Source organism: Macrotis lagotis, chromosome X, assembly GCF_037893015.1.
Source record: "Macrotis lagotis isolate mMagLag1 chromosome X, bilby.v1.9.chrom.fasta, whole genome shotgun sequence".
NCBI lineage: Eukaryota > Metazoa > Chordata > Mammalia > Peramelemorphia > Peramelidae > Macrotis > Macrotis lagotis.
Window position 1 is genome coordinate 374,479,199 of NC_133666.1, and position 144,179 is coordinate 374,623,377.

Sequence of the window (144,179 nt, forward strand, 5' to 3'; positions counted from 1 at the left end):
AATGAAGAAATATTGCAAACTCATCAACATTTATTCAGACTATATTATATGAATGGCATCTTGTTACCTTTTGCTTATAATTTTTTAGTATTTATCATAAAGTCTAGCCTCATCTCTATCTTTCAAAAGGTACAACCCTCAATTTTTTGAAAATTGTATGGTAAATCTTCTAATCAAATCTTACTTCTGGAATTTTGATAGTAAATGGACAATTATTTTGCTAAACTAGATTATTAATGGAAACCTCTTGCTGAAGTTTCAAGCCTCTAAAGCAATGGTTGGTGCTTATGATCTAGTCACTCAGCATACTTCTCAGTACCTTCTGGGAAGCCAAAGCATACAACTCTCTAGTTTTACCAAAAGAAAGAAGAGACAGATCTGTTGGAGAGGATTTTCATGGAAAGAAAAAAATGGAAGCTATCTTTCCATTGTTTATATATTGTCACTTTCTGCTTCATTTTAGTTCATCTCTAAAATGGATGACATTCTAGAAGGGAAAATATTTTGAAGAAAGTTGAACTTTATAATTTTCTCAAAAAGTAAAATCATTCTGAAAGCATTTAGGAAAGAAGAAAATGGAACAATTGAATAAATGAAATCTACATGAATCAATGAAACATCATGACATTTCTTTATTATTTATAGAAATTTACCAAATTTTTAATACTTTAAAATTATTTCTTAAATTTTCAAATTATTTAAAGCATGTAATTAAATATGTATTATATATATGAAAAATAAATGTATTTCTGATTAGTTGAATTTATGCATAGCTTTTATCAAGTATTTTAATTGACTGAGATAATGACTCACTCCTCCCCATTAAAAGAAAAGATAATCATATGACTTCTACATCTGTTATTGGAATCTTATTAACAATTCCCAAATGTTTAATTTCACCTCTTCATTTTGTAATGTGCTGAATATGTGTCATAGGTATCTTTTTTTTTAACTAAACTACCACCTGTTTATGACATTTTTACAGGTTTAAGAAAGAAAAATATAAATCTGAATAATCAATTGTATTATCAAAACCACACATTCAGAAATATTCTGTCTTCCTGCCTATCTATAATTAATGAATTTTTCTAATATGTGTGGATTAAGCCACTTAAAAGGATGGATATCAATAAATACTCTCTGATGCACATTTTAACTATTTAACTATTAATGAGTTTTGAAATGTTAATGAATGAAGGGAGTTTGCTAAATACCTTAGTGAGTTTCTCAAACAGTAGTGAACATTGTTAGATATATTAATGTTAGTTGTTCATTTAAGTAACTTAATTGCTGAAAATAATTATTTTTTCTAATAACCTGAAAACAAATCATATTTATTTATTTCCTTTCCTTCAAAATGATAAATGTCATTAATGATAAATGATGGCCTGAACAAATTACTACTGACTTTTAAATTTATATAATTAAAACAAGAGAGATATGATTTTTAAAAGTTATTATTAAACACAATCTATCAAGTAAAATTACACCCAGATAATATATACAAATTACTAACAAACCAATGAGTTAATATAAGATAATAAAATAAATTTGATATACTTATCAGCTTGATATTATAAAATTAGGAATACATTTTATTTAATAGCATTTTAATTCTGTCAAATTATAATTAATATTTTGGATATATATGTGTATATATATGTATATATATATACATATATATATATATATATGTGTATATATATGTATATATATATTACAATGACCTGGTTCTTCCAAAACATAAGTAAAATGCATGTTAGAATTTTCTGGTATTAAATCACTATGCATAATTCCCTTCTGAAAAGTGAATTAAGATAAATTTGTCATTTAAAATATTAAAAATAAGGACTTGAATTTGTACAATGCTTTAATTTTACAAGGGGTTTTCAAAGACTCTGAGAAATAAATTTATTTTCCATATGATGCTGATGATCAGATCAGATTTACCTTGGATTACCCCATGTATTTTTTCAAAATTTACTCAGATAACAACAACAATTCCTCAGATAATACCCTTTCATATCTTGACTTTCTACATCTCTGTTTCAATTTATGATTGGTTGGCAAAAGAAATTAAATGGGAATTTGGAGAAGCTTTGTTGCAGTCAAAATGACATGTGATGATCAATAAAAGATACAGAAAAAGTTTAGAAACTTAAAATATGATTTGTATAATATTAATAAATATTAACTTTTTCATTTTTAAAAAATAAATTTTCTTGATTGATATTTTATTTTTCAAATGACAATGTTATGAAACTTTTTCAGCATTCATCTACTTGCATATTTATATTACAGTTTCCTTCCAACCTCCCTTCCCTGTCGCCTCCTCTCAGTTGGGAACAATTTGTTGAAACTTGCACATGTACATGTGTATTTAACATATTTACATTTCAGTCATTATGTGTATGAGGAAGTAGGACTAATGGAAAGCAAAGAAAACCATGGAACAGGAAGAAAAACAAAATGAATATTTTTTTTTAATTGGATATAGTATTCATTCAGATTCTATGGTTTGATTTTTTGCGGGGGGTTTTTTTTTGTTTGTTTGTTTTTATCTTGATGTGAATGGCATTGTGACTCCCAGGTTTGTCCTCAATATTTGAACTATGAAGAGAAGCTGCATCCATCATAGTTACTCAATCCATAATGTTGAGGATAGTTAAGTTATACAGTGTTCTTTTGGTTTTGCTCCCTTCTGTCAGCATCAGTTCCAGTATTTCTTTCTATTCAACTCTAGAATCTGACCATTTATGGATTCTCCTAGAACAATAGTATTCCATAACATCATATACCATAACTTGCTCAGCCATTACCTAGATGATGAACATCCCCTCAATTTCCAAATCTTTGCAACTACTAAAAGTGTTACTATTGATATTCTGGAACATGTGGAGCTTTTTCCATTTTTATTGATTTCTTTCAGATATTGGTCTAGTATTGGAATTGCTGCATCAAAGGGTCTGATCATTTTTATTGTTCTTTGGACATAGTTCCATGTTGCTCTCCAGAATGACTTAATTAATGTCCCAATCCTCTGACACACTTTCCAAAATGAATGTTTTCCCTTTTTGTCATCTTAGTCAATCTGATAGGTGTGAGTTGAAATCATAGTTGTTTTAATTTCCATTTCTATAGTCAATAATGATTTAGAGTATTATTTCATTTGATTATATATAGCTTTAATTTCTTTGTTTGAAAACTGTTCATATCCTGTGGGGAATGCCGTATAATATTTCAGATTTGAATCAAATCTATAAATATTTTAGAAATGAGTCATTTATCAGAATTCCTAGCTATGAAGATTGTTTTACAGATTCCTGTTTGCTTTCTAATCTTGGCAGCAATAGGACAAAACTTTTAAATTTAATATAGTCAAAATCATACAGTTTACATTTTGTAATGTGCTCTATTTCTTCTTTGGTCATAAATTTCTCCCCTTTCCATTGAGTTGAAAGATATAGTATTTCTTGATCTGTTAATCTGTCTATGGTATCTCCCTTTGTGACTGGATCCTGTACCCAATTTGACGTTATTTAGGTACAGGGTGTGAGATGTGGGACCTATGCCGAGTTTATGCCATACTATTCTCCAGTTTTCCCAATAATTATTTTTGTATTCATGCAGTTTCAGCATTTGTCTTGAAAATAGATGCCCAAGTATTTCATGTTGTTTGCAAATACTTTAAATGGAATTTTTCTTTTTATCATTTGTCATTGGGTTTTGTTGCTCATATATAGAAATGTTAATGATTTCTCTAAATTTATTTTATATCATGCTACTTTGATATAGTTATTAATTTTTAAGTAGAGTTGTAGATGATTATCTAAGGCTCTCTAAGTAAACCAATATATCTGCAGAGTGAAAGTTTTACTTGCTCACTCCAGTTGTAAATTCTTCAATTATTTTTCTTCTCTTATTGCTAAAACTAACATTTCTAATACTATGTTGAATAATGATCATGATAATGATCTTCCTTGTTTCACCCTTGATCCTACTGGAGATGCTTGAAGTTTATCCCCATTACTTATATTTTTTGGTGGTTTTAGCTGGATTCTGCTTATTATATTAAGGATAACTCCATTTATTGCTAAAATTTCAAGTATTTTTAATAGGAATGGATGTTTTATTTTATCAAAGATGTTTAAGCATCTATTGAGATAATCATATGATTTCTGTTGGGGTTTTTATTGATATGTTCAGTTATATTGAGTTTTTTTCCTAATATTGAACCATTCCTGCCTAATCTTGTATAAATCCGACTTGATCATGGTGTATTATCCTAGTAATAACCTGTAATCTAAAATTTTGTTAAAATTTCATTTAAGAGTTTTTATCAATGTTCATAAAGGAGATTGCTTTATTATTTACTTTGTCTATTTTGATCCTTCCTGATTTAACACCATATTAGTATCATAAAAGAAATTTCAGAGAACCCATTGTTCTCCTATTTTTTTAAATTAGTTTATGAAGATTTGAAATTTTCCTTAAATATTTGGTAGAATTCATTGTAAATCCATCTGAAGTTGGAGACTTTTTCTTAAGTTGTTTATTGATTGTTTCTCCAATTTCTTTTTTCTGAAATGGTGTTATTGGGGTATTTTTCTTTCCTCTACTGTTAATCTGGGTAGTTTGTATTTTTGTAAATATTCATCCATTTCACTCAGGTTGTCAAATTTGTTAACATTCAGAGGAATCAGCAATAGTTCTGAATTATCTCTTTAATCTTCTCCTCCATATTGGTGAGTTCATTATTTTTCTTTTTGATGCTGATAATTTGGTATTAATCTTTTTATTTTAATCAGATTAATCAAAGTTTTATCTATTTAATTTTTTAATAAAACCAACTCTTCTTTAGATCAATGATTTCAGTTGTATTAATCTGACCTTTGTTTTTCAGAATTTGTAATTTGTTATTTAATTGGGGATCTTTAATACATTTAGAGGCATATTCAATTCATTGATCTCCTCATTTTCTATTTTATTTACATAAGAATTTGAAGATATAAAATTTTCTTTAAAAACTGCCTTGATTGTATCACATAAATTTTGTCATGATTCCTCATAATTATGAAGTGGTTGATTATTTTTGTGATTTAATGTTTTTGACATACTCATTCTTTAAAATTAAAATATTTAGTTTCCCCTTAATTTTTGGTTTAATCTTTCAATGGCTGTTTAATACATAAGATTTTATTGCATCATGACCTTAAAATTGTGTATTTATTAGTTCTACTTTTCTGAATTTGTAATTTTCTGCTTGTAAGATTTTTATGGCCTAGTAAAAGATCAGTTTTGGAATAGATGCCATGCACTACAATGGAAGAGTCATATTCTTTTCTATCCCCATTCTGATTTCTCCAGAGGTCTATTGTATCTAAGTTTTCTAAGGAATTGTTAACCTTTTTAACTTTCTTAGTATTTACTTTGTGGTTAGATATATCTAAATCTAAGTGAGGGAGGTTGAAGTCCACCATTATTAAAGTTTTATTTTCTATGTCTCCTTATAGTTCATTCAATTTCTCCTCTAAGAATATTGTTATTATTCTACTTGGTACATACATGTTTAATAATTAAATAACTTCATTGCCTAAAGTGCTCGTTAATAAATAGTGTTTTCCTTCCTTATCCCTTTTAAAGAGTTCTATTTTTTTGCTTTTGCTTTGTTTGAAATCAATATTGCTACCCCTCATTTTGTTTTTTCTTTTGTTGAAGCGTAATAAATTTTGTTCTTTTACTTTTACCCTGTTTCTCTCTGCTTCAAATGTGCTTCTTGTGAACAACATATTGTAGGATTCTGGTGTTTAATTTATTCCACTATCTGTTTCTGTTTTATAGGATATTTCATCACATTCACATTTAAAGTTTAAGATTAGAAATTTTGGCAGACTTCCAGCCAAGATGGCAGAGAGAAGACAGGCACAGTTCTAAAGCTTTCTGATCTTTCCCCATCTATGATACGAAAAAAACCTCTTAACAGAAATCCGATCCATAAAACACAGTAAAGAAAAGCCAGGGGAAAGAATTTGTCAGGATTTGTCTTCTGCAGTTATGGGTGAGTCCAGGTGCAGAGGGTGGTTCAGCCTGGGATCAACTTGATAAGCAGCTGGATTGGAGCCCTGGGAGCCTGAGGGCCTGAGTGCCAGACCTGTTTGATCAGTGGAGGGGCTAGAACACTGGGGCTTGGGTCTTCTAGGGAGCAGAGTCATTGGTATTGGTGCTGACCCTCCAGAGCTTGCCGACAGGGCTGGGGGGATAGTTTTGGTGTAGGAGAGCTGGAGACACCATCCTTGGGCTCCTTGGGTCTGAGGAACTCTGAGTCCACACCTGCATTGCAGCTGAGGCCTCTTCCCAGAGCAAACACACTTTTGGCCCAGGCACAGTTGTGTGAGCAGAAGAACCAACTCAGCTGACAATAGGGAGAGGGATGACCTCATGCCAGGGTAAAGCCTAACATTGATTGAAGACAAAAGTATTTAACAGCTTCAATTGCTCCCTTCAGGCTAAGGGAGTAGACCTCAATCAAGGTCATAGACACTCCAGAGAAAGCAACTGGTACCTCCTACTGGCCAGCTGGAGAAATTGCACTCAGTAAGTAAAGCCTCTAGGGATCCCAACACCAAACCTCTGTGAACCAGCCCCACCCCAAATCAAGGTTTCAGCAAAATGAAGAAAGGTCAGTGAAAAAGGTGGATCCATAGAAAAATTCTTGGAAGGAAAAGACCCTAACTCAGAGAGAACTAGAACCTCTGAGGAGAATATGATCTGGTCTCCAGCACAGAAAGACTTCCTTGAAGAAATAAGGAAGGAGCTTAAAAGTCAATTGGAAAATTTGGAATAGACAATTAACACCTTGCAACAAGAAAAAAATAATTGGAAAATACAATTTGTCAAATACAAAGTGAGAATAAATCTCTCAGCTCCTCAATTGGACAAATATAAAATGGTACTAAATCTCTCAGATCCTCAATTGGGCAAATGAAAAAAAGAAAATAATTCTCTCAGGGAGTTCAGTAATTCTCAGGCTGCCACTCCTCAACCTATTCTCGAGGTCAGTGGTTTTGTTGATGAGGTATTTTACATTTTCTTTGATTTTTTCTATTTTTTTAAATTTTGTTTATCAGGCTCTTGCTGTCTCATGAAGTCATTAGTTCCCGCCGAATCCATTCTTATTTTAGGGAGGAGTTTTCTTCATTTACCTCTTGCAACTCCTTTTCCAATTGGTCAATTCTACTTTTGAAAGAGCTTTCCATTTGACCAATTGAGGTTTTGAGAGAATTAATTTCTTTTTTTCATTTGTTCATTTGAGGATCTGAGAGATTTATTCTCCTTTTATATTTGTCCAATTGTACTTTCTAAGGTTTTGTTTTTTTGTTGCAAGGTATTGATTGTCTCTCCCAAATTTTTAAGCTCCTTCCTTATTTCTTTCTGTCCTGGAGACCAGATTGCATTCTCCTCAGAGGTTCCAGGTCTGTCTGAGTTAGGGTCTTTCTCTTCCAGGAATTTTTCTATGGATCCACCTTCCTGCTGACCCTTCTTCATTTTGCTAAGACCTTGAGTTGGGTGGGGGGGTGCTGGTTCACCAGAGCTTGGGATTGCTAAAGGCTTTACTCACTGAGTGCAGTTTCTCTGGATGGCCAGTAGGAGGTGTTGGTTGCTTTCTCTGGAGTGTCTGTGACCTTGGTTGAGGCCTTTTCCCTTTGCTTGAAGGGAGGGATTGGAGCTATTGAATTCTTTTGCCTTCAATCAATGGTGGGCTTTTCCCTGGCCTGAGGTCATTCCTCAGCTGGGCTGGTTCTTCTGCTCACACACCTGGGCTTGAGGCAGAAGTAGTTTGCATTTTTTGTTTGGGAGGATGTCTGAGTTGTAATGAGAACAGAGGAGCCCAGGATGGTGTCCCCAGATCTCCTGTACCAGAACTCTCCCCCCAGCCCCATCCCCAAGCTCCAGGGGGACAGCACCAATACCAGTGCTTCTGCTCCCCCACGACACAAGCCCTTGTTGTCCAGCCCCACAGCTGATCCAGCAGGTCCTGCTCTTGGTTCAAATTCATCTGTTAATCTGGCTGATCCAAGCGCTGATACTCCCTCTTAACCTAGACTCACCAGTCTGAATTCGGCCAAAGCTGCTGCCAGAGACAAATACTGAGGTAGATGTTCTTTCTCCTGGCTTTTCTTTCTGGGTTTTGTGGGTCAGATTTCTTTTAAGAGGTTTGTTTCATGTGATAGATGGGGAAGAGATCAAGAGACTTTAGAACTCTGCCTGTCTTCTCTCCACCACCTTGGCCAGAACTTTTGCAACACATTATTGATAAGAGAAATACAAATTAAAACAACTATAAGGTAATTCCTCATATCTATTAGTTCGACTAAGTGGATAAAAAAGGAAAATGATCATTGCTAGAGAGAATGTCGGGAAAAGGGCAGGCTAATGCATCTTTGATGGAGATGTGAAATGCTCCAGTCACATGGAGAGAAATTTGAATCTATGGCAGAAGGGCATAAAATTGGGCAATACCACTAAGAAGTCTATATTTCAAAGAGATCATAAAAAATAGGAAAAGTTCCATATGATCAAAAATATTTATTGCAGCTCTTTTTTAATTCTAAGGAATTTGAAACTGAGGAGATTTCCATCATTTGGGAATAGTATATTAATATGATGTAGTATTATTGCTCTTTAAGAATTCATGAGATTTTAGGAAAACCTAGAAAGCATTGCATGACCTGATGCTGAGTGAAGTCATAAGAACTAATAGAGTAATGCACACAAAATAACAATATTATAAGATGACCAAATGTGATTCATGAAACTCTTCTCAGCAGTGTATTGTTCAAGGACTATCCTGAGAGACCTCTTATGTACATTGTCACCTACTTCCAGAGATAGCACTGGAGACTGAATGGAAAACAAAAGATATTATGTTCACTTTTAAAAACTTCTTTTATGACTTTTCTTTCTAATATTTCCTCCCCTTAACTTCTCATTCCTCTTTCACAACATGGCTAATATCAAAATATGATAAATATGAGCTTACATTTATAATTTTTATGGTATTATTCATTGCCATATGGAGCAAGGAAGGAAGACAGGGTCATAGAATAACATGGAATTCATAATCTTTCAAATGAATAAATTTTGAAAATTACAATTGTAAATAACTGAAAAATAAAATTAAAAAATAAACGAAATTTTAAAAAAATCTGTTACCTAGAAAGGAAAAAAAGCAGAAGGAATTAAAAGGAAAGGGGGAAGGGAATGACAAAAGGTAGAATGAATAAAGGGAGGTAGTCATCACATGCAAAGCAGGGATTTGAGAAATTCTGGGTAATAAAAGAAAAAGTAGGATAAGCCAAAAAAAATATTAGAGAAAAACAAACAATTAGTTATTACTATGAAGAGGAATGCGTTGAACACCCATAAAAATAGAAGCAGATAATAAAATGAATTAGAAGTCAGAATTCAGAATTGTTTATTGAAATATTTGAATTAATTGAAATAAGGAAAATTAAAATTAAGAAAATATTGACTATTAATGACTTCATTGCATATATTTACTAGTAATGACTGAATCATATATGAAATACAAAGTGAAAACATCATTTGGAGAATCTATTTCATTTTTTTCTCATTTGGTTTTGCATAATATATTATTAACAATTTAAATATCTTTCTACGTTTTGTTCTTTGTCTTACAACAACAATTTATACCTAAGCTATTATAATAATATCCGGATAGGACAAACTAGACACTTTATATTGATCTTTATTATATCAATGATTACAAGACATTCTATTCTAAGGATTTCATTTGTAGGGCTTTTTAATAGGTGAAATAGTGCCTTATCAGCCTCTTCTTGTAGCCTATTAGATGAATCAAGAAATACTGCTACAGAATGACCTCTAAGATTTGTGAGTCTCACCTAATAGTGATTCAAATCCTTTGTTGGGGAAATCAAGGAACAAAGAAAGAAGTAGTCATTAGTGTTGTTCAAGTATTGATCAGAGTAAATGCCTCCAAGTAAATGGCATTGCTATAGTTAAATAGAAAAAAATTAGATGCTAAAATAGATAGGCAAGGGGTTTGCTAGTTATTTTACTTATCATTACGAGCAGAAATTCTCAATTCACTCTCAGTTGAGATTTTTGATACTTAGCTTTGACCAATTCCCACATATACAAAGAAAGCCCAAAATAGGTCTTTACAGAAGGGGTCAAGTGCTTACCTTCTATATTTCTTTACTCTTTCTATGGCACAGACCTTTTTGTTTTTATTATAACAAAACATAATCATAAACATGTTTCCTAATGCTATGAATGTGAGATTTGCATTTAATTTTAGGCCTTATATTAATTTTTGATTAATATTGATTAACAAAACTCATTGAGGTAAAGAATATTTAATGAATGGAACCCTTTCCTTCTATAAGAAAGAAGTAAATATTTTCATTTTGATGAATTAAGGATATTTTGTTAGGTTTCATTCTACTTCTTCCACTATTGTTGCCATTATTAAAAATGCAGATTAATTTGTGAATCCTTATGTGAATTTTTTTGCCAAGAATTTTCTCAAATTTCCATTAAAGCAGATGACTTTTCTGTACTCTCAATGTTAAAGAAGTCTCAAAAACATAAGGGATATTGCTTTTTGAATTCCAAATGAAGATAAGAGAACAAAGACTTCTTATTTACTTTGAACTCTCTCTATTAATATCACTTTAAGTCATATAAATTTTAAATATTTTAGAACATTAAAATGAAGTTGCTACATGGAATTTCAGAATGCATGATATAAATGAAAATATCCTTGTAGATCAGTTCTACTATTATATGATCTCCTCTTTGATTTCATAATTAGACTTCAGTGAAGATGATCCATAATGAAAATTATCATTGTTGATTTCAGATCATCTAGTTTTCTTCTTAAGTAGTTTTCTCTCAGAAGTTCCTATGTGATAGCACTAAGAAATTAATTATAATTTCATTTCTTGATATTATTTCAGATTATTGAAACCACAAACTACATTTTAGTTTGGAGATAAAGCGTCGGTCCTGTTAAGTGTTAACTTCTATCCTTATCTTCAGAAGAATATATGAAATATAAAAAAAAATGCAGGCTAAAGTTTGTGAGGGAAAAGAAAATGCCATCACTTGAAATCATGAGGAAAGTCTTTATGCATAGGGTATTGATTAAGGTTATCCTTCCTTATCATTATTTTTGAAATGGTGCTTTTTTGCATGTGGCAATTTATTAATTTTTCATCTTACTTTTATGGGGTGACTAGGAGGCACAAGTGGACAGAACAAGAGGATAGACTGAGGTCTGGAGTATCTGAGAACAAATCTAGATACTGACATGGGCTAGCAATATGACTCTGGACTGGTCACCTAGCATCTTATTTACCTGTAAAATAGGGGAACACTAGGCAGGGAATGGAAAAATACTCTCTCCTTCCCAAGAAAACCCTATAGACAAAATTGCAGAGTTTTACATGACTGAATGACTGAACATATATTCATTCTACAATCTGTAAGAAAGATTGGAAAATTCATAAGGATATATTAACTGCTTGGAGGAATTTTGTTGTTGTTGTTTTTTGTGTTGGAACACAATGATGCTTTTACCAAAGAAGCTAAAATACTGCCTTAGTGGAGTTCTCTCTAGTGTGCAAGAATTACTAATTCTGTCAATAGGCAAAACTTCTGTAAGTGCTTTCTACTTTTGATTAACTACTGTCTTATAGAAATTCAACAAACTTTGCTTCATATTATATTATTTGGGGGACTGCACTTAAAGCTAACATGGGTGAGAAGAGGGAGATGGTATACTGAGAGTTTTACTGTTCAGAAATATATCTTCCCCAAGGATCACTGAAAAATAGCTGAAGAGAATTTATTTTCGATTTTCAGGGTTTTTGTTTTGTTTTGTTATTTTTTTACAGTTAACAAAGCAGCTTCTCTGTCAAATAGTCCTTTCCAATGTGAGCAGAACTATTATGACCTAGAGTAAATTGTATCATGGTCACTGTATTTGTACCTTGTTTTCATAGGCCATAACTTTTGTCACCATGCCCTTGGGGACTAAAATAGAGCCATTTTAGAATGATACATTTATTTCAAGGAAAAAGTGAAAATACAATGACCATTTTAAAAGTACAAAACTGAATGTCTTGTCACAATAGTTTTTTGAAAAATAGCCATATACATTAGAGAATGCCTGGAGTGTTAGCACAGCAAAAGAAAACATAATATTTATACATTAGATATCAAATTAGGTAAAAGTTAAGAGCAAATAGTTTTATAAAAATGTAAATTTAATTCATAATATCAAACATTTTTGACAGTACTACAGATTCTGTTTTTAAGTGTACAATATCATTACCAAAATCTTGTTGGCATTTTTGCTAAAATATTTATTAAAAAACCTTTTTTTCAGGAAAAAAAACTCCTCTCTCTCTCTCTCTCTCTCTCTCTCTCTCTCTCTCTCTCTCTCTCTCTCTCTTTCTCTCTCTCTCCTTTCATTCTTGCAATATTATCTGAAAAATGGTGAAAAATGGGGCAGCTAAGTGGTGCAGTGGATATATCACCAGTTCTGGAGTCAGGAGGACCTGAGTTCCATTCCTGCCTCAGATACTTAATAATTGCATAGCTGTATGTCCTTAGGCAAGTCACTTAACCCCATTGTCTTAAATAAGTAAAGAAAAAATTTTATCAGAAAAAAATAAAATGAAATTTCACATACATATTTTAGAAATTATTTTAATAAAACAAAAGCTGACATTTTCTCCCTTCGAAAATGAAGAAAATAAATGAACTTGGTATAGAATATTGGTTAAGATTTTCACTATGGGGCAGCTTGGTGGTCAATGGATAGAGCATTGGCCCTGGAGTCAGATGAACCTGAGATCCAATCTGGCCTCAGTCATTTGATAATTACCTAGCTGTATGACTTTAGTCAAGTCACAACCCCACTGCCTTGCAAAAGCCAAAAAAAATTTTTTTTACTAAATAAATCTTATATACATTGTATATAATATATATATATATATATATATATATATATGTATGTATGTATATCCATAATTGAATTGTGCTAAAAGACCACACAAGTATAATCCTTTCTTTTTACAGATGAAGTAATTGAATACTACTGGAAATGAAGTTACTTAACCAAAATCATAAGAATAGTAAATACATAGACAGATTTTGAATCCAGATCATTTATCACCATAAACAGGGCTCTATTCATATTTTAATATTTTTTAATATTTAATATGAAAAACACTTTTTTTCCTTAAGATATTGTGTCTAAGGATAGCCAGGTGGTGCACTAAATAGAGCACTGGCCTTGGAGTCCAGAGGACCTGAGTTCAAAAATCCAGCCTCAGACCTAGCTGTGTGATCTTGGGCAAATCACTTAACCCCATCAACTTGCAAAAACTAAAAAGGAAAAAAAAGATATCATATCTGTTAAATACAATGATTTTTAAATGGGATATTAAAAAATTCTTATATTAATTTTCCTGCCAATATATTAAAATATTTAAAAACTTCTACAATGTCTGCATTATGAAGCATTCTAATGAAATCAAAGATTTTCATTGCCAGTGTTGGTCAAGATATGTTTTTGTTGTTCGTAAACACAATAAGCTCATAAAAATCAATTATCAGGATTGGAGGTATTGCAATAAGCAACAATTTGGGACAGTATCCATATCAACAAATCTTGAGACCTGTAAAGCATTGATGTCAGAATGTTTAATAACATTGTCTTGCTATTTCAACTACAGTCAACACTCAGTTTTATACATTGCCCAATCATGTCAAAGGATACATAAGCATAAGGCAACAAAACTATTCAATAATGCAATGACTTCATTGGAAGGCAGTGTGTGATATAGTAAATGAGAGCTATAAGCAGTACTTGAATGAACTGTGATGCCATACCCAATCTACTATCTTCTGAAGTAAGAAAATTAAAAATCTTAGAAACTGAAAATGCTATAATAAACATCAATTAGAAGGAAGCATAACTGAAAAGATGCAACTGACCAATGAGTAACCATTAAAATCCATAATTATTTAAAGAAAATATTAATATGGAAACAAGAAGAAGCAAGTAAAAAAAGCAGGTATGAATATATATTTTCAACATTTTTAATTTATGTTTTAACCAATATAAATCAACTGTCAAAACAAGGATAAAAAAAGATCCTAAAATTCCTTAGTTGGCAAATATTTCTTTTATTTAATAAAAAAATCATGTTATCTAAAGTCTAAGTGTATATATGCATGTGAATGTATAGAGAATGCAAGTTTAAAAAATGTAATTATTTCTGTAGTAGATGATGTTTTTATAAAAAAGAATAATGCAGTATTATCAAATTTGGACATTAATATATCAGTAACCAATATAAAAGATGTTAACAACAGATAAAACTTTGTTCACTGGAACTCTCCTAATTGATATTAAATGAGAAATAAAAAAGTGAATGTTTTATTTATATATAGATCAGAGCCTACATAATCCAGCTGGTCCTTGGTATATGACATTGTGTTGATTTCATTGAGTCCCAGAAAATTGTAGAATTTTATAAATGAGGTAAAAAAAAATGTCCAAAGATATTTTAACAAGATGGGTTTTTAAATATTTCTAGTTAAGATGGAAGTTTGAGTTACACTAAGGAAACCAAGTCTCTGATATATATTCCAACAGCAATCATAAGAAGAATTTCACTTTGAATAGCAATCAAGAATAGCATGCAAGCAAAGCATGAAGTCTTGCTATTTTGGGAGGTAGTAGAATATAAATGTACTGTTGATTTATGTGGGTTTATTTTCTTTTTAGCAATTTTGCTAAAGTAATTAATTGTTTTGGCTACATATCTATTTGATTTTCTACAATTCTTTTGCAAAGAATGATAATTTTGTTTTCTCTTTGCCTCTTTTTATTATTTCAATTTCATCTCCTGAAGTTATTACTCTGTCAATATTACCTATGTAGTAATGGAAATCATTACTTCATACCAGATCTTTTTTGTTGTTGTTGTTTTTTGCAAGGCAATGGGGTTAAGTGTCTTTTCCAAGGTCACACAGCTAGGTAATTGTTAAGTGTTTGATGCTGGGTTTGAACTCAGGTCCTTTGGACTCCAGGGCCATTGCTTTATCCACTATTCCACCAAGCTGCCCCCATACCAGATCTTATTGGGAATAACTAATTTCCCCATTACAGAAAAGCCTTCATTACTCTTAAATAGATATTACTTCCCACTTTAAAAAAAAGATCCTTTTATTCCTTCACTTTCTTGTTTTTTTTTTTTTAAATCTGAACAGGTGTTGTATTTGTGAAAAATTTTATCTGCATCCATTGAAATAATCATACAATTTTTATTATTATGTGGTAAACTAGGTTTAGAGTTTTCTTTATATTGTAAAATCTTTGCATTCCTATTAAATATCACATTAGATTATGGAGTAAGATCTTTTTGAGAGATTTCTGCAATCTCCTTTCTAATATGTAATTAAAAATTACAGCATCAATACTCATAAAGGAAATAGGTCTCTTAGTTTTCTTTCTCCATTTTTTCTCTCTCTTTTTAAGGCATTCATTACAAATTCATTTCATAAAGTGAACTTGGGGAGATTATTTCTTTTTCAGTGGGAGGATTTTTATTTTAAATAATTTTTTTATGTTTTTGCAAGGCAAATGGGGTTAAGTGGCTTGCCCAAGGCCACACAACTAGGTAATTATTAAGTGTCTGAGGCCAGATTTGAACTCAGGTACTTCTGACTCCAGGGCCGGGACTCTATCCACTGAGCCATCTAGCTGCCCCTATTTTTTAATATTTTTTCATTTAAGTAATATACCCCAAGATACATATAAATCCAGAACTGATCAGTTCTCTCTCTGGAGGTAAATAGCATTTTTCATCAATATTTCTTTTCTTATAACAGCATCTCCTCTTTTTTTCTGATTACATAAAAAAATGATTGAATTTTTTTAAATTTTGTGTTCCAGATATCCAGTCTTCATCATTTCCCACAATCTCTAAGACAGCAGGCAATTTGACATAGATTATATCTGCATAATCCTGGAAAATATATTTACATATTAGTCCTGTTTAGGAGGAAGAAAGAAACAAGTAAAAAACTATTTAAAAATGAAAAATAATCTTTACTTAGGATTCAGAAACTTTTTAGTTCAGTCTGTGAATGTTGATGGTATTTCTCATCATGATTATTTTGGAATTGCTTAGATCATTAATATTGCTGAGAATAAATAATTCATTCACATTGCATCAAAAGACAGTATTCCTTTTTCTGTGTGCAATGTTCTCCTGCTTCTAGTCATATCATTTTGTATCAATTCATATAAGTCTTTGTAGGATACAGTATAATCAGCCTGTTCATCATTTCTTATAGTATAATAGCATTCCATTACAATCCCATACCATAACATTGTTGGCCATTCTTCAAGTTATGGAAATCACCTCATTTTTCAATTCTTTGTCACCACAAAAATATAGATGCCATAAATATTTTTGTACAGATATGTCCCACTCCATTATGAAAGTCTCTTTGTGATACAGACCTAATACATTGCTAGAACAAATGTGTATGCACAATTGTCCTTAGACAATTGCAGTTTGGAATGGTTTTATCAATTGCCAACTTCACTCATAGTGGATAAATGTATCACTGTTTCCATGTCCTTGTCAATATTTGTAAATATTAGCAAATAGTTATATAACAGCAATATTAGCAAATCTGAGGGCTATGATATGGTTCCTCAAAGATGTATCAACTTTCATTTCTCTCAGTAAGTTAGAGTATTTATTCATTTAACTTTAGCTATTATTGATTTCTTCATCCGAAAATTGCTCATATCTTTTGACCTTTTATCAAATGAAGAATGATTTTTTATTCTTAAAAATTTGATGCATTTCTATATGTATTTTTTAGAAACGAGGTATGTAAGTCCATCCTTCAGCTTTCCTTCCAATCTTTCTTGCATTGATGTTGTTTCTAAATTTTTAAAATATAATCAACATTATCAAACATATATTTCATTGTGTTGTCTATTTTTTTCATTCTTTCTTTATTTTTGTTTTTGCAAGGCAATGGGGTTAAGTGACTTGTCCAAAGTCACACAGATAGATAATTATTAAGTGTCTGAGGTTGCATTTGAACTCAGGTCCTTCTGACTCCAGGGTTGGTGATTTAAGCACTGCACCACCTTGCTGGCCCACGGTGCTGGCTAATTTTTGGGTTTGATCAAACATGTTTCCTTTCTCCAGAGATCTGGCAAATAATATAATCCTTGCTTTCATTAACTACTTATGGTATCTCTGTGAGAAAATTATGTGTTCATTTGAGATTATCAGGGGTACAGTACAAGATGTTTATACGAAACTATTTTCCAGTGTCCCTACTAATTTTTGTGAAATTGGGTTTACTTGTCCTAAAAAATGTGGACATTAACTATATCAAACATTAGTCATTTACTACTGGTCCTTCTGCACCTTACTTCTCTATTCAATTGATCCACCATTCTATTTCCCAATTTCTCAGCCAATGAACAAATTGTTTGTTGATTGGCATTCTAAAATATGGTTTGAGATCAGGTATGGTTAAGCCACTTTATTTACTTTAGCTCCATTCTTATTTTTGAGCTGTTGTTCTTCCATATAAAATGTTGTTATGTTTTCCAACACTTTAAAATCTTTTGGGGAGACTTCTCACCAAGATGGAAGAGAATCAAGGCACTGTTTTAAGATCTACTGGCTTTCCCTCAGAACTAACATGAACCAAGATGCTTAACAGAATTTTGGATCTACAAAATCCAGAGGAGAAGTGAGGAAAAGAACATATGCCAACAAAGTCTGTGTCAGGGAGCATGGGCAAGCCAGTGGGCAGAGAGCAGAGAGCTCGTGCAAACAGCTGGGTGAGACATGGGGAAGAAACTGGGAACAGTTGTGGAATTATTTGCTGTGCATATGGAAACTGGGAGAGTTCCAGTGTGAAAGTGTTTACTGTGTGGGGGCAGGAGAAATCCAGCATGGGTCACTTTAGCTGGTCTGGAAGACCTGGAAGACCTGGAAGATCTGGAAGACCAGGGCCATGAGCTCCCTGTGTTTTCAGTGAAGTCCCTGTGTTCCCAGTTGAGTTTCCTCCTCCCCATTCCTATGGGAGAAAGTGATGTTTTCCAGAACAGACATAGTAACAACACCCTACAATCCCCCCAGATTCAGTTGTGGACAAAAGATGTCCTCCAGTGCTGATTCAGGATAAAGTATAGTAATTATGTAGTCTGAGGGTCCAGACCACATTTTTCAAGAATAATCCAGAACCTGCTGCTCCTGAACAACACCCCCCCCCCCCCCAGCTCTAGGGAGTGTGCCAATAATCAAGGTCAGAGAGACTCCAGAGACAGCTTTCAGTATTCCCCTACTGGCCAGCCCACATGAAGTTATTAAATCCAGTGAGGAAAGCCTCTAGTTATCTCAACATAAGATCCCCATTACAAGATCCAAAAAAAAAAGGAAGAAAAGCCAGTGGAAAGCAGGGCCCATTGAATGTTTTATTGAAATCAAGATTCCCAACTCAGAGAGAATTAGAGCTTTAGAGGAGAATACGAATTGGTCTACAATCCAGCAAGACTTTTTTTTTTTTTTAGGTTTTTGCAAGGCAAATGAGGTTAAGTGGCTTGCCCAAGGCCACACAGTTAGGTAATTATTGAGTGTCTGAGACCGGATTTGAACCCAAGTACTCCTGACTCCAAGGCCGGTGCTTTATCCACTACGCCACCTAGCCGCCCCATTACACCACCTAGCTTCCCCTTAAAAGAGATTAGGAAAGGGTTTAAAAATCATTTGGAAAAATTGGGAAGGGAAAATTTACATTTTGCAAGAGGAAATTATCATCTTGCAACAAGAAAATGAAAATACAATTGGACAAGTGCAAAAGGTAATTACTCTCGGGGTGGCTAGGTGGCATAGTGGATAAAGCACCGGCCTTGGATTCAGGAGTACCTGGGTTCCAATCCGGTCTCAGACACTCAATAATTACCTAGCAGTGTGGCCTTGGGCAAGCCACTTAACCCCATTTGCTTTGCCAAAAGACCTAAAAAAAAAAGGTAATTACTCTCAAAACCACAAATGGTGAAATGGAAAACTAGTTCAAAAAGAATTGACCAACTGGAAAGGGAGTTTCAAAAGGTAAATGAAGAAACTTCTAAAAGATCGGAAGCTGTGGAAACTAATGACGTCATGAGACAAGAATCTGCTAAATATATTAAAAAATGAATAAAAATAGAAGAAAATGTAAACTACCTTACAGGAAAACAACTGACCTGGAGAACAGATATGAGATATAACTTAAGAATCATTGGACTTCATGAAAATAATGAGGAGAAAATAAATCTGGACTCCATACTTCAGGATAAAGTGAAAGAGAATTGCCCTGATTTTATGGAACCAGAGGATAAAATAATTATTGAAAAAAGGCATCTAAACCTCCTAAAAGGGATCTCAAAATGAAAACATCAAGGAATATTGGGGTCAAACTCCAGAACTTTCATATAAAAGAGAAAATCCTGCAAGCAGCTAGAAAGAAACAGTTCAAATACTAGGGCCACAGTAAAGATTGGACAGTATCTAGATGCATCATCATTAAGGGATTGAAGGGCCTAGAATTTGATATTCTGAAGAGCAAGAGAGCTTGAAATGCAGCCAAAAATTCACTATCCAACAAAACTGAACATTCTCTTCCAGGGGAAAAGATGAAAATTTAATGAAATAAGAGAATTCTGACGTTTTCTGATGAAAAGAACAGGAGACTCAAGAGATACATGAAAAGGCAAGAAAGAGAAAGCAAAAAATAAATTGCTATCCAAATAAGATAAAACTGGCTAATTCCCCACCCAGGAGAAAGATTCTCATAACTCTTGAGAATTGTAACTCTATTAGAGAGAATATACTTAGCCAGAAGTAATGGGTACTCGTGACTTGTCTGTGATTATCATAGAAGGATTTAAAAATAATATTGCTTGAAAAGGGGGGGGGCAGTAAAGATACAGGAGGATAGAAGGGATTGAATGGGATAAATTACATCACATGAAGAGTTACAAAGGACCTATTGTAATAGACAGGAAGAAGGAAGGATTTAAGAAACCCCAGAATGCTCATTAGGTTTGGCTAAAAGAAGGCCTAATACACACACACACACAGACACACAGACACACAGACACACAGACACACACACACACACACACACACACACACACACACACAGACACACAGTTAAATTTTGATTTTTTTTAACCTTTCAAGAATTAAGAGGGGAAGGGAGAATGGGGAAGGAAAAGATGAACTGACAGAATAAATGGAAGAAAGAAGGGGGCAGAGGGAAAGGGGAAAGAAAATGGAGGGAGTGTTGAATATAAGGGGACAAATACACTGAAGGAAGTGGTATTCAGAAGCAAAATACTGAGGAATAGTGATAAGGTGAAAAAAAGGGAAAAATACAACCAGAGGGAAGACAGCACAGAGTGTAGTAAAGAGTTAGAAACTAATAACTTTGAATATGAATGGGATAAATTCTCCATAAAAATATAAGCGTATAGTAGAGTGGATTAAAAATTAGAATCCTACAATATACTGCTTACAAGAATCTCATTTGAGGCAGAATTAAGGTAAAAGGTTGGAGGAGAATATATTATGCTTCAGCTGAAATGAAAAAGTCAGGAATAACAATCCTATCTCAGACAAAATAGTTGCAAAAATCAATCTCATTAAAAGAGATAAAGAAGGAAACTATATCTTCCTAAAAGGTACCACAGACAATGAAGCAATTTCAACAATAGGTATGTATCAAGTGGTATAATATCCAAATTCTTAGAGGAGAAATTTCAATGAGTTACAGGAAGACATACACAGCAAAACTCTATTCATGAAAGACCTTAACATCCTTCTCTCATAATTAGACAAATCTAATGATAAGTTAAGCAAAAAGGAAGTTAAGAAGGTAAAAAGAATGTTAGAAAATCTAGACATGATAGATCTTTGGAGAAAATTGAATGGGCATGGAAAGGAATATTCTTTTTTTCAACAGCTTTGTATTGCAATAAAAATTATGTGCAATAATGATCCATGGGGAAATAGATCTAAAACTTATTGGAAACTAAATAACTTCATTTTAAAGAATGAGTGGATCAAATAAAAATTATAGATGGAATTAATGCTTTCATCCTAGACAATGATAATAACAAGACAAGATATCAAAATTTATGTAATATAGGGCACGCGTGGGGGGGGAGGGGCAGCATTCTGGGACCCCCGCCCCCCCGAGATCCCCCAGGTCCGCGCGCGGAGGAGCCCCTGGAGCCCGGGACAATGGCCCCCGGGAGCCGGAGCCCCCCCCTCCCCGGTGAGTGCCGCCCCCCCCCCCCCCCCCCCCCCGGCCCGCATCCACCTCCTTCGCCCTGCCGGGCCCCGGCCCTGTCCGGAGAGGGAGGAGGGAGGCGAGGCCGGGGCCGCGCGCGCCTCGGGGCTCCCTGGCCCTGCCCCCGTGCCGCGGCTTGGACCCTCGCCCAGCGCCCCAGGGCCCCGAGCCCCCGCTGCCTGGGTCGCTGCCGCCTCCGGCCGGCGCCTTCCCGCTCCCTTTCCGCCCGGGGCTGCATCTGCTCTCCTTGGGGAACGCCTTGAGGCCAGACTGGACTTGTTTGGAGTTTGACAGTTTTGCCCCCCGGCCCCGGCAGTCTGTCAGTCTTTCCATCGTTTCCATGGTAACGTAGATCCACATTGAGTGTGATGCGACAGAAACCAGACCCTTAAGGAAGAAACCCAAAGGATAAGAGAGAGCAAGGTCGGACCAGAAGATAGCAGGTGCTTTTTCTAAATTAGAGGTACCAGGCCTTGGGCTTTGTGCCAACTCCACAGTTGTTCCTCTGGACTCAGATGGCATTCTCCATCGCAGACAGCCCCAAATTGTCCCCGATTGTTGCACTGATGGAGTGAGCGACTCCATCAAGGTGGATCATCGCTCCCATGTGCAATCTTCCTTTTAAGTAAAACCACCCAAAGGAGTGGGCCCTATATTTTGAGGCCCTGACCTCAGAAAACTCCAGTTGTATGTTGTGATCTCTCTTAAAGTCACGTGTGTTCTCCTAAGATACTTGTGATGCTTGACCCTCTATAGGGGGATAAAAATGAAAAATACTCTTAAACTTTAGCATGAAGGCATTGTATTTAGAAATTAAAAGACAAGAATAAAAAGCATCATTGGATCAAAAAAAATTTATGTAATATAGCCAAAGCAATTAAAAGGGGATATATTATATCTCTCTCTAAATGCTTACATAAATAAAATAGGGAAAGAGGAAATCCATGAATTAAGCATGTAACTAAACAAAATTAGAGAAAAAACAAATTAAAAACACCCCCAAAAATACCAAATTAGAAATTCTAAAAATTAAAGAATTTGATAAAATTGAAAACAAGATGACTATTGAACTAAGAGTTAGTTTTATGAAAAAATTGTAAAATATATAAACCTTTGGTTAATTTGATTTAACAAAAAAATAAAGAAAAAATAAATTACTAGCATCATAAATAAAAAAGGTGACCTCATCACCAATGAGGAGGAAATTAAAGTAATAATAATAATTGCTCAACTGTGTGCCAATAAATTTGATAATCTAAGTGAAGTAGATGCAAATTTACAAAAAAATGTATTTCCCATGTTAAATTAAGAGAAAATTAAATTTCTATATAACCCTATCTCAGAAAAAGAAATTCAACAAGCCATCAACAAACTCCCTAAGGAAAAATCTCCAGGGTCAGATGGATTCACAAGTGAATTCTATCAAACATTTAAGGAAAAATCAGTTCCAATTCAATATAAACTCTTTGGAAAAACAGGTGAATGCAGAACTCTGTCTAATTCCATTTATAACACCAATATGGTACTGATACCTAAACTAGGAAGAGTCAAAACAGAGAAAGGAAATTATAGACAAAATTCCCTAATGAATGTGGATGCAAAATTCTTAAAATTTTAACAGTTACAGCAAGTTATCACTAGGATAATACACTATGACCAAGCAGGATTTATTCCCTGAATGTAAGGTAGGTACAGTATTAAGAAAACTGTCAGAATAACTGTCTATATCAATAACAAACTTATCAGAAATAATATGATTATCACAATAGATGCTGGAAAAGTTTTTGATAAAATATAGCACCCATTCCTATTTTTTTTTTAACTTTTAGTTTTTTTATTTTAATGCAATGGGGTTAAGTGACTTGCCCAAGGTCATATAGCTAGGCAATTATGAAGTGTCTGAGGCCAGATTTGATTAGAGAAATGCAAATAATTAAAGCATCTCTGAGGTACCTTCTCACACCTATCAGGTTGGCCACTATGGCCAGAAAGGAAAATGATCAATGTTGGAAGGGATGTGGGAAATCTGGGACACTAATACATTGTTGGGGGATCTGTGCACTCATCCAATTTTTCTGGAGAATAATTCAGAATTATACCCAAAAGGGCAGTAAAAATGTGCATACCCTTTGATCCAGCAATAGCTCTACCGGGTCTATACCCTGAAGTAACCATGAAAAAAGGTAAAAACATCACTTGTACAAAAATATTCATGGCAGCTCTGTTTGTGGTGGTAAAGACTTGGAAATTAGGGAATGTCCATCATTTAGGGAATGTTTAACAAACTGTGGTATATGCATGTTATGGAACACTATTGTTGTATTAGAAACCAGGATGTATGGAATTTCAGAGAAGCCTAGAAAGACTTTTCATGAATTAATGCTGAGAAAGATGGGTAGAACCATAAGAACATTATGTAACCTTACAGCAACATGGGGGTGATGATTAAATGGATTTGCTCATTTCATCAGCACAATGATCAGGTATAATTTTAGGGCATCTGCAATGGAGAATACCATCTCTAACCAGAGAAAGGACTGTGGTGTTTAAAAAAAGACCAAAGATTATTACCTTCAATTTAAAAAAAGAAAAAGTTGTCTCATGTACTAAATAATTTTGCTATCACTAATAATTTATTTCTTCAACGAGGATATGTTTTTTGTTCCTCAACACATTCAATTTTCATCAATTTCTAGCATGGAAACAATGTAAATATTATCAGAATGCTGTCTGTGGGGGATGGGGGAGGGAAGAGAAGGTGGGGAAAATTATAAAATTTAAAAAATCTTACAAAAATAATAGGTAGAAACTTATTTGTATATAATTGGATAACAAACAAAATGGTTATATAAAAATTAAAATTAGAATTAAAAATTAAAATATATTTTGGGGTATAGCTTGATTGGTAAATGACTGAATGAATAAAGTAATTACAATTTTTTATTAAATTGGTGTAGTATATCCAACAACAATTGATTATTCTTTTCCAATTATTCAGAGCTATTTGTGTGAAAAGTGCATTATAGTTTCATTCATACAATTTTGTTTCTGTAGATTTTCAATTTGTTAGTGAGTCTAATACCTCTTCTCTCCTAAACGTTTTTGGAGTCTCCCAAATAATGAGTTAACTTTGGTATTCTTGTGTCAATCTCATTGTCAACATGTACCTCCATGGAAAGGAAACTGTCAAGGTAAGTGAATTTGTCCATAGTACTCAAAACTTCTCCTTTTGCTGTTATCAGTAGTTCCATATATGGATGGATGATATGGTGTTGATTGATGGAGCACCTATGTTTTCTTAGTGTTAATTGTTAAATTAGCACAAGAAACAGAGAATAGATCCAGAGATTTCAGACACTGCATTAAGGGCACAGTCATTCATAAACAGATCACATGCCAAAACTTCCTCCACTTTGGTCTTGGCTTGTAACCTTCCCAAGTTGAAGAATTTGTCATCAGTTCAGCAGCTGACCATGAAGTCATTTTTTCCTCAGTGAAGGTGTTTGATAAAATGACTGAAAACATCATATTAAAAACCATGTGAGCAAGGATACGTCATTGTTCCACTATATTGGTGACTGGGAAACCTTGAAAGTATTGTCCACTATTGAGACCTCAGGAAATCATGTTGTCATGAAATTGATATATGATACTGATGAAGCCTCCAGACAACCAATTTTTTCATATAATTTTCTCTAAACACTCATGACTGACAACTGACTAGTAAAATATTGAATAAATAATGGGGGTAAAAAGAATCCTTTTTAAATAAGTAATCTTATTGAATGCTTTCTTTTTACTCTTATTACGTGATGATTTTTGACAGGTGCTATTTATTTCATATTTTTCCTATGCTCACTAGTGTTTTAATTGGAATGGGTGTATTATTTTGTCAAATGATTTTTCAGTATTGATTTCTGTTTCTTTGATTATTCATATAGCAAATGATGTTGATAGTTTTCTAAATACTGAACTAGCCTTGCAGTCCTGGTACAGATGCCAAATGGTCACAGTGAAGATTGTTGTGATATGCTTTAATCTCCTTGCTAGTATTTTATTTCAAATGTTTACTATTAAAATTCATTAGGAAAGTAGATCTATAGTTGTCTTTTTCTGATTCACTCTTGTTAGATTCAATAATAGAGCCATTTGTGTGGTAAAAGAAATTTAGTAGAAATTTTTCATCTATTTTTTCAAATGGTTTATTGGCAATAGTTGTACTTTAAATGTATAGCAAAATTCACTTGTCACACCATCTGTTTCTGGGGATCTTTCCCTAGAGAAATCAGTGATGGCTTTTTAGGTTTTTTGATGATTTAATATTTTATTTTTCCAAATTTCATGTAGAAACAATCTCAATATTTTTTCCTTTAAATTGTGAGTTCCAAGTTCTCTCCCTCCATCACCTTCCCCACCTGTCATTGAAAAGACAAGCAATATGAAATATGTGATACATATGCATACATACAAAACACATTTCCATGTGAAGGTTTCAATGAAAAAAATCACAGACCAAAAGACCCCAAGAAAAATGAAGAAAGTAATGTAAACATATCTTTAATCTGAATTTAGGCTCTACAAGTTATTTTTCCGGAGATGCAAAATACTTTTTATCATAAATCCTATAAAATTGTCTTAGCTCATTCCATTGCTGAAAATGCCATATTTCTCCACATATAAGACACTCCCATGTATAAAAATATACCTTAATTTGGGGTCCCAAAATTTTAAAAAATCACATAAAGTTACTGAACTCAAGTTTTATTCATAATGAAATTCAAGGACCTTCCACTTATAGCTTTCAGGAAGCTTTTGGGTAAGTCTGATGCATGTCTGCATGCTTAGTCCATTCCGTTTCATGAAACTGAAGCACCAATTGTGTCCTCCTTTGAAATCAGTAGCTTCTTTTTCATTGGCAGTTCTTCTTGCCTCATGCTGAACCATCTTTGTGGATATAGGAATTCCAATTACCCTTTGCTCTTCAATCCTTTTCTTAAATTCCCTCTCTAAATCAGGACATTTTGCTTACTTGCCTCTCATGGCCTTCTTCTGCTGTGGGGTTTTCAGTAGGGTTTCTTCTTCCAGCAGTCAATCTCAGATTGTTTTTCTCCTCAGTTGGAGGAAGATAAAACTAACATTCAGCAGCATTATTTCCAATCACTTTTGCAAACTGGATCACTTTTAACTTGAATTCAGCACTGTAGGAGAAGCTTTTCTAAGCCATTTCTGGACAGAATGTGACAAAACACAACCTAATATAGTGGTGACAAATGTAAAACAATGAACACAAAGAAAGCAAATGTGAAAAAGAGAAAGGCAAGTAAAAAAAAAAAAAAACAACCCTATAGTCACTGTGTAAATCTCCCAGTTTTTAGACTCCAATTTTTTTCAGAAAAGGGTGTGTCACCATGGGGAAATATGGTAGCTAAGTTATTCGTAGTAGATCATCAAACAATATTTTTGCTACTGTGTATAATGTTCTCCTAGTTCTGTTGATTTCACTTTGTATCAGTTCATGCAAATATTTACAAATTTTGCAGAAAGCATCCTTCTCATCATTTATTAAAGCTCAATAGAATGCAACCACAGTCATTTACCACACATGGTTTAGTTATTTCCAACTAATGTGGAACATTTCAATATTTAATTTTCTCGTAAAAAATAATTGCTAAAAATATTTTTGTATTCATATATACTTTCTCATTTTGTTTTCATTCTCTTTAGGATAAGGACTGTTAATGCCATTGCTTGATCAAAGGTTTTTCTAATTATTTTTCTAAAATGGAATTATTTCAGTTCCCTTTTCCCTTGTCCAATAAAATCTAAGTAATTAATATTTTGCTAAATGTCCAATTATTTAATTTAGATGATCAGTTTTATTGACATAAAATCTGGCAAAATTGTTCCTGGTTATTGTGTGAAATCTACATCATATCTTTCATAATTCTTGAATTATCTCTCCTGAAATGATTTACCTGATCAGTTATTTTCCCACTGAGATATTTCACATTGTCTTCTATTTTTCACTTGTGATTTTTTAAATTAATTCTTAATGTCTCAAGGGATCATCAGCTTTTCACTTGTTCAATTCTAATTTATGAGGATTGAATTTTCTTCAGTTAGTTTTTTTTAACATTTTCCATTTGTTGAATTCTGCTTTTTAAAGAATTATTTTCTTCAATAAATTATTTTATACCTTTTAAAATAATTTATTTTGTTTGCTTAATTAATTTTTTACTTTTTTCCTACCCAGATTATTCACCTTTCCTTCTCCCATTTGATTTTTATATTTCTTGTATTCTTCCAGGAAATCTTTTTGGGCATGATACCAAACCACAATTCTCTTTGTATCTTCATAGAATGGTTTTCTAACATGGTTGTCCCTTTCTGAGTTTGTGTTTTGTTCTTCCTTGTCACACATTAACTTTACATGAGCTGTTTTGTTTTTCATTTTTCCTTTCCATTTGATGATTTTATAAACACTTACCTTTTTTCTTGATGAGACAATAAGGATTAAATGAATTGTCCAGGGTCATACAACAAGTAAGTGTCATATGTTTTAGACAAAATTTGTTCCCCTGATTACTGGGTTCTATACACTACTCAACTTAGAAGACCCTATTTTATGACTTTCAATGTGAACTCTACTTCTGTGGTGAAGAGGACACTGTTCTATGCTTCTTTTTTTAAAAAAAATGTTTTTATTTATTTTCATCCATTTACACATGAATAATTTTAAGCTCAAAATTTCCTTCCACCCTCCCTTCTCACTCCCCTCCCCTCCAAGTTGAACAGTCAGATTAGCATTGTGCATAAATATTTTGATAAACATATTTACACATTAGTGATTTTTGGTATAAGCTTGGATTTTTTTGGTGGAAATTATTTCAACCTTTTCATTTTGTTGGTTCTGCTACTCCAGAATATATTTTGAGATATTATTTTATAGTTACCTGGAAGCGAATGCAAATTCTTACCTTATCCTGCTGTCTTGGTTTATAGAACTCTCTAACAAAGGAGTTTTGAAATTGTTTTGTAATATGTATATATGTATACATGTATATATATATATATATATATATATGTATGTATTTATATATTATATATATTTTTGGATTAGAATATCTAAGTCTAAGGGGCGGCTAGGTGGTGTAGTGGATAAAGCACCGGCCTTGGAGTCAGGAGTACCTGGGTTCAAATATGGTCTCAGACACTTAATAATTGCCTAGCTGTGTGGCCTTGGGCAAGCCATTTAACCCCATTTGCCTTGCAAAAACCTAAAAAAACAGAAAAAAACCCAAAAACAAATAAAAAGAATAGCTAAGTCTTTCACAATTAATCATTTGCAAAATTTCTATTACTGTATGCAATGTCCTCCTAGTTCTCCTTACTTCAGTTTGCATAAGTTCATTTATGTTTTCCCAGATTGTTTTAATTATTAATGCTTTTAAATAAAATTTGAAATCTGGGCAATTAGGGCACATTGCTTCAATTTTTTCCCCCATTGATTCCTTGATGTTCTTGATCTTTTGTTCTTCTAGATAAATTTTGTTATTACTTTTAAAGCTCTACAAAACGTTGTTAGTATTTTATTTAATATGGCATTGAATTTTGTAGAATTTCCTTTTTTATTATATTACTGCTGCCAATCTATGAACAAATATTCCTTTAATTGTTTAGATCTGTTGTTATTTATGTAAAAATTCACTTTGCATTGCTTTCATATAGTCAAGTATGTGAACTATTTAGTAATTTTTATTTTAAATTTATTTTAATTGGAACTTATCTCTGTCATTTTCTGCAAATTTTGTTGATAATATATTGAAAATGAAAATGATTGCAGTGAATTGCTTTTTATCCTGCAACTTTATTAAAGGTGCTGATTTCTTTAAATATTTTAGTTCATTCTCTAGAATTCTTAAAATATATAATCATATCATCTGAGAACAATGAAAGCTTTGTTTCCTCTTTATATATTTTTATTCTTTCAATACTTTTTTCTTTTCCTATGGCTAAAGCTAGCAATTCTGCTTTTATATTGAATAATATTAGAGATAATAGACTTCCTCACTTCAACCTTGAATTTAATGGGAAGGTTTCAAATCCATCCTCATTAGAGAGAATACCTGCTCTTGCTATTAAATAAATAATATATACATTTTATGAAAAAAGTGATTCATTGTGATGGAGAGCAATTTTTCAGTAAGAAAATATGTGGGGGTGAAATTCAGAAAAGCCTTGCATGAACTGATTCTGAGTGAAGTGAGCAGATCCAAGACAACATTGTTTGCATTAGCAGCAACATTGTGTGCTGATCAATCATGATGAATTTAATTTCTCTCAATAGTTTAGAGGTCAAGGACAATTCTAAAGATTTTTAATAGAAATGTAATTTAATTTCAGAAAAATAAAGTAAAACAAAATTATGGAGTTTAAACGCAGATAAAAGTATACTATTTTTACTTTGAAAAATGTATTATAGATATTTTTTCTTTCATGTGATTTTCTTCCCTTTAGTTCTGATTCTTTTTTCACAACGTGAGTAATATGTTAGAAAAAAATTGTATACGTATAACATATCAGATTAATTTTTGTCATGGATGGGTTAGAATGAAGGAAGACAGAAAAATGCAGAACTCAAAAAACAGTCTTTACATGTAATTAAAAAAAGAAATAAAATAACATTCAAACAGAGGAATAAAAGAAGAAAGGGATCATTTAAAGTTTTTTCTATTTTTTATTTTTTAGATTTTAATAGATATTTAGGATATCTAATCCTAATTAGGTCATATCCAATTATTAGGGCTTTTAATTTGCCCAGTGATATTTTATATATCCTTGTGTATATTCATATAATTTTTTAAAATGTGATCAATTATGTAATTTTTTTTAAATTTTGAATCAATCTTGTATTATTGACATAAATTACACTTGGTCATTGTGTATGATATTGTGATATTTCTTTAATCTTCACAGTATATTATTAAATTTTTTCCATCATTAATTATTAAGAAAATTGGTCTATTATTATTTTCTCTTTTCCCTTCTCTGTTTCAGGCATCAAAGACTTATTTGAGTCATAAAAGGAAATTTTTTTGTTTTTTTTCAAATAGTACCATGAACTAGTTCATTAATTCTTCTTTAAATTTTGATAGAATTCACTTGTAAATCTACCTTATCTTTGAGATTTTTATTCCTTCCGCAGACCTTTTATGGCTTGCAATTTATTTTTCTTTTATCTGGTAATTTAATTATGATAAAATTCTAAGTCATAAAAGAGTCTTATCATTTCTCTTTCATGCTTTGAGTCTTGTGTTTGTTTTATTTTTTGATTCAACTCTTCTCTCTTCATCAAGAATGCTTGAAAGTATTCTGTTTAATTAAATATTCAAAGTTTTGGTAAAAGATTATACTCAGTTTGTCTGAATATGTTATTCCTAGTGGTAACCCTAGCTCCTTTGCCTTATGAAATATAACAGTCCAAAACAGCTATATTACTGATGAATCTTGTGTGAAACTAACTGTAACTTCTGATATTTGAATAGCTTCTTTCAATATTACAATGTTTATGGGGAAGCTCTGGATTTTAACTATAATATTCCAAGTAAGTTTTATTTTGGGATCTTGTTCATAAAGTGTTCTTTTAGTGTTTATTTTAATGCCATTTATCTATACTATCAAGGCAGTTTTCCTTTATAATTTCTTAAAATATACCTAGTCTCTTACTTTGGTTGCGGCTTACAAATGGTTCAATAAATGTTTTTTTCTAATTTTTAAAAGGCAAAGGGGTCAAGTAATTTGTCCAAGGTCCTACAGCTAGATAATTTTTAAGTGTCTGAGGCTGAATTTGAATTCAGGTCCTCCTGTCACCAAGGTAGATGCTCTATCCACTGTGACACCTAGAAGCCTCCAATAGTTCAATAATTCTTAAAGTATATCTTCAAATTTTATCTTGAAAGATACTGTCCAGGTCTTCTTTTTAATTATGGCTTTGTTCAGTTATTCTGATCTTACCTCTCCTGGATCTATTTTCTAGATCAGTTGTTTTCCAATGAGGTAGTTTTCTTTCATTCTATTTTTTTCATTCTTTTGAATTTCTTTGATTGATTCTTGATATCTCATAGAGTCATTAACTTCCACATGCTGAATTCAAAATTTTAAGAAGTTGTTTTGCTCAGTTAACTTTTGTATTTCCTTTTTTGTTTGGTCAATTTTATTTTTGATCCATCAGTTGTTTTCTTTTTCCAAGCAGTTGTCTCTTCACTTCGTAATTCATTTGCGTCACTCTCATTTCTTTTCCCAATTGTTATTTTACTTCTTTTATATTGCTCTTCCTCCTTTCTTTCATCTACCTTTCTTTTAAGTTCTGTTTGAGTTTTGCCACGAGTCATTTCTTGACTGGACTCCACTACCGATTTTCCTTTGAGGCTTTGACATTGTAGTCTTTTTTCTGAGTTTGTGCCTTGGTCTTTCCTGTCACCACAAAAACAAACAAACAAACAAACAAAACTGTCTAGATTCCTTTTTGTTCATTATTTTGGATTTATTCCTTTCTTTTCAATGTGCACTCTACTCTCTGAGTGGAAGTATTACCATCTCAGACTTCTTGTGCCAAGGGCTACAGGCCCTGTCTGTTTACCTAGCGCTACACTGCGGTAACCCTGTGACTTCCCAGGGGATTCTTGTGTTTGGTTCTGTGTAAAGAAGATGGAGTAGAATTTACTTGGTGCTCCTGGATTCTCTTGGGTTCTGTTAGCTGAGTCAGGGTCCTAGTGCTGGTACCTGGAATGTGTTGAGGTCAGTGGAATACTTTGGTATTTCCCCAGGGCTACATTGAATGATGTAGTGATCTAGCTGCTCGTATCTGTCTGTTTGCCCAGGACTATGGTGATCTGTATAATTGTTCTTGGAACTGGAGACTATTCATTCACCTGATCCACAACACCGGGACTCAGAATCTACTGCTGATTTGCTCAGGTGGGACATGGTTCAGGTTTGTTCAGACTCTTCCATCATGTACTGCACTATACTGTTATCTGAGTGAGACAGACTATTTATGTCAATCTTCCTAATTGCTTGGGCTAAAAATTTATTTCATCTCATTCTTCTGCTGGTTCTGTTATTCCAGAAATTGTTTGGGAGCACTATTTTAAGATTTATTGTGATTGAATATGGAGGAGAAAATAGCAATCTACTGCTAATTCCAGTACCTTGGCTCCTGAAAGTCCATTCTCAAATTGGTCTTTTTTGGAATTATTCACATCGAATAACCATCTTTTACTTATGTCCCTTAATACTGGTTGACAGTTATAAGGTAAAATATACTTTCTCAACAACTTGAGCTATTATAATTCTTTCTTAAAAGCTTAATTAAAGTATAAATTATTATATAATATCATTTGAGTGACAATTACAATTCAAATGAATGTATTGGTCTAGGTCAGGGCTGATCCATTTTATTTTAAAAGATTTACTGAAACAATAGACAATATATTTTAATTTGCCATTTTAGTGAGAGCTCTACAGTAGCTTGACTTTGTTTAATAAAGAATTAGTAAACCCACAGGGGTCTGCACACTAGGGTACATGCAAAATATAGGCTATATTTTGGATAACTCTGGTCTATGTAATGGCTAAGACTGATTGCAACTCTAAAATTCTATCAGTTCATTATACAAGTTGATAACATCCTTCCAAAGAAAAATCTTGTTTAATTTCTGAAACTGACTTTTTTGTAGTTTTCCTTTCTTACTTTAAATTTTAATGTAGACATGAATGTTTCTTGCCAGGACTAGAAATAAGTATTATCATCATACCTGTATTGATCAAATCATTATAGTGCAGATCCAATCCAGAAACAATAAAACTCTGTTAAACTGAGTCAAATTGAATATCAAAAAAAAATCCTCAAATTTTCAAAATAAAGGGCTACTAGGTGGTGCAGTGGATAGAGCACCAACCCTGAAGTCAGGAGTACCTGACTTTAAATCCGGCCTCAGACACTTAATAAAAATTCCCTAGCTGTGTGACCTTGACCAAGTCACTTAACCCTTTTGCCTTGCAAAAAAACAAAAAAAACTTATAAATTAACTTTTAGCAGAAATAACTAAAAGAATGTGAAGAGTTTTTTAAACCTTTCTAAGAAGAAATAACAAATAACTGAATACCAGAAATAAAAATTCAAAATTAGTTTCCTCTAAGGATAAGTAACTAAGTATGAATATCACTTGACAGATTTCAGTGAATGAGGGAAGAAGAACGAAAATTCAACCTTGCTTATGATAGCTATCATAATCTTTCTGTAGAAGGCCTTAATCAAGGACTAACAAATTCATTTTTTGGTGTGAATTTAAACATAACCTTCACATACTCCAATTTCCAAATTGTAGAAGGGAAGATATCTGGTAATGAAGCTGTTTCTTTTTTCTTGATTCCTCCTAAGCATGAAAATGTTGCAATAATAAAATCACAGAATTTTAGGTTCAGAAGGAACTCTGGTGGCTGTCCTTTCCTGTTCATAGCTGTAAGAATTTATAATTTTTAAATGCTGAATAAATGATTCAAGAAACTATATGGCAGCATAATTCTATGCATGATTATATACATATACAATAAAGAAACACAATGCATTTATATACTTTTAGGTACAGATGTACATATATGTATCTTTTATCTATCTGCTTAGCTTCCTACTTGATCCTTCTGATATCTGCAATACACTCCATTCTTTTTACTTTTTTATATGCATGCACATGTGCAAGAAATGTGCATATAACATACTATGTGCATGTATGCATATGTATGTGCATATTTAAATGATTGTATGTATGTGTCTGTACACTCATACAAACCAAAATGATTTCAAGCAATATAGAACTCTTATCTTTGGGAGGAGGATAAGAAGAAGGGATAGAGAAGTCGTACTTGAGATGTTCTGGCTAGTAAATATGAATTCCATCATAGAGCAAAAAGGAAGGGATTCATTTTTCATATTGAAAATCTGTGTCAGCATGATTAGATACAATATATTTATGGAAAACACAAACAAAGCAATTTTGAGTTCAATACAGCATATCTAAAAGGGATCAATACGAAATCAATTGTCAGAAAATCAAGAAGCCATGCATTTTTGGTCGATCAATGCCAGGCTAAGTTCTACTGTGAAGTCACATAATCAGAGAATCCTAGATGTACCATTTTTTTTGTTTTTCCTTTTTATAATAAATGTAGTAAAATTGGGAGCACAGAGAAAATATTATCCTATATACCACTAGTTCTGTTTTTAATTTTAATATTTAATATATTTTGCTTTATTTTCAATTTCATGTAAAGGTAATTTTCAATATTCATTTATTTGCATGTTTTCCAGTTCAACATTTTTATCCTATCCTCACTTCCTTCCACCCTTACCATGGCAGCAAAATATGTATGTATTTATTATTGGTATGACTTTATTGTATAGGAACCGTTTGGGAAGATGTAATTTCCTCCAAACTAATTATATCTATTTTTGCTTTTGCTTTGTCTGAGATCAGGATTGCTATTTTTTTTTATACTTCAACTGAAGTGTAATATATTCTGCCCCCAGCATTTTCCAATTACCATGTGTGCATCTCTTTGCGTTTTGTGCTTTTTACAAAGGACAAATTGTAGGACTGTTTTTTTTTTTTAATCTGCTCGGTTACCTGCTTCTTTTAATGGGATAAATTTTCCTATTCACATTCACAGTTGTGATTACTAACTGTACATCTTTCTTTCCTATCTTGTTTCCATTAGCATCTCTGTTTTTACTTTAACCCTTCTCACCAAATTTTTGCTTCTGACTCTCTTAGACTGCCCTCCCATCTATAAGTCTTCTTATCTTTTCTTCTCTTTCCCCTTTATTTTTTTGTTTAACATTTATCTTTTTTCTTTTATCTTTTATCTTTTACTCTTTCTCCTTTTCCTTACCAGTTCCCTGTAGAAAAAGGATGCATTTTTATATAAATCTGGGTTTACTTGCTAGTCTCTCAGTCAAATCTGTTGAGAGTAAGAATTATTCAATGTTCACCCCTCTCCTTCATTTCCCTCTAATATAATGGGTTCTTTATACCTCTTCATGTGGCATTATTTATCCTGTAATGACTGCCTTTTCCCAATATAATCTTTTCTTTCCAATCTTGTTTTATACTTCTCTTGTACTCACTTTCTCTGTGAAAGTATACTGCATTCATCTGTCCTAAAAGGCATATGATTCTCAAGAGGTGATTGATTGATTGATTGATTTATAAACATCATCAAATCATAATCAAATTATCCTCTTCCCAAGTACACTATTTTCAACTTTCCCAATATAAATACAATTTTCATGACCTAAAATATTATTGCATCATAATAAATTTATACCCATTTCCTTTGACTAAATATGCTCCTTTCAACTTTCCCAAGAGAAAAACAAAAAGTTCAGAATGAGCTATCTTCCCATGTAGGGATGTGGACAGTTTAATCTTATTGACTAACACCCCACCCATTTTTATGCATCTCTCAAGTCTTTTATTTGAATATCAAATTTTCTGTTCAATTCGGTCTTTTATTTAATGGGATGTTTGAAAATCATCTATTTAATTGAAAATTCATCTTTTCCCCTGAAAGAATATGCTGAACTTTTCAAGGTATTGACTTTTTAAATTATAATCCCAGTATCTTTATTTTTAAGGTCCCAGATTCCCTAATGTTGAAACCTGTAAATTCTTTGTAATTTTTAATGTCTCCCTGTTTTTTTAATTGCTTCTTTATGACTACTTACAGTTTTTCTCTTTAGCTGGGAATTATGAAATTTATCTCAATTCTTCCTTGGAATTTGTATTCTGAGATATTTTTTCTTGGCAGATGGATTCTTTCAAGGACTATTTTGTCTTCTTGTTATGTGATAGTAAGGCAGTTTTCCATGATAATTTCCTGAAATATATTGTCCAGGCTATTTTTCTGTTAATGAATTTCAGGTAGAACAATAATTTGCAAACTATCTTTCTAGATTCTCTTTCACAGGTCTGTTATTTTCCCTAAGAAGTATTTTATATCTTCTTCTATTTCTTCAGCCTATTGCTTTTCTTTGATAAAATCTTGGTGTTTCATAGATTCATTAGTTTCTATTTGTCTAATTCTAATTTTTAGGGTTGTGTTTTGTTCAGTTAGCTTTTGTATTTCCTTTTCCACTTGGTAAATTTTACTTTTAAATGCATAGCTTTTCTTTTAAATTTAGGAAATTTTATTTTTAAAGGACTTGATTTATTTTCTATTTGATCAATTTTACTTTTTAACATAGTATCTTCTTCAATCAATTCTTCAGAATTCTCTTTCTTGACTCTCATTCTTTTCTTCAGCTTTCCTCTTTCCTCTCCTTTTTGGTTTTTAAAATCCTTTTCTGAGCTCTTCCAAGAGTTTTTTTTTTTTTTAATTTGAGACCAATTCACACATAGATACATTTTGAAACTTTGGGGATTTTTTAAAAACATCCTTACAAGAATAGTAGCAATCTATGGCTAGTGTTCTTTTTTTTTTAGGTTTTTGCAAGGCAAATGTGGTTAAGTGGCTTGCCGAGGCCACACAACTAGGTAATCGTTAAGTGTCTGAGGCTGGATTTGACTCAGTTACTCCTGACTCCAGGGCCGGTACTCTATCCACTGTGCCACCTAGCCACCCACTAGTGTTCTTTTTGATTATTTTGTTTATTTTGATAGTTAAGCTCTGCTCCTAGGACAAAGATTCTATAGTTCCAGCCTTTTTGTGCTAAGGGTTCAGGGGTCAGTTACCTGACTTTCCATTCTAGCATCCAAGTGCTCACAGTTTGTTCCCAGTGTAGTATAGCCCAACCAGATCTAATCTGTTGCATTGGCATTCCAGGGGTTTGAACTTTGTCTTCCAAACTAGGATTGGGACCCTCACTGCTGTCCTCCTAGTAATGATTGCTTGCTGGGTCTTGATTTAAGCTTTGCTGTGCTAAGAGCCTGCTGCCGGTTGTCCAACTGGGCTATACTTCCCTTTTACCCCAATGAGAAAGACTTTTTCTGAATGTCCTCCAGGATATCTTGAGTTGAGAATTTGTTTGTTTTTTTTTTTTTCTTTGTGTGTTCTGTAACTTTTGTGTCTATATAGAGGCTTAATTTAAAATATTTTCAGAAAAAGTTCCAAGACCTTCCTATCTCTGCATATCTATCTTGGCTTTTTCCAGCAAGTCCAATAAATATATTTCATTTAAGAAGTGTTGGAGTATCATTTATCCAGAGGAGCATGAATACATAGAGAAATAAAAGTACCAATTCAGTTTTCATTTTACTATATAACAATGCAAAGGTGAAATAATTTATCTCCTGTTTCACAATGAATAATTCCCAAGAAAGGAGTAAATCAAGAAAGGGCAATCCCTTATCCTTTAAAGGTAGAAGGTAAGAAGGTAGAAGCAAGAGTTTTTAAGTTAAAATTTTAGTTAAAAAATGATCAGGTAGAGTTATAAAAAAGATTTAGAAACTGAGGTAGTGAGAGAATTAGATATAAGCTCAGAGCAATGAAACTACATTCTGAGATGCTTTTTGAATCTTTCAGTGGGAAACAATAATGTGATACACAAATAATATCTGTAAAAGCTAGAGAATAGGAGTATGGGGGAAATCTAATAAAAGCTCCAATTTAAAAAAAGACACCTGTGATCAAAGTTATACATGGTATAAACATGTTAATTAGGAATTGTTTTAGAGATGGTTTTCTGAAAACTGACATTTTTTTCTTGGCTTATTGACAAGACTCAAGACCAAGGAGTTTCCAATTTTATTCCATAAAATAATTATTATTTTCAATAATTGAAAGAAATATATTTTATCTAAAACTATATTGTAAATATTATGAAAGATTTTATGCAGTGGAAATTTTTTAATTTAAAGAAATTTTTTTGTTATAAAAATGCTCTAAAGGAAACAGCTATTTGAATATTTTTCCAAATAAATTGGAATCTCTTTGAGATCATAAAATATTTACAATAATATAATAATTAATTTTATATTAATATATCCCCTACACCTAGTACAGTGTGTAACACATAGTAGACTCTCTTTAAAAACTTATTAAATAATTTTAAAATGGAAAAGAGAAGAAGCAATTGATCATCCAAATTAAAATTTAATTTGGTAATGTTACAATATCTTTAGTTTAATGATGATAAATTTAACTATTAATATAATAATAGATGACAATTAATTGTTATTTTAAAAACAAAATGAGTAAATACTTTTTTTAGTTTCTTAAAAAATACTAATTAGACATATAAAGAAGTATAGGAAGCTATAAGAATAAGAACTTTCTTGGAAGAAGTTAATATTACATGCTAGAAATTCTCCTATTTCATAGTGAAGGTACAATGGATAAGCTTTAACCTAAAACCAAGTTTCTGGTATTTCCTTAGGGAAAAGCTTAATAATTTTTATGTTTCCAGTCATATTATCAATGCAATGAAGATGAACATGGTCTCAAGTTCAGCTACGACACGGATGACAAATTCTTTAACTTGAAAAGGCTACAAACCAAGACCAAAGTGGAGGGACTGTTGGTGCATGATCTTCTGTTTGAAGATGATTGTGCACCCAGTTTAGCCTCTGAAGCAGAGCTGCAACAAAGTATAGATTGATTCTCTGTTGCTTGTGCTAGGTTTGGTCTAATGATTAACACCAAGAAAACTAAGGTGCTCTATCAACCAGCACCACACCATCCATCTGTGGAACTACTGATTACAGCAAAAGAAGTTTTGAGTACTGTGGACATATTCACTTACCTTGGTTGTATACTTTCCTTGGAGGTACACATTGACCATGAGGTTGACACTCACATTTCCAGAGCTAGCTCAGTATTTGGGAGACTCTGAAAGAAAGTGTGGGAGAGAAGAGGTATCAGACTAACTACCAACTACAGGTATACAAAACTTTTTTGTTGACTTCATTGTTATATGCCTGTGAAATCTGGGCAGTCTACCAGCACCATGTCAGGAAACCTGCATTTAAATGTCTTAGGAAGATTCTGAAGACAGCCTGTCAGGAGAAGATACCAGACACTGAGATCCTTTCTCAATCTAAACTGTCTAACATTTCAACATTTCTATATAGAGTGCAAATATTATGGGCTGGACACATTGTTGGAATGCCAAGAGTTACATGTGCCAAAAAAAAAAAATAAAACTACTTTATGGAGAACTCCATCGGAAAAGCTCTCAAAGAGTATCGGGGAAGTGAAACTGAGACACCCTGAAAATCCCACTGCAGAACTTTAGAACTGATGGTATACCATGGGAGACACTGTCACAAGACTGCTCAGCATGGTATGCCCTCGTCACTGAGGATGCTGCACTCTGTGAGGAAGACAGAATTAAAGAAGCTCAAAGGAAGCATCACATATGAAAATTTAGAATGCCAGTCCAAGTTTTTACATGGACTATTTGTACCTGTCCTGTGGTAGAGTATTCCTGAATTGTATTGTCTAATCAGCCACATTCAGACACACTGTAATTTGTCTCAAATATAATAGTATCATTTTGGTCTTGTTCGATAACAAAGAACAATAATCAACCAAACCAAGCAGTTATTTTGAAAGCTCAATAAACTTATCTCAGATCAGAGGGGAACCTGTAACAAATTAAAAGAAACTTTTGGTGAGGAATTAATTCAATTCAGTCTCATTTAAATATTTACTTATAATAATAGATATCTTTTTATTGCATTTATGATTTACAAAACATTTTATATATGCTACTTCTTTTGATTTTCACAGCAATACCAGAATTTATGACTCAAAGGGAAATCCATTCTGCATTAAAATGTAAGTGACTCAAAGTCCTAAAATAAAAGCATTCTTATTCTCATCATTATTAAATGACTTCTTGATTTCCTGAACTAGAAGTTAGGAAAAAAAAGAGCATGAAGTAAGCAAATAAAATCCATGCTTGTCAACCAAATTCCATAGTTCAGATCCTGGTGTAATACTTAGATTATTTTTAAATTGCTTCATAAATATCCACTAAATATTGCTTGCAAATACTGAACCATTTTAAAGTCTTAAATTAATCTAACTTTCTCCTTCTGACCTTGGCATATATTATAGAGCTTAAAGTTAAAATGTAAAAAATGGATTTTAGCTCGAAGGGAAATTATGTTGGTTTTTTAATCTACGTATGAATGTAGTTAAATCAATAAACATTTATTTAAGCACAACTATGTGCCAAATATTTTTCCTAAGCCCTGGATATATGAAGGGGTAAAGTACTTTCCATTTACAAGAAGCCCACAGTATAATGGGAGGGACATCTGAAAAATATGTGCAATAAAACATATACATGATGAACTGAAGAGGATGTCAGAGGAAAGGCATTAACATCAAGATTCGGAAAGACTTCTTGCAAAAGATGGGAAGCTCAGCTGAAAAATGAAAGAAGCCAGTATGACCAGGGGTAAAGATGAAAATTATAGTTTTTGGATTGCTTTATAATGGGAAACAAGGAATCCTGCATCACAGGAAACAGGGGAATAATTTATAAGGTAGTAAGGGGAAGAATAAAAAGTGTTTTAGAAGTTAGATAATAAATCTTTTTTGGAGTCGTTGGTGTTTGTTGAATTGTAGAAAAAATGGTGATAGTCAACCCTAAATTTTAGAAATATCCATTTGAGTGAAAATCAGACTAAAGTGAAGAGAGAGATATTTAGTGAGTGAGATCAAAAAGCAGGTTATCCAGCGGAGAGAGGTGTGAGGAGATAAGGTTCTGAACCATGGTGCTTGTAGTTTTAAAGGAAAGAAAAAAGTATTTTCAAGAGCTATTTAATAGAATTAACAGTACTTAGCAAATAATTTCATATAGAAAGTTAGAAATTTTGGATAATACAAAGGTTTCAAGTTTGGATGGATGACTAAGGGGAAGGTGGTAGTATTTAAAGCAATAGGGAAGTCAGGAAGAATAGGCAAACTACTGGGAGGGAATAGAATGGGGTGGATTCAGAAGATAATGTGGTCATTTTTGGACACATTGAAATTAAGATGCCAAAAAAATTGTCAAGAAAGAGATAATTTAAATCATGATATCTGAACAGATTACCAAGTGAAATTGTATAGAGGAAGAAGAAAAGTGATCCAGGGTAGAATCTTGGAGAATACTAATAAGCTAATGAACTGAATGAAATTCAGCAAATGAGAGTGAGAATGAGTTTTAAGAAAGGCAAAGAATAAGTAAAGAATAAGGTTAAAAACAACCTAGCCAGAAGAGAATAACAAGGGGAAGAAGGTGACGGTATTGAGGGCTACAGAGATTGACAAATTCATTGGATTTGGCCATTGTAAGATTATTTATAGCAAAGAAGAGTAATTTCAGTTGAATAACAAAGTCAGAAGACAAACTGCAGGATTAGTATATATTATGAATCTCAACTTTTGTATTCTTTCCCTACTTAAGATTCCATAGGATGATATCTAACTAATCAAAACCAAATGTCTTTTCATTCATTGACCATTTGAAATTAGCCTCTTTTTTTCCTTCCTTACTCCCCACAATGAAACTTTCCTCCTATGAGATGGTCAAAAATGACAAAAGAAGAAAAATGATCAATGGTGGAGGAATTTTGGGAAAATTGGGAGTAATGCATTGTTGATGGAGCTGTGAATTGATCCAGTTTTCTGGAGAGCAATTTGCCACTATGTACAAAGGGCAATAAAATTGTGTGCACCCTATGATCCAGCAATACAACTACAAATCTGTATCCCAAAGTTATCACAAGGACTTCCCAGTCAAAATGACAAAAAGAAATAAGGACCTTTCTTAAACACTCCTGGGTTTCCCTCAGAAATGACATTAATCAAGCTTCTTAACATATTTTGAAGCAACAGAACCCACAAAGAAACAGTGTGGAACATGTTCCAGCAAAGTCTATCATGGAAAGAGCATGAAAGTAGCCAGCTGGCAGAGAAGAGTAACCCAGAGCACTAGCAGTGGGGGGAAGCAGATATTAAGCTGACATCCTCAGCTTTGGGGAAAATCTCTAATGGAGGTTTTCCCTGTTCAGACTTGGTAAGTTGAGCGTGTGTGTTGGGTGGGCTGAGAGAACTCCTGCATGGGTATTCAGGACCCTCATTCAGCTAGGCTGTGTTACTTGACATGATTGGCAAACCCAGGGCATCCCTAGCCCAGAGGACCTGGTGTTCCAGTGCAGACATGGCCTAGTGAGGGGGCAATTGACAGCCCCAGAACAGATGGTCCAGTGAGAGATCCTCTATCATTCCACTACTCAACCACACTTCAATTCCTAACATTAAGGGGCCCAGAACATTAAGTAAGCCTCTAGGATTCTCAACAAATAAGGTCGGCAAGTGAGTCCTACTGGGAACACGTGAATTTTGGGATAGTGCCCAATAAAAATACCAAAATGAATAAGAAAGGTCAGAGAAAAGCAAGGTCTACTGAAAGTTGGCAATAAGGATGGATAAAACACTATGCCAGAAAAGGAGGTAAGAAGGAATATTATATGTGAAACTTCTGAGGAGAATATGAATTGACCTTTAGCCCATAAATATTTCTTCAAAATGCTCAAAAAGATTTTAAAAATAAAAAGGAAAAATTGGGGAAAGAAATGCAAGAGAAAATTAATCTTGCAACAAAAATGACAGAAGCTAAATCCTTTAAAATACAATTGGACAAATGGAAAAAAGATAACAACTCCTTAAGAAATAGAATTGCCCAAATGGAAAAGAAGGTACAAAAAATAACTCCTTGAAGGGATCATAAGAAATGGTTTTTAAAAAACCCTACATGTATCAAAAAATTGATTCTGAGAATTTCCATCAATTGGGGAATGGCTGTATATTTTGTTGCATATGAACATGATTGAGTAGTATTGTACTCGAAGCAATCATGAAATGTGAGACGTCAGCAAAATTTGAAAACACTTCCATGATCTTATGCTGAGTAAGGAGTAAGATGATCAGCTTTGATGAACTTGCTCATATCAGTAGGGCAAGAATCAAAGACAATTCTGAAAGATTTGTGATTGAAAATCCCAATCACCGAGAGTGGAAGGAAATGTTGTAATGTAAAAATATACATAGGCATATGGATTAATGTTGAATATCTTTGATAATATATATTTGGAAAAATGAAATATTAATTAAAAAATTCAACATGAACTCCTTTTACTATAAGTGGCTTTGTTCAATTCTTAATGATTTAAAAGATTTTATATTTAGCTCTAGATTTATTATTATCTAAGGACTGTAGGTTTGATTTATACATGACCATTCACATACACACACACATACACACATATGTGTATATACGTATATATACATATTAAAACAATTTTCCTTGTTTAAGAAAATAAAATTATATTTATTTTACAAAATTTACAAAACTAAATATCAGAAGAATGTAAAAATTAAATGACTTTTAAAGTATGTATTATTTATGCTTCTGAATTTATGAAAACTTAAAACCACATAAAAATTTTAGAGTCTTCCTAATTACCAATTTTTTATTTGTTTCAGGAACTGTGTAACATTAATCATCATTGATGCACTGCAATCACGAGTCATTGTACTGAACAAATTTCTTAAGTCATTCAAAGATGTTCTTTATGACACAGTTATCATTATAGTATAAACTGTTATTTTGATTCTTCTTACTTTACTCTTCAATGATACATGAAGGCATAGAGTATGTGTGTTGTTCATGTGACCATTGGTTTTCTAAATGCAGCTATTTAGATAACATTGTGCCAAAACCTCTCAAAATTTAAGTTTTTGATTCCTCTCTTGGGAAGAGGAGGAACCTGGAATAGGTATTCTAGGAATGCTCTTCTCTGAGATTAGAATAACTGTCTAAAATTCTATCTGTCTTCCCCTTTAAATATCACTTATTTAGAGTAATTGTTTTGTTTGACTTAAACCCCTTTTCTCAACACTATAGCTTAAAAGAGTTCCAAACCCTAAGCTCTGGCCCAAGTCTTGACATTTTACCAAATATTTTAAAAAGTTGTCTCAAATAGTGGCTAGTGAATAAAATAATTCATCCAAATAAGTGGAAAATGGAAATCAGATAGGTTATAGAACTTAGAATGTGGCAAACAGTACACAGAATGATTTAGCTTTCCTATGAGAGCAGGGTGTGTGTGTGTGTGTGTGTGTGTGTTTGTGTGTGTGTCTGTGTGTCTGTGTGTCTGTGTGCTTGTGAAGTAAGAGAGGGACAGAGAGATGAATGCAGAGGGGAGGAGAGAACACACTAGCTATTCTTCATGACATCTGGAGAGAGAAAGAGAGATACAGACCTACAGAGAGAATGATACAAAAACAGAGAAAGGAGGATGCACTAGTTACTCTGGGGAGACAAATAGAGAGAGAGAAAAAGAGAGTCAGACAGAGAGAAAGAGAGACAGACAGAGACTGAGCAAGTTTTTCTATTTGTCTCATTCTTCCCAGAAAGAAAGAAGTTAGAGAAATCATCCCTATAGACAATTTCCTGTTAGAATCTCTAAAATTGCACCATAAACCAATTCACAAAGATTTAAATCATCAGAACAATCTTTGTCTCTATCAATAATGATAGCCTTACATTAATGTACCAGATTTGAATCCTAGTTTCAAATCTCTCCGAAGCTGTTCTAATTGTTCTTATATTAAGATATGTGAATGGAATGCAATATTATTGCTCACCTAGGCCTTTTTATCCAATGGAAATATATTTCTACTGACTACCTTGATTATAGGGAACCTATGTTTATACCCCTCAAGCAAATATCTACGTGAATTTTTCAATGGTGTTAGCTTTTCCAAAGAATAAGTAAACCTTCTTCCTTTCTTTGATTGTCTTTTGTTTTCCCGCCTTTGGCCAAATGACTTGTCTAGGTTATTCAAGTTAAAGTGTGATGGAAAGATAACAATTGTCTGTAGTGTCCCTAGCATTCCCTAGGGAGAAAGTCAATAAATTGTTAGCCCTCTTACAGCAAAGGAGATCAGATAAGCACTATGTTTGCAACCAAAAAAGCATCACTACAATAGGTTTATACTGAAGTTAAAACATATATTTAAAAATTTTAATCTTGATAACCTATTTAACTTTTGGAGACTTCCTTTGTTAATCAGAAGAAGGATATGTGTATATATATATATATATATATAAATATTATGTATATATATATATTTAGAGAGAGAGAGAGAGAGAGAGAGAGAGAGAGAGAGAGAGAGAATATTCACCAAATATGATAAGGAGATATTCTAGAAATAAAAATGAAGTTAGATGAGTTGCTATCCAAAATAGATTTAAATAATATTTTAAAATATTGCTTATTCTTAAAAGACACTCATAGTTTGCTTATCCTTAAAAACATTTTCTTGAATCTTCATCCCCTAAGTTATTTTATATTTCATCTATTGTTCACTACTCAGCATCAAAAAGAAAGTAGTTTACATGAACTTCTCACTACTTTCCTCAGCTTCAAGTATGACTTATAATGCCATCATAATAATGAAACACTTCCTTACAGTTTCAATAAAAATGCAAGTTTGAGTGTGGTCTGATCACTTTTTTTCCCCAATATCCTTTCTCTTTATATCTTTTCATATTACTTAACAGAATTTCTTCTTTCTTGATTACCTTGCATTCCTTTGGATTCTGCTATCTTCTTGTGGATGATACATTAGAAGCACACATGTGCTTCCTCTGATGCCATCATTTTAGGACAACAATTCAGATAATACAACCAGTTATGGATTTGTAAGTACATAGCAGGTACCCTGAAAATAATAGGCACTTCATACATGTTTGTAGATTTTGTGAATAGTGGCTAACCTCATAGCAAGATACTAGATGTGATTACTAGATGTGAAACTAGAGGTAAATAAGAAACAAAAGGTTCAATTGGCAGGCGCATATGTAAGATGATAGAGACTACTCTTTAATCTTACATATGACCCTGCCAATAAAACCTTATTTTTAATTCTCAAGCAAAAATACTTCCACAAACAAACGTGGAAAATATAGTTAACAAAATGCTAAATGAGTAGTCCAAGAGTGAAAAAAGCACAAAGAGTGAAATTTTCACCTCAGAACAAAAACGGGTTCAAATAGATAAGTTTTATAGATACTGGAAACAGTTTCTAGGAACAGAGTAGTGTACAGTAGAGAAAAAAGGAAATCCTAAAACACATCACAGAAGTTTAAAGTTGTATGGAGTGCTAAAATAGATGCTTATGGTCACTTTTATCACTCACTACCCATTTCTGAGTCACAGAAACAGGGCAAAAGAGGGTTCAAGAAGAACCTGTGCTTAAGAGTAACAGATGAGACTGAAAAACATCTTTTGGCTCTAATTTTAGGGCAGACAAAAGAACATGTTCAGAAATACACAATGTCTGTGTCCAGCCCCCATGAGTGGATTAGGGTCTGAATTCCAGTTAAATCTGAGATCTTTGGCAGAATAATCAGGACAGAACCAAGGGGAGCTTGTTAATCTGTCACTCTAAACAGAAACTTATCTTTGGTAAATAATGACTGATTCCAAACAAAATACATATGTGCGTGTGTGTGTGTGTGTGTATACATATATATGTTTGTATACATGTATGTGTATATGTGCGTGTGCTCACAGTGTTTGCATATGTGTAAATATATGCTGTATATATATGCATATATATATATAAATATATGTCTATGTCTATGTATTATCACTATAAAGAAATGTTATGGTGAAAGGGATACCCAAGATACAAACCCAAAAGAAGAGTAACTTCAAAACAACGAGGAGCAAAATCTTTGCAAATAGTTTGGTGCATATTTTTTTGCAAAATATAAAGCAAGGTACTAAAGAAAAATTAAAAGTACATTTTATTTTATGCAGGATGCCCAGACATTTCTGAAATAGCAAAAGATCATGGGCATTAAGCCATGATTGAAACTTCATTAAACTTATAAATTAAATTGTCAAAAAGTAATCACCATCCTTGAGAAAAAATTCTTCAAAATCATGGGATTTCTGCTCTAATTTTCTCTACATGAAAAACAATGAATAGATAAAATATATAAAGTATATCAGAAAAAGAAATCTCAGGTCATCACCCAAATAAAAGGAGATTATATTTAAGGATAAATAGTACTTCCAAGTGCTTCAAATGGAATAGGTCTGAAATATTTATTTATGAGAAACCTTGTCAAGACTCTAAAAGAAAGTTTTGCTCTTAACAACTAGTTTAAGACATTTCTGAGCTTTCATGTTTGTTGTATGACTGAGAAATCAAATGTAGTTAAGTTGACTGGCTACAAAAGTAAGATTTTCTATAAAATTATTTCATATATATGTATATATGTAAGTGCATATACATATATGTAAAAGTTAGATTTTACTATAGAATTCATGTTATATAAATATTATATATGCATATATGTGTATGCATACACACACACATATATATGTATATAAATATATAATTAAATATTTATCTTCCTTTTTCATAATGAAATTCTTCCAGGAAGAATAATTTATAAAACTCATCCATGAGTTCATTTAAATATTAGGCAATGTACATCATAGAATGCAACTGAACATTTCTCTGAAACAGTGCAACTATTCATGTTGTATTGTTTTATATTAAGAAAAGTTACATAATGAGGATCACAGTTTGCATGGAAATATTCTTACACAAGTTGTATTCTGAATGACATTAATAACTCAAAAGATTAGCCAATTATATAGTAAACATTTACTAAGAGGACTTCTGAGGAATTAATTTGTCTTTTCAGTTTACAAGCCAATACTATTAAGTTCCACAAATTTTCTACCAATAATAGTAGTGCTAAGCATTTTAGAATGCAATACCATTGGTTTCCTCCCTTGGTTCTTAGAATTCTGTTAGATTGAGGCACTGAAAGAATTGGATCAACAAAATCTTTCCTGGGCACTTCCTATTCTATGAAATGTGGTAATTTCTAATTTTTTTTGAAAATTCTATTATTAAAATATATTTGAAAGCACATGGATAATAAATACATTTGATTGTGCATAAATGAACTCATGTAGATGATGTACTGATGAAAAAATTGAAGTGGAGGGAGGTGGATTAATTAAACTTCCTATTCAAATTAAATTATAGCTTTAGGAATTAAAGCTTCCTATTCAAAGATGTTCCTGTTTATGGTGACTGACTTTTATGTGACTGGAAAGATCTATTCACAACAATTCTGTTCACCCAGTCCAGACACTCATTTATCTTTGATCATATGCTATAGTCTAAATTTCTCTATTTAATAGGCTCTCGACAATTGTATTTTATAATGACTTTTCTTTTACATGCTTTTTTTAGAGTCCCAGTCACTCTCTGCATTGCTCTTCTATGTGATTTCATCATTTATTTCCCTGAAAAAAATCATATTATTTTTGTTGACTATTTTCACCTGGGTCCAACTTTTTGTGCTCCCATTTATGATTTTTCCTGGCAAAAATTTGGAGTGGTTTGCCATTTTCTTCTCAAGATCATTTTACACAGGAGGAAACTGAGGCAAGCAAGTTTAAGTCCAGTCACACAGCTAATATGTATCTTAGGCTAGATTTGAACTCAGGAAGATAAGCTTTCCTGACTTCAGAAATGATATTCTGTGTACTTTTATACCTAGCTGTCCATAATAATAACAATAATAATAACAATAATAATAATAATAGCTTATTTTTTGGTTAATCTAGAATCCTTTTATTAGAACTGGAAAACTGAAATAAGAATATCATTTGATATCTGAATCTACAAATGATTTCTCTAAATGTGACTATCACAGAATTGGTTTTAAGATATATTTCATGTTTCTGTGCTATAATCTAAATTAATGTCTGTAAATATTTGTTCTTCTCTCCTTCCCTCCCTCACTTCCTTCCTTCCTTCCTTCCTTCCTTCCTTCCTTCCTTCCTTCCTTCCTACCTGCTTGTTTTTCTTTTTTCTTTTTCTTTTGTTCTTCTTTCCTCATTCCATGTTTCCATGCATTTATATTTATGGGCAGCTAGGTGGCACAGTAGATAGAGTACTGACCCAGGAGTCAGGAGAACCTCCATTCAAATAAAGCCTCAGACACTTAAAAATTACCTGGCTGCATGACCTTGGGCAAGTCACTTAACCCATATATAGTATGGATGTATACTTATTAAATTTATGATTTCTTTGATATAAAGAATTCAAGAAATGTTTATCAAACACTACTATTTATCAAGAACTGTGTTAAGTTCTGAGCATACAAATAAGGGGAAAAATGGACCATTTCTGGACTCAAAGAGTTTGTAATTTAATGAGAGACGACAACACAGAAAAGGAAGCTGTAAGTAGGTAGGGATTAAAACGGACTATTTTATGGAGAACTTGGCAAGTTCTCAGAGCAGTATAAGATGAAGCAATACAGGGACAACATGAAGGTCTTTCTTAAGAACTTTGAAATTGATTGTGCAGTGTGGAAGACATTGGCCCAGGACTGTCCAACTTTAGAGAGACTGCTAAGCTCTATAAACAAGGCAGAATGGAAGCATGTGAAAGGAAAAGTGAGATTCAAAAGTGGCTAATTTGTGCCTTACCTGTGGTAGAGCATTCCAAACTCAAATTTGTCTGATTAGTCACAGTTAGAGACTCATTACTAAAATAATTATATTTTTTGGTCTGTTTTCCATAACAAAGGACAAGAATCTAACAACCATATGAAATAGTTTATATATTATATAAACCACCTGAGCTATTTTGAGAATCAAGGGAAGATACTTGGCGAAAGTGATTGAATTGAAATTAAAATGGCTGGATTGAAATGCAAATCTTCCTGATTTGAAGTCCAGCTTTGTGTAATTCTCCTTTTGAAGTTTGTGGTGACAGCAACTTAAATGATAATAAATTTAATATCTAATTATCTGATGAAATGATTGTAGTTTTTTTTTAATCAATGTTATCAACAAGGCAAAGACAAAGTCTCTGGTGTTCAAAGGTTAAAGATTTTTTTCTGTTTAAATTATAGCATGAATGACTATAAAATAATGAAATTTCCAAAGATGCTGATGATGTTCTCTTTAAATGAACATAATTTAGCTTTATATATGTTGGGCAAGGAAAAATAGAAATGTTATTGTACTAAACAAAATATCCACTTAGAAACAATTGTATTATTCCAAGCAAGAAAGCATGCAATCAAATATTCACACTTATATATGTGATTGGATGAAAACTTTATTTAATATTTCTTTGAAATTATATTGTCATTCCATTTAATATTTTTTCAAATGTTATCCAATAAATTCAATTTGTAATACAAACTTCAGTGAAGTATCTATTTTAGTTGGAAAAGAAAATATAATTAGTTAAATCAATGAGAACTTGGTTAAACTATCCATATGTGCTTAAGAAGCTTGAAATTGTGTTGTGTAAAGTTTTCTTAATTTGTATTTTTAATTTATATAATGTGTTTGTGTAATTAGGTATTCCATTAAAATGCATATATGGTTATTTAAATTCAGTGAAAATGTGATTATACATTACAACTTAATTGTGGTTTTAATGAACAAATTTAATTTCTATTAATTCCACTGTACTTAAAAGTTTAATATTTGTGTGTCTTATTCTGTTTAGCAATTTACATGTGATGCATTGTTTTAGAACTTCAAAAGCTTGACATATAGATTAAGAAAAATATCTGAGATGTTAATATTTAACTATAATTTATTCATTCTAATCATAATTTTGGAAACTGGTCTCGCACACACACAGATACATAACAAGAAACTGGTCAGTTACAATAAATCCCAGACAAATTATGCAAATGTCTCCCATAGATTTAAAATACTATAAGGTATCATTCCTTGGGAGCCTGATATCAGAAATGGCAAATGAGCAATTTAAACTCATTTTTTTTGAACAGTGAACTACATATTGACATATATAATTATAAATTATTTTTGTTCTATAAATTATATTTTGATCTATCACTTTTTAAATGATAATTTTCTTTTAGTATTCAATACAATAATGACATTAGAGATTTGAATATTTGGCTGCAAAGGTTTAACTTGTAAAGGGTAATAGAAGAAAATTGTATAGATTTATGAATGACATTTTTGTAAAAGAGATGCACAGGAATATTTTGTCTTACAGCTTAATTACTGACTTTTTTTGCCTTATTAAAAAAAAATTCAAGTCTATTCAAGAACTCAAAAGATATATTCACTGGTATAATCATAATAAAAAAAAATACCAGGATGATTATAGCATATATCCTGAAATTTTTCTTTTTACTAGGCATACATAACAAACACAAGAATTAAAGATGGATGACAATGGGGGAGGGGAGCGGAGCCAAGATGGAGACAAAAGAGGATCACCTCTTAGGCACTCTCTCATAAAACTTATAAACTAAGGACTCTAACTAAATTTTCAAATAACAGAACCCATAGAGGGATCCAATGAGGCAGTTCTCCTACTCAAGGTACCCTGTTCCTGACCTAGGCCCGGGGAGCACCAGGCACAAGCTGGGGGAACAGTAGGGGACCTCTGCCAGAGCAAGCACATGAAGCCAAATCCTCAGGGCAAACAGTGAGTAACATGGTTGCACAGCAGCCCAGATCCAGGAACAGGAAGCAGAAGCTGGTAAGCAGGAGCACCTAGGGCATGAGCACGCTGGGTCTAGGGAGGGAAGCAGAGAGAGATTGCCAAGCTCTGTCTTCTGCACCTGGAACAGGACTCCGGGCTCTGAACACATTCAGATCTCGATTGCAGTCTAAGACCCCTAAAGAACAGCAGGGCCCCCCTACATCAGCCCCGTGGTAGAGGGGGATGCTTATGGTCATTCACAGACCAGGAGAGAGGACAGAGCCTCACACACATTGAGATCCTTGCAGAGGTGTCCCAAAAGATCAGGAAGTACCCCAAAACCAGACTCAGGCTGGGAAAATGAGCAAGCAGAGGAAAAAGAGGAACAGCATTGAGAAATATTTTGTCTGTGAGTCCAAGAAAGATCAAAACACTCAGTCTGAAGATGAGGAAGCACAAGATCCTGCATCTAAAGGCTCAAGGAAAAACAGAAATTGGGCTCAGGCTATGACAGAGCTCAAAAAAAGACTGAAAATCAAAGGAGGGAGATAGAAGAAAAACTGTGAAAAGAAATGAGAGAGAAGCAGGAAAACATGAAAAATGAAGTCAGCAGCTTAGTCAAGGAGATCAAAAAAAAAATGCTGAGGAAAATAGCGTGCTAATAACCAGCTTAGGTCAAATGGAGAAAACAGTTCAAAAAATTATTGAGGAGAAGAATGCTTTAAAAAGCAGAATTGGCCAGATGGATAAAGAGATACAAAAGCTCTCTGAGGGAAACAAATCCTTCAGACAAAGAATAGAACTCATTGAGATTACTGAATTTACAAGAAATCAGGACTCAATACTTCAAAACCAAAAAGAATGAAAAATTAGAAGAAAATGTGTAACATTTCATTGAAAGAACAACTGATATGGAAAACAGATTTAGGAAAGATAATTTAAAAATTATTGGAATACCTGAAAGTCATGACCAGGAAAAGAGCCTTGACATGATTTTCAAAAATTTATTACAGGAAAATTTCCCTGATATCCTAGAAGCAGAGGGCAAAATAGAAATGGAGAGAATCCATAAATCTCCCTGAGAAATATCCCAAAAACCAACCCCCAGGAATATTATAGCCAGGTTGCAGAACTCCCAAGTCAAAGAGAAAATATTACAAGTAGCCAGAAGGTCACAATTCAAATACAATGGAGCTGCAATCAAGATTTCACAGGACTTAGTAGAAACTACATTAAAAGCTTGTAGGGCTTGGAATATAATATACTAGAAGGCAAAAAAGCTTAGAATGCAACCAAGAATCAACTACCCAGAAAATTGAATGTCTTCTTCCAGGGAAAAGATGGACTTTCAATGAACCAGGGGAATTTCAAATGTTCCTGTTGGAATGGCCAGAGATGAACAGAAGGTTTGATCTTCAAATATAGGACTCAGGTGAAGCATAGAGATTGGAAGAGAAGGGGAAAATATGATGGACTTAATGATGATGCATGTATTCCTGTATAGAAAAATTACACCAACAATCCTCATATGAACCTTCTCAATTAACAGAGCAGGTAGAAGGAGATTTTATAGATGACGCACAGGAGATAGCTGAATTTGAAGATAAAATATGGTGCAAAAATGTAGTCAATAGAAAAAAAAAGGAAATGTAATGGGAGAAAGAAAAAGGAGAGGGGGAATAGGCCAAGATATTTGACATAATAAGATTTTGCTTTATTACAATGATGTATTGCAATTATATGGAAGGGGGAAGGCAAGGGGGAATGAGGGAATCTTCACTCTCATCAGAGGTGGCTAGGAGAGGAAACAGCATATATATACTCAATGGGGTATAGACATCTGGAGTAAGAAGGGGGGAAGAGACAGGGGGAAGTGTTGGGGATGTGAATGATGGAGGAGAGGATGGACCATGGGGGGAGAGTGGTCAGATATAACACATTTTCTTTTTTTACTTCTTGCAAGGGGCTGGGATTGGTTGGCCTGTCTGGGACCATAGGGCCAGGTGGATTCTGGGTCTAAGGGGTGGTATGGGGGATCGGGGGCTCTTGGCCCCAGGGCCAGGGATTGGTCTACTGTGCCACTCAGCTACCCTACAGCAGAGTCAGAGTGAAAGGAGAGAGAAAATAGAGTACATGGTAGTGGAGAAATATGAAAGGAGGGAGTTGTGATCAGCAATGGCAATGGTGGAAAAATATGGAAGTAACTTTTGTGATGGACTTATCATAAAGAATGTGATCCACCAGCAACAGAATTGGTGGTCTTGGAATACAGACTGAAGCACATTTTTGTTACTATTATTTTGGGGGTGCAGGGCAAATGGGGCTGGGTGGCCTGCCTGGGGCCACATAGCAGGGTGATCGTTGGGTGTCTGAGGCCAGATTTGGACCCTGGTACTCCTGGGTCAAGGGCCAGTGCTCTGTCTGCCACTCAGCTGCCCCTACTATTATTAGTATTTTATTTTATTTTGCGTCTTTTTTTTCTTTCTTTTTTTTTTTTTTTGTTTTTGCAGGCAGTGGGTTTGGGGTGGCTTGCATGTCACACAGCAGGATTATTGTGGGGTGTACGGGTCCAGATATGGGCTCAGGTGCTCCTGGCTCCAGGGCTGGTGCTCTGTCCAATGAGCCACCTGGCCATAACTACAATTATTACTATTATTTTTTAATTTTAATTTTTTTCTCTCCCCTTTAATTTATCACTTCAGCAAGTCTATATTTGTTGGGGGTATTTTGTTTACTCTTAAACAATAATATTTTATTAATGTATAAAAACATTTGTACAAAATGAAAATAAATAAATATTAAATTAAAAAATTTTTAAAAATAAAATAAAGATGACAACATGAAAAAAAGAATTAATTAAAGATAATTATACAAATCTTTGCTAAAATTTGGTTGGTAGATTTTAACAAGCATGCTTTTTCTTATTCATAATGCAAAAGAATTCCATAATATATCAATACGATAACTGGTTCTAATTTAATTCTTTTGATTTTCTTTGAACACTAAATGTAATGATTTTAGAATCAAAGATTCATATATTTCAAGTTAAAAGTGAATTTGGAGGTCATCTCATCCAGTACAGTCACTTTCAAAATGAGGATATGGAGACCCAGGAAGGCTAAATGAGTTGTCCAAGATCACACAGGTAATAACTATCAAAGGTAAAAAAATGCTTGGAAACCCAAGTTCTCTGCTTGAGTGCAAATAATCATTCTCTGGTTTCAATGAACTCACATTCTTTTTTTTTTTTAACTTTTAATTTATTTTTTATTCTCATTTTGTACAAATGTTTTTTTACATTAATAAAATATTCTTGTTTACGAGTAAACAAAATACCCCCTCCTCCCCCATGAATATAGATAGACTTGTTTGGGCGAAAAAAGTAAAGGGGAGAGAAAAAAAATTAAAATAAAAAAATAATAATAATTGTAGGTATGGCCAGGTGGTGCAATGGACGAAGCAACAGCCCTGGAGCCATGAGCGCCCAAGTCCACATCCAGCCTCGTTAACCCAACAATCACCCAGCCGTGTGACATGCAAGCCACCCGTTCCCCACTGCCCTGCAAAAACCAAAAAAAAAAAAAAAGAAAAAAAAAGACCCCAAATAAAACAAAATAGTAATAATAGTAGGGGTGGCTGGGTGGCAGACAGAGCGTTGGCCCTTCAGCCAGTAGCACCTGGGTCCAAATCCGGCCCCAGACACCCAAAGATCACCCCGCTATGTGGCCCCGGCAGGCCATCCAGCCCTACTTGCCCTGCACCCTCCCCCAAATAATCATAACAAATAATGTGCTTGAGTCTTTGTTCCAACACCAACTCTTTCATGGGTGGATCTCATTCTTTATGATAAGTCCATCACAAAAGTTATTTCCATATTTTTCCACCCTTGCCATTGCTGATCCCAACTCCCTCTTTTCTTATTTCTCCACTACCATGTACTCTATTTTCTCTCTCCTTTCACTATGACTCTGCTGTATGGTCTCTGAGTGGCACAGCAGACAGATCCCTGGTCCAGGGACCAAGAAGCCCTGAGCCCCCATACCACCCCTTAGGCCCAGAATCCACCTGGCCCTGTGGTCCTGGGCAGGCCTTCCATTCCCAGCCCCTTGCAAGAAGTAAGAAAGAAAATGTGTTATATCTGGCCACTCTCCCCCCATGGTCCATCCTCTCCTCCTTTATTCACATCCCTTCCCCCTGCTCCCCCTCCTTCTTACTCCACGTGTCTATACCCCATTGAGTATATTTGCTGTTTCCTCTCCTAGCCATCTGTGATGAGAGCAAAGTTTCCCTCCTTCCCCCTAGGCCCCCTTCCATATCATTGCAATAGCTCGTTGTAATAAAAAAAAATCCTATGTGAAATATCTTGGACTATTCCCCCCTCTCCTTTTTCTTTCTCCCATTCCATTTCCCTTTTTTCTATTGACTCCATTTTTACACCATATTTTATCTTCGAATTCAGCTTTCTCCTGTGCTTCAACTATAAAAGCTCTCTCTACCTGCTCTATTAACTGAGAAGGTTCATATGAGTATTATCGTGTCATTTTTCTATGCAGGAATACATGCAGTTCATCCTCATTAAGTCCCTCATATTTCCCTCCTCTCTTCCAATCTCCATGCTTCACCTGAGTCCTGTATCTGAAGATCAAACCTTCTGTTCAGCTCTGGCCATTCCAAAAGGAACCTTTGAAATTCCCCTGGTTCATTGAAAGTCCATCTTTTTCCCTGGAAGAGGACATTCAACCTTGCTGGGTAGTTCATTCTTGGCTGCATTCTAAGCTCTCTTGCCTTCCAGTATATTGTATTCCAAGCCCTACGTGCTTCCAATGTAGATGCTTCTAAGTCCTGTGTGATCCTGACTGCAGCTCCACGATATTTGAACTGTGTCCTTCTGGCTGCTTGTAATATTTTCTCTTTGACTTGGGAGTTCTGGAACTTGGCTATAATATTCCTAGGGGTTGGATTTTGGGATCTCTTTCTCAGGGGGATTGGTGGATTCTCTCCATTTCTATTTTGCTCTCTGCTTCTAGAATATCAGGGCACATTTTCCTGTAGTAATTCTTTGAAAATGATGTCAAGGCTCTTTTCCTTATCATAACTTTCAGGTATTCTAATAATTTTTAAATTATCTTTCCTAAGTATGTTTTCCATATCAGTTGTTTTTTCAATGAGATATTTCACATTTTCTTCTAATTTTTCATTTTTTTGGTTTTGAAGTATTGATTCCTGATTTCTGTTAAATTCATCAATCTCCCTGAATTCTATTCTTTGTCTGAAGGATTTGTTCTCCTCAGAGAGTTTTCTTATCTCTTTTTCCATCTGGCCAATTTTGCTTTTGAAAGCATTCTTCTCCTCAATAACTTTTTGAAGTGTTCTATCCATTTGACCTAAGCTGGTTTTTAGCATGCTATTTTCTTCAGCATTTTTGTATTTCCTTGACTAAGCTGCTGACTTCATTTTCATGTTTTTCCTGCATCTCTCTCCTTTCTTTTCCCAGTTTTTCTTCTAACACCCTCATTTGATTTTCAAAGTCTTTTTTGAGCTCTATCTTAGCCTGAGCCCAATTTCTGTTTTTCTTGGAGTCTTTAGATGCAGGAGCTTTTGCTTCCTCATCTTCAGACTGAGTATTTTGGTCCTTCTTGGGCTCATTTGCAAACTATTTCTCAATAGTCTTCTTTTTGTTTCTCTGCTTGCTCATTTTCCCAGCCTGGGCCTGGTTTGGGGTGTTTCTTGAGCTTTTGGGACACTCCCACAAGGGTCTCAGTGTGTGTGGCTCTGTCCTCCCTCCTGGTCTATGAATGACCATAAGTGCCCCCCTCTGCCAAGGGGCTGATGTGGAGTGGGGGGCCTGCTGTTCTATGGGGGGGCCTAGACTGTGGTCACTATCTGAATGTGGTCAGAGCCCCAGAGTCATGTTTCAGGGGCAGAGGACAGAGCTAGGCAGTCTCTCTTCACTCCCCTCCCTCTGTTCAATGGGCTCATGCCCTGGGGGCTCCTGCTTACCAGCTCCGCCTGCTTCTGTTTCCTGGATCAGGGCTGGGGAAAGAGGATGCTGCTTGCTGTGTGCCCTGAGGGCTGGGCTCCAAGTGATCCCTCTGGCAGAGGTCCCCTGCTGTTCCCCCACTTTGTGCCTTGTGCTCCTTGGGGTGCAGCTCAGGAGACTCCCCCGCTGCTGTGAGCTGAGACCCCCGGCACCTTGGTGCTGCCTCCGGGAGGCTGAGGTTCTTTGGCTCTGGCGGGCCGCCGCCTCTCCAATCCCAGGGAGCAGAGCCTTTCTGCTCTTTTCCTGGTTACCTTGAGTAGGAGAACTGCCTCACTGGGTCCTTTGTGGGTTCTGTCTCTCGAAAGTTTAGTTAGAGTCCTTAGCTGATGAATTTTATCAGAGAGCTCCTAAGATTTGATCCCTTCTTGTGGCCATCTTGACTCCGCCCTCATGAATTCACATTCTAAAGGTTCACATACATAGAGATTTCAGAAGCATATCACTTGTAAATTCCCTATTATTCTTAGAGTGAATTGGCAAAGCAGATGTCATTCCCATTGATTTAAAAAAAATATGTATTTAATATAGAAACCTTTGAAAGTGTCAAGGATTCCAACGTTAAAATATGATTTTTCTTTTAGGGGGAATGACTTTGAAACTTAAAAGTAAAATATTTTTAGATAGAATCTATAGAATATGCTACAGGAGGAATTGTCCCTTTTTTATAAGAAGTCCCTTAACTGGGAAAAATAAATCAATTTAACACATGGATAGGCATGAGAATTGATGCATGCATACAGAACACAAAACATTTATTATTGTTTTTTTTTTGTTGTTGTTGCCTGGTTGATTTTTCCTTAGGCTTTGAGAAAGGAGAAAATAAAACAATTGAGGTTGCTAGTGATTTTCAAGTCTCTAAGACTACTCTACAATCCAGAGTTTGTCTGTATTTGGTAGTATTTATTTTTCTTTTAATTATGTATTAAAAATATAGGTTGGGAATGTGGAAAATGATAAAGTTCCCATGGCAAGGACTCCTGATTTGTATTACATAGAGAATATCATTTATTTTCTTGGATTTTATCTAAACCAGTTAACATAAGGCAACTCATCAAATATACTAAATAGTTGATGTCCACCAAGTCATAATTTTCCCTACTATTAATTGATTTAATTTTAAATATTATTTTATTTTATTTCAATTATATATAGAGAGAAATTTCAAGACTAATTTTTGTAATATTTTGACTTCCACATTTTTCTCTGACCCTCCATTTCCTCACCACTCTTCAGCAAGGGACTTGATACAGGTCATACATACACAGTCTTGTCAACATATTTCCATATTAGTCATGTTGTGAAAAAAATAATCTGAAAACTGACAAAATCATGAGAAACAAAAGCATGCATTTTAAAAAATAAAAGTAGTATGGTTTGGTTAGCATTCAGAGCCATATTCTTTCTCTGTATATAGATGTCATTCTCCTTCTCAGGTATTTTGTAATTGTCATTGGTCACTTTATTGTTGAGAAGAACACTGACCTTGGAATTATAAGGATTGGAATTCAAATCCAACCTAAGACACTTGACACTTAGCAGTTATGTGACCTTAGACAAGTAACTTAAACCACACTGCCTTGCATGAAGGCCATCTTCTGTTTTCTTGATTCATACATAGCTTTTGGATCTGGATGGCTCTGGAGGACAATGCAAATCCAATTCACATGCATGCCTTGGCATCACTTCCGTGACTTAATGACATTCTTCAAGAATGAAGGATATGGACTTGGACCTCTGGCCAAGATGGCAGAGAGAAGACATGTGCTGTGTTAAGTGCTCCTCTTGTTGCTCAGAAACAACATGAAAGAAATCTCTTAATAGAAATTCGAATGACAAAACCCAGAAAGAGAAGCTAGGAGAAGAACATCTACCAAGAAGGTCTGCCTCAGGGGACCGTGGGTGGACTGGGAAATGAGAGTGGACTGAGACATCTGCTAGGGGAAGCCATAGGGTCAGCCATAAAGACTACAGTGAGTGGCAGGTGTGAGTATTTGGTGGGGGGGGGGACGGGGATAGGTGAGGGTGAGTTCAAAATAACCAGCTGGGCCAGGGACCTGAGCTACATACTTTCCATGGAGCCCTTTGCCCAGAACAAAGAACAACACCTCACCCCCAAGGCTAAGGAGGGGTCAGCAGAGTTCACTCATAGGAAATAAACTCCCTCCCCCAGGGCCCAGCCCAGGGCTCAACAACAACAAAGACCCTGCTGCTAAGGGCCCCAAACACTCCAGAGAGGGCAACCAGCACCTGCTACTGGTTGGCCCATGGAATTACTCAGCCAAGTGAACAAAGCCTTTAGGATCTTCAAAAGCAAGCCTCTGAGAGCCAGCCCACCCCCAACCCCACAAAACAAGATCCTAGAAAGATGACAAAAGGCCAGAATGAAGGGGTTAGGCATGAAGAAATACTTAGAAGGAAATAGATTCTAACCCAGAGAGATCTAGCACTGCTGAGAACAATATGAAAGACTTCCTTGAAGAACTCATGAAGGAGTTTAAAAATCAATTGGAAAAATTGGAAAAGAAATTCAAGAGAAAATTAATACCTTGCAAGAGAAAATTAAAATCTCGCACCAAGTAAACAAATCCTTGGAAAATATAAAATAAGAATAATTCTCTCAGATATTCAATTGGGAAAATGCAAAAAGAAAATCATACTCTCACATCCTCAATTAGGCAAATGTGAAAAGAAAATTACTCTCTCAAAACTACACTTGGGCAAATGGAAAACTTCTTCAAAAAATAGAATTGACCAACTGGAAAAGGAGTTGGAAAAGATAAATAAAGAAAAATATTTTTCACTAAATTAAAAAAATGAAATCGACAGAAACTACAGGCTTTGTGGGAAACCAAGATTGTGTTAAACAAAACTAAAAGATAAAAAAAATAGGACATGTAAAATACCTCATCAACAAAACCACTGACCTAGAGAACAGATCAAGAAGTGAAAAGCTGAAAATTACAGGCCTTCTTGAAAAAACACTGAAGAGAAAAAGAGCCTGGAATTAATAAGACAGGATTTAGTGATGGAAAATTGCCCTGATATCATGGAACCACAAGGAAATATGGTTATTGAAAGATTATATTGATCCCCTCTGGAAAGAGATCCTAAAATAAAAACACCAAGGAATGTTGTGGCCAAATTCTAGAACTATCAGATAAAAGGAAAAAAATCCTGCAAGCAGCCAGAAAGAAAAAAAAATTAAATACCAAGGAGCCACAGTAAGGATAACACAGGACCTGGGTCCTGCAACATTAAGGGATCAAAGGGGCTGGAATGAGATATTCTGAATATCAAGGGAGCTTGGAATACAGCCAAGAATCCACTACATGGTAAGGCTGAGACTTCTCTTCCAGGGCAAAAGATGGACATTTAAGGAAATGAGAGTCTTCCAAGATTTCATGATGAAAAGACCAGAGCAAAATAGAAAATTTGGACATCAAATAGGAAGCTCAAGAGAAACATGAAAATAAAAAAAAAAGGATTAAGAAAAAAAACTACTATCCTATAAGCTGAAACTAGCTATATACGCACTTGGGAGAAAGATCCTCATAACTCTTGAGAACTGTAACTCTATTAGAGAGAATATAATTAGCCAGAAGTGGTAGACACTCATAACTTTTATGTGACTTAGATAGAATGACTTAAAAATAATAACTTCTTAAAATGGGGGACAGTAAGGAGATGGGAGGAAGGAGGAGACTGAATACGGTAAATCTCATTACATCAAGAGGCACAAAGGACCTGTTGTAATTGAGGGGAAGAAAGGAGGAGGTGAGAACATGAATCTTCATCTCATCAGACTTGGCTTAAAATTAATTTAGACACACTTAATCAAGTTAAAAAATGTATCTTACCTTCCAAGCATTAAAAGGAAAAAATAACGGGGCTGGGGGGGGGGTGGCAGGAAGAGGGAGAAAAAAGGAAAACCGACAGAAGGAAGGGAAGAAGGTGAAAAGGGAAAGGGGAGAGAAAGGGGAATGGGGTTGATATGAGCACAAACACACCTTAGGTGGAAGTATTTTTTTTTAGGTTTTTGCAAGGCAAATGGGGTTAAGTGGCTTGCCCAAGGCCACACAGCTAGGTAATTATTAAGTGTCTGAGGCCAGATTTGAACCCAGGTAATCCTGACTCCAAGGCCAGTGCTTTATGCACTATGCCACCTAGCCACCCTATGGAAGTATTCAGAAAAGAAACACTGGGGAATATGGATAAAGGGAAATAAGGGAAAAATGCAAACAGAAGGAAGATACCAAGGAGGGCAATAAAGAGTTATATTCAAATATAACTTAGAATGTGAATGGGATGAACTCTCCCTTAAAACATAAACAAATAGCAGAGTGGATTAAAAACCAGAATCCTACAATATGCTGCTTGCAAGAAACTCATTTGAAGCAGGTAGATACATATAGAGTAAAGGTAAAAGTTTGAAGCAAAATGTACTTTGTTTCAGCTGAACTGAAAAAAGCAGGGTTAACAATCCTTATCTCAGACAACTGCTCAAATAGTGTTAAAACAGATGGGGAAGGGGGCAGCTAGGTGGTGCAGTGAATAGAGCACCAGCCTTGGAGTCAGGAGTACCTGGGTTCAAATCTGGCCTCAGACACTTAATAATTATCTAGCTGTGTGGCCTTGGGCAAGCCACTTAACCCCATTGCCTTGAAAAAGAAATCTTAAAAAAAAACAGATGAGGAAGGAAATTATATCCTCCTAAAAGATACCATAGACAATAAAGTAATTACCATATTAAATATGTATGCACCCAATGGTAGAGCATCCAGATTCTTAGAGAAGTTTAAAGAACTATAGGAAGACAAAGACAACAAAACTGTATTAGTGGGAGAACTCAATCTCCCACTCTCAGATTTAGATGAATTGAATCACAAAATAAACAAGAAGGAAGTTGAGGAGGTAAACAGATGGCTAGAAACCTAGATTTGATAGACCTCTGGAGGACACTGAATGGGGGTAGAAAGGAATGTACTTTTTCTCTGCAGTACATAGCACTTGCACAAACATTGGTCATGTATTTGGGCATAAAAACCTAATGATTAATTGCAGAAAGGCAGAAATAGTGAATGCATCTTTCTCAAATCATATTGCAATAAAAATAATATTCAATATTGGGTTGGGGAGATATAGACCAAGAACTAATGGAAAACTAAATAACCTCATTTTGAAGAATGAGTGGATCAAGCAACAAATTATAGAAGTAGTTAATTATTTCATCCTATATAATGAAAATAATGAAACAACATACCAAAACCTATGGGATTCACTCAAGGCAACTGTCAGGGGATATGTTATATCTTTGAAATGCTTACATGAATAAATTAGAGGAAGAAGAAATCAATGAACTAAATATGCAACTATAAAAATTAGAGAAAGAACAAATTAAATCCCCCCACTAAATACCAAATTAGAAATTCTAACAATTAAAGAAAAAATTAATAAAATCAAAAGCAAGAAAATTATTGAACTAATAAATAAAACCAAGAGCTGGTTTTATGAAAAAAAAATTGATAAACCTCTGTTCAATTAATTAAAAGAAAAAGAAAGAAGAAAAACAAATTACTAGTATCATAAATGAAAAAGGTAAAGTTACTACCAATGAGGAGGAAAATAATGTAATAATTTGGAATTATTTTGCCCCACTCTACGCCAATGAATTTGACAATCTAAATAAAATGGGAAAATATTTACAAAAGTAGTAGTTGCACAGATCAAATGAAAAGGAAATTAAAAACTTAAATTACTCTATCTCAGAAAAAGAAATTTAACAAGCCATCACTGAACTCCCTAAGAAAAAATCTCCAGGGCCAGATGGATTAACAAGTGAATTTTATCAAACATTTAAGTAGCAATTGGTTCCAATTCTATATAAACTCTTTGGTAAAATAAGCGAAGACAGAACTCTCCGTAACTCTTTCTATGACACCAATATGGTGCTGATACCTAAACCAGGAATATGTAAAACAGAGAAAGAAAATTATAGCCCTATCTCCCTGATGAATACAGATGCAAAAATCCTAAATAAAAACTTAGTAAGGCAAGACAATTACAAGGTATCACTAGGTTTATACATTTTGACCAAGTAGGATTTATCCCAGGAATGCAGACAATTTACAGATGAGGAAATCAAAGCAATCCATAGTCATATGAAAAAATGTTCTAAATCATTACTTATCAGGAAAAGGCAAATTAAAACATCTTTGAGATATCACGTCACACCTCTCATACTAGCCATTATGACCAGAAATGACAAAGATCAATGTTGGAAGGGACATGGGAAATCTGGGACACTGATACATTGTTGGTGGAGCTGTGAACTCATTCAACCTTTCTGGAGAGCAACTTGGAATTATGCCCAAAGAGCAACAAAAATTTGCATACCCTTTGATCCAGCAATACCACTACTGGGTCTATACCCTGCAGAAATTATGAAAAAACTGTAAAAATGTCACTTGTACAAAAATATTCATAACAGTCCTGTTTCTGGTGGTAAAGAATTGGAAATTAAGTGAATGTCCTTCAATTGGGGAATGGCTTAACAAACTGTGGTATATATCATGGAACACTATTGTTCTATTAGAAACCAATGAGGGATAGGAAATCAGGGACACCTGGAAGGATTTGCATGAACTGATGCTGAGCAAGATGGTTCCCTGAACCAGAAAAACACTGTGCACCCTGACAGCAACATGGGGTTGATGATCAACTTTGATGGACTTGCTCAGCAACCAGAGACAATTTGGGGCTATCTGCAATGAAGAATACCATCTGTATCCAGAGAAAGAATTGTGGAGTTTGAAGACAGACCAAATACTATTACCTTCAGATTAGGAAAAGACACACTAACTTGTTATGTAATATTGCTATCTCATGTTTTATTATTCTTCCTTAAGGATATGATTTCTCTTTCATCACATTCAACTGAGATCAATGTATACCATGGAAACAATGTAAAAACTAAAGAATGCCTTCTGTGGGAGGTGGGGGAAGGGAAGCAAGAATGGGAGGAAATTGTAAAACTCAAAGTAAATAAAATCTTTCTAAAAAAAAAGAATGAAGGATAAACATCATCATATTTACCTTACCACCCATCCCCTCATGGTGGGTTAGCATTGATTTAATGGATTCTGTGGCTTCCATTTGCATTTCCTCTTTCTTTTCCTTAGCTTCTGCTAAGTACAGAAATTCTTAAACTCCCTCCCTCAATGTACATTCCCATCTATAAACCTCCCTCCCTTTTCTTTCCCCTTTGACCTCTACTACATGCAATCCTTTGCCCTCCCTTCTATCAGCCCCTCATTCTCTTTCCTTTCCCCTTTCCCTTTTTATTTCCCTATAAGATAAAAAAACATTAAATATATTTCATTTCCTGTTTTAGTCTTATCTACTGAACAAAAGGTTCAAATAATTCTCAATCCCTCCCAACTTTCTCTCTAATGTAGTACATCACTTCTGCCTCTTTCTGTGTTTTACTTTACTCCATTCTTTTTTCCTCCTTCCCAGTAGAAACCTTTAAGTCCATTTTTTATATGATCACACAAAAATAAATCCATGCCCCTACCTTTGTCTAATACTCCTTCTAATAGAAATACATTCCTCAAGAGTTACAAGTATCATCTTCTCGTATATGGATGTAAGCATTTTAAACTTTTTGAGTAATATTTCTTCCTTTTCTTTGCTCATCTTTTGAATGCATCTCTAAAAACTTGTATTTGAAGAAAATCTTTTCTTTTCAGCTCTGATATTTTCCTTAAGAAAATTTGAAAATCACCTATTTTGTTGAATATTCTTTTTTCTGTGAAAGTATTCTCAAATGTTCTGAGTCATTGATTTTGGGATTTTTTAGGGTTTTTTTTGCAAGGTAATGGGGTTAAGTGGCTAGCCCAAGGCTACACAGCTAGGTAATTACTAAGTGTCTGAGGCTTGATTTGAACTCAGGTACTCCTGACTCCAGGGCAGATGCGCTATACATTGTGCCACCTAACCACTCCTTGAGTCACTGATTCTTGGTTATACTCCAAGCTCCTTTAACCTTGGGAATATAATATTCCAGGCCATCTAATCCTTTAATGTTGAAGTTGCTAAAACCTGTGTAATTTTGACTGTGGTTTCTTCATATTTAAATTGTTTCTTTCTGGCTTCCTAGAACTTTTTTTCTTTTTGACCCGATTAATTCTGCAATCTAGCTATAATATTCTTTGGCCTTTTCATTTGGGGGGGCAGGGTTCACATTCAGGAAATCATTGTTGGATTCTTTTGATGATAATTTTACCCTCTGGTTCTAGGATAGCAGGGCAATTTTCCTTGATGATATCTTGAAAGATGTTTTCCATGTTCTTTTATTGGCCATTGCTCTTTAGGTAGTACAATAACTCTTAATTTACCCCTCCTATACCTATTTTCCAGGACATTGGTTGTTCAAGCGGTTATTTTTCATTTTTCTCAATTTTACATTTTGTTTCACTGATTCTTGATGTATCATAATGTCATTAGCTTCCATTTGCCCATCTCTAATTTTTAAGCAGTTGTTTTCTTAATTTATCTTTTCTTTCTTTTTCCATTTCCCAATAGTATTTTTAAGCAGTTGTTTGCCTATTTGCCAAATTCTATCTTTGAAGTTGTTTCCTTTTTGCATTTGATCAACTGTGTTTTTGAAGTTGTTTTCTTAAATCAATTTTTTTCCAAACTGTGGATTCTCTCTTGTATGCCTCTAATTTCTTTATCTGTTTTTACTCCTTGTTATATAAAAATCCTTTTAGATCTCTTCTTAAAAGAGGTTTTGGGTTAGTGACAAATTCATTTTTTTCTTAAGGCTTCACATATAGAATTTTTCCCAATGTCCTCTTCTGAGATGATATTACTTAAATAGTAGCCTTCTAATTTGGTGCTTCCTTCTATTTCATAAACAAGTTTAAAATATAAAACAAGTTTAAAAAAAACTTTGTAGTTTATGTTTTTTTGTTTTTCTTTTAATGTTGAAGTCTGTACTTGTCTTCTTAGGCTGGAGGTCAGAGGCCTTTCCATATCTTTCAGAGTGTTGGAACTTCAGGTGTTAGTGGCTTAGCCACTATGCTAGGGTTCCCTGACTTAGCTGTGCCACTTGGGCTGGTGATTGGAGCTCACAATCTGCCTTCTACAAGGGGACTGGATGTCTCTCAATTGGCTTGCTATGTCACTGGCCTGCTGAAGAAGGACATAGGGGCTATAACTTTTGACCTCCACTATCTGAGAGTTTGTCATTGCTTTCCCCACACTCTCCTACACTTTTGCCTATATACCTCCTTCACCTGAGTGTGAAAGACTTTTTTTTCTGAATTTGAACCAAGAAATCTCAAGCTGGACAATTCTCCCATTCTTTCTCTTTGCAAGTTCTCTTACTCTATAATATTTTTAATCAATTAGTTTATTGTTTAAATTTTCATCCATTTTTAACTTGTACTTTTGTACAAGTTACAAAATTTCCCTCCAGGCTTGCTTCCCACTACTCTCCCCTCAGTCAAATTAGCATTTTATATATATATATATATATATATATATATATATATACATATATATATATATATATATATTGCTAAATATACTTGCAAATTAGTAATTTTGGGCATGAGGAATTATATTGAAGGGAAGAGATACATGATATAATTTTTATAAAATGTTTATCTGATTTGGTAAGGATTTTTTTCCATGTGTTTTGTTTTGTTTTGTTTTTCTTCCTCTGGTTGGGGATAATATAGTCCATAAGCAGTCTAACACAATTTTCCCAGCTCTCTGGACTGCTGAGAGTTCATTCCATCAAGGTTGTTCATCTCATAATGTTGTTGATGTATACATTATTCTCTTGACTCTATTCCCTTCATTCAGCATCAGATCCCATATGTCATTCCATTCTTCTCTAGAGCCCAACAATTTATGGTTTCTTTTAGAACAACAATATTACATAATATTTATGTACCATAGCTTGTTTAGCCATTCCCCAATTGATGAGCATCCCTTCAATTTCCAATTCTTTGCCACTACGAAAAGAACTGCTATGAATATTTTGGAATGTATAGGACTTCTCCCATTTTTTTGCAATTTCTTCTGGATATACTCCTAGAATTGGAATTGCTGGGTCAAAGGGTATGAAGTTTTATCACTCTCTGGGCATAGTTCCATATTGAACTCCAGAAAGGTTAGATCCAATCACAACTCAACCAGCAATGCATCAATGACCCAATCCTACCACAATCTCACCAACATTGATATTCATTGTTGTTTTAATTTGCATTTCTCCAAACAATAGTGATTAGGAGCATTTTTCATAATATATATATATATATATATATATATATATATATGTAGCTTTAATTTCTTCACTTGAAAACTATCTGTTCATATCCTTTGACCATTTATAAATTGAGGAATGACTGGTGCACTGATTAATTTGATGCAATAGAAACAAGACCTTTATCAGAACTCCTGATTGTGAAGACTATTTCCCAGCTTTCTGCTTTTCTTCTAATTTTGGCAGCATTAATTTTATTATTGTAAAACCTTTTTAATTTAATATAGTCTGAATCATTCATTTTGCAGTTTATAATGTGCTCTAATTTTTGTTTGATCATGAATTATCCTTTTTTCCATAGATCAGATAGAGAAAATATCTCTTGGTCCATTAATTTGTATAAGGTGTTGCTCTTTATTTCTAAATCCTGTACCCATTTTGACTTTATTTTGAAATAGAGTATGAGATGTGGATCTATGCCTAGATTTTGCCACATTGTTTTGCCCTTTTGACAGCAATTTTTGTCGAACAGTGAATTCTTATCCCAGAGGCTGATGTTTTGGATTTTGTCAAATAGTAGATTGTGGAATTCATTTGCTGCAGTTTCTTTTGAACCTATCCTAAATACAACTTTTTTTCTTATTTGGCAGTTTTGATGACTTCTGCTCTATAGTATGGTTTTAGATCTAGTAGAGCAAAGCAACCATCCTTAACATTTTTTTTTCATCAGTTCCCTTGCTATTCTTGCCCTTTTGATGCTCCAGACGAACTTTGTTTAAAGTTGGAATTAGTTTGTATTTTTTCTATCTCAGTAAAGCAGTTATTGGGTAGTTTGATTAGTATGGCACTGAATAAGTAATTTAAATTTCATTTTTATTATATTAGCTTGACTTAACCATGAGCATCTGACATTTTTCCAATTATTTTAGATCTAACTTTATTTGTGTGAGGAGAGTTTTATAATTGTGTCCCTACAGTTTCTGGTTTTGTCTTGGGAGCTAGATTCCCAAGTATTAATGTTGTCTACAGTTATTTTAAATTGAATATCTCTTTCTATCTCTTAATCTTGGGTTTTCTTGTTCATATGTAGAAATGCTGATAATTTATGTGGGTTTATTTTATATATCCTTCTACTTTGCTGAATTTGTCAATTATTTCGAGGAATTGTTTTAGTTTTTTCTCAGGTTCTCTAAGTAAACCATCATACCATCTGCAAAGAGTGAAAGTTTTGCTTCCTCATTGCCAATTCTGATTCCTTCAATTTCTTTTCTTCACTTATTGAAAAATAAGCATTTCCAATATCATATTGAATAGTGATGATGATAATAATGGGCATCCATGTTTTATACCTGAATTTACTAGAAATGCTTTGAGATTATTCCCACTAAAAATCATATTTACTAGTGCTTTTATATAGATGCTATTTATTATTTTAAGGAAAACACAATTTATCCCTAAACTTTCTAGTGCTTTTAATAGGAATCAATGTTGTATTTTATCAAAGACGTTTTAGCATCTATTGAGATAATCATATCATTTCTGTTGGTTTTTATGTTTAATTATGATGATTGTTTACCTAATGTTGAACCATTCCCTGCCTGCCTGGGATAACTGCAAATGGAACATGATGTATTATCCTGGTTGCTGTAGACTCATTGCTAAAATTTTATTTAAGATTTTGGCATCAATATTCATTGGGGAGATTGGTCTATAATTTCCTTTGTCTCTTTTGGTTCTTCTGAATTCAGGTATTAGCACCATATTTGTGTCATAAGAGGAGTTTGGCAAACCTCCTTCCTCTCATATTCTTTAAATAGTTTATGTAGAATAGGAATTGTTTCTTAAATGTTTGGTAGAATGCACTTGGAAATCCATCTGGACATAGAGACTTTTTCTTAGGCAGGTTATTTATGGTTTCTTCTAGTACTTTTTTTCTGAAATAGGGTTATTTAAGTCATTTAATTCCTTTTCTTTTGATCTAGGCAGTTTGTCTTTTTGTAACTATTCATCCATTTCACTCATATTGTCCAATTTATTGGCATATAGTTCAACAAAGTAACCCCAAATTATCTCTTCAATTTCCAATTCATTGGTGGTTGATTCAAACTTTTCATTTTGATACTGGTTATTTGGTTATCTTCTTTGTGTTTTTTAATCAAATTTGCCAGATTAACCAGTTTATTTTTTAATGGGTTTTTCATAAAACCAACTCTTAGTTTTATTTATGAGATCCATGGTGTTCTTTCTTTCTATTGTGTTAATCTCTGCTTTGATTTTCAGTATTTCTAATTTGGTATTTAATTGGGTATGATTATTTTGTTCTTTTTCAAGCTTTTTTAGTTGCAAATCAAATTCACTGTTTTCTCCTTTCTCTATGTTATTCACATAGGCATGTAGAGATACAGAATTTCTCCTCAAAACTGCCTTTGCTGCATCCTGTAAATGTTGGAATGATGTCTCATTATTATCATTTTTCGTGCATATAATTATTGATTATTTCCATTATTTGATGTTTGATTCACCCATTATTTAAGATAAAGTTAATTAATTTCCAATTAATTCTTGGTTTATCTTTCTTGACCCTTTATTACATTTAATTTTTATTGCATCATGGTCTGAGAAGTGTGTATTTATTATTTCTGCCTTTCTGCATTTGATTTTAAGGTTTTTTATGCCCTAGTACATGGACATTTTTGGTGAACGTTCTATGTACTGCTAATAAAAAGGCATATTCTTGTCTATCCCCATTAAGCTTTTTCCAGAGGTCTATCATATATGAAAGTTTTCTAAGATGTCACTTACCTTTTTACCTTCTTTTTTATTTTGTTGTTAGATTTATCTAGTTCTAAAAGAGGGAGATTGAGGTCTCCCATTATCAAAGTTTTGATGTCTATTTCTCCTTGTAATTCATTCATCTTTTCCTCTAGGAATCTGGATTCTATAACACTACATTTTTAGCACACATGTTTAATATACATGTTTAATAATGATATACCAATGGTACCTTTTAAGAAGATGTAGTTTCCTTCCTTATTACTTTTAATGAGATTGATTTTTGCTTTTAATTTGCCTGACATTAGGATTCCTACTCCAAATTTTTTCCTTATGCTGAGGCATAATATTTTTTGCTCCAACCTTTTACCTTCATCCTACATGTCTCTCTCTGGTTCAAATATATTTCTTATAAACAACATATTGTAGGATTGTGGTTTTTAATCTATTCTGCCATCCACTTCCATTTTATGGGACAGTTCATCCCATTCACATTTAAAGTTAAGATTATTATTTTTTTCTCTCCATGCTATCTTTCTTCGTTTATATTTATCTCTTTCCTTTTCTCTTATTCATCCTCATCAAAATTTTACTTCCTTTCCCCTTTGACTTTTAATTTAGGAATTTGACTTTCAGTGTCTTTTCACTTATACCTTCACTTCCCTTTTATCAGTCCCTTCTTCCATTATCTTTCCTTTCCCTGTCCCCACCCCCCCTTCCCTGTAGATTAAGTTAGATTTTTAAACCAAAGTGGGAATGTATCTAATTCCTTCACTGGTCTAAATCAACTGAATAGAATTTACTCAGAATTTACATTCTCCCTGCTTTCACTCTAAAATTATAATTCTTTAAGCCTCTTCTCTTGGCTCTCTCATATGATTAATTATACATCATCAATCATGGTTTGATTATTTGATTTGTTGATAAAATCCCAATGTGATCAGGATATCATCACAGATTCTTTACTTGATAGTTTGATAAGCAGAATTGACTCAAATTGCATCAAATTACAATTATAATCAATTTTTTTACCTCTCCACTTTTCAAGTATCTTTCAAGTACACACAATCCTCTTTATTAATCAAAATCTCATCCAAAGTCAAATCATTTCTTGAATTATTTTTGCCCTTCCTCCCAGGCCTATTGTCTGTCCCCCTTTACTGCCCCCCACCCAGGGTACTTAATCCCTTGGTAAGTTAAGCAATGGAAGCTGATCTAATTAACTGTAAGTATTTTGAAGAATTCCAAATACTGGGAAGCTCTAGAGGTCTCACTGAGAACTTTACAAATGATTCTAATTAACAGAGACAATGTCTCAGGCCCTTGCAGTTTATGATGATTAAACATCTCTAAGTATTGGGAGGCTCTGGAGGTCTTACCTGAGAACCTTAGGAGTGATTATAAGCACCAGAGATACTGTCTCAGGTCCTTTTAGCTTATGATGTCTTCATTAAGCAAGGTGCTTTGCACCTTGTGATTAATATGAGTCAAAGTATAATGAGACACTTGAATTGAAGTTAACACCCCTGTTTTTTTTTCATGGCTTTTTGTCTCAAGCATATGACTTCTTCAATTGAGAGTCAAGACCCAATTATACCCATGTCCTTTAGGTTATCTCCAATTATATTCTACACTCTAATTTTCCTTAGAGACTTAAAGTTCTCCATAATTAGAATTGATATACATATATATATATATATATATATATATATATATATATATATATATTCCCTTTTAGGGATCAACATTTGCTTAAAACAATTTTATTTAGTTCCCTTTTTCATTTATCTATCTTTTTTATGTGACTTCAGTCATGTAATTGGTGATTGAATTCTCTGTTCAGTTATGGTCTTTGTAGAAGGAAGTTCTGGAAGTCCTGAATTTCATTGAGCATCCATCTTTTTCCCTGATAGTGTATGCTGAATTTTTCAGGTTAGTTCATTCTGGGTTATAATCCAAAGTTCTTATGTCTCCAAAATATATTATTCCAGTTCTCTCCATCCTTCAGTTTTGAGGCTGATAGATTCTGTGTTAGTCTGATTGTATTCACTTTGTATTTGAATTGTTTTCATTTTGCTGCTTGCAATATTCTGTCTTTTATTTGAGGGTTCTGGAATTTGGCTATTACAGTCTTTGCAGTTCTTATCCTGGGGTCTCTTTCTGAAAGGGTTCTGTGGATTTTTTCAGTTGTTGTATTGTTATCTTGTTCTAGTAGATCAGGGCACTTTTCCCATATTACTTCCTGCTTGATATTTCCCACGTTCTTTTATTGGTCCAGGCTTTCTGGTAATATAATGATTCATAGATTGTCTCTCCTGGATCTGTTTTCTAGGTCATTCATTTTCCATAGAAAGTACTTTCATTTACTTCAATTTTGTCAGCCTTTTTATTTTGTTTGATGGAATATTGTAGTCTTGCAAATTCATTAGTTTCTAAGAGTTTGATTCTAGTTATTATTTTATTTTCTTAATTATCTTCTATGTTTCCTTTTCCTGTTGGTTATTTTTACTTTTAATGGAGTTGATTTCTTTGGTCAACTTGTCACAATTTTCCTGCATGGTTTTCATGTTTCTGTTTTTATTCTTCCTTTTGTCTTTGGTTTTTAAATTACGTTTCAAGCTCTTCAATGAGCTTTTGTATTTGAGTTCAATTTATTGACTGTTTTGATACTTCTCCCGTGAGTGATTTTTCACAGCTTTCTTCTTCATGGCATTGCTGGCATCTATGTTTGTGAAGTATTTTTTCTATAGTGAGCACTGTTTTAGCTTTTTTGTACATTTCTGTTGTTGTAGTTTTGCTCCTGGGGTATATGGAATATAGATTCAAGTTTTTATTTTGCTGGGGTTGGGGTCTGATCCCCTGATGTTGCCTATGCTGTCCAGGCCTTGCCTTTGCAGAGGTTTATATGCTTCTTTATGTCCAGGTTCTGACTTAACAGAGGATTGTTCCCAAACCAGTCCTTTATCCCAGTGCTGTCAGGGTTTAGACTTTGTTTAGGTTTGTGATCCTCCCTGCTGAATTGTTATCTAGCTGCTGGAACCTCAGTCATTATTAAGCTGTCAGGACCTGGATTGCACCATGGTTAAAAGCCTCTTCCTGATTTTCCCCACTCTCCTACCTCCTGGGCTTTACTTTCCCTTTTCCCCCAAAGAGACAGACCTTCACTGAAGTGTTTCTAAAAAATGAACTGTTCTGTCTTTTAAAATTATTACAAAAATATTTTAATGAGGGGAAAATAATTTCTTCTTTCCCATTATCAATAACATTGTGTATAAAATCCAAATTTTAAAATTTATTTCTAAAATATACTCTAAGCCTTAATTTTCATTATATATCAATTTAGAAACCAATCATATACACAAGTATATAGTTTTTAGAGAGAATAGTATATTTTTGTTTTCTTTATGAAATTATGTTATTCATTTAAATAGAAAGCTTCCAATTTACATCTTTGTCTTGCTACTTTTTCTAATAATTTCCCCCATAGGAAGATGTTATTATTGCAAAAAAATTTAAATTCGCTTATTTTTGAATTGTACAATTTTTCTCCTAATTGTACCATTCCCCCCCCAGCCCCATCCCCAGGCAGTCTGTTAGTCTTTACATTGTTTCCATGCTATACTTTGATCAAGTAGAATGTGCTGAGAAAGAAATCATACCCTTAAAGAAAAAAATAAAATAAAAGGTATAGCAAAATGACATAAGATAACTTTCTTTTTACAGATGGTACTCTCCATCCTTGATAACCCAAAATTATCCCTATTTGTTGCCCTGATGAAATGAGCAAGGCCAATAAGGTTGATCATCAATCCCATGTTGCTGTTATGGTGTACAGTTTTCTTATGGTTCTGCTCATCTTGCTCAGCATCAATTCATGGAAATACTTATATGCTTCTCTGAATCCCCATCTCTCCTTGTTTCTAATAGAACAATAGTGTTCCATAGCATACAAATATATCAGTTTATTAATTGCCATTCCAGTATTGATGGACATTCACTTGAATTTCCAATTCTTTGCCATCACAGAATTGCCATGAATATTTTTGTACAAGTGATGTTTTTAGTCTTTATCATGATCTCTTCAGGGTATAGACCCAACAATGGTATAGTTGAATCAAAGGGTAAACAAATTTTTATTGCCCTTTAGGCATAATCCCATATTGCTCTACAGAATGTTTGAATTAATTCACAGCTCTACCAACAATGTATTCATGTCCCAGATTTCCCACATCCATGCCAATATTGATCATTGTCCTTTCTGGTCATAGTGTGCAATCAGAGAGGTAAGAGGTGGTACTGCAGAAAAGATTTAAATTTCATTTCTCTAAATAAAAATGATTTAGAGAAAGTTTTCATATGACTATGGATCATGTTTATTTCCTCATCTGTAAATTCTCTCTGCATATCCTTTCACCATTTGTCAACTGTGGAATGACTTCCTGTTGTTTTTTTTTTTTTTATAAATTTGACTCAGGTCTCTAATATTTTAGAAATTAGTCCTTTCTCAGTAATGCTAGTTGTAAAAATTGTTTTCCAATTTACTACATTTCTTTTGATCTTGGATGCAGTGCTTTTTGCTTATGAAAATGCTTTTAAATTTAATGTAATCAAAATTATCTAGTTTCTGATGCTGAGTGAGATGAGCAGAACCAGAAAAACATTGTACAACCTAACAGCAAAATGGTGGTAATGACCAACCTTGATGGACTTGCTCATTCCATCAGTGCAACAATCAGGGACAATTTGGGGCTGTCTGCAAGGGAAAATACCATCTGTATCTAAAGAAAGACCTGCAGAGTTTGAACAAAGACCAAGAACAATTACTTTTAATTTAGGGAAAAAAATGATATCTTATTGTCTGATCTTGCTATCTCTTCTAATTTATGTTTCTTCCTTAAGGATATGATTTCTCTCTCATCACATTCAATTTCAGTCAATGTATACCATGGAAACAATGTAAAGACTGGAAAATTGCCTTCTGGGGGGTGGGGGAGAGAAGGAAGATTAGGGGGATATTTTTAAAACTCAAAAGAAATAAAAATCTTTAAAGAATTTTTCTAGTTTATTTTTAATGATGTTCTCCATCTCTACCTTGGTCATAAACTGCTTCTCTTTACATAGAGCTGACTGGTAAACTATTCCTTGATCTCCTAGGTTGCTTATAATATTGTCTTTTATGTCTAAATCCTATATCCATTTTGAGCTCATCTTGGTTTAGAATATGAGGTGTTGGTCTAATGCAAGTTTCTGCTAAACTAACTTCCAATATTCCTAACAGTTTTTATCAAAGAGAATTTTTATTGCCAAAATTGAACTCTTTGGGTTTATCAAATAGCAGATTACTTTAATAATTTCTTGCTGTCTCTTTCACACCTAGTCTATTCCACTGATCAACCATTCTATTTCTTAGCCAGTATCAGACAGTTTTGATGACTGATGCTTTATGATGTAATTTTAGATATGGTAGGGCTAAGTCACTTTTTTGTACCTTTTTCATTGCATCACTGACAATTCTTGACTTTTTATTTCTCAAGGTGAAGTTAATTACAATTTTTCTAACTCATTTAAGTAATTTTTTAAAAATGTTGATTAGTAGGGAATTAAATATAGATTAATTTAGGTAGAATTGTTATTTTTATTATATTAGCTCAGCCTGTCCATGAGCAGTTGATATGGACCCAGTTATTTAAATCTGATTTTATTTGTGTGAGAAATGTTTTGTACTTATTTCCTAAAGTTTTTGAGTCTGCTTGGCAGGTAGACTACCAATTATTTTATACTGTCTGAAGTTAATTTGAATGGGATTTCTCTTCTAGCCCTTTTTGTTAAATCTTGCTAGTCATATATAGAAATGTTGAGGATTTATGAGACTTGTTTTATATCCTGTGACATTGCTAAAGTTGCTAGTTATTTCTAGTAGTTTTTTAGATGACTTTTTGGGATTCTGTAGATATACCAACATGTCATTTGCAAAGAGTGAGAGTTTTGTCTCTTCCTTCCCAATTCTAATTCCTTCTATTTCTTTTTCTTTTATTATTGAAGCTAACATTTCTAATACAATATTGAATAATAGTTGTGATACTGAGCATCCTTGTTTCAACCCCAATCTTACTGGGAATGCCTCTAGTCTATCCCCATTGCTTATAATGCTTGTTGATGCTTTCAGATAGTTACTGCTAATTATTTTAAGGATCAATCCATTTATTCCTATTCTTTCTAGTGTTTTTATAAGGAATGGGTGCTGTATTCTGTCAAAGCCTTTTTCAGGATATATTGAGATAATCATATAACTTCTAATCATTTTGTTATTGATAGAATTAGTTATAGTAACAGTTTTTCTAATGTTGAACCAACCCTGCATTCCTGGGTTAACTCCTACTTGCTTGTAGCATATGATCTTAGTGACAATTTGTTGTAATAGTTTTGCTAAGATTTTATTAAAGATTTTTGCAACTATATTCATCAGGAAGGTAGGTCTATAATTTTCTTTCTTTGTTTTTACTCTTCCTGGTTTAGGTACCACCACCATATTGGTGTCATAAAAAGAGTTAGTCAGAGTTCTGTCTTCACTTATTTTTCCACAGAGTTTACATGGAATTGTAATCAATTGTTCCTTAGTTGTTTTATAGAAGTCATTTGTGATCCATCTGGCCCTCAAGATTTTTTCTTAGGTTGTTCAATATTGGCTTGTTGAATTTCTTTTTCTGAAATAGGGTTATTTAGGTATTTAATTTCCTCATCATTTGACCTGGGCAACTTATATTTCTGTAAATATTCATCCATTTCACTTAGATTGTCAAATTTTGGCATAGAGTTGGGCAAAAAAATTACAAATTATTACTTTAATTCTCCTTCTTTGGTGGTAAATTCGCCTTTTTAATTTATGATTCTGGTAATTTGGTTTTATTTCTTTTGCTTAAAAAAACTAACTAGAGATTTATCAATTTTATTGGTTTTTTCATAAAAACTACTCTTGGTTTTATTTATTAATTCAATATTTTTCTTTCTTTTGATTTTATAAATCTCTCCTTCAATTATTATAATTTCTAATTTGATATTTAATTGGGGGGCTTAATTTGTTCTTTCTCTATCTTTTTTTAGTTACATGTTTAATTCATTTTTCCTCTTTCTCTAATTTATTCATGTAAGCATTTAAAGATATATCCCCTGACAACTGCCTTGCCTGTATCCCATAATTTTGATGTTTCATTATTGTCATTATCTAGGATGAAATTATTAATTCTTTCTCTAATTTGTTGTTTGATCCATTCATTCTTTAAAATAAGGCTATTTAGTTTACATTTACTTTTAGATCTAACTCTCCCTGGCCCACTATTGCACATGATTTTTATTGCATTAGGATCTGAGCAAGATGTATTCACTATTTCTGCCTTTCTGCAATTAATTATTAGTTTTTATGGTCAGTACATGGTCAGTTTTTTTTGTAAGTGCCAAGTACTGCAGAAAAAAAGCATGTTCTATCATGCCTAAGTTTTTTAACTATCTATTTACTTCATTAACGTCCTTTTTTTATAGTTAGATACATCTACATCTGAGAGTGGGAAGTTGAGGTCTCCCACCATTAGAGGTTTACTGTCTTTGTCTTCCTGTAACTCATTCAACGTTTTCTCCATGAATTTGGATGCTATACAACTTGGTGCACACAAATTTAGTACTGAAATTGCTTCATTGCCTATGGTACCTATTAGGAGGATATAGTTTCTTTCCTTATCTTTTTTAACGAGATCTATTTTTGCAGCTGCTTCTCTGAGATAAGTAAGTATTGCTACCCTTGCTTTTTTTCATTTTTGCTGAAGCAAAATATAATTTGCCCCAACCTTTTACCTTTACTCTATATGTATCTCTGTGCTTCAAATGAGTTTCTTGTAAGCAGCATATTGTAGGATTCTGTTTTTTAATCCACTCCGGTATTTGCTTCCTTTCTATGGAATAGTTCATCCCATTTACATTCAAAGTTATAATTTACTAACTTTTTTGCCCTCCATGCTATCTTTCCTCTGTATTTTTCCCACTTTTACATTTTATCCATATTCCCCAGTATTTCATTTCTGAATACCACCACCTTCAATGTGTTTGCTCGCTTATATCCAACCCTCCTCCCCTTTCTTTCCCCTTTCCCTTTGACCCTTCTTCCTTTCCTTTCTTCTGTTAGTTCCTCTCTTCCTCTATACTCCTTCTTTCCCCCTTTAATACTTGAAAGGTAAGATAAGTTTCTTAACTTAACTGAGTATGTTTTATATTAACGTTAAGCCAAGTTTGATGAGAGTAAGATTCAGTAAGTTCTCACCTCCTCCCTGCTTTCCATCTATTGAAATAGTTTCTTTGTACCTTTTTATGTAACGTGATTTACTCTCCCCCAGTCTCCTCCATCCATCCACATTTTTACTTTCCCCCTTTTTAAGGAGATACTTTTTAAAAAAAAATCATTCTATCAAAGTCATATTTAAGTCATGAGTGTCCATTATTTCTGGCTAAGTATATTCTCTATAATAATGTTAGAATTCTTGAGAGTTACAAGAGTCTTTCTTCCAGCTGTAGATAAATCCAGTTTGATTTTTTTGGATAGCAGGTTTTGTCCCTTTACCTTTCTTTTTTAAACCTTTTCATGTGTCTCTTGGGTTTCCTGTTTGAAGTCCAAATTTTCTATTTAGCTCTGATTTTTCCATCATACAAAGTCAGAAGCCTCCTATTTCATTTAATGTCCATTTTTCCTCTAAAAGAGAAGGCTCCCTTTGCTGCATATTGAATTCTTGGCTGCATTCCAAGCTCACTTGCTCTTCAGAGTATCACATTCCAGTCCCTTTGTTCCCTTAATGTTGATGCCAGGTCCTGTGGAATCCTTACAGTGACTGCTTGGTTTCTAAATTGTGTCTTTCTGACTGCTTGCAGGATTTTCTCTTTTATCTCTTAGTATTGGAATTTGGTCACAATATTCCTTGGTGTTTTCATTTTGGGATCCCTTTCCAGAGAGGATAGATGTAGTCTTTCAATAACTGTTTTGCCTTCTGTTACTATGATGTCAGAGCAGTTTTCCATCAATAAATCCTGTAATAATAAGTCCAAGCTTTTTTTTTTTCTCTTCAATATTTTCAAGTAGCCCACAGATTCTTAAGTTGTCTCTATTAGATCTATTCTCAAGGTCAGTGGTTTTTCCTATGAAGTATTTTATATTTTCTTCACTTTTTTCAACTTTTTGTTTTTGTTTAACACATTCTTGCTGTCTCATGATGTCATTAGTTTCTACAGACGCCACTCTTTTTTTTAGAGAAGAATTTTCTTCATTAACCACTTGCAACTCCTTTCCCAATTCGTCAGTTATATTTTTGCATGAGTTTTCCATTTGGCCAATTGAGGTTTTGTGAGAATTATTTTCCTTTTGCATTTGTCCAATTATATTTCCAAGTATTTGTTTTCTTGTTGCAAGATGTTAATTTTCTCGTGGGTTTCTTTTCCCATATTTTCCAATTGATTTTTAAACTCCTTCCTGAATTCTTCAAGGAAGTCCTTCTGTGCTGCAGACTAAAACATATTCTCCTCAGTAGTTCTATATCTCTCTGAGTTAGTATCTTTACTTTCTAGGTAGTTTTCTATGGACCTGCCTTCAGCTGGCCTTCCTTCATTTTCTAAGATCTTGTGTTAATGGAGTGGCTAGTTCCCAGAGGTTTGGTGTTGAGATCCCTAGAAGCTTTACTCACTGGGTTTAGTACCTCCAACTGGACTAGCCAATAGGGAATGCTGTTTGCTTTCTCTGAATTGTCTGTGACCTTGTTTTGTGGCCCTCTCCCTAAACCTGGAGTGGGTGGATGGCACTGCTGGATACTTTTATCCTTGAATAATATGGGCTGGGTCCACGGGCAAGGTAGTTAATCTCCCTATTCTGCTGAGAGAGTGCTGCAGCCAAAGCCTGAGCCTATGTTTATTCTGGAAGAGGACTCCAATGAAATGACAGTGTGGAGTCCTCAGTCCTCCAGGACAGCTGAGCCCTTTGGATCAACATCCAGCCACACTCTGTAATTCTCTGCACTGGAACTCACCTTCCAACCTCACTGAAGCACCACAGACCACCTCTCCCCCACCGAAGTCAAAGCCTCCATGGCTGAACTTAGGCTTGTCTGGCTCTCACCCTACCCCCGCTGGCTCTCTGCTCTCTGTCCCCAGCACACCCATGATCCATTCTTGGGAGATGGGAGATGTTCTTCTCCTAGCTTCTTTTTCTGGATTTTGCCAATCAAATTTCTGTTAGGAGGTTTGTTTCATAGTATATATGAGGGAAGAATAGGAGGCTTTAGCCTAGTATCTGTCTTCTCTCCACCATCTTGGCCAGAAGTAAAAAAATAACATTCTTGTTTCATAATTTGACTACAAATATATATGAATATTGTGAGATTTTATATTTCATCCTATTTTAGTAACTCAGAGATATTCCAATATCAATCTATTATTTTATAGAATTATTATTGTATTTACAAAACTTCTTTATAATAGAAATTTGCTATGAAAGGGAAATAAGAGATACAGTTATAAAAATGTCATATATCATGACAGGAAGAAAAATTCCCTTAACTATGTTTGATTCTTCACATGAATTGGATATAAAGGACAAACAAAAAATCACAAGGAATCAAAGTCAAGGCTCAGAATTAAGTCATTGAAAAAAATAACTTTCCAGAATGGAAACAGCAAAGTGAAGAAATTAAGACAAAAGGATCCTGATTTAGTCCATGTAATGTCACCCCCAAATTTTCCCCAGGTACTGACTTCTACCTTTAACAGTTTCCATAAAGCATCAATAGTTTGGCTTCATGGCAATTTAAACAATTATCCCTGAAATTGAAATTCAAACAACAGCAACTTACAGAGTCAGAAAGTTGTAACTTATATAACAGTATTTCTCCAATGACATCTTAGGGCTTGAAGATATTTTCTAATATTTTCCTAATAGCTAACATGCCATTTATTTTCTGCCTATGAATTACCTATATCTTGTACCTTCAAACATACAGCAAATACTTGATAATTACTTCCTCATTAATATATTCAAAGTATATCTTCAAACCTCCCTTTACACTTTCATAATAGACAAGAAGTTTCATGTGCAATACATTAACTGATATGAGGACAACATGACTTGAGTTTTTAAGGATTTATTCTGTTCTCAGAGATAGTTTTATTCATGTAAATTAGTAGTCTGATGAATAAAATCAGCTATTTACCAAACTTTAAATCAAATCATATATATATATATATATATATATATATATATATATATATATATGTATATATATATATATATATATATATATATATATATACACACTCCATGCTTGAGATTATACCCAAAGAAATAAATTTGCATCACTAGTTTAATCCTAGAATTCATGTATTGTAATTGTTCTCTATAAAGCTATTTATAAGTAGTTTTCTCATATATCTAGACATACTGACATGAACAAATGTGAAGTCCATGCTCTAGATGAATTTTATTTTACTTCCACTCAGTGGCTGTCACTTTTTCCATGATCAGAGCATAAAAATTAAAATACATTTTACCAGAAGACATTCTGCTAAATTATTTCTGTTCTATCCACACTCAAAGCATTCTGTAAATTTTTAAGTGTGCATCTGAACCACTCCAAATAGAATGAAACTAAAGTGAAATGTTTTCCATTTGACTTTGTAACCTTAATGCCTAATATAATTCTCTAAAGTTTGTCCAAGACATGTCCATCACATGCCATTATAGCTGTCTTTCATATTATAAAATATTAAATATATTATATTAAACATACTACCAGCCTCCGACTCATATTCAATTAAGCCAGGAGTACAATACACATACTCAGAAGGACTGATTTCATAGGCCAATCTAATTTTATATAATACTTAGAAAAGCCATATCTGATTCTCTAAGAATAAAGCATGGAATTTTATCAGTATCAGTATCAGTAGCTGAGAGCAGACCCCAGAGAACTCTGAGAATAGCAACCCGCTATTACTGCCTGGTCATAATCATACGGTGGGAGAAGCTGCAGGTGCTGCCACAGCAGGTCTCAATCACCATCATTGCAACAATGAGCAGCAAGGCCGAGAGTAGTGGCTCATGGACTCTTCACCCATTTCCAATGCTCCTGCCCTCAACACTACTGTACCAAGCCATGCATCACCAGCACCAGCAGAGGGAGTGGTGGTCATAGGGTCATAATACCATCAGTGCTCACCGGGACAAGAAGGTCTTCACCACCAATTTTTTTGTGTAAAATAAAATGGTTCACCTGCTGCACCAGAATGAGTGCTGAGTGAGGAGTGCCAGTCTCACAATAGCCCTGTGGAGAGAATCTACAGCCAGAATTGGGGAAGCCAGCCGGCACTTCCAGAGCATAGCCTAAAGATGCTAAGTGGGTAGCGTGAGATTTCAGAAATAACTCTGCTCTCCCTGGGGCAGAACTATGCTGTTTGCCCACCCTCAGATCCAGGTAGCAGTTTGGGCTTCCATACTATGATAGCTGAGCAGGGACCCTCCTCATAGCTCCAGGGTAGAAGGGAGCACCTGTGGTCATCTAGACATCAAAGAATAAACAAGAGAGCATAAGACCTTTGAGGAATAAAGTTCCCATTGAGATTGAGGTGTTCCAACCCCCCCCCCCCCAAAGTCTTGGAAACACAGTAAATTAGTCATAGACTAAGGAAATGAGCAAACAAAAGTAAAAGAAGAATCTCTCATAGAAAATTAATAAATTACATTGGTTCCCTGGAAGATTCAGAAGATGACAAACTCAAAACTTCTGTATTCAAAGCTTCTAAGAGAAATAGAAAATTGCCTCAGGGGGCGGCCAAGTGGCATAGTGAATAAAGCACCCGCCTTGGAGTCAGGAGTACCTGGGTTCAAATCCGGTCTCAGAGACTTAATAATTAACTAGCTGTGTGGCCTTGGGCAAGCCACTTAACCCCATTGCTTTGAAAAACTAAAAAAAAAAAACACAAAACAAAACAAAAAGAAAAAAAAAAGAAAATGGCCTCAGGCTATGGGTGAACTCACAAAAATACTTTTAAAAGTAATTAAGGGAGGTGGAGAAAAAATTGGGAGGAGAAATGAGAGGGATGCAGATAAATCATGAAAACCAAATCAGCAGCTGGGTGTAAGAAATACAAAAAAATACTGAAGAAAATAATATGTTAAAAAACCAGTTTAGGCCAATTGGAAAAAGGAATACAAAAGGCAAATGAGGAAAATAATGACTTAAAAAGCAGAATCGACCAGCTGGAAGTGGAGATAAAATAGCTCTCTAAAGGAAATAGCTCCTTCAAATGCAGAATGGAACTAAAGTAAGTTGATGACTTTGCAAGAAATCAGGAAGAAATAAAAAAAACTATTTCACAAAAGCCAAAAAATTAGAAGAAAATGTGAAGTATATCACTGGAAAAAACACAACCAGTCTTGAAAACAGATTGGGAAGAAATAATTTAAAATTATTGGGCTACCTGAAAGTCATGACCAGGAAAAGAACTTATACTTCATTTTTCAAGAAATAATACAGCAAAATTGCCCTGAGATCTTAGAAGCAGAGGGTAAAATAGAAATTAAGGGAATTCTTCAGTTACTTCCTGAGAGATATCCTAAAAGAAAAACTTCCAGGAATGTTATAGTCAAATTCCAAAACTCCGAAGTCAAAGAGATAGTACTACAAACTGCCAGAAACCAACAATTCAACTACCATAGCTCTATAGTCAGGATTACACAGGATCTGGCAGCATCTACATTAAGGGCTCATTGGTATTGGAAAATGATATTCCAGAAGACAAAAGATATTGGTTTACAACTGAGAATCAACTACCCAGCAAAACTGAACATCCTCTTTCAGGGGAAAAGATGGACTTTCAATGAAACAGGGGACTTTCAAACTTTTCTATTGAAAGAACAAAGACTGAACAGAAAGTTTGGTCTTCAAGTACAGGACTCAGGTAAGCCATAGAGGTGGTGGAACTTAATTATGCTGAACTGTTTATATTCCTCCTTGGGAAGAAAATACTGATGACTCATATGAACTTTCTCATTTATAAGAACTGTTAGAAGGAGCATATATATAGACAGGACACAGGATGAAGCTGAATATAATGAATAATATAGTAAAAAGAGGGAATCACTGGGTGATATAGGAAAGTACTGGGAAGAAGAGAAAGGAGAGGAAGAAGGGTAATAAGATATTTCACATAAAAGTCAAGAAAAAGCTTTTTCGATGGAGTGGAATGGGGGAAAGTGAGGGGAAATGAGTGAGCCTTCATTCTCAACAGACGTGGCTAAGAGAGGAAATAACATATACATATGATAGGGCATAGAATTGTTTCTTACCCTAGAGAAAAATGAGAAGCAATGAGATAAGGGGGAATGGGTGGAGGAAGTGGCAAATAGGTGGTAGAAAAGAGGGACGATTGTGAGAGAGAGTACTCAGATACAACATGCTTTTGGACAGGGGAAGTATGATATGAGAGAGGTTACAGAATAAATGAGAGTGGGTAGATATATAAAGAAGGGAAATACAGCTAGTAACAGCAACTGCAGGGAAAATATTGAAACAATTTTTTCTAGTGGACTTATGATAAAGAAGACATCTCATCCCAGAGGAAGAGTCATTGGAATCTAAACACAGACTGAAGTACATTTTTATTTCTCACTCACTATTCTTGAGGTTTCTCATCTACTTGCCTGAGGGGGTTTATGTTTACTCTTATAACAAGGTTATTGTAATAATATAAAATAAATAAACCAAAAAAATAAAAAGAAGAGGTTGAATTTTAAAAAAATGCAAAAAAAACCCCTCAAATAAAATGGTTCAGTGTAAGAAATGGCTATGGTTTCATCAACAGGAATGACATCAAAGAAGATGTATTTGTACACCAGATTTCCATAAAGAAGAATAACACCAGTAAGTGTCTTTAGCAGTGTAGGAGATGGAGACACTGTGGAGCTTGATGTTGTTGAAGGAGAAAAGAATGTTACAGGCTCTATTGTTCAAGTGCAAGACAGTAAATATGTAGTTGAAAGTAACCATTACAGATGTTATCCATGTTGTAGGATCCTACATAAAACTACCAGCAGAATTACCAGAATAGTGAGAGTGAGGAAAAGAACAAGGGTTCAGAGAGTCTTCCAGAAGACCAGCCAGAACAAAATTGTTTCCACTTTATGGGACAAAAATGAGAAAAAAGAAAAAAATATATATATGAAGTGTTAAAAAGTGAACACAGTTTACTTTCCTCCCTATTTATACTCCATATATTTTCTTTGGATATCAATGACATTTTCCATAATAGGTTTCTTGAACAGTGAACTGCTGAGAGAAACTAAGTCCACCATGGTTCATCATCTCACAAAGTTCTTGTTAATGCTCTCTTGATTCTGCTCATTTAACTAAGTTCTTTTTTTAAAAGAAAAATTTATTTGTTTTACAATTCCCCCCCCCATTTTTGATTCCCACCCCCACCCCCACCCCCACAGAAGGTAATCTTTACATTGTTTCTATAGTATACATTGATCTAAGTTGAATGTGATGAGAGAGAAATCATATCCTTAAGGAAGGAAAAATAAAATATAAGAGATAGAAAATTACATAAAAATGTTATTTTTCTTCTACATTAAAGTTAATAGTCTTTGGTCTTTGTTCAAATGCCACAATTCTTTCTCTTGATGCAGGTGGTATTCTCCATAACAGATAGTCCAAAATTGTCCCTGATTGTTGGAATGATGGAATGAGCAAGTCCATCGAGTTTGATCATCACTCCCATGTTGCTGTTAGGGTGTACAAAGTGTTGCTAGTTCTGCTCAGCTCACTCAGCATCAGTTCATGCAAATCCTTCCTTCCTGGTTTCTAATAGAACAATAGTGCTCCATGACATACATATACCACAGTTTGTTAAGTCATTCTCCAAATGAAGGACATTCACTTAATTTCCAATTCTTTGCTGCCATAAACAGGACTGCTATGAATATTTTTGTGCAAGTGATGTCATTTAACGAAGTTCTTGCAGTTCTTTCCAGGTTTTTCTGAAGTCTGCCATTTCACCACTTCAAATAGAATGGTAGATTTCATTTTTCATTAATTTCTCTGAGTATCTTGACATTATGATGCTCCAAAGAAATTTTTTATTTTTTTTTCTTGCTCTGAAATATAATTTCTTGATAGTTTGATTGGCATGGAATTGAATACGTCATTTAATTTAGGTAGAAATTTCCTTTTCATTATATAAGCTTGACCTATCCTTGGAACAATTGTCATTTTACCAATGGCATCTTTGTTTCACTCCTGATTTTACATGGGCATGCTTCTAGTTGATGTTCATAGTATATAATGGTTGTTGATTTTTTTAGATAGATATTTTATAACATTTTGAACAAAACTCCATTTATTCCTATACTCCAGATGTAGTGTTTTAGTGAAATGGGTATTTTAGTGCAACAACTGCAATTTTGTCAAAGGTTTTGTCAGCATTGATTAAGATAATCATATGATTGTGATCACTTTGTAATTTATATGGTCAATAACATTGTTTTCCCTGTATAGAACAAACCCTGCATAACTGACATAAATCTTTCTTGATCATAGTAATTTATCCTAGTGATAATTTGCTAAAATCTTTTTACAAATATTTTTTAAAAATTTCTTCATCAAATTGATTAGAAAAATTGATCTATAATTTTATTTGTCTGTTTTGACTTTGCTTATTTTGATTATCAATACTGTTTTGGCAGCATAAAAGGAATTTGACATAACTGTTTCTTTGCCTATTTTTTCAAATAATTTATATAGAAGTGGAATTAATTGTTCTTTAATGTTTGATAGAATTTATTTGTAAATCCATCTGACCTTGGCTTGCTCAATTTTTTATTCTGAAATGGTGTTAAATATTTTATTTCCTCTTCTGTTAATCCATGTAGTTTATTTTTTGTAAATATTCATCTACTTGACTTATGGTATCAGATTTGCTGGCATACAGTTTGACATTACTCTGAATAATTATTTTAATTTTCTCCTCATGAGTGATGAGTTCGTTATTTTCATTTCTTATACTGGTAAGTGGTTTTCTTCTTTTTAAAAAGTAATATAAATCTAAGTTTTTTTCTAATTTATTGTTGTTATCTTTTTTTATAAAGGTAACACTCATTTAAATTCAATACTTTTCGTACTTTCAAATTTTTTAATTTATCCTTTTAATATTAGAATTTCTAATTTGACTTTTATTTGGAGATTTTTAATTTGGTCATTCCCTATCTTGTATTTTTCTTGTTTTGTTTTGTGTTTAGTTGCACACATAATTCATCAATCTCCTCTTACTCTACTTTATTCATGCTAAAATGATATGCTTTAAAAATATAAAATTTTCCCTAACAGCAGATTTGATTGCATCTCACAAGCTTTGGTATGGTGTATCATCCTTGTCATTGTCTTGAATAAAATTATTATTTTTAAGATTTGTTGTTTGATTCACTCATTCTTAAAAATTAAATTATTTTCCCAAACCCATACATCAACTGAAATTCTCCTCTTCCAGTATATTGGGAGATACTTCTCATTTTTTCAGATGTGGATACTGTTATTTATTTTGTATACTTGTTTCTTTTGCAATCTTTCCTGTATAATTGTCTTCAGAGGTAGTTAACATAGAAAAATAAAAGCACAAATATAAAAATATATAAAGTAAGTCAGTTACATCACTTTAAAACAGCAAAATTATTTCTTTGTTTCTTATTATTCTTTCTTTTTCTTTCTTTCTCTTTCTTTCCTTCTTTCTTTCTTTCTTTCTTTCTTTCTTTTTTCTTTCTTTCTTTCTTCTTTCTGTCTTCCTTCTTTCCTTACATTTCTTCTCATCCTTTCTTCTTCTTCTTCTTCTTCTTCTTCTTCTTCTCCTCTCTCTCTCTCTCTCTCTCTCTCTCTCTCTCTCTCTCTCTCTTCCTTTCATTTGAAATTTGTAACTTTTATTCTCGTTTAATATATATTCAAGTCCCTTTGTGTAAGCCTTCTTCTAAGGAATACTGTCAAATCTTTGTGCAAAATAAAGATGCTCAAGGAATAAAAATCAGCATATTCTTACATTCTTAGTACAGTGTTAGTTGAAAGAAGCATGTCTTCACATGCTGTTATGTCTGCTAACAAACTAGAGCAATTATGTCTGTGCTTTTAAATGTTTACTCCCTCCTTTAGTGTATAGAAAAAAAATTTTGTTTTTGGTTTTGTTTTCGAATCAAATATTTGTCTTGAAATAAAGTAAATATAAGTAGATCTTTGACTCACCTAGATTAAAAATAAGGAAATATAAGATCACCCAGAGAGGACAGGTATTGTAGTCGCAGTCAGAAACAAATTGAAATGTATAACCATTCAGGGAAATAGGATTAGATAAATAAACTAGAAGCTATGATTTTTGTTTTCTTTTGACATATATTTTTCTTTCACAACTTTCCTGGTCTTGAATCTTTATACTAAAACATAAATTTGTGATTTTGCCAAATGACATTGTTCTCCTCCTGACCCCCACTTTTGTAATTCCTAATAAATTATTCTGGTACATCAACATGTGAAAAATATTTCATTGTAGTCTATATGTTTCAATTATGAAAACCGGAGAAGAAAAATGGCGAAAAAAACTAAATCTATCTCAGTCTCTCTCTGTGTCTTCCTTTGTTTCCTTTTTTCACTGTCAGTCTGTGTTCTTCCTGACTATGAGTCTATGTCTCAATCCCTTCTTTTTCTCATCTTTTGTCCCTCTGTCTTATAGGAAATAATTATTTTTCTAAATTTATATTATTATCTTCCCAAAGAATGTAAGTTTATTAGTCCAAATATTATTTCATTTGCACATTTGAATTCCTAAACTCTAGCATAATAACATTTATTTGTGAATATATTTAATTTAATATTCACAAAAGTTTGTTTTTTGATATTCAAATAATAAGCCATATATGGAAATATTTTTAAACTATGGTGTTAGCCTTATTTACTTTGCTGTAGTTTCTTGTGTTTCATAAACTAACTTACTTGATCCATGACTTCATTAAGACTTTCAGAACTATGTTTATGTGTATACATGCATACATTACATATTTTCTTTAATCCTATTTTCAGAGAATTCAGATATTGCAAGGGATATACAAACACTAACATGATCATAGCAACTTATATCCTGGATACAAATAAATAGCATAATCTAAGGAGAAAAATTTTAAAAATAAACTGAATTTCTTTGTTTTTCTTCAACTTGAAACAATGTAGCTATAAACCTTGGCATTTGGCCAACATAATTAATTGAATATTATTTGTCTTATCTGGGAAACAAAATAGACACCTGGAACACAATCCCACAATCCTGTTAAAATCAATTAAAATTTTAAGTTTTTTATGAAATTATGTATTTTTCAAGAAACATGAATATTCATTATGTTTCTTTGTAGAGACTATATATCTATAATTTTTTAAACCCTTAATTCCATTATCTGGGTTATTGATATTGTACATCATACTTAAAGTCCTTTTCTAATAATTTAGGCTTCAATATTGTGATTGAAATCATTCTACTCTATTCTTTCCTTGACTCATTGGAAATTTGTTCTTGAAATTTAGGCTCTTCCAGGCTTAATGATTCAGTGTTACAAATAGCCTTCCGGGAAAGAAAACAAAGATGAAAGCAATTTGTTATTATTTTATGGAAGAATTGTATCACACTGACCCTCAATATGTGATACACAATATCACTCACTCTTTGAATATGATAAGTAAAAATATATTTTAGACAACTCATAAAGAATATTTAATATATTTAAGAAATCTAGTATTTTTAGAAATTGAAAAAAAGACAAAAAAGTCTTACGGATCTGTTAGTTCTGATTTGACAGAATTAACTGAGATCAAAGGATAATAAATTATTTTTCAACTCAAATTTCACTTCAGCATAATTCTTCCAAAGTGTAATTAGCTATGTCTCATCTACAGACTGTACAATGGAGTTTTGTTATTGCTTTTAACAGAAGCAAATTTTGTACTTTTTCATTCAATGTGTTTATTTTTTACATGCAGATAATCATATTGTTTAATAAGTTATCAGATTCAAAAAAGAAATAAAGGAAGGAAGGAGGGAAGAAGGAAGGAAGGAAGGAAGGAAGGAAGGAAGGAAGGAAGGAAGGAAGGAAAGAAGGAAGGAAAGAAAGAAAGAAAGAAAGAAAGAAAGAAAGGAAGGAAGGAAGGAAGGAAGGAAGAAAGAGAGAAAGAGAAAGAGAGAAAAAGAACAAAAGAAAGAAAAAAGAAAGAGAGAAAGAAAGGAAGGAAGGAAGGAAGGAAGAAAATGCAGCTTAAATTACATTACTAGGAGTATAAATAGCTTTATAAATGAATTTGTTCTTTTTGTGTCTTAAGGCATTCCAATAATAATAACTATTATTTGGTAGACCATTTTTTTTCCAACCCAATTGACTCAGAAATAGTGAAAACTGAGTTAGAATAAGTTATCCATTCTCAATTGTTACTGTTTTTTTTTTTCTGGTTTCAAATATCTCAATTAGTTACCATCATCAAGAATTTGGTTCTCAGGCCAATGACCTATGTTCCTATGGTTCAACATTCCCCCTTTCTTTCCTACCTCTACTCCTTTACAATCATTTATTTTTACTCCAAATTCATGTTCCACAGAAATTAAGAAACTACAATAGCATCAGCCTCTACTACTATTACAAATAAATGAACTACTTTGATTTAGTCATGAAGCTTCTGTGTATCTTTATGCAATTCTTCAGTGACTTTTCTGCTTCGTGTTCCTATTCTGGGTATTGCTTCAGATTTTGAAAAATATCATCACTTAAGAACCAAATATTCATTTCTCTCACTTCCACCTTAATAAAAAGAACCCTTTTCTCTGTTTTTAATCAAGATTCTCTTGTTAAAAAATAAATAATACTGCATTTAAAAACCTCTATACAAAGTCCATATAAATCAATCTAATAACTTTTAATGGATATTTTATTTTTCCAAATACATGTTATGAAGGTTTTTCAAAATTAATCACCTATGCATATGCATATTTTTAAGTTGCAAAATTTCCTTTCACTGTCCCTTCCCACCCCCCTCTCCTCAGTGCAACAATCAGGTTAACATTGTGTATAGATATTTGTGATAAACATATTCATAGATTAATCACTTTTGGTATGAGAAATTAGGGATGCAGGAAGGAGACACAGAAGAGATATTTTTATAAAGTGTTCATCAGATTCTGAAGGGTATTTTTTTTTTAAATTGGGAATTTTTCTTTGTTTTGTTTTTATTCATTGGGATGGGGATAGCATTGGCCAGAGAAGGGCTGCTTCCATCAGGGTTGATCATCTCACTATGTTGGTGTTATTGTGTACATTGTTCTTTTGTTTCTGCTTCCTTCTCTCAGCATCATATCCTATAACTCTTTCCAAGCTTTCAATCTCATACCTTAATAATATAATTGCTGCCATAGAATTTAGGAATGTAAAGGAGGAAAATAGTTTAAATAAATCACTTCCACTTGGTAAGATGGTACTTCAGTAAGGACAATGAAGATTGGTGTCATACCTATGCATGTATACATGTAAATGTATTGTGTTGTCTGCATTTATATATGTGTACATGTGTATGTATGTTGTCCAACTTTATCTTAAAGCAATAAAAGGTTTAGGACACATTAACAACACCATTGTGAGATGATCAATCTTGATGGAAGTACCTCCTCTCAACAGTTAAGAGAATTAGAACAACTCTATTAGAACAGCTCTGGACAATGCTATCCCCATCCAGAGGAAGAAAAACAATACAATACAAAACAAAACAAAACCCCTTCAGAATCTGATGAACACTTTATAAAAATTGTCTCTTAGATATCTCTTTCCCTTAATCCGAGTTCCTCAAACCAAAAATAACTAATCTGTAAGCATGTTTATCAAAAATATGTATGAACAATATTATACTGCCAAGGGGAAGGGAGTAGGAAGGGAAGGTGGAAGGAAATTTTGTAACATAAAATCACATATATGAATATGCATATTGAAAAGGTAAAGAAAATGCCAAAAAAAAAAAAAAGAAACTGAAGCTTCAAGGGATTGACTTGCCCAAGGGTCTCACAGGTAATTAAAGAAACAGAATTTGGCTCTGAATCCTGGTGTCTAAATATACTGATATCTAAATACAGTGATTATCTCCCCCCCCCAAAAAAAAAAAGTAATGAAAAGTTTGACTGTTTGATTTTCTGAATTTTGTCTGCTGTCACAGGATGGATACAATTTCCTGAAGGGGAAAGATTTCCATTCTTTGTGGAAGTGTTTAACATAACTGATAAGGCACAAAAGTCCTGAATCAAGAGTGTTCAGTCTGCTGATAGTAGTTTTCTGCTACTAACATGACAGGAAGCAAAACCCCAGGCAGGGCAGAAGTAGGGGGCATTCCCTTCATGTACAGCCTTCTGATTCTTGAAAATGTATAAATATGTGCAACAAAATCTAGCTTCAGGTCTGATTCCTAACCAGGTCCCATGTATATATAAACTTAATCCTATGCTAACCTAATTCTTTTTGTACTTTCTTAAGACTAAACTGTGGAGGCTACCTGTCAACCCAATTCTATTTGTTATTTATTTAGACAAATTCTGGAATTAGGGACATGTTAATTTCAATCTGTATTTTTATAAACATGCCAAACTCTATAAGGTTCTAAGACTCAGAAAAATGAGGATGGGTTCCTATTGTCACACAATCTATTTTTGCACTGAGCATCAATCTATCAATATTTATTACCACAAAAACCTCAGTTTTTTAGGAGGAAAAACTCATTTTTCTTCAGTCTAGGAAATATATGAAGAAATAAAACATATTAAAAGAAATTATAAAATAAACATAATCATTTTTCAGTAATAAGAACTTATTCCAAGTTTTCTTTAAATTTGACAAACCATAGTCAAAGGACAACATATTAATTAGCACATTGGTTTGACAGTACCTATATACTCATATATTTGCATGTGTCTAAATACACATACAATTATCATATAATTATATACATGTATGCAAATATAATCATATATATAGGAAGTAATTTCAAGATTTTTAATTTTTAATTCGAAGATGCAGAGGCCACATAAAGCAGAAGCCATTAAATTTGCCTGGAACTGGTTAAGAAATAGAATAATGGATCAGTGGATTAAGATAATTTCAAAACAAATAGTAATAAATGACTACAGTAATCTACTACTTGACAAACTCAAAGACATTAGTTTCTATGATAATTTGACAAAAATTGTTGGGAAAACTGAAAAATACTGTGACAAAAACTAGGCATAGACCCATATCTCACATCCTATACCAAAATAAGGTCAAAATGGGTACAGTATTTAGATATAAAATGCAACACCATAGAAAAATTAATAGATCAAGAAATACTCCATTTATCATATTTGTGGAAAAGGGAGAAATTTATGACCAAAGCAAGAAACAGATCATGTTATAAATTGCAAAATGGATTATTTTGACTACATTAATTTAAAAGGGTTTTGCACTGATAAAATCAATGTTTCGAAAAGGAGAAAAGCAGAAAGATGGGAAACAATTTCACAGCTAGGGTTCTGATAAAGGTCTCATTTCTAGAGTATAGAGAGAATTGCATCAAATTTAAATATTACATTTTATTCTTCATGTGATAGTCAAACATTTGACAGTTTTAGAAATTAAAGCTATATATAATCATATGAAAAATACTTCAAATCATTATTGATTAGAGAAATGCACATTAAGGCAGCTATGAAGTACCACCTTATGCCTATCAGATTGAATGGGATGACAAAAAGTTAAAATGATCAAAGCTAGAGATGTTGTGGGAGGATTGGGACATTCAAGTATTACTGTGGAGTTGTGAACTGATCCAAATATTCTGGAGAGCAATATGGAACTATACCCAAAGAGCAATAAAACTGATCATGCCCTTTGATCCAGCAATTCCAATTCTAGGCCAATAAATCATAAAAATTGGAAAAGTCCCAAATGTTCCAAAATATTCATAGCAGCTTTTTTGTTGTAGTAGCAAAGAATTGGAAATTGAAGGGATACCCATCAAATGAAGAATGGCTGAATATGTTATGGTATATGAATGTTATGGAATACTACTGTTCTAAAAGAAACCACAAATGGTGATATTCTAGAGAAACATGGAATGAATTATTGGATTTAATATTGAGCACAGGAAGCAGAACCAAAAGAACATTCTGCAAATTAATGTGAGTTGATCAACCTTTACAATTGCAGCTCCTTTCAGCAATTCAGAGAGCTTGGACAAGTCTAGGAGACCAGCTATGGATAATACTATTCAGAGGAAGAAAAACAAAACAAAGTAAAGCAAAACAAACCTTTCAGAATCTTATAAACACTACATTCTTTAAAAAATTCTCATATAATTTTCCCTTAATCCTAATTCCTCACACCAAAAATGATTAATCAGTAAATATGTTTAACAGAAATATGTATGCATAATATTCACTGAGGGGGCTGGGAAAGTAGGGTAGAAGAAAATTATGTAACTTAAAATAGGCATATGTATATGAATGAATGTTGAAAAACTTTCACAACATGTATCTGGAAAAATAAAATATCAATTAAAAATGCAGAGGCCTAACATTATTTTTGCTCTAAAATTGAGGGAAAAGTTTATCTTCAGATTTCATCAGAATTTCAAATAATCTGAATCCCTATCCTTAGTCTCATTGATCCAGACAGAGTAACAATAAGAATAAAATGAGGTTATCATCATTTTTGATATCACACTTAATCAAAGCCTATTAATTCCATTTGGAATATCAAAACTTTTATCCCAAATTATTAATGATTTAATAAATAAAATAAAGTTTTCAAAATATATTGATATTCAGCATAACATATTCATCAGTAATTATGTTTTTATTTAGCAAATGTCAATATGTATAGTTTCATGAGCTTGAAGAATAGCAGCAATTTTAGCACTTAAATTCTATATTTATGTATCATATGTATATCCATATATGCAACCAAAAAAAAATTGAATAGGGGCAGCTAGATGGCACAGTGGATAGAGCACCGGCCCTGGAGTCAGGAGTGCCTGAGTTCAAATCCGACCTCAGACACTTAATAATTACCTAGCTGTGTGGCCTTGGGCAAGCCACTTAACCCGCTTGCCTTGCAAAAAAAAATTGAATAATGTGTCTTCCTTTTTATTCAAGAAATGAAAATTTCAAGAAATTCACATTTTTAAAGGAGCAGTTGCCCTCCAAAAAAATTGTGATAAGCTCTTGCGAATTTCCTGTTTAATTGTTTCAGTGCATTGGATTCGACAAGATAGTTAACTTATGTAATGTTTGCTGAAGGAATAACCTAAAGTTTTGTCTGACTATTAATTGTAATTTATTCAATTTTTTAGGTTCACTCAAAAGTGCAAATTGAAAATATTTTTGACTTACTAATCATTTGCCATCAAAATATGTATTCATCTTGATATACTATAATTATGAAATATTAATTGAAAAAGATTATTAGCTTCAAAAGCATTCCAATATTATTATATTTTCCAGGTTTTTTCATTTTATAATATTCATATAATTTAACTTATATTTTTCTTTGTGAATAAACATATAACACAAATACATGCAAAAATACATGTGAACACTTTGAGAAATCTAATTTAACAACATTATTGCAAATGGATATCTTAATTCCAGTTACTGAGTTTTAACTTACTGGTGAAAAAGGAACAACTGTATTTGAAGACATTTATGAAAAATTCCAGATCTTTCCTGGATAGTAAATGAAATGTAATGTGCTAGCACTGGTAAAGAATCAAGGCATGCTCCTAAAATGGACAATTTATTGTTTCCCTTTTCAATCCTGATGGTAGCTTAACTTACAAGTAATATTCATTAGCAATTAAAGTAAATATTTTGAATAAATACTCTTTTTTATTTTTCTTTATATTTCACATTTTCCCAAATATTCCAGCTGCTAGTTACTTGCTTTAATAAGTCATTCAAGACACCATTTCAAATGCAATGGTTCATGTTTTTTTATGAAACTGTACTTATCTAGATTTTTTCCAGTACTAAAATAATGATGTTAAAATATATAAATATGTATTTAATTCAAGAGTTCAACATTTATAGTTAACACTATTTAATTCATTTTTTAAATTACAGGCATATTCGTTCATTTTCTGTCATGTTTGTCTCATCATGACCCTATTTGCAGTTTTCCTAGCAAAGATATAAAATTGGTTTGCCATTTCCTTCTCTGGCTCATTTTTAAAAATGAAGAAAGTAGAACAACAAGGGTTAATTGACTTGCCAAGAGTCACACAACTCAAAAGTGTCTAAGGAATGATGGTTCTAGTTCAGGCATTTTCGAATACCAGACTTGGAGTCAAAGACTTCATTCAAATCTAATCTAATCATCTCTAGAGTTTCTTTCAGCTCTCATTTACTATGATCCTAAGAGTCATATCTTATTACTAAGTAAAACTTAAGATCTGAAAGTATTTATGCTAAATATTATTCTAAAATGTAATTGATTCACATATAAATTCAAGTAATTATAGGTAACAAATAAATATTTTATATCATATGAAGCTTCAATATTTATAGCTCTTTTAAATCAAAAATTTTAACTCATATTTTGACTGAATTTGTTTTAAAAACTTAAAATTAGCACCAGACTTTTTATTCTTAAGGTATGTGTATAGTCACATATATAGACACATATAGATACATACATACACACATAATATATTACCCTATATATGTATGCTTCCATATGTATTTATATATATATATATATATATTCACATTACTTATGTGAGTTTCTGTGAATATATATGTTTGTGTATGATTGTGTGTATGTGTATAGAGACAGACAGAGACAGTGAGACAGAGTGTCAGAGATAGTAGCAGAGAGTTATCTTGGCAAGACCAAAAATTCTTTGTGTCAATTTTATTTAAAACCTTTGGACAATTTAGTTGAAATTTAATAATAGGAAATGGAAATTTTTAAGAGATGAAAACTTATAGTTGTTTTCTAATGAAGTTCTTAAAGGCTTCTTAAACCAGAATGTTGAGCAAGTATATTAAAACTTTGAAGTATTGAAGCCATATATAAGAAGGAATAATTTCAAAATGTTACCTGCAAAAGGTTGAATATGTGCATATATCATATGTATGTGTGTTTGTATGTTTATACATATAATAAAATCCCCTCTCTATTGGAATTAAATGAAAACCTTCACTGTATATTGTTTCTAAAATCTCTCTTCTAAGCAATTTTAAAAACATAGATCTATTTTCATTTAAAACAAAAATAACTTACCCGTCTTTAAATTCTCTAATAATAGAACAACATTATTACATTGGATAACTAGGTGGCACAGTGAACAGCGTATGAGCCTGGAGTCAGGAAGACCTGAGTTCAAATCGAACCTTAGCTTTTTGACACTTATTAGCTATGTGAAGTTGAGCAAGTCACTTAACCCTGAATGCTTGCATCCAGAGCCATCTACAGTTTTCCTGGTTTATATTTGGTCATAGGACCCAAATGGCTGTGGAGGAGAGAGACTGGTGGCTTAGCACAAAACCATTTATTCAGTTCACCTGTTTGTTGTGGTATCACCTCTCTGATGTCATGATTTTCTTGGAGAATGAAGAACAAATAACATAATCATCATCAGCATCATCATCTATGTAATAACATGACTATGGCATATGGCATAATAGTTTGAAGGATATAGATTAAAATTCTATGCAAAACTCAGCTAACATATCAAAGCAAAGAAAACTTTTGAAAATATAAACAAACTATTTGACTAAAACTATTATATTATTTTTGATGCTAAAAAGTAATCAATCTAATAATATGTAATAGACTGACAAGAACCTTTGCTATGGAAATAGTAGACCTGAAAATCACTTCTTCTTTTAATGTTTTTTGGGCTGTGTGCTCTTGAGTAAGTTGTTTCACCATCCTGGGGTTGTTTCCTTATTTGAAAAACATAATATTTGGATTTGGTGACTTCTGAAGTTTCTTCAAATTTTTCTTTAGCAAGTGTGTTCTACAAATAGAAAGAAATTTTAAGTTAGTGAATCCACAAGAAAGAAAAGTCATGTTGTGACCCATTGGAGGAAAAGGGAATAGCTGAAACAAAAACAAATAAACCACCAGTAGCCATGATTCTTGCTCATTTCTCAGAACATGAAGGAAAAGAAAAAGTATCTTTCTGCCTCCAAACAATGAAGACTGGCAAAAGTTATAAGAGATTCTGTGGTTGCATGAGTAGGTAGTATTTTTTTTTTGCTGTTGCTCTTTAATATTTTTCTAGATTGGGGAAGCTAGGTGGCACAGTGGATAGAACACCGGCCTTGGAGTCAGGAGTACCTGAATTCAATACGGCCTCAGACACTTAATAATTACCTAGCTGTGTGGCCTTGGACAGGGCACTTGACCCCATTGCCTTGCAAAAACCTAAAGAAAAAAATATTTTTCGACATTATATGCAAAAAACAATTTTAGCATTAATGTTTTCAATTGCTCTCACTCTCTCAAACCCATTTAGAAATACAAATTATATAGCTATATTCATGAAAAACACATTTCCATCTAAGTCATACTGTGATATGATACAGGGAAAAATACATAAGAAATTGAAGTAAATAAAGTATTTGTATTCAGACTCCATCAGTTCTTTCTCAGAAGATGGATAGGACCTTTCCTCATAAGCTCTTCTGAATTTTTTTTGGATTATTGAATTGCTGAGAATAACCATTTTTTCCACAGTTGATCATCTTATAGTATTTCTCTTCTTTTGTAAATTTTCTCCTGATTTTGTTCATTTCACTTTGCATCTGTTCCTGTTAAATTTTTCCATGTTTATTCTCCTTTTTTCAATTACATGAAAAACTAGATTCAATATTCATTCTTTTACATGCTTTTATGTTCTTCATTTTTCTAGTAACCACCCTTTCCTTCCCTCCCCATCTGTTTTTTGGCAATGAATAATCTGACATTAGTAAAGCATATAAAATAATACTTAATGTATTTCTATATTAGGCATGTAGTGAAAGAAGAATTAGAACTAAGGAGGAAAATGCTTATAAGAGAGAAATAGCATCAAAACTTTGTTTTTAATTTCCTGTCATCCTATCTTGCCCTTATTTGTACTTTCTCCTTTCCCCTTATCTTCTTGCACTATTATTTCTCTTTTAATTACTGTGTGCCTCATACTATACTTCCCCTTTTCCCACCTACTTTCATGAATGATAGGGTAAATATCTAAACCCAATTGAGGAATATATATAATACCCTCTCTGAGGCAAATATGTTGAGAGTATGATTTACTTAATGTTTACACTCTCTTCTTTCTTTCTACTATAATAAGTCCTTGGGCAGCTAGGTGATGTAGTGGATAGAGCACCAAACCTGGAGTCAGGAGAGCCTGAGTTCAAATATGACCTCAGACACTTAATAATTACCTAGCTGTGTGGCCTTGAAGAAGTCAAATAATCCCACTGTTCTACAAAAGCAAACAAAAAACAAAACAAACAAATATCATAAATCTCTTGTGTCTCTTTATGTGGCATTCATTATCCTCTAATACCTGCATCTTCTACTAATAAAATCTTTTTTTTACATCTTCATTGCTTTAAATCTGTCCTACAGTCCCATCTTCTGTCAAAGTGTATGCATTTCAACTATCCTGATTGAAGTACAATTGTCAAAAGTTGTAAGTATTATCACCAACATGATTATCTTTGATCTACACCCCCTGCTCAACTATACTCTTTTCAACTTTCCAAATAGAAATACAATCCTCATGAGTTAAAGTACTGTGTCTTCATAATCAATTTATGCTCACATCCTCTGTCCTTGTACTCACCCTTCAGGTTGTCCTATACCTCATGGGCTATTACCCACACTTCTAATTAAGTTCATTTCAACTGCCTTAAGAGAAATATATTCCTCAAGAGTTACAGATATTGTTTTCTCAATTAATCTTATTGGTTTACATTTTTTCTTTCTATTTACTTTTTTGAGCATCTCTTGAGTCTTGTATTTGAAGATCAAATTTTCTGTTCAGTTCTTGTCTTTGTATCAGGTAAGTTTGAAAGGCCTTTATTTCATTAAAAATCCATCTTTTTCACTAAAAGAATTTGCTTAATTTTGCAGATTAGAGTTTCTTGGTAGTAATACAAGCTCTTGTGTTCCCAAGAATATCATATTTCAGGTCCTTGAGTCCTGTAATGTTGAAGCTGTTAAGCCTAGTGTGATCACTGGTATTTAACTGACTTTTTTTTTGGCAACTTGCAGTATTTTCTACTATAGTTGAAGATTTTGAAATTTGGCTATAGCATTCAATTGGGTTTTATTTTGGGATCTCTTTCTAGTAGTGATCGATAAATTCTTTAAGTACCATTTTTATCATCTTTTTCTATTAGGGCAATTTCCCATGATAATTTCCTGCATAATATTGTCCTAGATTCTTTTTCTGACTACATTCCAGATCAGGTGTTTTTCTTAAGAAATACTTTATATTTTCATCTATATTTTCAACCTTTTGGTTTTGTATGATGGAATCTTGGAGATTCAGTGTATCAACTTTTCCATTTCTCCAATTCTAATTTTTAGAGTTTTGTTTTCTTCCGTTAGCTTTTGTGTTTACCTCACTGATTCATTAATTTTATTTTTAGAGAAGTTAATTTCTTTTTCCATTTGGCTAATTTTACTTTAAGGATATTGTTTTGTTTTCAATGAATTTTTCATAATTCCCCATGCATGATTCTAATTTATTTTCTCCACTTTTTTCTTCTTCCTCTCTAGTTTTAGAAATCCATTTTGAGCTCTTCCAAGAGATCTTTTTGGATTTGTGATCAATTAAAAAAACAAAGCATGTAGGCATTTTGTTACTGCTTTCCCCTTGTGAGATGGCATTTCCAATGTCTATCAGAATAGTAGCTTTTTATGGATATATATTTTTTAATTATTGTTGTTTTGCTCAGACTTTTGTACCAGAGCCTGGGGTTTGTTCCTGTCTTATTGCTTGTCTGTGGTGTTTAGGGTAATCCAAACCAGCGCTGAGTGTTACATCTGGGTTCTCAGGGCTAGAAGTTTGTGCTGTAAACTGAATTGGAATCCTCTGTCCTGACCTGTTTTACCACTGGCTTGCTGAACCAGGACTTGAGGTATGCTGTGACTAAGAGGCTTCTGTTAGCTTTCCAACTCTCCTGTCTATACTGGACATGTACTCCCCTTCTATCTACATGAGACTGACCTTTACTGAAGTTCTATACTATATCTTGAGTTGAGACTTGTTCCACTGGTTTTATAAAATAAATTTAGTCTCTCTATATGGATAATTTTGTTTAATTTGCCTTTATTCTGGTACTGCTTGTAATCTAGGCAACGTATCTCTTTTAAGAATCTCTGAGCAGTTTATAATTATTAATACCTCCTAATTTAAAATTGAGGTCTTTGTAATATGATTACTACATTTAATTGAAACAACCCAATTTCTGCAGTTTCACCTTCACTTACCTTTTTTTTTGAACCACTCATTAAGACCACAGAACTTTAGATGATTCACTCTATATACAACATCATTCATAGCTTTCTCTGATGAAATGTATAATATTCTTACAGATAAAAACAAATTTTGATTCCATATATATATATATATATGCTTGAAAAATGAATTTTAGATTATCATTATTTGTAAAATCAGAATAGCAGACATTGTTCAGAGGACCATAGTTCAGATCAACTCACATGCTCTTATTAGTTGAGTGAACCTAAGTCACTGACTTGAACCTAAGTAAATTTCAGTTTCTTCAGGTATCAAAGACATTTATAATAGCTAAAGGGCTAGCCTCACTTTTTCCTCCAGAGTCATCTGGATTCATTGATCAGATAACAATCAGGACAACTGCAAATGACCATGGATTCAAGGTAATTAGGATTAAGTGACTTGCTCATGGTCATACAGTTAGCAAGTGTCTGAGATCAAATTTCAATTTAAGGCCTCCGGATACTGCACCACTCAGCTGCCCTCAGTCATTAAATTTATGGGGACAGAACAAGCTGGATTATTTCTAGCCTGATTATTTTATAACTCTATGAAACTCTTCCCTTCTCAGATTCCCCAGTTTTCTTTATGAACTTTTTTTTTTAGGTTTTTGCAAGGCAAACAAGGTTAAGTGGCTTGCCCAAGGCCATACAACTAGGTAATTATTAAGTGTCTGAGACCGGATTTAAACCCAGGTTACTCCTGACTCCAGGGCCAGTGCTTTATCCACTGTGCCACCTAACTGCCTGAACTTTTCTTAAGTAAAATGATTTATCTTTTTAAACTTTGAGCTGCCTAACATTCCCGCCTGAAGCCTAGTCATTCTGTCTCAAAACCCTATATGAACTTTATTCTCAACCCCTCTTTGAGTACCTCAGTACTTGCTATGTAACATCCTCAGCTGCTACTCACTTGTCTTGATTAAAGATCACCCTGATTAAAGACCTCCATTTTGGTTGTTTTAATTGCTTTCATTAAATACAGATGGACACAATTCTCTCACTTAGAGTGACTGAGCATTAGAAAGTACTTTAAGCCATAATTTGATTGTAGTAGCTATTTTGGATTGTGTTTACTCTAGAATGCCCAGGCTAAATTATACGTTCTACTATGCTTCCAGAATCAAATGTCATTAGCTCTCACAACTTCCAACTTCTAGAAGATCTTTCTTTACCTTCAGTGCAATTAAATTCTTATTGAATTTTTAATCTACTTTTTTATTTTCAGTGATATTATTCATTATTAATCTATCCAAACTACTTTGCCATAATATTAGTATTTAAAATTATAAATTTGCATTATCCTGTAATAATAGCTTCATATGCATTATTAACAACCTAAATGAAAATGATGACTTGTAAATTGCAGCTGATCAATTATCAGGTAATTTTTCAGATTAACAGGCATCCACTCAGGAAGTGAAATTTTCTCCATTTTCCTAATGACTTTAAATTCATAATAGCAGGTATGGGAGTGTGATTTCTCAAATTCTTTCAAGGTCTATTCGTGCTTTTAATCCTTTTGTCATTCAATCATTCACATGACAACGCCTATGAACTAACATAATTGCTATAGGTAATTGAACTGCATTATAACAGAAGCAAAATTTGGACACATTTCCTTTCAAACATAGGAAACTAATGTTTAATATATTTTTGTTTGTTTATAATTGTGAACATGCATTAGCATTTTAGTATATTTTTTCCTTATGAACTATGTATCTTTGCTCTATAACCATTTAAGTATTCTCAACAGGACTTTGAAATTCTGGGTAGAGTTTTTCCAATAAAATATTTGGTCTGGGAATCAGGAAGAATTTTTTTCCTTAAATAATTTTATATATTAGATATCCATTTCTTAGCTCAATGGCTGGATTCTTAAAATGAATTTAACTGACTTTTCAATTTATTGGAAAAGCAATTCTCAATCTTTTTAATACTCTTTAAATTGGTGAAACTTAAAAAAATGTGTTCATATGGGTTATAGTTATTGATATTTACTATCTTAATTATATAAAAAACAAAAACTTTATTATTTGTTTGTTTGTTTGTTTATTTGTTTATTTATTGTAAGAGAATTGGATTAAGTGACTTTCCCAAGGTAACACAATTAGGTAATTATGAAGAGTCTGAGTTCAAATTTGAATTCAGGTCCTCCTGACTCCAGGGCTGGTGCTCTATCCACTGTACCACCTAACTGCCCTATACATGTTTATATAATATATTTTCATGAAAAATAACTATATTTTCAAAAATAAAAATACCTAACAGGGTATTAATAAATACTAATAAGTAGATTCTCAGAGGAAGCTAGCTGGCACAATATTTAGAGTCCCAAGTCTGAAGTCAGCAGGACTCAATTGAGTTCCAATCTGGTCTTAGAAACTTACTAGGTATGTGAAACTGGACAAAGGACATGACCATGTTTGCCTCAGTTTCCTCATTTATGAATTCAGCTGGAGAAGAAAATGGCAATCTACTCCAGGAGTTTTTCAAAGAAAATACCAATTAGTTTTTTACAGAGTCAGAAACAAGTAAAATGACTGCACAATAGCAGGAGTTATGGAAATAAAATCATTGAGAATCAGTGCAAAGAGATTAGTAGTTGATTTAGCCACAATGGTCATAGAAGAGGTGAATTCTCACAAATAGAGTTAACAAAGGTATAATAGGAGTATTAGATTGAATAATAATCAAGAGACTCAAAAGTAAAGTACAATAAACTCTTTCATCCACCACACGTTTGCATACAAAAAGCAACAAGAAGGCAATGATCCAGGGCTGCTAGGTGGTACAGTGTTTAGAGTACCAGTCCTGGAGTCTGGAAGATCTGAGTTCAAATTTGAGTTGAGACACTTAATAATTGTCTAGCTGTGTGGCCTTAGGCAAGTCACTTAACCCCATTGCCTTAAATAAATAAAATTTAATGATCCATGAGAAAGAAGTTTAGATATGCCTTGAGAGAGTTCTCATGCTTATCACTTTATGCAAGAATACAGGTTTTCTTGAGTCCTATGGGAACAGTCATTTCCTCTCATCTGGAGAGTCACAATAATTCTGTAGGGTACAGAACTAGAGTTCTGTAATGGGAACAGAAGTGCAACACTTGACAGTTACAACGTATAGGTATTGTGAATATGTGTTGTATGACTGAGTAATAGGGAAACTAAATTACCAAGTGAACACCTGTTGCTGGTCCAAGCAATAAACTTTTACAGAGGGTAAGATCATCCAGAGCACAAAGTATTATTGTTATATCAAGCTCAGGTTATAACCTACTTCAAGGCCTTAACTCTAGAAAACAGGGTATCTCCAAAATATTTTAACATCTTCCATATTATCTGAGAAATACACTGCAAAGATTTTTTTCCCATAATTATCTGTTTCCCTTCTAATTTTTACTTCATTCAATCTCTATGCATAACAATATTTTAAATAATATATAACAAATATTTTATCCTGAGTGATATACTTTATCAAATCGTAGTCATGAGTTCTGTTTCTGTATAGATTAAAAAAGATAATATGATGTTTGTTATTTTTTGTGTTTTCTCTAATGAAACATAATTAATTATCTATTTGAAAATGACCTTCATATGTAGTGTGAAATGTTTGTCTAAATCTAATTTCTATCTCATTGCTATAGTTTTCTTGGCACTTCTTTTCTGATTAGTTTTACTGTTGCTATTGTTATTGTTGTAGTTATAAGGTGATAATTCATTCTCATCACAATAACTGATGAGTTTTTTAATGAGCTTTTTTAGAAATATTATATTTAAAATACATATATTTATTTATATTTGCACTTTGATTTTTTCTCCAATTCAAATGTCAATTTCCCATTGTTTTTAAATATTGGAACATTGTAGTAGAGTTCAATATTAAAGACTGAGAAATCTGCCCCCTTTCTTCCAAATTTTTCCCATGCTTGCCCTTGAAAATATTAGATATCAGTTTGTAATAATTTTATTTATTTAAGGCTATGGGGTTAAGTGACTTTCTCAAGGTCACATAACTAGGTAATTATTGTCTAAGATCAAATTTGAACTCAGGTCCTCCTGACTCTAGGGCCAATGCTTTCTCCACTCTGCCACCTAGCAGCTCCTTCATTTTTTCCATATGAATTTTCATATTATATTTTCTAACTCTATTCTTTTGGTCATATGGCTGCCACAGAAATGAACAAGTAATTAAATTAGATATCACAGTTTTATTTATTATATGTGCTTGACTTATCCAGAATTAGCAATGTTTCTCTAATTACTTAGGTCAGTTTTTTATTTATACCATAAAAAATAAGTTTAGCAGATTGCATATTCAAATGACTTAAATGATCCTGTAGTTATTTATAATATAAAATTCTCTTTATAGATGTATTACTAAGCACTATCAATTAAATTTAAAAAGATGATATTTCATGAGACTAATACGTTGTACTTATGCTAAATTGATTTTTTCAAATAACTTTAGTTAGTCAATTTAGGATGTATCATGTCATTATATACTGCAATGACTTTGTCTTGTTTAGTCTTTATTTCATCCAATTATTTTCTTTATTTTTCAAATAAATATGTTTTTCATCCACTCCATTCTTAAATGCAAATTAGTTATTTCAATCATATTATACCACATTTCCCCATGTATAAGATGCTCACATGAGATACATTTAATTAGGGCCCTGAAAATTGAAAAACAATTGTATTACATGAAGTTATTGAATTCAAGTTTTATTCATCATAAAATTCATTCAACTTATTGTTCCCTTTTTAAATTTATTTTGAATTCCACACCTTTCCCCCAATCTTGCTGCCCCCACCCCCACTGCCCACCTAAGGCAGTCCTAGTCTTTACATTGTTTCCACAGTATACATTGATCCAAGTTGAATGTGATGAGAGAGAAATCATATCCTAAAGGTAATAGTCTTTAGTCTCTGTTCAAACTCCACATTTCTTTATACATTACTAAAATATTCTTGTTTAAGAGCAAAAATAATAATCCCTCTCCCACAATAATATGGAACCTCATGAGAAATAAAGTAAAAGAAAAAAGAAAAAAATGTTTCAGTCTGTGTTCAGATACCATCAGCTCTGTCTTGGGTGGATCACATTCTTCATCATAAATCCATCACAGAGGCCACCTCCATACTTTTCCACAGTTGCCTCTGCTGACTGTAACTCCCTCCATCCATTCTCCCCACTACTATAAGCTAAATTCTCTCTCTCCCTTCACCCTGTCCCTCTTTCAAAATGTGCTGGAGGGAAGCAGAGTGACACAGTAGACAAAGCACTGGCCCTGGGGCGAAGAAGCTACCGAGCCCATATACCACCCCAGAGACCCAGCAAGCACTCAGTCCCATGGTATCAGACAGGCCACCCAAACCCAGCACCTTACAAAAAGTGAAAAACATAAGGCATTATAACTATTTTCTCCCACAATCCACCCTCTCCTCCATCACTCACATCCCTGGCTTCCCCCATACCTCTTCTCTCCTCCTTACTCCAGATGTCTATACCCTATTGAGTGTGTATGCTGTTTCCTTTCTTAGTCATTTCTGAAAAGAGTGGAAGTTCCATCATTACCCCTTGCCTTCCCAAATCCATATCATTTCAAAAGCTCATTGCAAAAAAAAAATGTCTTTTTTAATAAGTATCTTAGCCTATTCCACCTCTCCTTTCTCTTACTCCCAGTACATTTCCCTTTTAGCCATTGACTCCATTTTTACAATATCTTATATCTTCAAATTCAGTTCTCTCCTGTGCTTCATCTATAAAAGCTCCTTCTACTTGCTCTACCAAATGAGGAGGCTCATATGAGCATATCAGCATCATTTTTCTATGTGGGAATAAGTACAGTTCATCATCATTAAGTCCCTCATAATTTACCCTTCTCCTCTGCTCTCTATGCTCCACCTGAGTTCTGTATTTGAAGGACAAACTTTTCTATTCAATTCTGGTCGTTTCAACAGTAACATTTGAAATCTCCTGTTTCAGAAAAAGTCCGTCTTTTACCTTGGAAGAGGATATTCAGTTTTACTGGGTAGTTGATTCTTGGTTGCATTCCAAGATCTTTTGCTTTCTGGAATATTATATTTCAAGCCCTACAAGCCCTTAATTTAGGTGCTGCTAAATCTTGTGTGAACCTGAGTGCAGCTCCAAGATATTTGAATTGGATCCTTCTGGCTGCTTGTAATATTTTCTCTTTGACTTGGGAGTTCTGGAACTTGGCTATAATATTCCTGGGGTTGGGGTTTTTTTTTATCTCTTTCCAGGTGAGGTCGGATTCTCTCAATCAAGTATTCTTTGATGGCATTTGAGTCTTTTTAAAATTTTCCCTTAAACTCACATATTGCATGCTCAATATCTTTTTACATATTAGGTTATAAAAATAGGGCATTCCTCATTCAGTTAGTCTGCATATTTTATGCATTTCTAAACAATAACTCATTTCTTTGAAATTTAACAATATAATTAAAATGTATTTTCAAATACATTAAATTTAAATTTCAGTTATTTTTTCCATTTATTATGAATTTTCTATTTTAAAATTATTTTTGTTTTTCTCTAATTTAAAAAATTTATTTTATCCAACAATGTGTCTATTTTCAGTTTTTATTAAAATAATTGTTACTTTTGAAAAAAATAGCTTTTTGTGTTCATTTGATATAATTTAACTAATTATTACCTTAATTTGTTTTATTTGTATAAGAAATTTATCATTTTTGTCTTTTGTTAATGAAAATATTTTAGATAAAAATCATTAAGAATGTTTTGAGTGGATTTTAAAATATTTTATTATTTTTATTCCTATCATTTTATTGTTATAACTTTGATGACATTATCTATTTTTATAATTTGCTCTTTGACCATCTAACACTTGATTATAATTTAAGAACTCATTTAAGGAATTCTGTTATGTTTGAATCCATTCATTCAACTATCTGTTTTGAATAAAATTTGTAGTTAAATTGGTCAAAGTTTGTGTATCTAATTATGGCTTTTTAAAGTCATATTATGTCTAAAAATCCGGTCAAATTTTTATCGAGTTGCCATGCACATAGATATTATTTCTATTGCCATTCAGTAATCTCCTGATATCTATGAATGTAAAAGTAAATTCTTTAACAAATTTTAAAATAAAGGAATTCTAATAATACTTAAGGTAGTTGCAATAATATGAAGACATTCTTCCAATTTTCTCTTGATAATTAATTCTGAAAGAACTAACACAATAAATTATTGACCAATATTATAAATTAAAATTGACAAAAACTTCAAAAACACATACACACGACCTCAACAGCTACAGTCATATATTCAGTTTTTATAAACAATGATCATGTTACATTTAAACTAGCACTAGGTTTCCCTATTATGAGGAAAACATTGATTCACATAGGCACATTAGAAACAAAAAAACAGTGAAAGTCAGTCATTGATAGGACCAAAACAGCTTTTTTTTTTTTGCAATTTTATTTGATAAAGTATAAAACAAATGTTCCTGTGTAGTTTCTGTCTCTCTCTGTTTTCCTGTTTGTTTCTCTGGGTTTGTGTCTGTCTGTCTGTCTTTCTGTCTGTCTCTTTCTCTCTCTCTGTCTAGTTCTGCTTCTGTGTCTGTGTCTGTGTCTGTGTCTGTGTCTGTGTCTGTGTCTGTGTCTGTGTCTGTCTCTCTCTCTCTCTCTCTCTCTCTCTCTCTCTCTCTCTCTCTCTCTCTCTCCTTCCCCCCTTCTCTCTCCCTATTTTCTTTCATAACAGCACATAGATAACAAAAAAGACACTAAAATTAAGAGAAATTGTAAAGTTTAGTCAGATTTTAACTGGGACTTGAATTTAGAGAAATCCATAGATGGAATTGGAAAAGCACATTCCTGTCATGGAAGAAATTAACTGAGATATAAAACATGTGGTTTTTTTTTATGAAAGATCCAATGTCACTGGATTAGAGAGTATATATATATATATATATATATATATATATATATATATATATATATATATAGGAGGGAAGTCTAAGAATACTGGAAAGTTAGAGGAACCTGTGTTATGAATGTCTTTGATTGCCAAATATAGCATTTTGCCATTGCTCCTGTAGGCAAAATGAAACCACTGGAGTTTATGACTTAGGGGAGTGACATGTTTGGACCAGTGACTTAGTAAAATCACTTTGGTGACTGAATGAAGAGTAGATTGAAATGAGGTGGGGAAGTTAAAGGCAACAGCCCCATTAAGCTGGATATTGCAAGCACTTGGACTAAAGTGATAGACCTGGCAAAAAAGAGAAGTAGCCCTACTGAAGAAGGGTTTAAATGTGAAATCCACAAAACTTTCAACAGATTTGAAATTTGTGAGGGTTATTGTTAAGGCCAAAAGAATTTAGGCAAATCAACTGGAATTTAGGGAGCCTTTAATTACTCAAACTGAGAGCTGATTGGAAGCATCCAAGACAATAGCAAAAAGACACAGGTACAGGCAAGCTTATATACTGAAAAACCACATCCTTGTTTACTTCTTATCTAAATTAAAATCACACATGGTCCCTACTTTACCTAAGGGCTTTCCACCTAGGCGAGGAAAGGGAAAAACCAAGCATATGGGAGACAGAGCCTAGCAGGAAATTAATATATGGCAGCACATTTGTTGTGGTTACAGGTGTTGGGATGGGAACAGAAAGAGGGGTGCATAAACAGGATGTCAGAGTACTTCAGTGGGCTACAGTGGAAAATCACAGGCTTCTTGCAGGTGGGCTGGTGGGGTAGGTTTAAGGGGCAGAGGGCCTGGGGGACATTTATAACAGCATGAGAGTGAGTAATCAAGGATAAGACCTAGATTTTGGTCCTGATAGATTAAGCAAGATTGGGAGATGGGAAGGATTTGGGGGGGGGGGATGAGTTCGCTTTGAACATATTTAGCTTAGGATGTCTGTGGGATATTGAATCTGAGATGTGTGAGAGGTAGTTGAAGACACAAGATTAGAGATTGGGGCAAAATAGGTAGATTTTAGAATTATAAACATAGAGATGATAATTGAATTCATGGAAATAGATAAGACTATCAACTAAATATTGTAAAGTGAGAGGAAATAAGATGTCAGGACAGATCTTAAAGGAACTACTATAATTAGAGGGCATGACCTTAATCAGGATACTGCAAAGGAGATAGAGAAAGTGAAGTTGGAAACGAATAAAAGCAAACAAGAGATGTATACTGAAAATCTGGAGAGAAGAATGTCAAAGAGAACTATGAACTATGATCAACCGAGTCCCCTACCAAAAAAAAAACCCAAAGAAAAGTAATTTTTAAAAATATTTTAATTGCATTCAGACTGCATCAATTCTTACTGTAGAGGTAAATAGTATTTTTCATCCTAAATCTTTTGGGATTGTCTTGGATCTTTGTATTGGTGAGAATAGTTAAGTAATTCATTGTTGATGACCCTACACCATTGCCATTACCTTGTTCTGATTCTGGTTCTGGTTTTGGTTCTTCTGATTGTGGTTTCTTGACTTTGCTTCAGTTCATCAAATTCTTTCCAGGGATTTGAAACCAAACTGTTCATCATTTCTTATAGTATGATTTAATTCTATTAGAATCTTATACCATCTATAAGGTCATCTAATTCCCAATGCATGAACATCCCTTCAATTTCTAATTTTTTTGCCATAACAAAACCAGCTGCTATAAACATTTTTGCTTATATGTGTCTTTCTCCTTTTATCCTTTGGGATACAGATCTATTTGATCTGAGTCAAATGTCAAGCATATTTTTATAACGCTTTTGACAGAATTCCAAATTGCTCCCCATAATGATTGGATTATTTCCCAACTCTACCCATTGTGCATTAGTGTGTCAATTTCCCCATATCCCACCAAAAGTCATCATTTTCTTTTTCTGTCAAATTGGTCTATCTAATAGGTGCAAGGTGGTACTTTAAAATGGCATTAATTTGCATTTCTCTAACAAATAGTGATTTACCTATTCATTCCAAGAGAAAGAAATGATGGTGTTTGAATACAATTTGAAGAATATTTTTAAAATTTTCCTTTTTTCTTGAGGATTTCTTTGGTGTATATATTTTTTCACATTATGTGTTTTGCATGACTGCAATGTATAACATATGTCAAATTGCTTGACTTCTCAATAAATGATGGTGGGAAGAAATAAAAAGAATTTGGAATTCAAAGTTATAAAAATCATGATAAAATTGTGTTTATAAATAATGAGGAAAATGCAATACTATATAGAAAAAAACACCCCCCAAATGTCAAGATTAATGCTGAAGGTTGTGTTACAGTGGATACACATGCATTGTTAGTGACTCTGTGAAATAATACAACCATTTTGGAAAAAAAGTTTGGACTTATACAAATAAAATAATTAAAATATACGTTAAAAACAAAGTGATTTAAAGTATTTTTTTCATATGACATTAGATAGTTTTGATTTCTCCTTCTGAAAATTTCCTAGTCATATTTCTTCACCATTTGGCAATTGGGGAATAACTTGTGATCTTAAAACTTTGAGTGAGTTCTCTAAATATTTGAGAAATGCTGTCTTTATCAGAAAAAAAGCCTTATCATAAATGTTTCCTCCCCTCCGATCTATTCTTTCTTTCTAATCCTGACTGCATTATGTATGTGCAAAACTATGTTACCACCATGTATCATAAAGCCTATTCATAAGCAATTGATATTTTAAATTATTTAGATGTATCATTATTTGTGTAAAAATATTTTAAGTAACTGTGTTCATGCAGTTCAAAGGTTTGAATGTTGTTAGTTAGACTTCCAATTATTTTATATTGTCTATAATTGTTTTTTATGTAATTTCTTGTTCTATCGCTTTCTTCTAGATTTTGTTGCACAGTATAGAAATGATAATACTTTATGTGCTTTTCCTCTATCCTTCAACTTTGTTGAAGTTGTTGATTTTTTCAACAGGTTTAAATTCTCTAGAATTTTCCAAGTATACAACCATACTAACTATAAAGAGAAATAGTTTTGTTTCCTTAATGCCCTATTCCAATTTCTTCATTTCATTTTTCTGATCTTATTGTGATACCTAATATATCTAGTACAATACTGAATAGTTGTGATGCTAATGAGCATCCTTGCTTCTAGTTTACCTGAAAATATTTGCTGATGATTACAGATATATTACTTATCATTTAAAGAAAAGCTATAATTATTCATGTGATTTCTTATGTTTTTAAAAGGAATGAATGTTGTTTTTGTCAAAAAACATTTTATGTATAATTTGAGATAATCATATGATACTTTATGATATGTAAATGATGATTATTTTCCTAATATTGAACCAGCACTCTATTCTTGATATAAATTCAACCTCTTCAGAGTTTATAATCTTTGTGATATATTGCTTTAATTTCCTTGCTAGTATTTTAGTTAGAATTTTTGCTTCAGTATTCATTAGGGAAATTGATCAACTTTCTTTCTCTGCTCTTTCTCTTCCTGGTTTAGTTATCAGCACCATATTTGTGACAAAAACAATTTGTAATTTTCCTTCTTTGGAGCTCTGGACAATTTAAATTTGGTAGTATTCACTTCTGCAATCAAAGGATTGCTTTATAAAAGTAGGAAAAGAGTAAGAAACATTAGCTGAAATTTGAAAGGTCAAGACAGTCAAATAAAAATTTGAAACAAAAGATGTGAAAGGAATCCTTTAAATGATAGATCTCAAACTATACTACAGTGCCATGTAAAGATATTCACAGACAACGTATTTATCAGAGTCAAGCAAGCAAGCTGTGATTTAACAATAAATATTTACTCTCATCATCTGACAAAATCACATGATTATTGTACCAGGTATTCTCTGAACTCAGACAAACACTGGACAAACTTGGACATGTATCTATGTTCTTGTTATGAAACACTGCTATGAATTAAACTTGTCCCATTGTTGCTGTATTGTCAGGGGTACAGTTCATTCCACAGTCACTGGTATAAATTTTGAGATTTGTCCACATGAAAGTGGGTGTCCCAGCATATATATATAATCTGCTTCCTTGCAAGACATTTCCCTCCCTTTGAGGGAAATTCCCTTTGAATTTAAACTTATGTATGATTCTTGACTCTCCTGTATATAAACTGCTTTGTTTGACTCTGGCCATTTAAAAGTTAGATGACAGTTTGGTATAATTGAAATAAGTAATCATCAAAACAATTTGGTATTGTATTACATAGAAAAATAGAAAATTGATCAGTGGATCCAATTAGTAATCATAAAGTAAGAGGTGAAGGAATGTAGCCTGATCGTATTTGAGAAGCCAAGTCTCCAATTACTGAAAAGGTGTCCACTATTTGGTAGAGTATCTTCACAAAACAAAGGACAGAAAATATCATGGGAAATTAACAGTCAATTCAGTTTAGATATCTAAAGATATGCTGCAGAAATAATCAATATAATGTCATATGTTTAAAAATATTACTGTATAATATAAAATTAAGTAAAATTGCTTTCTGATTTTTTTGTATGTGGAAATATTTGTGTGTCAAAGTCATGAAAATACATTTAATATCTTAAAACACACACAAACACATATGCACATAGAATCCATAGCTAAAACAAAAACTTAGCTATCCAAATCTTCTTGGGATTTGTAATACTTTTTGGTGATAAAGTTACCTATATTTCAGTAATTTAGACAAAAAATGGTACATTTCTGACTCTCAGCCTTTGGGACAGTATAAATAGCTATTCCTGATAGGGATAACAATTTCTTCAAACTTTGCTTCATCTAAAATTTCATTGCATTTTATCTATATTGTTTAGTAAATTGTAGAAGTCATCCATTCATGAATGTTCTTTTAATACCATCATTCAATTAGTACTAAATGCATATAAATTTGTTATCATGTAAATCAAACCTTTTCTGCTATCATCATTTCTAATATATAAAATTAGTTCATTTCACCATTTGACCAATGAAGATTTCAGTGATTACTAAAAACTATTTTAATAAAACAACATATACCAAAGGACAAACTTACTTTTCTGGAACAAGAAAAACATTTCTCTGTTCATTATAATTTGGTTTTAATGAGACTGTGATAATTTACATTGAGTGACATTTTAATTATAATATCCCAATATTTTTGCCCTTAAAATCTTGCTTTATTCAGTTTGCACAAATTGTCTTTGTTAAATATCCCCCTTTCCATAAGTTCATATCCCTTTGACTTATGAACTTATTTAGTTAGAAAATTCTGTATTGTTTAAAACAAATAAAAATCAGATTAAAATTATTGTACTATCCTATTCTATGATTATTTTTAAAATAATTTAAAAATGCATTTAAATATCACTATGTTTTCATGAATATGCCAATAAAATTATTTTATTTAATACAATATTTTGTATATACAATATAAAAAAATTAGAAACCGTCTACTATTTATAAGGAAACAAAGAGAATGCAAAAATAACAAATGACCTAGTTCTTAATACTAAGGATTTTTCATTCCACTTAGGGCAAAAAATAAAACCCATGAATGAATATAGAATGTACTGAATACTGTTTGGGGTGGGTGGAGGAGAGATTTCACAAAAATCTAAGAAGATTAGATATAGAATCATGATTGACTAGAAAGAATACTGCATCATAATTTATTTTACCTGGCCTTGTTCCCTAAATTATTGATTTTTAGGTCAATCACTTAACTTCTGAGCTGCTTAGAAGATTCATTTATTAAAATAAAGGGGTTGACTTAAATGATTTCCAAAGTCCCATCTGTGTATTACTTCCTCCAGTCTATGTAGAATCATTTAAACCTTTAATCTGACAGATGTGGATAAGGATTATAAGAAACTGCATTTAAATCAGTAGCAACTGAATGGCAAGTTGAAGGGAGAAAAGGTCTTCATTGGTCAAATAGTGAAATGAACTAACTTTATGCATGAGAAATGGTGTTAGCAGAAAAGGTATGATTTAGATGATAATAAATTTATATGCATTTAGTACTGATTGAATGATGGTATTAAAAACGTTAATGAATAGATGGCTTCTTCAATTTACTAAACAATATAGATAAAATGCAATGAAATTTTAGATGAAACAAAGTTTGAAGAAATTGTTATCACTATCAGGAATAGCTATTTATACTGTCTCAAAGACTGAGAGTCAGAAATGCACCATTTTTTGTCTAAATCTGAAATGATGTTTGGAAGACATATTAGAATCATACTCTGGCACTGATAACAGTAGTCATAATTCTTTCCCTTCCTCATCTAATTGGCAATTGTCAAGTTCCCAATAAGTTCAGGAAACCCATTGTCAACTGGACAATGGCTAACAAATATTTACCTTTCATGGAGACATCCATGACACCACCTAAACAATTCTTCCATCTGCTATCTTCTTTATAAGAAATTACCAGCTTATTATTAACTTGCAAATTCATCGACTCTTGCCATATAACCTGATATTTTCCCTGCCTAGATATCTGAGCTTCCCAACTCCTAACTGCCCAATCTCAATTTAAGTACTATTTGTGGTATTGTCCTTTATAATTCAAATGTGATCCCTTTGAGAGAAAGAATCATCCCAGTCTCTATTTTATATTGGCACAGTGTTTTGCACATGATAAGCTCTTAATGACTGATCTTCCACTAAGTCAAAATAGGATCAAGAATTCTAGAATCTTTTTGGCCAGTTAGGTCATTGAAATGACTACGATAAAATGAAAATTCAGATAAGGAAATATGTGAACAAAATAAAGGATGGTTAAACAATTATTTAAGATTTTTTTTGGAAATGAATATTAAAAATGCAAATGTGGTCTACATTAAGAGAATCATAACTTTCTAGAATAAAGAGATAATCATATCCCTATATTCTGTGTTCTCAGAGACTTCACCTAAGAGTATTATTGTTCAATTTTGGATATTCTTTTTATTAGGACAATGGCATAAAAGAAAATTTCCAGCAAAGGGAAATCTGAATAGTATAGGGACCCACACCATATCATAAGAATCAATTGGAAGAAATGTAGGATGCTTAATATTGTGAAAAGATTAGTTAGGAGAAGGGGAAATTACAGATATCTGGAAATAGTTGAAGAACTGTCATGGAATGGTCAACATCATAGAGGATCTTCAGTGAAGGTCTATCTCTTTGTGGCAAAAGGGGAAGTAAAGCCAAGGCAGGCAGGAGAGCAGGAAAGTCAGTGACAAACCAGGGATAAGACCACAGACCCAGCATAAAAAGCTTGGAACTATATTCCCAATAGCTCAGGAGTAGAGATAAAACAACAAAGATGATCAAAAAAGCTAAAGACTAAAGAAAATTACTTTACAGACAAAGATGATAAGAATGCCCTATCAGAAGAAGAATCAGTGAAAAATTACACACAGGGGTAGTCTCAAGAGAGACAATGAGGTGGGATCAAATCTAAAAGCTCATAGAAGTGTTTTAAAAAGAATTCTAAAACCAAAGAAGAGAGAAATAATGTGAAAAAAATGTGAGAAAGAAATGACAGTAATTCAGGAAAATTATGAAAAATTGCTCCCCAAATTCAACTCCTTTAAAAGTAAAAATAACCAACTGGAAAAGGAAACACAAAAGTTAAATGAAGAAAATAAAACCCTAAAAATTAGAATTGAACAAATAGAAACCATTGAATCTGAGAGAAGTTTCCATCAAACACAATTTAAAAACTGAAAAAAAATGAAGAAAATGTTATGTATCATTTAGGAAAAACAAATGGCCTGGAAAATAAATCTAGAAGAGATTATTTAGGAATCATCAGACTAACAGAAAGCTTAGATTTAAAAAAAGAACATGGAAAACGATACACAGGAAATTCTCAGGGAAATCTGTCTAAATTTTCTAGAACAGGAAGACAATATATTCCCTCCAGAAAGAAACCCCAGGATGAAACCTCCAAAGGCTTTTATATCCAACTTCCATAACTCTCAAATAAAGGTGATATAATACTGCAAGCAACAAAAAGAAATCAATCTAAATACAAAAGAAATATAGTCACACTCACACAGAATTTACCAATGTCAACATTAAAGGACCAGAGGACCTAGAATACCATATATCTGGGGGCAAATGACCTGGCATTATAACCAAGAATTTACTATCCTACAAAATTCAGCATATACTATCAGGGGAAAAGATGGATGTTCAATAAAAATAGAGGACTTTTAAAATTACCTGACAAGAAAGATGAGAACTGAAGAGAGAATACAATTGCCAAATACAGGACCCAAGACATGCATAAAATGGTAAATGAAAAGGGGCTGGAAAAAACAAAACAAAGCAAATGTTTAGTGAACACCATCAAATTATACACAACCCTTAAAGAGAAGATATAACACTTATTATTCTTGGAAAATTTAACATCTTTTTAAGATATTTAAAGGGTCAAATATAATTAAGGAGATTGGATTTAGAGAATATGGTTGTGGTTGGATCTTGCCTCTCCATTGAAGATGTCCATGTTGACAATACTATGTCTAAGACAAAAACCCTTAATTAAAAGCAGGAGTGTTTTCTCTAAACTTAAATGATTCAGTTTCCTTTGAGCTAATTTAATACTGCTGTGGTCACAAAGTTTACCACTTTCTTGGATGAGGGCATCATAAGTTTGGGTGGTCTTGAGTCAGTGTCTCCCATAACTTAGAATCAATTGTAAAGCTCTTAAGTGACACCTTCAAAGCTTCCCAGTACTTAAGATTGCTATGAGATTCTTACATTTAATTAAATCAGATTTGGACTTAATCTAAACTTTACTTAACAAGTGGGAGAAAGTATGCTGGGAGAAAGGTATAAATAGTTCATGAAGTGATTTGACTTTTGATGATATTTTGACTCATGAGAATTGTGTGTCCTTGGAGGGTACTTGAAAAGGAGGTAAAGTAAAAAAATTACTATAATATGAAGTAATTCAACACTTGTAAAATGTGTACTTCTTATGAGCCAGAAGAGCGGAGGATACTTAGTGGCTTTGAGGCAATGATGCTTACCAAGCAATCAAGCACTCAATCCTTCAGTCTGTGAAGGTTCTTTGACAACACTTTGAGTTTATCAAGTGATCAATTAATCAAGCTGTGATTGATGATACCTGATTAACAGTAGTTGAGTGATAAATAATAATGGGTGAAGAAGCAAAAACATTTATAATTTTAGAGGGAAAGAAAGGAGAGTATGAACACTAAGTAAATTCTATTCATTAGATTAAACCATTCTGAAGAGAACAATATGAAACTATGTCCAAAGAGGATTAACAATGATCATATTCTTTGATCTAGCAATAACAATATCAGGTCTATATCCAGAGAAATAATAAAAAAATGAGAAAAGTTCACATTCAGATATTTGTAGCATCTCTTTTTGTAGTGGCAAAGAATTGAAAATCGATGGTATGTCCATCATTTGGGGAATGACTGAACAAGTTAAGGTATATGAATGTTATGGAGTATTATTCTTCTATAAGAAACCATCAGTGTTCTGACTCAAGTGAAGCATCAATAGAATTACATGAAATGCTGAGGAAAGAAAATAGAATCAAGTGAACATTGTACAACTTCAAGAAAATTGTGAGTTGATTCACTTTGATGAATACACTGATAGATGCCACTGCTCTTGGCAGCTCAGAAAATTAGGACTACTCTGAGAGCTCAGTTATGGACAACTCCATGCACATCTAGACATAGAAAAAAAATCAAAATAAAACAAACTACAGATTATGAATGAAAATTATGTTCACTTTTTAAAATTTCTCTTTTTTACCTTCCTAGGCCAAGATTTTTTTTTTCTTTTCCCTTAGTCCTAATTCCTCATACACAAATGTCTAATACATAAACATGTTAAAGAAAACTTTATATGAATAATACATGGTAGACTGTTCATTGTTGAGGAGAGGGAGGTAGGAAGGGAGAGTGGAAGAGAAAAAGTGAATGAAAGACACAAACCATCAATTGTCCCTCCAAAAAAAAAAGAAAGAAAATTGAAACATTAAGGCAATTGGTCTGGAGAATAATAGGAACTATGCCCAAAAAGCACAAGTAAAAGTCTTTTTAATATGATCAATTATCATAATAGCCATTGTCATAATTTCTATTCAATGTTATACTAGAAATGGTAGCTAGAGGAATTTAATACTATCACCTTTTTGCAGATGATATAAAAGTTTTCTTAGAAAATCCTAGACAGTTAAATAATAAAAAGCTATTCAAAACAATCAACAAATTCAAAATAGTGAAAAATAATAAATTTTGGATAAAAAAATACATTTACATAGAGCATCAGGCTAAGTCTTATCAACAAAACCTAACAGGAAAAGTTAAAGAGAAATGTCATTTGAAATAATTATTACCAATAAAAAATTATTTCAGAAACTATCTAAGGAAATACATGTTTGCAAATTCAAAAACACTTCAGCAATATAAAGACATATCTAAATAGCTATACAAATGTTAATTACTCATGGATACAAAAAGAGAAAATTTGAAAAATGTGACAATGCAGCCAAAATTAATGTACTTATGCAGTGGTATATTAATAATACTCCTAAATAATTGCTTCATATAGGAAAAAAGTGGTAACAATTTTCTTTTGCAATGAAAAGGCACTTATTTCAAGATAATCAATGAAAAAGGAATAAAAATGAAAATCTAACAGTACACTGTCAACTATACAGCACAATTAGAATCATCTAAAGAATTTTCTGGTAGGTAAAAAATAAAGATATTGGGGCAACTAGGTGGTGCAGTGGATAAAGCACAGGCCCTGGAGTCAGGAGTATCTGGGTTCAAATCCGGTCTCAGATACTTAATAATTACTTAGCTGTGTGGCCTTGGGCAAACCACTTAACTCCATTTGCCTTGCAAAAAATCAAATAAATAAACAAATAAATAAATAAATGAATAAATAAATGATAGATAGATAAAAATTAAGAGATTGCTAGAACAGATTATAACCATTTAGTGCAGAAGTAAATTAGAATAGTAACACAGTGTTTGTTAAGTTCCAAAAAATCCAATTTACAAATCCATTAAGAAAATTGAAAAATGATCTGTCAGAACTAATAACTCAAAACATGTAACAATTCAGGTGCAAGTGTCTGCACCTGATTTGAAGGATGCCATTGTAGGAAAATTCGTAAAGCATGGAAGAAATTTTCTATCAGATCTAGATGAAAAAAGTTTCTGACAAAGTACATAATATTTTTACAGTTGTATAATTAATTATTCTGACTGCACAATTTAAAAATTATTTTTCTGGTAACTAAAATAAAAGAAAACCTGAAATCCCAATAGGGATTTGAAACTTTTTCTCTGGTTAAGGTCCATATAAAACTGCAAAAGGAAATCAATCAAATTTATAAAAACAAGAAACATTTTCCAATTTATAAATAATTCAATATATTAATATGTGCTTTTAAGAAGATATAAAAGTTTAGATAGTCATATTTTAAAACTTCTAAATCACTAGTAATTAGAGATTTGCAGTTTAAACAGTTCTGAGGTATTTTCTCACATTCATCAAAGTGCCTAAGGTGACTAACAAATGTTGAAGGGAATATGAGAAAAATAACTGTGCTAATGGCCTATTTTTGCTCATGTGAAAGTCCAACCATAGTATAAATCATTTCCCAAAAGTTATTTAAATTTATAAATCTATAAATTTATCACAAAGATACTCTTCAACCTACTGATACTTCTCCTAGCTTTATGACCCAAATAGAAAAAGTGGACAACCATATGTATAAATATAGTTATAGCAGTCCTATTTGTAGTGCCAAAGAATTGAAAAGAGATGGAATACACTTTTAGGAAAGGTTGAACAAGGAATTTTATAACTATTTCTTGGGAAAAAAGTTATATTTGTCTTTAGGAAATTATGAAGGAAATGCTATCAGAAAAACATGAGAATTTTGCATGAAATAAAGCACAGTAAAATGAGCAGTCCCCCTAAAAATTAAAATATTAAGAATAATATTATAAAGCTAATCAACTGTTACTTAGTAACTGTGAACAACACAATGATTAAATGCAATTCTCCTGATAAAACATACCATCTAACTATGGATAGAGAACTGATAGACTCAGAGTGATTACCAAATGAAATTTCTTCTAAATAGTTTCATTTCTTGTATGTGTTTTTCTAACATGGCTAATAGAAATGAAAAATTACTGTACAATATATATAAATGCATAAATTTAAAATGAATGAATAAAGAATCTAGAAAATGAGGTGATAAATAAATAAATAACCTGATTGAAAATATTGACAAAGAGATATGTGAATGGAAGAGGAAATATCATAACCATATGTGAAAAGTGAAACCAATAGCCCCTGAGTCTATTTAATCAAGAAACCTAGAGAAGGGCATTACTTATTTGATGGACCTAATTTGGAGAATTGGCATGAGGACTTGTTGCAAAGAATGAGAAGCATGGTTTAATTGAAAACTGCATCACTAGAATTAAATACATTATCAAAAATACATTGTCTTTTAACTAATGAAATATTTCTTATCATTGAGAAGTAATGAAATTAAGAATAAATGTATTTTAAAAATTACTTTAATGGCATAATCATTGAGTATTCCAGTGTCTGCCTGAACAGAAGGAACTAAGGCAAAATTCAAATGGAAAAATCCACAAATATTGAGTGAGTAGAGAACATGTGTGAGGAAATAGTGATTTTGCTCCAAAGATTGGGAGTTTAAGGAGTGGTTTACATGCTTTTACAGCTAAAGGAAGCAGGGGAACAAGAGAAATATTGAGTACCAGAAAAAAGGATATTAGTTCAAAGTCTGCTCATTTGGAACTGGTGTGAACCAGAGTGAGTCATCACCGTGGTTTTTGAAAATGAATAGGTGTTGCTGGAAAAGTTTGATTAAAAAAAGACATTTTGAGTTCACCTAGTTAACACTGCAAAGTATCACTGGTATATCAAACTTAAGCAACACTAATTGAAACCTTTGGCTGACTGATTTTGATTTGCAGATGACCAGGAAACCCATTATTCATTTCATTTCCATAATCATTAACAGATCATATTAGAATTTTTAAATGATATTTTATATATCCAATTACATATTTTGAATTTTTTAATATTCACCCACACAAATGTTTATAATTTACAGTTTTCTTCCATTTCCATCTCCACAGCAACGAGTAATCTACTGAAGCACTATATATGTACATTTGTGTGCAACATATTTATATATTACTCATGGTCTGTCTAAGGAATTATAGCTAAGGGAATATAAAGACAACCAGGGGATAAGAAGGAAAACCATAAGTGAATTTAAAAAAAATAGTAAACATAGTATTCATACACATTCACATTCACATTTGCTTTGTTTTGGTTTTTTCTTTGTCTAGATGTGGATGGCTTTGTCCATAAGATATCTTTCAGGGTTGTCTTATCTTTCTAAACTGCTGAGAGGAGTTGTATTCATCAAAGTTAATAAACTGATAATGTTTTTACAGCAGACAATGTCCTCTTGATTCTGTTCCCTTCACTCAATATCAATATGTGGAGTTGTTTCCATGCTTCTCTAAAGCCTGATCATTCACGATTTCTTATAGAACAATAGCACTCCATAATATTCATATATCATAACTTGCTCACTCATTTCCTAATTGAAAGTCATCCCCTTGATTTCCAAAGTGTTATCGATACAAAAAGAGTTGCTATGAATATATTGGAACATGCAGGACTTTTCCCATTTTTTATGATTTCTTCTGGATTGATATAAGCCTAGTACTGCTATTGTTGGATCAAAGAACATTATCGGTTTTATTGCTCATTACACATCCTTACAACTCTCCAGAATGACTGGATTAGTTCACAGTTCTACCAATAGAATATCAATTGTCTCCAACAATGATTGTTTTCCCTTTTCATCAGAACACCTAGCTGTCAAAATGGTTTCCCAGCTTTCTTCTGTCCTTCTAATTTTGATAGCATTGGTTTGATTGGTGCAAATTTTTTTTGAATTTCATATAGCCAAAATTATCCATTTTGCAAATTATAATGTACACTATTTTTTATTGGGTCATAAATTTCTCCCATTTCCAGAGATCTGACAGATAAAGAATTTCTTCATTTGATAAGTGGTCTATACTATCAGTCTTTTAAGTTCTGTAGCCTTTTTCAGCTTATTTTGGGATGGGGATATGGGATGTGGGACTATGCCTAATTTTTGCCATACTATTTTCCATTTATTCCAACAATTTTGTCAAACTGTATGTTCTTGTTTCAAAAGAAAATGTCTTTGGGTTTTTCAAACAATAAATTACAGTAGTCAGTTACTATTGTCTTTTTTGTGTGCCTATCCTAATCTACTGGTCCATTACTCTATTTTTTAACCAGTATCTGGTGGTTTTGATGCCTGCCCCTTTATTGCATGATTTTAGATCTGGTAGAGCTATGCCAGCTTTCTTTATATTCTTTTTTATCAGTTCCCTTGATATTCTTCACCTTTTGTTGCTTCAATTGAATTTTGCTATGATTTTTTATAACCCAATGAAATAGTTTGATTGCTAGTATGATTGATATGGCAGTAAATAGGTAATTTCAATAGAATTGTCATTTCATTATATCAGGTTTACCTAAACATGAACAACTGATATTTTTTCCAATTGTTTAGATGTGACTTTTTGTGAAAAGTGTTTTGTAATTTTGTTCATAAAGTTTCTGCATTTATTTTTGAGAGGTAGACTCCCAAGTATTTTCTGTTGTCTACAATTACTTTAAATGTAATTTATCTTTCTATCACTTGCTATTGGGCTTTGTTGTTCATATGTAGTAATACTGATTATTCATGTGGGTTTATTTTATATCCTGCTACTTTACTGAATTTTTTAAATGTTTCAAGTGGTTTTTTAGATGATTTTCTAGAGTTCTTAAAGTATACAATGATGTGATCTGCAAAGCATAAAAATTTTGCTTCCTCATTGGCAATGCCAATTACTTCAATTTCTTTTTCTTTTCTTATTGCTAAATCTAACATTTCTAATATATTGAATAGTAATGGTGACAATAGCCATCCTTGTTTCAAACTTAATCTTAGTGGAAATACTCCTAGTTTATAACTATTACTTATAATATTTGTTGATAGTTTTAGATAGAAACTCATTTTTTAAGGAAAAATGCATTTTTCTATTCTCTCTGTTTTAATAGGAATTGATGTTGTATTTTGTCAACATCTACCAAGATAATCACATGATATCTATTGGTTTTGTTAGTGATATGCCCAATTATATTGTGTTTTCGTAGTTGAACTATCCCTGCCTATTGTAAACCTTACCTGATCATGCTATCCTAATAATAATTTGCTGTATTCTCTTTGCTAATATTTTATTTAAGTTATTTGCACCAAAGCTTATTAAGGAGATTGGTCTACAATTTTCTTTGCCTGTCTTGACCATTCCTAGTATCAGCACCATATTGGTACCATAAAAGGAGTTAGGCAGAATTCATTCTCCTATTTTTAAAATATTAACAACTGAATTGTAATTAATTGTTCCATAAATGTTTTGAAGAATTCACATATAAATCCATCTGGAGCTGGAGATTTTTTCTTAGGGTTTTTATTGATGGTTTCTTCCATTTCTTTTTCTGAAATGGAGTTATTAAAGCATTGTATTTCCTTTTCTGTTAATCTAGGTGGATTGGAGTTTCATAAATATACATCCATTTCACTAAAATCATCAAATTTAATGGCATACAGTTGGACAAAATAACTCTTAACAAATAACAAAATAACAAAATATCTCTTTTATTTGATAGTTCAGAACTTTCACTTTTGGTACTGATAATTTAGTATTTTTCGTTTGTTCTTAAATCAAATTAATCAAAGATTTATCTATTATTGATTTTTTCTATAACACCAATTGTTTTATTTCAATGGTTTTCTTGCTTTCAATTTTATTAATCACTCTTTTGATTATCAGAATTTCTAATTTGGTATTTAATAGGGGATATTTAATTTGGTCTTTTTCTAGATTTTTTTGGTTGTGTACCCCCTACATTGTCCTCTTTTTCATCTTCTATTCATATAAGTATTTAGAGATAAAAAATTTCCCCTAAAAACTGCTTTGACTGCATCTCATAAATTTTGGCATGATGTCTCATTGCTATCCTTTTCTTGCATGAAATGATTGATTACTTGCATTATTTCTTGCTTGATCCACTCATTCTTTAAAATTAAGTTAGTTTCCAATTATTTTTTGTTTCTTTTTCCATGGCCCTTTATTACATGTAATTTTTATTGAATCATGATGTGAAAAGTATGTCTTTATTAGTTCTGACTTTCTGCATCTGATTGTAAGGTTTTTATGCCCTAGTACATGTTCCATTTTGTTATAGGTGCCATAAACTGAAAAAGAACATATTTTCTATACCCATTCAGTTTTCAGCAGCAGTCTATCATATCTAAGTTTTCTAAGATTTTATTCACCTTCTTAACTTCCTTCTTGGTTATTTTATGATTAGATACATCTAATTCTAGAGAGGGAGGTTGTGGCCCTCACCTATTTTAGTTTTGTTGTCTGTGTCTCCTTGCAATTTGTTCAGCTTCTCCTCAAAGAAGCTGGATCCTATATAAGTTCATTATTTTTGTCCCTTTATAGAAGATATAATTTCCTGGGGAGGCTAGGTGACGCAGTGGATAGAGCACCAGCCCTGAGTCAGGAGTACCTGAGTTCAAATCTGACCTCAGACACTTAATAATTACCTAGCTGTGTGGCCTTGGGCAGGCCACTAAAACCCCATTTGCCTTGCAAAAACCTACTAAAAAAGAAGATATAATTTCCTTCCTTATGCATTTTATTGAAATTTTTGCTTTTGCTTTGCCTAAGATCAGGATGGCTAAGTCTGATTTTTTTCTTCCATTGAAGTATCATATATTTTGCTCTAGACTTTCTTGTAAATAATATATTGTAGGAATCTGTTTTTTTAATTCAATCTGCTATCCTCCTTATGTTTTATAGGAGAGTTCATCCCATTCACATTTATAATTATAATTACTAATTTTGAATTTCCTTCCATGCTATCTTTCTCCATTTATACTTTTCTCTTTCCTTCCCTCTTATTTCTCTAGACTGTTGCTTTTCTCTTTTCCCCAAAAAAGTTTTCTTTTAAATTTTAAGTTTACTTTCACTTTTACCTTCACTTTCTTCTTATCTTTTTTCCTCCTTCCCTCTTCTTCCCAGTATGGTAAGATAAATTTTTAAACCCAATTGGGAATATATGTTATTCTCTCTCTGGGCCAAATCTCTTTGATAAGATTTATTCTGTTTTTATACCCTCCTTTCTTTTCCTCTGCTATAAAAGGTCTTTTTGACTCTTCCACTACTATCTAGCCTTTTCCTTATATAGTTCTTCTTTTTAATGTATTTATTGTTTTAACCCTGTCTTGTACTTACATTCCATTTGTCAAAAAAAAATCCACTTTTTTTAATCTTACCTGACTGAAATACTATTCCCAAAGGTTCATTGACAGAATACTTGATTGATTAATTGATTGATAAGCATTACTGGCTCATATTCACTAAGACCTAACTTCTTCTGTCTCATAAGAAATTCACTTCTCAATAGTCATGAGTCACATCAAATTATAATCACTTTTATAATCCTCATGAGCCAAATCATTTCACAAACCATTTATATACCATCTCCCCAAGCATATTCCCTCATACAAAAATCACTTCATGTCCAGTCCCTCTAGGTATGCTTTCTCACTCCATCTCTATACCATATAGCCCTACAGCCCTACAATCCTACCCAACCAAAGTAGACTCACTCCTCCTGTCCCTTCAGCATTCCAACCATGGTAATTACACTTTAATTAAAGTATAGCTTAAAATCACTTCCAAATCTCTTTATATCCAATCCTTCTATGTGTACCCTACTCTCTGCCCTTATTGTACTACAAACCTCTAAGTATCTAGTAAAGCAAAGTCACTTCTCATTTAATTATGTATAAAGCCTCTAAGTACTCTAAGTAATTGGATTTCCTGAAGGTCTCTCTTAAGAACTTTACAACTGATTATAAGGCATAGGAGCCATTGGCAGAGGATTGTCCAACAAAATGTACCCTTATCATAGAATGTGTTGAACTCTATGAACAAGGCAGAATTAAAGTAGCTCAAAGGAAATGTGAAATGCATAAGTTTAGAGTAAACACCCCATATGTTCACCTTCATTATCTGTGCATGACTTGTATTAGCATTCTGAGCTTGTATTAGGCTGATCAATCACAGTTGGGTACACTGTAATTAGTCTCAAACCTACTGATGTCATTTTAGTCTTTCTCAAATAATGAAGGACAAGAAACAATCATACCTATATTCTGTAAGTACAATCTCTTCAACTACATTTAACTCTTCAACTATTCTAAGAGAAATACAATTCTCAAGGGTCATAAGGATTATTTTCCCTTCTAGGATTGTTTATAATTTCATGTTCTTCACTAATATTTTTTTCTTCCCCTTTTTATACATCTCTTCGGTATTATAATTGAAAGTCAAATTCTCTATTCAGTTCTAGTCTTTTTTATCAGGAAATTTTAGAAGTTGTCTATTTCATTGAATATTCAACCCTTCCCCTTATAGAATATGCTGAATTTTACAGGAGTGAATTCTTGGTTCCTTGTAATCCAAAGTCTTTTGCCCTACAAAATATTTTATTCTAGGTCCTCCAGTGTTGTAGCTCATTCCCGCATAATTCTGATTGTGCTTCCTTTATATTAAAATTGCTTCTTTTTTGCTGCTTGCAGTATTTTCTCATTTATTTGAGGCTTCTGGAATTTGGCTACAATAGTTCTTTGAGGTTTTATCTTGAAGTTTCTTTCTGGAAGTGTCCTGTATATTCTTTCAAAGACTGTTTTGTCTTTTAGTTCTAGTATGTTGGAGCAATTTTCTCTGATAATTTCCAGAATGTTGCTATCCAGGATCTTTTTTTTTTATCTCTGCTTTCTGCTAGACCAATAATTCATAAATTATCTTTCCAGGTTCTATTTTCCATGTTGTTTGTTTTTCCTAAAAGATACTTTACATTTTATTAAACTTTTTTCAGTATTTTCAATTTGATGGAATCTTCATGTCTCATAGATTCATTAGTTTCTATTTGTGCAGTTCTAATTTTTAGGGTTTTTTCCCCTTCAGTTAACTTTTGTATTTCCTTTTCTTTGTTACTTTTACATATTTCTGAATTCATTCCCTTTCCAGTTGGTTGATTCAGTTTTAGATGGGTTACATGCCTTTTTCAGGTTATCAATTTTATTTTTTAAAGAATTACATTGCTTATCCAACTGGTTATTTATTCATTTAAAGAAGGTGGTATTTTGGGTCAGTTTTTCATAATTTTCCTGCATGTTTCTCAATTCTCTTTTCCATTTCTCTTCTTCTTCTCTTCTTCTTTTCAAAATTTCTTTTTTCAAGCTCTTCTATGAGGTTTTGGTTTTTGAGTTCAAATCAGATCAAAATTTGAGACTTTCCTTGTAGTTAATTTGTTTCTGTTTTCTTCTGAGAGGCCATCTCTTTCTGCATACTAGCTTTCTATAGTTAGCACTCTTTTAGGGGATTTTTGCTCATTTTTGGTAGTCTTCTACTCCTGGGGTATAGGAAATATAGTATTTGCACTTTTCATGCAGTATCTGGGGAATGATCCCTGGATTATTGCTGGCCAAGGCATTGCCTACACACTCCATGTTTTAGTTTCCTCCTTTATATCCAGTCTTTATCTACGCATTTACTTGTTCCCAACCAAGTCTTATCTTCTGCCCCTGTCTTCCTAGGGTTCAGACTTTGTCTAGGACTGGAACACTCTCTGCTGGCTTGTTATATAGCTACCAGGACCTGTATTGTTGCCTAGTTGCCAGAACCTGGATTGTACTGTGGCTAAAAGTCTTCCACTGGCTTTCCCATTCTACCATCTAACATGCCTTTATTTCCCTTTTTTCCCCACTGAAGAGACAGATCTTTACTGAAGATTCATCTGCATGATGTCTACAATTGAAAAGTTGTTTTGATAATTTTTTTTTAGTTGGACTTTTTATATCAGTGTAGAGGCTTCATTTATCATTGAGTTGAGAAAAATTCTAGGAGCACAACACTATCTTGGTTCTGACCCAAGTTCATGATATTAAAATTTAGGACATTTAGTAATAAAATTATCACATAGTGTATTGCATTTTAGAAAGTAACATTTCAAAGAAAAACAAAGAATCAGGACAATATCATTCAATCTGGAAGAATTTTCTATTTACATGTCAATCCAAAATCCTGAATAATGTACACAATTACAAATCAATATGATCTTATGAGCAATAAGGAAAATTAATACTATTAAAACTCAAGTATTTCACTCCATTCAGAAAGATTTAACACAACCAAATTCAGCAGTTCTTAATGATTTAGCATGGTGTACAAACTTGATTATTGAGTTTCCTAGTCACTGCCTGATTAGCAAGAGTAGATTAGAAATTACATGTCCTGAGAAGGAAATACTTGAGGCAGTTATACCAATCACATTTAACAGCTATTAAAATGTCACAGTGTGGGGAGGCTAGGTGGCATAGTGGATAAAGCACCGGCCCTGGAGTCAGGAGTACCTGGGTTCAAATCTGGTCTCAGACACTTAATATTAAATTACCTAGCTCTGTGGCATTGGGCAAGCCACTTAACCGCATTTGCCTTGCAAAAACCTAAAAAGAAATGTCACAGTGTGAGTCTACTTAATACAGTGATAAATTGAAGTTCATAAAAAGTATAGTACAATAATAGATGTAGAAAATTTTGACCCCAATTGACCTAGTAAAGGGTTAAAGTACATTGAACATACACAAATAAGACAAAGAAATATTTGGTGCATTTCAAAAAGGGTTTCTTGCAAAATCATTTATTTTTAACTATTTATACTTTATTTTATTTTATTTTATTTTAGGTTTTTGCAAGGCAAACGGGGTTAAGTGGCTTGCCCGAGGCCACACAGCTAGGTAATTATTAAGTGTCTGAGACCAGATTTGAACCCAGGTACTTTTGACTCCAGGGCCAGTGCTTTATCCACTATGCCACCTAGCCGCCCTATACTTTATTTTTATGGTTAATGAGGTTTCTTTCAGTTTTTTTTAATTTCTGAGGAACATTTTATTCCTTAAAGATATCAGAAAATGTGCTCTGCTTTTAATATTAAGTGGACTAGCATGAGAAAATTTCACATAATCAAATTCTTAAAATAATAATATTGGAATAATCCTTGATCAAAAAGAAATCAAGACAGACAGGCTTAGAGAACAATGTTCATAATTTTTTTCTCTGATGTGGTATGTTAAATATTGTATAGAAAGTAATAGTGTTCAGAAGGAGAAACCTAGTGGAACAGACTGTCAATAAGGTTAACTTTTATTATCACATTATATTCTACAATGTTGTGTTGGAGAAAGATCAATGAATTTGAAAAACAAAAAAAGGACCCAAAATGGACTTGAAAACTGAATTTGGTTACCTTGAGTATGTAGGCCTCAGTTTCATAAAATAAATACTAATAATCAAGAATTGGTTTTATTCTTTATGTAAATTAATGAAATAGCTAACCTTTCTTAACTCCATAATCATATAATTCTATCTTGATGGGGAATTTTTTCTTCTTTCAAATTTCTCTATTTTTACAAAATTCTTCACATTATTATTTTTTTTCTGTATTGAAATCAGCTTTCAGATCAAAAGTTAAAATCTGCTACACAGTTCAACTTAGTTCTTGAATTTTTTTAAGTATAAAGGAAATACAAAATTTAAGAATATATTTTACTAAGTTAACTGTCACTCTTGTTTAGCAAAATAATCAACAATTATGTTTAGTGTTCCTTGCATGATGTTGTAATTTCTCCTCAGCTGGGTTAAATTTTTGGCATCTTAGATGCTGCCAGTGAATAGTAGGCGATATTTTTACTTTGCAAATTTTAATGAATAAATGTCATTCCAGCTTGCTATTTATCTTCCTTCAAATTTTAATGAATATTTCTAATGCTAATTACTACTTTTCTATATTTAGAGAGCACAGGCACATATGTAGATAATAGCAGAATATGATATTTATGAACTGTCAGTGCTCTATAAATATAGAAATTCTGTAATTAGCACAAGAAATATTCATTAAAATTTCACTACACTATGGGATTTGAAATTAATTGAACAAAAACTGATTATTCTTATCTCAAACCTTTGAACACTTGAATTTGATTTGGTAGTGATGTATTGAAAGCTTTGAGATATTGAATTAAAAAGAAGAATTTTTTTCCATTTTATAGGACCTTAATATGCTCATGAATCCTAGGATGTTAGCTTTAAAAAGAATATATTTCGATATGAATCAATGCCAGGTATTTGAAAAATTCAGTTTTAAAGTCATTTAATTCAAATCAAGTCACTGTTTCTAGCAGGCAATGTTAAACTAGAACTTTATGTCCTGAGAGGATTGTGAAATTTAGTCCTCATTAATATTTTAAGAACTAGGAAAATAGGGAAATCATTGTATCAAAAGATATAGAACTGTAAAACAGTTCAGAGACCAAATTAACCAAGATTAGAGAGATATCAAATGGAAAATTCAGGACTAAAGCTCAGGTCCTGTAATTCTCACTTTGAACCATATTAACTCACTGTAGAATGACAAAGAATTTGTAAGAGCATTCATGTGAAATGCCCCAAGGCTTTGTTGTGACAGTACAAGGATTCCATTAGAGTACATGAAATTTTCATTTTTCTTCTCTATTGATCAGTCCATCTTATTTGTTGATACCTTCTTTGATAAAATTCTCTCTGTCTCTGTCTCTCTCTCTATCTCTCTCTGTCTCTCTCTGTCTCTCTCTGTCTCTCTCTGTCTCTCTCTGTCTCTCTCTGTCTCTCTCTCTCTCTCTCTCTCTCTCTCTCTCTGTGTGTGTGTGTGTGTGTGTGTGTGTGTGTTGTGTTGCTCTCTCTTGCTCTCAGAGAGAAAAGGACCTGGGGATTATAACCCTGAATGTACTACCTTGAAAAATTCAGCATGTACTGTCAGGAAGAAGATGAATGTTCAGTGAAATAGAGGACTTCCAGAATTTCTCATCACAAAGACCAGAACTAAACAGAGAATTCAATCACAGAATACAATACTCAAGAGTCACATAAAAAAAAATAGATGAAAAGGGGAAGGAAAACAAAACAAAACAAAACAAATATTGGTCAAGACAATCCAATTGTATACAAGCTAAAAGGAAAGATGTAACACTTCTATTTCTTTAGAACTTTGCTTCTCTTAGGATAATTAAAGGATCAAATAAAATTGATAGAATGGGCTTAAAGGATATGGGCATAGTTGGGTCTTCTCTCTCCATTGAAGAGGTCCAAGATGACATCACTATGTTTGAGACAAAAAGCCTTGAAGACAAGTAGAGGTGTTAATTTTAAACTTATGTGCCTCATTATCCTTTGACCCACTTTAATTCTACTGTGCTTAACACCTTGTCTAATGAGGGCATCATAAGCTGTGAGGTCCAAAATCAGTATCAACTGTAACTAACAATCATTTGTAAAGTTCTCAAATGAGACCTCCAGAACCTCCCAGTACTTAGAGCAATTTAAACATCATAAACAGCTAGGACCTGAGTCAGGGCTGCTGTAATAATCATTTGTAAAGCTCTCAGGTGACACCTTCAGAGTACCTCTCAGTACTTGTAGATATTTAAAATTCTTTACTTAAACTGTGCTTCACTTAACAAGTGGGGTGGGGGGTGGCAAAAGGGAGAGAGAATAGGCCTTACATCACTTAACAAAATGTTAACCACCCTGAGTATGGAGTGGGGGAGGTAAAATATGAAAGAAAATAGGCCTTACCTCACTTAAGGAGGGGTTAAGTGTCATGACCATGGTTGGGGGAGGGGAGGAGGGGAAAGTTTGAGAGAAAATATACTTGGGAGGGGCTTAAAGATTTCTAGAAGTGACAAGGCTTTGGATGATACTTCTGCTCATGAGGAGGACTGTGTGCCCCTGAAAGATACTTAAAATAGGGGTAAGATAAAAAGTGAATATTATTATAATTTGATGCAATTTGAATCAATGGTACTTGTCAAACAATTGAGCAAAAAAACTGTGAAGATACCTTGATAAAAAATATGAGTTTATCAAGCAATCAAATAATCAAAATGTGATTTATGATGCCTGATTATTGATTTAGTGCAATAAATAACATCAAGGGTAGAGGCACAAAGATTTATAATTTTAGAGGGAAAGAAGGGAGAATATGAATGTTGAGTAAATTTGATTCAAAATATTTAGCCCAAAGATGGTAATAAGATACATTCTCACTTGGGTTAAAAATGTAACCTAATCTACAGGGAAGAGGGGTGGGGCTGGGAAATGGAAAGATAAGGGAAGAAAGAACTGATAAAATCAAAGGCAAATAAATAATTGTTTGTTATTACAAGGCAATGGGGTTAAATTATTTGCCCAAGGTCACACAGATAAGTAATTATTAAGTGTCTGAGGCCAGATTTGAATTAGGTCCTCCTGACTCCAGGGGCAGTGCTCTGTCTGCACATCACTTAGTTGCCCCAGCAAAGATATAATTGAAAATAAACTGAAATTTAAATTTTTAAAAGAAAAGTCAAATGTGAAAGGTAGTAAAATTTTGGTGAGGAAGAATAAGTGAAAAGAAAAGAGAAAAATAAAAATAAAAAAAATAACATGGAATGAGATAAAGAATTAATAATCCTAATTGTATGTATGAATGGAATGAACTGTCCCATTAAATGGAAACAGATAGCAGAATGGTTTAAAAACCAGAATCCTCTGATCTGTTGTTTATATCACATTTGCAGCAGGGAGATACACACAGGGTTAAAGTAAAAGGTTGGAGCAAAATATACTAGTCCTCAGTTGAAGTAAAAAAAATCTGGGGGAAGCAGTCCTAATCTCAGATAAAATAAATGTAAAAATCAATCTCATTAAAAGGGATAAGAAAGGAAACTACATCTTCTTAAGAGGCACCATTGGTAACTATATCATTACTAAACATGCATGCACCTTGTGGCATACCATCCATATTGATAGAGGAAATGCTGAGTGAATTACAAGGAGTCATAGATCAGCAAAACTTTAAAAATGGGAGACCTCAAACTCCCTCTCTCAGAACTAGATAAATATAACCACAAAAATAAACAAGAAGGCAGTTAAGAAGGTAAATGAAACCTTAGAAAACTTAGAATTGATAGACCTCTTGTGAAAATTTAATGGGGATAGAATAGAATATACATTTTCTTGGCAGACTATGGCACCTACAACAAAATTGGCCATGTACTAGGGAATAAAGCCCTTATAATCAAATGCAGAAATGCAGAAATAACAAATGCACACTTCTCAAACCTTGGTGAAATAAAAATGATATGTAATAAAGGGTCAGGAAAAGATAAACCAAAAACTAATTGGAAATAAAATAACTTTATCTTAAATAATGGGTGGATCAAATGGCAAATAATAGAAATAATCAGTAATTAGAAAATGAAAATAATGAGACATCATACCAAAATTTATGGGATGGAGTTAAAGCAGTTTTGAGGGGAATCATTATATCTCTAAATGCCTATATGAATAAAATAGAGAAAGAGGAGGTCAATGAATTGGGTGTGCAACTAAATAAACTAGAAAAAGAACAAATTAAAGATCCCTATTTAAATACTGCATTAGAAATTCTGAAAATCAAGGGGAAATATTAATAAAATTTAAAGTGAGAAAATCGTTGATCTACCCAATAAAACTAAAGAGTCAGTTTTATGAAAAAGACAATAAAATAGGTGAACCTTTAATTAATCTCATTAAAAAAAGATAACCAAATCATTAGTATCAAAAATGAAAAGGGTGAGCTAACTATCAATGAGGAGGAAATTAAAGAGATAATGTGGAGTTACTTTGCCAAACTGAATGGCATGAATGACTATTTACAAAAATACAATTGCCTAGATTAACAGAAGAGGAATAAATTACTTAAATAACCTCATTTCAGAAAAAGAAATTGAAGAAACCATAAATAAATTACATATGAAAAAGATTCCAAGTCCAGATGGATTTACAAGTCAATTCTACTTCTTTTTTAGATTTTTTCAAGGCAATGGGGTTAAGTGGCTTGCCCAAGGCCACACAGCTAGGTAATTATTAAGTGTCTGAGGCTGGATTTGAACTCAGGTACTCCTGACTACAAGGCCAGTGCTCTATCCAGTACTCTATCCATTGTGCCACCTAGCTGCCCCCCTTTACAAGCCAATTTTACAAAAGATTTAAGCATCAGTTAATTCTTATAATACATAAACTATTTTAAAAGAGTAGGAAAGGAGGGAGTTCTCCTAAACTCCTTTTATGAAACCACCATTGTGCTGATATCTAAACCAGAAAGAAGCAAAACAAAGAAAATTATAGACCAATATGCCAAATAAATATTGGTTCAAAAATCTTAAATAAAAATGTTAGGGGGAGGGTAGGTGGCTCAGTGGATAAAGTAACGGCCCTGGAGTCAGGAGTACTTGTGTTCAAATCCGGTCTCAGACTTAATAATTACCTAGCTGTGTGGCCTTGGGCAAGTCACTTAACCCCATTGCCTTGGAAAAAAAAATCTAAAAAAAATAAAAAATAAATAAATAAAAATGTTAGCAATGAGCCTACAGCAACTTATTAATAGGATAATATACCAGGATCAGGGAGAATTTATACCAGGTAATCAGGGGTGGTTCAATATTAGGAAAACTCTCAAAATAATTAAACATATCAATAACAAAACCAATAGAAATCATATGATTATCTCTATAGATGCTGAAAAAGCCTTTGCTAAAATACAGCATCTGTTCCTATTAAAAATGCTAGCAATTTTAGGAATAAACAGTTTTCATCAAAAAAAATACATAGTATCTATCTAAAACCATGAACAAATATAATGGAAATAAACAGAGCATTTCCTATAAAATCAGTGGTGTAACAAGTATGCTCACTATCATCTTTATTATTCAATATAGTATTATAAATGCTTTCTGTAGCATCAAGGGAAGAAAAAGAAATTGAAGGCATCAGAATTGGCAATGAGAAAACAAGACTTTCATTCTTTGAATATGATATGATGGTATACTTTTTGAACCCAAGAAGACCATCTAAAAAACTCATTGAAACATTTAACAAATTCATCAAAGTAGCAGAATATAAAATAAACCCACATAAATCATTGGAATTTCTATATATGAACAACAAAGCCCAAGAGCAAGAGACTGAAAGAAAAATTCCATTTAAAATAACTATAGACAACATTAAATACTGGGGGGGGAGGGTAGGTGGCTCAGTGGATAAAGTAACAGCCCTGGAGTCAGGAGTACTTGTGTTCAAATCTGGTCTCAGACTTAATAACCCCCAACATTAAATACCTCAAAAGACTAACCCAGAAACTGGATGAATACAATTATGAAGTACTCACCAAAATAAAATCAGATCTAAATAATTGGAAAAATACTAAATGTTCCATGGTTAGGTAGAGCTAATATAATAAAAATGATAATTTTACTCAGATTAACTTACTTATTCAGTGCCATACCAATCAAAATACCAAATAACTATTTTATCATGCAGGGAAAAAAAACCCATCAAATTTCATCTGGAGCAACAAAAGGGCAAGAATAGCAAGAAAACTGGTAAAAAAAGATAAAGAATATCATCATCTCTACCAAATCTAAAAGTATTCTATAATATAAAGCAACAGTCATCAAAACTGTCTGGTACTGTTTAAGAAATAGCATAATAGGGAGGGCTAGGTGGCACAGTAGATAGAGCACTGGCCCTGGAGTCAGGAATACCTGAGTTCAAATCCAGCCTCAGACACTTAATAATTACCTAGCTGTGTGTCCTTGGGCAAGCCACTTAACCCCATTGCCTTGCAAAAACTAAAAAAAAAAAAAAGTTTTTCACTAATAAAATCAATGCTGCCAAAATTAGAAGGAAAACAGAAAGTTGGGAAATAATCTTCACAACTGTATGTTCTGACAAAATTCTCATTTCAAAAATATATAGAGAACTGCATCAAATTCCCTGTTAGCAAATGGTCAAATGATATGAACAAACAGTTTTCAAATGAAGAAATTAAAGCTATATATGACCATAAGAAAATATGCATCAAATCATTATTGATTAGAGAAATAATGTAAATAAATGCAAAACAACAATGAGGTATCATCTTATAACTATCAAATTGGCCAAGATGAGAAAAAGGGAAAATGATCAATGTTGGAGAGGTTATGGCAGGATTGCAACATTGATGCATTGTTGGCAGAGTTGTGAAGGGATCCAACCTTTCTAGAGAGCAATATGGAACTATGCCCAAAGAGCAATAAAAATGTTCATACCCCTTGACTCAGCAATTCCAATTATAGATCTATATCCAGAAGACATTGTTTAAAAGGAGAAAAGTCCTGCATGTTCCAAGATATTCATAGTAGCTCTTTTAGTATTGGTTAAATTATTGGAAATTAAGGGGATGCCCAGCAATTGGAGAATGGCTAAATATATTATGGTATATGAATATTATTATTCTATAAAAACCATAAATGATTAGACTCTAGAAAAGCATGAAATGACTATAGGATTTGATGCTGAGTGATGGGAACAGAACCAAGAGAACAATGTACACATTAACATTAACATTATGAGATGGTCAACCTTGATGGAAACAGCTCCTCTCAGCAGTCCAGAGAGCTACAACGGATGTGTTAGACTGCTTATGAAATATATTATCCCCATGCAGTGAAAAAAATAACAAAACAATACAAAATAGCAAAAACAACCTTCAGAATCTGATGAACACTTTATAAAAATTTTCTCTTTTTTTCTCTTTCCCTTAATACGAATTTCTCATACCAAAAATTACTAATCTGAAAACATATTTATCAAAATATGTATGTACAATGCTAATCTGACTTTGCCACTTATGGGAGAGGAGTGGGAAGGGAGGGTGGAATATATATTTGTATATGGATGAAAACAAATAAATTTTAAAAATTGTTGGACTCACCCGAAAATAATTTCATATGAGGGGTCCAAAGGGTAAATATTTGTTTGCCCACTGTTACTCCCAAATCACAGAGAGACAGCAAAGAATGCATGTTTTTAAGAGGGATAATTTATGATGGTGATGTCCTTCAGATATCCAGAAACAATGATCATAATCACCATATTGGACTCCTCCTGGAGCCCATTCCTGTCACTCCAGATTCAGAGATCTGAACCCAACTCCTTTTTTTCAGACTGAGACCAATGGAGGCCATCACCAGTCCCTTCAGAAAGACTCTTGACTATTTCCTGAGAACAATAGTTCTATGTTCAACTGTGGTTCATGTAGAACTCTTCTCAACCTTGGCTGTCGACATTCTCATTAAATATTCAAACAAGAACAACAATGTAACACTCAAAGAAGATAGGTATTTCTACAATTTTTACAGAATGATGTGTATGTCAATCAAGAGTAGAGGAGACAAAGGGAGATAAGTCATATGGATTAAAAGAGACATTGATTTACTTGTGGGATTCACCAACCAAGACAACATATTTTCAAACTCTGTGTAAGGAATGGGAATGATTAGTATTCTTATCCTAATCTTATCCTTATTCTTATCCAAATCAAAATGAAAAAGTGGAAAGGTCATTTTGGAGTCGAAGGAATCGTGTGTGTGTGTGTGTGTGTGTGTGTGTGTTTGTGTGTGTGTGAAATGAATGCATCATACTTTAAAACTTCAGTGATAATAGACTTCAGTAAGCAAAATTTTCCTTTCATCAATACAGATATTAATCCTTCTACAACTTGAATCATGAGAAAAAAAAATAATACCTTGCAGGCAAAGTGATGATGAGTCTATAGCTAATTTGCTAAGCTGAATCACAGAGAAAAGGTAACTACATTCTGGTCACAATCATATTCCAAGCTGCCATGCCATTTGTGAATACAAAGTCACTCCTTTTCCATGACAGGATCTTGGAGTTAAACTTTCATTAGATCATTTTATTATCATTTCCATTTTTTCCCTCCAACTACAACTAATTGCTATTTAACATTTCAAAATAAATATTTATTTTGATTTTAAATAAATATTTATTTTGAAATGAATAGAACCTCAAATATTGAATGGCCCAGTCCACTCATTGAATAGATATAGGGGCACTAAAATTTTGGTATATGTCCATTGTAATATGGTAACTAAAAGGTAGGAAAAAACAAACAAAAATCTATATCTTCTGTCTCATAATCAGTGATTTTCCTAGTGAATCAGCTTGAAATAGCATTGAAATTATTTAGAATATGTTTTTTAGTAATTATAATTATTATAAAACTATACCCCCAAATCCCATGGGAAGCATTAAAGGATATGACCCTGTTAATCTTTGGATATATTTGAGCTATTTTATTGTTCTATTTTAATTTTCAAATATTGCTGGTCAAAATTTTTAAGAGTTTTAACATTAACTCTTCTCCTAATCCTGGGTCTGTAAACTCAAGGCTACATTAAAGTAAGACCTCTGGTGTGAGGACTATTGGTTTGTATAAGTGCTGCTTTCCATCTTGGGGGTCAACCTTTGGTCCACCAAACTTTCATCTGTGACTCCAAAAAGCTGTAGTATGTACATGGGTGGGTGACACCCAGAAAAGTTAAATCAGATTGAAGTCAATTGAGTGGTCTCAAATCTGTCTGGACTTGGAGGGGTGGTGTTATGTTTACCCAAAGAATGTGAAACCTTTCCTTGGTGGAATGAGTAGATGAAAAAATAATTTTTTCTAACAGTCATTAAACCAACTGAAATAGGCATTATGGAACATTTGGTTAGATGTTGAAAACATGAAGGCCTTCTGATACATTTTGAACTATCATGGGTAATTTTGACTCTGTCTTGTAGATAAGCTATGAAGAATCTGGAAAAGAGAATGAGGTTGACAAATTTGTGAAGCTTGGCCTCACTTAAATCCAATTAACATACAAATAAAAAGACATCACCCATACCATTTTAACATATAATTATGTCAAAGTCCTGAGTCAACATGCAAGTGACAAAACAGCTGGTGTGGAAAATATAGGAGATCAAGTCATAATCCTACACATAGGCAATCCAGGCCATAAATTGGTTTTCTCACCAGAAACAGCAAGCAGTAGAATTTGGTAACTTTCTGGATTTCTGAATATCCTTTTACAGGGCTCACTGCCCACCTATAAGTGTGAGGAAAGGGCTAGAAAAGCTGCCCTAAATTTTTTTCTGCTTACTCAACCCTAGCCTGATTACTGCAGCAGGAGGGGATTTCACCCTGAAGTAGAGGAACAAAATAAGTATAAAAAGTTCTGCAAAGATCTTTCTAACCATTGTGATCTCAAAATCTTAGGCTTGAAAGATGAACAGGTCTTGTAATGAGAGAAAACACAACAGATATCACAGCTAAATAGGTGCACTAAGAGAAACACCATTGGTGCGAGAAAGCAAATAAAGTCCTTGGGAAGAATGAAGATGGAAAAAACAATGGTCACTTATTCCTGAAGATTTGTGCATCTCATCATCTTCCAACTCTTCCAGCTATTAGCTATCAGCATTAAAATTTCATGTAGGTAAACCCCTTCGGCATTCTTATTTTTCATTTAGCAGCTTTCCTTACAGTCACAATTTAGTAAATGCCAATATTTACTGAAAAGAATCAGAAAGGACATGAGAGTGATGAAGACAATATGTGATACATAGCTCTGGGCTGATCATAAACTTATCCTTTCCAAGCTAAGTACTCACATTCAAGAGAAGTAGTGGACTCCAGGCAAAATGAATATCAGAAAAATTAATGTCAACAAATTAGAGTGCTTCTCTGAACAGTAACTGCTTGTTGCTAACTTAGAGGAAAAGTTGAGGCAACACACTATTGGCAACAATTAAACAGAAAATGAGTAGGCAACTTTTAGAGGTCTGCATTTCCTTATGTAGGTCAGAATGCTACCAAACCTCAAGATGGGTTTGATTAAAAATGAAGGAAAATTCAAAAGCTGCTAAATGAAAAATAAGAACTCTGAAGGGTTTACCTACAGAATAATTCATCCAGAATTTAATTCTATTAATAGTAAAGCACAAGTGAAGTTTGTAGGATTCTTGACTCAGTAAGAAGGCAGATAAAATTCCATTTTGTTTTAATTGTAAAATTGTAGATGCCTTTTTGATTCCCCAAAGACTATTTATGGACCAAAGTTCAATAGCATATTTCGTCTATTCTGTGCTGATGATGCCACATTGATTAGTGATTGAAACATGATCCTAGAGAGAACTGAACACTCCCATGGTGGTCTCATCAGACTATCATTAAGCAAAGCTGAAGTCACCAACTATTTACCTTCAGTTTGAAATCAAATCTTTCTCTAGATGAAATTCTAATTGAAGATGAAATTTTGAATGCCATTTTGCTGTTTTCCAAGTGTTCAAGAATGCCTTAAGTGTCCATTTGTATAAAAAGGTAAAGCGCTATAGTCTCCTGTGTAATTGCAAGGGGATCTCTCTTTCACTCTTAGCTGACATACTATCCAGAGTCCTCCTTAATAAATTGATTCTTCATCTGGGATATGGTTATCTACCTGAGAGGCAATGTGACTTCAGAAAGGGTTGAGGAATGAAAAGTTTTTGGTTGTTCAACTACTCCAGAAGAAATGCCAGGGGCAGAATAAATTGTGTGCACAGGGCTTGTAAATTTGACCATGGTCTTTAGTCAAAATCTGGTCACCTGTAGAAGGTCATCTATACTGTACATCAGTTTCATCATGCCCTGTTTGCTTATGTTCTAGATTTTTTTTTATTTTCACATCACCAATGGAGTTAAACAAGTCTGTGTGCTTGTGTCCATGCTTTTTTAGCACAAATATTTTCAGTCATGTTATCAAATACTTTCAAAGAGGACAAACATGGTATCAAGGTCAGCAACCATATTTATGTTAAATTCTTCAACTTGAAAAGGTTACAAGTCAAAACGAAAGTAGAGGAAGATTTGGTACATGTTTTATTTTGTTTTGTTCTGTTATTTTGGCAGATGCTTCTGCACGCAATGCTGCCTTCTGAATCTGAGATGCAAAATGAATGAATTGATTCTCTGCTATGTGTGCCAATGTTATCCTAAAAACACCAAGAATATACAGGTACTTCCTTAGATAGCCTGTTACCACCCATAGGGGGAACCATTGGTTGCAGCAAATAGAGAAATTTTGAATATTGTTAATAAATCCACTTACCTTGACAGAATATTTTCCAAGGATGTACATATTGATAATCAGCTTGACACACACATTTGCAAAACCAATTAAGTATTTGGGAGACTCTGAAAGAAAGTGTGGGAGAGAAGAAATATTGGATTGATCATCAAACTGAAAGTCTACAGAACCCTTGT